This window comes from Geotrypetes seraphini, chromosome 9, assembly GCF_902459505.1.
Source record: "Geotrypetes seraphini chromosome 9, aGeoSer1.1, whole genome shotgun sequence".
In the NCBI taxonomy this organism is placed as follows: domain Eukaryota; kingdom Metazoa; phylum Chordata; class Amphibia; order Gymnophiona; family Dermophiidae; genus Geotrypetes; species Geotrypetes seraphini.
In genome coordinates this window covers 91,138,865-91,283,043 of record NC_047092.1, presented here as the reverse complement: position 1 = coordinate 91,283,043, position 144,179 = coordinate 91,138,865, and positions in this window count along the sequence as shown.

Here is a 144,179-nt window from a genome sequence, read left to right as displayed (position 1 = left end):
GAAGAAAGACACAGGGGCAGGGAGATATACAGAAAGACGAACAGACAAAGGGGGCCAAGGACAGAGACAGACAGAAAGAAAGACAGTGGGAGTCGCGTCAGGAGGGGTGTGGGATGGTAGTGGACAGCCAAGGAAAAAGAAAGAAAGAAAGACAGAAATACAGAAAGCGGCTAAGGAGAGAGAGAGAGAGAAAGAAATAAAGACAGACACACACACATATATTCTAGCACCCGTTAATGTAACGGGCTATAAGACTAGTATACATTAATAAAATAATAAAATTATCCCCCCTCTCCCCTCGTAATTGAACCTGTAAATCAAGGGAAAAGAATCATTTAATCATTGCAATATTTTGTTAATGGCTCCCAAAAACATCTTGAAATTTTCTAAAACACCCTCGCTGTATTGCAATATTTCTTTCCATTTTATATATATGACATAGGGAATTCCACCAAAAATTATAGTTTAGTCTACTCCAGTTTTTCCAATTGTACGTAATTTGTTGAATGTAAGTAATAATTTGTTATTATTTGAAGAAATTTGACTTTTTGCTCTCATTGCCATACCAAACAACACAGTATCACGGTATATAATATCCTAATAAAACTTAAAACTTATAAAACATTATGCTAAGATATGAAATCCTGTCACAAACTAGTTTTCTGTTTGGTGATCGATTGGAAATGTCTGATCTTCGATATCTGAGGAACTGATATGGTTTTAACCAGCATTTTAATGAATATAAAGAAGATTCATTTGTAAAAAGAAAAGAAAAAGGCTAAAGACTTGAAAACTACACTAACAATATATGAGGAAATATGTATATTCATTTGTAAGCAAATCTCTTCTAGTACTATATTTGTTATTGAAGGAACAGTAAGGTTTGTGTTATGGAAAGCTGCCAAAAGAGGTCATAAGCAAAAACTCGTATCGGAGATGATTTGATAAATACAGTATACAGGAAGATTGTAAATGGATTGGATATTAAGGAATGAAGGACCATGGTTGGAAGGATTTATAGAATAACAAATTATATCTGCTTAAGTCATAAAGAAAAATACATAGATATATAAGAGAGAAATTATAAAGAAAAACATAAATTACTAAAGTAAAATTTTATAGTTTGCTGAATATAGAATATAGAGGGGTTGTTCATTCAAAAATTTACATTTAAATTTATTGAAGGGATTTCTTTATTAAGATATTTTATTAAATTGAATTATAAATACAAATGTCTCTTTATATAGGAATTAAATAATGGAGGAAGATCAGAAGTATATGTTTACAAGTTTTATTGCACTTCTTCGAAGGAATTAACAAAAGGATGGACAGGGGAGACCCCATAGACATCATATACCTTGATTTCCAAAAAGCCTTTGACAAGGTGCCTCACGAACGTCTACTCCGGAAACTGAAGAATCATGGGGTGGATGGAGACGTACATAGATGGATCAGAAACTGGTTGGCAGGTAGGAAACAGAGGGTAGGAGTGAAGGGCCACTACTCGGACTGGATGAGGGTCACGAGTGGTGTTCCGCAGGGCTCGGTGCTCGGGCCGCTGCTATTTAATATATTCATAAATGATCTAGAAACAGGGACAAAGTGTGAGATAATAAAATTTGCGGACGATACAAAAATATTTAGTGGAGCTGGAACTAAAGAGGAATGCGAAGAACTGCAAAGGGACTTGAACAAACTGGGGGAATGGGCGGCGAGATGGCAGATGAAGTTCAACGTTGAGAAATGTAAAGTATTGCATGTGGGAAGCAGAAACCCAAGGTACAACTATACGATGGGAGGGATGTTATTGAATGAGAGTACCCAAGAAAGGGACTTGGGGGTAATGGTGGACATGACAATGAAGCCGACGGCACAGTGCGCAGCGGCTGCTAAGAAAGCAAATAGAATGCTAGGTATAATCAAGAAGGGTATTACAACCAGGACAAAAGAAGTTATCCTGCCGTTGTATCGGGCGATGGTGCGCCCGCATCTGGAATACTGTGTCCAATATTGGTCGCCGTACCTTAAGAAGGATATTGCGTTACTCGAGAGGGTTCAGAGGAGAGCGACACGTCTGATAAAAGGGATGGAAAACCTTTCATACGCTGAGAGATTGGAGAAACTGGGTCTCTTTTCCCTGGAGAAGAGGAGACTTAGAGGGGATATGATAGAGACTTATAAGATCATGAAGGGCATAGAGAGAGTAGAGAAGGACAGATTCTTCAAACTTTCTAAAAATAAAAGAACAAGAGGGCACTCGGAAAAGTTGAAAGGGGACAGATTCAAAACGAATGCTAGGAAGTTCTTCTTTACCCAACGAGTGGTGGACAACTGGAATGCGCTTCCAGAGGGCGTAATAGGGCAGGGGTTTAAGAAAGGATTGGACAATTTCCTGCTGGAAAAGGGGATAGAAGGGTATAAATAGAGGATTACTGCACAGGTCCTGGACCTGTTGGGCCGCCGCGTGAGCGGACTTCTGGGCATGATGGACCTCAGGTCTGACCCAGGAGAGGCATTGCTTATGTTCTTATGTTTAGATCAAATTGATGAGTCTTTGAGCAACACTTTATTTGTTAAAGGTTAAGGATTTCACAAAATAAATATATAACACATGATGTAAACTGGTTTCAAAAGGAAAGTAGGCTTTAGAATAATGATAGATAGGGGAAAGGGTATGATTTATATGAAAATGAATTAATTTAAAAATGAAAAAAATATATAATAATTAAATCATTAACGAATTTGATATATATCAATTAAGTATAGGATATAAGGGGATGAATTAATATGTCTGTCAAGGGTCATAATAATTTTAAAATATATGCAAATGTATGTTGTACTATTATAATTATAAGATTTTTTCATAATGAGTTTAGAATATGAATTTGAATGAATATGATTATCTATTCATAGGAGATCTCATGATATTAAATGGAATATTTTCTCTAATATATTTAATTAAAAATAGAATGAGATTTCCAAATTATATTAGATAGTGGATGTGATTGTAATATAGAATTACAATGAATATAGATAGAGATACAAGGGATTTTATTGATTTGTAAGTGTTCTGAAACATTAATAATTTGGACATATGGATTAATGAGATTAATTAATGTGTTATATAGGATGATATTTTGGTCATACTATTAATCAAATGCTATATAGATATACTTATCTTATTTCTTTATAATCAATTTGAAATAGGAATTTGATAAATTTAAGGTTTAGGGTGGAGCTTTGGGATTTAGCTTCACAGAAAATACTTCCAAGCAGTTAAAACTTGTATGGGGAGGGGGGAGGAAGGAGAAAGGGATAAGTGGGCAGGGAAAAGGTACATTATTTACTTATTGGAAAAAAAGGGGGATTATTGGGATTATGTTATAGAATATCTATGCATGAGATCAAAAATGGTTATTAAATTTTTCTCTTTAAACGTTAATGGCCTCAACCATCTGATTAAAAGAAAGAAGACTCGTGGAGGGGCATAATTTTTTAAAAAAACGTCTAAGTCCCCTTTTGGCCTAAGGCCTTAAACGTTGAAAGTAGAAGCAGGGAAAATGTCCATTATCAAAAAAAGTCCTAAAGGAGGTTATTTTTTTATAATGGCCTGCCTCTACATTCAGCTGTTTAAACGCCCTGACCACCACTACATCTAAATTTATACCATATAATCAACCTAAAAAAGCCTAAGCCCCAAACATTTAAAACAAGGGCTTTTAGGTGAAGGAGGAGCCAGTCGAGGGCAGGAGGGCCTGGGATCCCTCCTGCCAATATTTTAGTGGGAGTGGGGGCTAGGGGTCCACCTCGGCAGGAGGGGGTGGGCTCCCTCTTGCCCAATCTTGTAGGGGGTGGGGTCACGTGGCCAGGAGGTCTCGGGCTCTCTCTTGGCTCAATTGAGTCAGGGCTGTCAACGGGGCAAGAGGGCTTGGGCTCCCTCTTGCCCCAATCGTAGTCAGGGAAGTCAGGGTTGTCGATGGGGTAAGAGGGCTTGGGCTCCCTCTTGCCCCAATGTTGTCAGGGGGTGATGTATCATGACAGGAGAGATTGGCCATCTCCCCTGCTGCGATGTGATCACTCCTCTACATGAATTGCTACAACCCGTGGCAGGAGAGATTGGGCATTTCTCTTGTTGGGGGTCGTGGCAGTTCAGGTAGAGGGGTGATTGCATCACAGTAGGGAAGTTGAGTCATCTCTCCTTCCACGATGGTTGCGGTGGGGGTGTGGGTAGGTTGCCGGGCCACTGAACTGATCGTGTCAGCCGCCATCAGCTCAGCAACCCCTTTTTCGGCACTTATATCTGTTTTGACTTGGTTTAAGTCAAAACGTATATGTGCCGACTAGGCAACCTGCCTAAAGTTTTGGTTATACCTGCTGCACACCTAGATATAGGTCAGCCCACTTTCCGCCCACCACTTGCCCTTTCCCCTCCTCTAAAAATGCCTCTTTTCTCTCTGTGCATTTAGAGGTAGGGGAAAGGTCTAAGTTGGTTTTAGATACGTCTAAAACCAGTTTTGATTATGGGTACTTGGACGATCAGGCTTTTTGATCATCCAAGTAGCCATTTAGGCCACTTTTTAGATGTTTTTTATTATGAGCCCCCTAGTTTCTTAAAGAAAGAAGAAGCAGATATTTATTACATTCACGAAACTCATCTTTTGGCAGTTGAATCATCAAAGTTAGAGGGAGATTGGGTGAAACATTGTTTTTATGCTCCAGCAAGAGGTAAAAAAGCAGGGGTAGCTATTTTAATAAATAAAAATGTTCTGGAATCTTTAGATTAATTTCTGCAGATATTTTGGGAAGATGGGTTCAAGTGGGCATGAGCTTAGGGAATGATATCTAGACACTTATTAATGTTTATGCACCTAATTCGGGTCAAATGGAATTCTTTAAATCTCTTCAACAGTTGTTTTTACCATTGACTACATCTAATTTGATCATGGCTGGGGACTTTAATGCAGTTATGGATCCTTTGATTGATAATAAAAAAAAAACCAGGTAGAATAATGAAATCATTAGGGCTGGACAATTTAGTCCAATCTTGTGGATTAAAAGATATATGGAGATTATTACATTTTAATGATCAGGATTTTTCATTTTGTTCTCAAATCCTTTTCAAGAATAGATTATTTTTTGTGTCAGATACTTTAATTCAGCAAGTTACAAAAGCTGTCATTGATCCAATTATTTTTTCAGATCATGGAGGAGTATGGATTGAATTACAAATGACGGATCAAGATTATAGTAGACCTGTATGAAGATTCAATAATGCTCTGCTTGCTGAAGATAACTTTATTGAAGAATTACAACAAAAAATGAATGAGTATTTTCAATTAAATACTTCAGAAGAAATCTCTATGGGAACTCGGTGCGATACCTTTAAAGCTACCATGAGAGGGCATATTATTTCATTTTCAGCTCATATAAAAAAAGCTTAAATTGGAGTTCTCTAATTTGGAAAAAAAGATTAAAGATTTAGAATTGATATTGGCTTTAAAATGGGATCAAAATACATTACAGGAGTTACTAAAAAATAAATTTAAATATAATGAGATTTCCTGAAGAATAGCTTAAAAAGAATTATTCTATCAGCAGGCATTGTATTATGATAATTTGAATAAGTCAGGAAGAATGTTAGCTAACTATCTCAAAGCAAAGAAAAAGAAAGTAAAAATTGTAGCTGTAAAAGAACATAAGGACATAAGAAGTTGCCTCCGCTGAGGCAGACCAGAGGTCCATCTTGCCCAGCGGTCCGCTCCCGCGGCAGCCCATCAGGCCTAATTGCCTGAACAGTGTCCCTGACTAATTTTGTAACTGCCTCTAATCCTCTAATCTTATCCCTATAACCTATCTCTACTCCTATCTGTACCCCTCAATCCCTTTGTCTTCCAGGTACCTATCTAAACCTTCTTTGAAGCCCTGTAGTGTGCTCCTGCTTATTACATCCTCCGGTAGCGCTTCCATGTATCCACCACCCTCTGGGTGAAAAAGAACTTCCTGGCGTTTGTTCTAAACCTTCCCCCTTTCAATTTCTCTGAGTGCCCCCTTGTACTTGTGGTTCCCCATAATTTGAAAAATCTGTCCCTGTCTACTCTTTCTATGCCCTTCATGATCTTGAAGCTTTCTATCATGTCTCCTCTAAGTCTCCGCTTTTCCAGGGAGAAAAGTCCCAGCTTTTTCAGTCTGTCAGTATATGAGAGGTCCTCCATAAGAACATAAGAACATAAGTAGTCGCCTCCGCCAGGGCAGACCAGAGGTCCATCCCGCCCAGCGGTCCGCTCACGCGGCGGCCCATCAGGCATATTGCCTGAGCAGCAGTCCCTGACTAATTTTATACCTACCTCTACACTTATCTCTAAACCTTCCACTGCTCTTATCTGTACCCCTCAATCCCTTTGTCCTCCAGGAACCTATCCAGGTCTTCCTTGAAACCCTGTACTGTGCTATTTCCTATCACGGCTTCCGGAAGGGTGTTCCATACCTTTTATTAGCTTAGTTGCTCTTTTCTGGACTCTCTCAAGTACTGCCATGTCCTTCTTGAGGTACGACGATCAGTACTGGACACAGTACTCCAGGTGCGGGCGCACCATTGCATGGTACAGTGGCAGGATGACTTCCTTCGTCCTGGACGTGATACCCTTCTTAATGATGTCCAACATTTTATTTGCCTTCCTTGAGGCTGTGGCGCACTGCGCTGACGCCTTCAATGATGTGTCTACCATCACTCCCAGGTCTCTTTCAAGGTTACTCACCCCTAGCGGTGATCCTCCCATTTTGTAAGTGAACATCGGGTTCTTTTTCCCTACATGCATGACCTTGCATTTCCCTATGTTGAAGCTCATTTGCCACTTTTTGGCCCACTCTTCCAGTGCTGTCAGATCTTTTTGGAGATTTTTGCAGTCCTCCGTGTTTTCAACCCTGCTGTATAGTTTGATGTCATCCGCAAATTTAATAACCTCACATTTTGTTCCCGCCTCCAGGTCGTTAATAAATATATTGAACAGGATCGGTCCCAGCACCGACCCCTGCGGAACTCCGCTCGTGACCCATTGCCAGTCTGAGTAATGGCCCTTTATTCCAACCCTCTGTTTCCTGTCCGCCAGCCAGTTTTTGATCCATTGGTGGACCTCCCCTTGCACCCCGTAGTTCCATAGCTTCCTTAGCAGTCTTTCATGTGGTACCTTGTCGAAGGCTTTTTGGAAGTCAAGTTAAATGATGTCTATAGATTCACCTTTATCCACCTGGCTGTTTACCCCCTCAAAGAAGTATAACAAGTTTGTGAGGCATGACCTGCCCTTGCAGAAGCCATGTTGGCTCGGCTTTAGCTGCCCAGTGTTTTCAATGTGTTCCCAGATGCTGTCTTTAATCAGCGCTTCCATCATCTTTCCCGGGACCAAGGTCAAGCTCACCGGCCTGTAGTTTCCTGGGTCTCCTCTTGAGCCTTTCTTGAAGATGGGCGTGACATTTGCTATTTTCCAATCTTCCGGAATCTCTCCAGTTTTTAAGGATAGGTTGCATATTTGTCGAAGTGGCTCAGCTATTTCGTTCCTTAGTTCCTTGAGTACTCTTGGGTGAATGCTGTCCGAACCTGGCTATTTGTCGCTCTTTAGCCTGTCTATCTGCCTGAGGACATCCACCTTGCTCACCTCTAGTTGGATCAGATTTTCATCCTGATCTCCTTTTACGATCTCCTCAGGTTCCGGAATGTTGGTTGTGTCCTCCCTCGTGAAAACTGAAGTGAAGAACTCGTTTAGCCTGTCAGCTATCTCCTTTTCCTCTTTTACCACTCCCTTTCTGCCTCCATCATCCAAGGGTTCCACTTCCTCCCTTGCTGGTTGCTTCCCCTTGACGTACCTGAAGAATGATTTGAAGTTTTTTGCTTCCCCCGCCAGTCTCTCTTCATATTCTCTCTTTGCTTTCCTAACCACTCGGTGACACTCCTTTTGATGTTTTTTGTGCTCCTTTTGGTTGTCTTCTGATTGGTCCTTTTTCCATTTTTTGAATGATGCCTTCTTGTCACTTATTGCCTTTTTCACTGCATTTGTTATCCACACTGGGATTTTTGTTCTATTTTTTTGCACCCTTTCCTGAACTTGGGGATGCACAGGTTTTGTGCTTCGTGCACTGTGCCCTTTTTCTACGGACTCCATCTTCCTTGCGGTGTCGTTGAGTTTCTTTCCCACCATTTTCCTCATGTCATCATAATTCCCTTTTTTGAAGTTCAGTGCTGTCGTTGTAGTTCTTTTCACCTTTGATGATCCAATTTCTAGCCTGTACTGGATCGTGTTGTGATCGCTGTTTCCTAGTGGGGCTAGTACCGCCACCTCTTTAGCGGGTCCCCCAAGTCCGGTGAAGATTAGGTCAAGAGTGGCATCTCCCCGTGTTGGTTCCGTGACCAGCTGTTCCATGAAACAGTCCCTCGTGACCTCCAGGAATTTGGTCTCCCTCGTGCAGTTTGAGTGCCCTATACTCCAGTCTATTCCCGGGTAGTTGAAGACCCCATCACCACCACACTTCAGCTTTTGCATACCTGCCCCAGTTCAGCCTCCAGATCCTGGTCGATTTCTTCCATTTGTCCCGGTGGGCGATAGTACAGACCTAGTTTTATGTCTGCTCCAGTTCCTCTGGATAGCTTAACCCATAGTGATTCCAAGTCATCCGCCCTTGTTGTTGTTTCCATCCTGGTTGAAGGTATGGAATCCTTTATATATAGCGCTATTCCTCCACCCTTTTTGTGTGACCTATCTCTCCTGTAGATTTTGAACCCTGGTAAAGCCACATCCCATTTATTGTCATCAGTCCACCACGTTTCTGTGACTCCAATTATGTCTAGGCTTTTTTTGTTGGCTAAGATTTCCAGCTCTCCCATTTTAGCCCTTAGGCTCCTAGCATTTGTGTATAGGCAATATAAGATGAAAAAGGAGAATCTCATTCTAAAATTAATAACATTTTGGAACAATTTTTGAATTTTTACAAAGCATTATATTCTTCCGAGCTTGATTCAAATAAGAAAACTGAAGGAGTTGAATTTTTAAAATTAATTGTTAGACATAAAATTCCTGATCATTTAAAAGAATCTCTTGAAAAGCCGATTACATTGAAGGAAATACAGGCTGCATTGAAGTCTGTTCGAGTGGGATCCACTCCAGGAGGTGATGGATTCACTGTTGAATTTTATAAATCATTTCAAATTACATTAATACCCCATTTATTAAATTTATATCAAGAACAACTGAATAATGGTTGTATTACAGGTACTATGGCGGAATCTTTAACTATTGTATTGCCTAAGCCAAATAAAGATCCTACTTTGGTCTCAAACTACAGGCCTATCTCATCGATTAATGTGGATGAGAAATTGTTGGCAAAAACTTTAGCCATGAGATTGGCTAAAACTCTCCTATATATCATTGGAATGCACCAGACAGGGTTTGTTGCTCAAAGACATTCTTCTAATAACACCAGATTGGCATTCCATATGTTAAATTTATCAAAAAATTTAACTGATCCAGCCTTCTTTGTGTCATTGGATGCAGGAAAGACCTTTGATCGTGTGGAATGGACCTTCATGTACCAGACAATGGAATGGTTTGGAATTGGTTCAGGATTTATACAAATGATTCAAGCCTTGTATAGTTCCCCTTCGGCTAAATTATATAGTAATAATAATTTTTCGGATAGCTTTAAACTGCGGAGGGGTGTTAGACAAGGATGTCCGTTGTCTCCTTTATTGTTTAATATTGTATTGGAACCCCTATTATTGGCTATACAACAATCAAAGGAGATTCAGGGTATTCATTTTTCAGGTTGGGAATATAAAGTTTCTGCTTATGCGGATGATATTTTGCTTCATTTGAGGAATCCGGAATATACCATTCTACACTTATTGGAATTTAATATAATAAAACCCTAAGCCGCGCATGCGCACTCTTACCTGCGTGCTCCCATTTTCTGTGTACTGTAGGTCCCCGCAGGAAGAAATGTGCATGCGCGGCTTAGGGTTTTGTCGGCTTCAGGCGGCGCAGAGGCTGTCGGCTGTGGCGGCTCTTGGCTTCTGCAGGCCATGGTGGCTGTCGGAGTCTGCAGGTCGCGGCGGCTGTTGGCACCTGCAGGCCACGTCGGTGGCTATCGGCAGAGGGCAGACACGAAGTAAGGGGTGCTGCTGGACAGGGGAAGAGACGGAGGGAGAAAAAGGAAGGGAAGCCTACTGCTGGACGGGGGAGCAGGAAAGAGGTGCTGATAGACAGGGGAAGAGATGGGGGGGAGAAAAAGGAAGGGAGGCCTACTGCTGGACAGTGGGACAGGAAAGAGGTGCTGCTGGACAGGGGAGAGATTAAAAAAAGGGAGAAGGGCTGCTGCTGGATAAGGGGAGAAGTGAAGGGGTAGTGGTGGACACAGGGAAGGTAAAAGGAAGGGAGAATGGGTGGACAGCTGAGGAAAAAGAAAGACAGAAATACAGAAAGCGGCTAAGGAGAGAGAGAGAGAGAGAAAGAAATAAAGAGAGACACACACACATATATTCTAGCACCCGTTAATGTAACGGGCTATAAGACTAGTTGATAAATAAATTTGGAGAAATATCAGGTTATAAAATAAATTGGGATAAATCAGAGATTCTTCCATTAAATATTCATTGTCAAAAAGGATTATTTGATTTATTTTCCTTTATATGGAAAGATGAAGGTATTAAGTATTTAGGAATTCAGATTAAAAATACATTAGAAGAAGCGATGAAGATAAATGAAAAATCTTTATTGACAAAGGTTACAGAGAAGTGCGAGCAATGGAACCCATTGCATCTGTCTTGTGGGGGAGAGTTCAGACTGTTAAAATAATGATTTTGCCTGTAGTTTGTTATCAAATGAGTATGTTACCAATCTATTTTCAGGGGTCCTTTTATAAGAAGTTAAATAGAGTTTTAACAAAATTTATTTTGCTTGGGAAATCTGCAAGAATTGCTATGGTAACTTTGCAAATGCCAATTGGAGAGTGTGGGGTAAATTTTCCCAACTTTTATAGGTACCATGAACCCTATATTATGCATCAAGGTATGTACTGGATCCTCCCTGAGCTCATGAAGGAGTTTCCAGATTGGTTGACGTTGGAGTGGCAACTCATGTTTCCTTTGAGATATATAAAAGAATTGACTTCAACCCCTGACGTCACGGCTCACAATATGGTGGACGGTTGACGTACGGGGGGAGGGAGTCTATAAATCATGTGACTTGAAGTCGGCCAGCCATTTCGCTTAGGCGCTTTGGTGGCTGAATGTTTATGAGCGGTAAGAATGATTTAAATAACGTTTTAGATAACTATACTTGGCAACAGCGCTTTAAGAAGCTGGGAATGTGGATTAGTTTAATCTAGACTTGTATTTTATGTTTCACAGGGAGTTGGAGCCTTGAGAAAGCCCATTAATACACACGGGCGAAACATGTTGGTGTTTTCGTAAAAACTCCCCTGCACAGCGTCTTGCTAACAAGCCAACAGCTTAAAGCTAAGTATTCGTAGTAGTTAATACATACTTATAAAATTGCAAACAAGTATAAAATTAAAAAATAAAGTGGTTCCAATGAGGAGTGGGAGCATAAAGCCACACACTATGAGAATAATTGAGTATGTGGTGGCCCGCTAAGGAACCGTGAACTATTAATGAATATAAAACTGAATGAAGGCAATTAATGCAGTGAGACAATTTCTCCCTGTAGAATTATATTTACATTAGCCTTACTTTTCATTCAAATTGATTTGAACACAGTGCCTAAGCTTACATCCTTTGAGATTAAGTCATATCCTTAGCATTAAAATGCCTAGGATATATAAAAACCACAGAATATTTATGGATACATGGAAAACATTAAGATATGTTAATGATTTAACACCCATTTCAATTTTAAAATCAACATATCAGACAATAGGGCTAAACTCCAAGATTAAAATTGGCGGTTATAAGGTTATCTGGAAATATTGGGTGAAGGCAGGCATACGTACTTTAGATGATGTCATTTCTATTGGTAGGATGCTTGACTTTTCACAATTGTAAAGTAAATATGACCTTAATAAACCACAAAATTATAAATGGTTGCAATTGAAGCAAGCCATTCAGGCAGGGTTCCCTGAATGGAAAAATCTTAGTGATAAGAACATAAGAAGTTGCCTCTGCTGAGGCAGACCATAGGTCCATCCTGCCCAGCGGTCCGCTCCCGCGGCGGCCCATCAGGCCCATTGCCTGAGTAATGGTCTATACCTATCTATACCCCTCAATCCCTTTTTCTTCTAGGAATCTATCCAAACCTTCTTTGAAACCATTTAATGTTTTCTTGTCTGCCTCTGGAAGCGCGTTCCATGTATCCACCACCCTCTGAGTGAAAAAGAACTTCCTAGCGTTTGTTCTAAACCTGTCCCCTTTCAACTTCTCCGAGTGCCCCCTTGTACTTGTGGTGCCCCTTAATTTGAAAAATCTGTCCCTGTCTACTTTTTCTATGCCCTTCAGGATCTTGAAGGTTTCTATCATGTCTCCTCTAAGTCTCCGCTTTTCCAGGGAGAAAAGTCCCAACTGCTTCAATCTGTCGGTATATGGGAGATTTTTCATTCCCTTTATCAGTTTAGTTGCTCTTCTTTGTACTCCCTCAAGTACTGCCATGTCTTTCTTGAGGTACGGTGACCAGTACTGGACACAGTACTCCAGATGCGGCCGCACCATTGCACGATACAGCAGCATGATGACTTCCTTCGTCCTGGTCGTAATACCCTTCTTAATGATACCCAGCATTCTGTTTGTTTTCCTTGAGGCCGTGGCGCATTGCGCTGATGCCTTCAGTGTTGCGTCTACCATCACTCCCAGGTCTCTCTCCAGGTTACTGACCCCTAGTGGTGTTCCCCCCATTTTGTATGTGAACATCGGGTTCTTTTTCCCCACATGCATGACCTTGCATTTCCCTATGTTGAAGCTCATTTGCCATTTTTCGGCCCACTTTTCCAGCTGCGTTAGATCCTTTTGGAGATCTTCGCAGTCTTCCCTGGTTTGAGCCCTGCTGTATAGTTTGGTGTCATCTGCAAATTTAATGACTTCACATTGGTTCCGCCTCTAGGTCGTTTATGTAGATATTGAACAGGAGCGGTCCCAGCACCGGCCACTGCGCAACTCCGCTCGTAACCCCTTTCCAGTCTGAGTAGTGGCCCTTTACGCCAACCCTCTGCTTCCTGTTTGCCAGCCAGTTTTTGATCCATCGGTGGACCTCCCCTTGTACCCCGTGGTTCCATATCTTTTTAAGCAGTCTCTCGTGTGGTACCTTGTCGAAGGCTTTTTGGAAGTCAAGGTAAATGATGTCTATAGATTCCCCTTTATCCACCTGGCTGTTCACCCCCTCAAAGAAGTACAATAAGTTTGTGAGGCATGACCTACCCTTGCAGAAGCCATGTTGACTCGGTTTTAGCTGCCCATTTTTTTCGATGCGCTCACAGATGCTGTCATTAATCAGTGCCTCCATCATCTTTCCCGGGACTGAGGTCAGGCTCACCGGCCTGTAGTTTCCTGGGTCTCCCCTTGCGCCCTTCTTGAAGATGGGCGTGACATTTGCTATTTTCCAATCCTCCGGGATCTCTCTGGTTTTTAAGGATAGGTTGCATATCTGTCGAAGTGGCTCCGCTATTTCGTCTTTTAGTTCCTTGAGTACCCTTGGGTGAATGCCGTCCGGACCTGGCGATTTGTCGCTCTTTAGTCTGTCGATCTGCTTGAGTACATCCTCTTGGCTTACCTCTAAATTGACCAGCTTATCGTCTTGGTCTCCTATTACGATCTCCTCGGGTTCCGGAATGTTGGTTACATTCTCCATCGTGAAGACTGACGTGAAGAACTCATTTAACCTGTCAGCTATCTCTTTCTCTTCTTTTACTACTCCCTTTCTGTCTCCATCGTCCAATGGTCCCACTTCTTCTCTCGCCGGTTGCTTCCCCTTGACGTATCTGAAGAACGACTTGAAGTTTGTTGCTTCCTCTGCCAATCTCTCTTCGTATTCTCTTTTTGCTTTTCTAACCACTCGGTGACACTCCTTCTGGTGTTCTTTGTGCACTTTTTGGTTCTCCTCTGTTTGGTCTTTTTTCCATTTTCTGAACGATGCTTTCTTGTCGCTTATCGCCTTCTTCACTGCATTTGTTATCCACACTGGGTTTTTTGTTCTATTTTTTTGTACACTTTTCTGAACTTGTGGATGCATAGGTTTTGCGCTTCGTGCACAGTCCCCTTGAGTAAGGTCCAGGCTTTTTCTACGGATTCCGTCTTCCCTATGTTGCCTTTGAGTTTCTTTCCCACCATTTCCCTCATGGCATCATAATTTCCTTTTTTGAAGTTGAGTGCCGTCGTTGTGGTTCTTTTCCCCTTTGATGATCCAATTTCAAGCCTGCACTGGATCGTGTTGTGATCGCTGCACAGTGGTATAAATTAATATCTGGATTTATAAATAAGAAACCAAAAAAGGGCCTTCGGGATATTTGGAGCATTGAGATTAAGCATCAAATTACTACGTCTCAATGGCCACGAATTTGGTCTTGGAGGATGAGATGTATAGTGTTACATAGAGCATTTTGGACCCCGGTGCGTTTACAAAAGTTAGATTATTCTAAGTCTAATAGATGTTGGCACTGACATCTTGAAGCTGGGACATTGGATCATTTATTATTTCATTGTCCTCTGATACATTGTTTTTGGAAATCTATTTGGGGTCAGGTTAATAATTTACTTGAGAACCCGATAGCACTTACATATGATACAATATTGTTTGGTACATCAATGAGGGCAAAGAGTCAAATATCCTCTAAAAACAATAAACTTTTACTCATAATGACAGGAGTTGCCATTCAACAAATTAAAAGAAATTGGAAGAATTATGATAGACTAAATTATAATTTTTAGTGGAATTCATTGTGCCACATCTTTAAAATGGAAAGAATTTTAGCTTTTCAGCAGGGACGGTATAAAAGGTTTAATGATGTTTGGGAGCCATTAACGAATTATTGTAATGATTGATAATAACTAATAATTTATTTCTTCCCCTTTTAATTATTGAAGTATAGGGTGGGGGGAGGGTAGGTTTGAGTTTTTTAAACTTATATGAAATTAAGAAGTTATTTGGAAGAAGGGAGGGAGGGAGGAATTATTATATGAATTAATATATGCTTAATTAATAAGTGATATTAAAGTATACAGAACTGTAATTTTTTTTATCCCTTGTGAAAGTTTAAAAATGAATAAAGAATATATATTAAAAAAGAAGTATATATGGAGTAGTTGCAGGTGATGCTTGGGACATCTGATTGAGATAGTTTGGTTTTATGTGTTTTTTGAATAGAAGGGTTTTTATTTCTGTTTTGAAGGTTTTGTAGTCTCTGGTCAAGGTCAATAGGTTGTAGAGTTGGAGGTCGAATGTTGCAGCTTGAGGTACATGAGAAAGAGAGGAGGAATAGGAATAAGATTGGAAAGGTGGCAATTTGAACCAGTGGGGTAAGAGTTTAAAGAGTTAGGATTGGGACCAATTGCCCAAGCAGGAGAACAAGAGAGAGAGTATGGAGAACAGAACGGAGATGGCTGAATGAAAAGACTAGTAAAAGCCATCATATTGTTTCAGATCAACTGTGAAAAATATGATCTACTCTTTGGTATTTGTCAGCTACTTGTGATGCAGACTGCCAAAGGAACTTGGCTTGACATAGCATGGCTTATCTTAAGAACATGTGAGGAAAGTGGATACTGGGAGGGGTGAAAGAAAGAGGAAGATAGGTAAAAAAAAAAAAGGAGACATTAAAAAGTTTGGGAACCTCTATTCTAGGGATCCTGTACTGTTAGCATATTCATTTTTAATGGCCTGGCTTCTGAACACCAAAGTAAACTTATTTAGCTGAAGAAATTAGTTACCCCCTCCCCATTCCACAAACATTAATTCTCTTCCATTTTTGTTCCCATTATAAAAAACACTGATAAGTTCCCAGAAAAAAAAATACATTAACATAAGAAGTGAAAACAAAGGCCCCTACAGATGAGAACATAACATATGAATAGCCTAACTGGGTCAGACCAATGGTCCATCATGCCCAGTAGCTCATTCTCATGGTAGCCAATCCAAGTCACTAGTACCTGGTCAAAACCCAAAGAGTAGCAACATTCCATGCTGCCAATCCAGGGCAAGCAGATGCTTCCCCCATGTCTTAATAACAGACTATGGACTTTTCCTCCAGGAGTTTGTCCAAACCTTTCTTAAAACCAGCTATGCTATCTGCTTTTACCATAATTTCTGGCCACTTCAGTTTTAAGCTTAGATCTTTCCTTTCAAACAGAGACCTTGCTAGATGTCAAATACATAACAAGGTAACTTCACATGGATTAGCTGTGCAGGAAATGTGAATCTCCTCGTACACCCACCATATAGTGCAAAAATGTGCAAAGGTCTGCTTTTTTCTTTCGATTACTATATAGCCTAATGCCACACAAGCAGCGCTGTTACAAACATATTCTGTAGGTCAGTGCTAAGATTAATAAAGTTTCCTTCCTTGGACCAGAAGGAGATGCTGACAAACCACTGGAAAAGATCCCAAAACATTGAGTAGAATGGACTAACTGGGGGGTGGAAATGGGCCCGGAGTTTTCTCAACAGAATTTACCAGACCACCTCTTCCTCTCAACATATTGACACGCTGCCACAACCACCACCACTAGGAACACCTCGTCGGGTAGGCCAGCAATGTTTATAAACTTTAAAAAACACATTATTATATTTTCTTATAAAGCACATATTTTAACTGAACTCTCTGACATCCTCAGCCTTGCCATTCACAAAAACAGAAGGAAAAAAAGTTCCCAGTTCCTGTTGTCTCATGTCCCCGGCCTATACAATATTTTTCTTCTGCAGACCCTTCAAAAGTCTGACCAAATCCTCGTTTCACTTGCATTATAAAGTACTGGGATGCCATCTCTCCCCATTCCCAGGTCCTAAAGTCTAAGACAGTAGCGCAAACTAGTGCCACCCAATTCAGGAAAAAAAATTTCAATTTGATTCAGCCTATTGAATTGGTTTTTCAATTCGATTTTCCTGCCCAATTGGGTGTTTTTTTCAAACATCCTGGTAGGTTTATTTTATAGTTTTTTCACCCCCTTTGGTTTCTCCTAACCACGCTGGCACTGTGGTGTAAACAAAATAAAGAAACAAAAATGACTTTTCTTCTCTCTGTTAAATCCTAGCTCACGTTTGCGGTCTAACACCAACTCTGGCAGGATACACTTTTCAAATCTGACATATTGTAATGACAAAACAGAATATAAAATTATTTTTTCTACCTTTTGTTGTCTGGTAAATATTCAAATCTTGTTGGTCCCAGGCTCTTGTTGGTCCCAGGCTCTGGTTGTCTTGCTTGCCAGGGTCTCCTTCTTTCTTCTTTCTCCGTGCTAACCATCCATCTGCTATCTCTATCCTCCACTTCAGTTTCCCTTCCCTCCCTCGGAGGTCTGGCATCTTTCCCTTTTTTCCGTTTCCATCCACATATTCAACTTTTCTCAACTACCCTTTCATCTAGCATATCTCCCTCCTACCCCACCAACCCAGGTTCCACCATTTCTCCCTTTATCTTCCCAACTATCCTCCTATCCAGTATCTCTATCCCCCATCCACTCCATCCCTTGTGTCCAACTTCTCTCCCTTTCTGTTCCTTCCCTCCCTATATCCCATTATCCATCATCTTTCTCCCACTCCTCTGTTTTTAGACCCATTATTTCTTCCCCCCAAAGTTCCGGCATATACACATATCTTTTAACCCCCCTACCCTCCCCCCTCCATATACTTCTACACCAGGACCCCCTCCCATGGAGGTCTGTCTCCCCCTGAAGGCCTGTCCCCCCCAAAGGACTGCACCTACCACCTGAAGGACTGAACCTCCCCCCCAGTCTGTCCCCCCTGAACCTCTGAAGGCCTGCACCACCCCAAAGGACTGTACCTCCCCCAAAGGTCTGTCCCCCTGAAGGCCTACACCCTACCCCTGAAGGCCTGTCCCCCGAAGGACTATACTTCCCCCAAAGGTCTGTCCCCCTGAAGGCCTACACCCTACCCCTGAAGGCCTGTCCCCTGAAGGACTGCACCTCCCCCCGAAGGTCTGTCTCCCCTGAAGGCCTGCACCCGCCCTGAATGCCTGCACCAACCCGAAGGACTGTACCTCCCCCAAAGGTCTGTCCCCTGAAGGCCTACACACTACCCCTGAAAGCCTGACCACGAAGGACTGCACCTCCCCCCAAAGGTCTGTCCCCCATGAAGATCTGCACCTGCCCTGAAGGCCTGCACCCCAACCCTGAAGGCCTACATCCCCTAAGGACTGTACCACCCCCAAAGGTCTTTCCCCCTGAAGGCCTACACCCCACCCCTGAAAGCCTGCACCCCCCAAAGGCCTGTACCTCCCAAAGGTCTGTCCCCCCCTGAAGGCCTATACCCCATCCCTGAATGCCTGCACCCCCACCTGAAGGCCTGTCCCCCCTGAAGGACTGTACCTCCCCCCCGAAGATCTGTCCCCCTGAAGGCCTGTCCCCCCTGAACCCCTGCACCCGAAGTACTGTACCTCCCCCCCAGGAAGGCCTGTGTGTTCCCCTCTGGCCTCCCGCACCTCCCTTTACCCGATGTCCCTCCCCAAAGCCTGCCTGCCTGCCTACTTCCTTCCCTCCCTCCAGTGCCTGATTCAACTCCCTGCCCGCCCATGTACTGCCGCAGCCTGTCTCCTTACTGCACCGATTCAAACCCTGGTCCACCGTCGCTGCTTCTTGCCTTCTTCCCGATGTCAATTTTGACATCGGAGAGAAAGTTCTAGGCCAGTCAATCACTGACTGGCTGGCCCGGAACTTCCTCTCCGATGTCAAAATTGACGTCGGGAAGAATGCAAGAAGCAGCGGTGGCAGACTAGGGTTTGAATCGGGCGTGCGGGCGGGAGGCTTGAATCTACAGGGGGGGTTGAATCAGGCACTAGAGGGAGGGAAGGAGGTAGGCAGGAAGGCAGGTTTCAGGGAGGAACAAAGGCAAGGGAAGACATTAGAAGGAGGCACTGGGGGCACTATGGACATGGAAAGAAGGCACTGGGGGCACTAAGGACACAGGGCAGAGGCACTGGGGCCACTATGGACATGGAAAGGAGGCACTGGGGGCACTATGGACACAGGACAGAGGCACTGGGGGCACTATGGACATGGGAAAGAGGCACTGGGGGCACTAAGGACACAGGAAAGAGGCACTGGGGGCACTATGGACATGGAAAGGAGGCACTGGGGGCACTAAGGACACAGGAAAGAGGCACTGGGGGCACTATGGACATGGAAAGGAGGCACTGGGGGCACTATGGACATGGAAAGGAGGCACTGGGGGCACTAAAGACACAGGACAGAGGCACCTCCCACCCAAAGGTCTGTCCCGCCTGAAGGCCTACACCCCATCCCTGAAGGCCTATCCCCCCGAAGGACTGCATCTCCCCCTGAAGGTCTGACCCCTCTGAACCCCTGAAGACCTGCACCCACATGAAGAACTGCACCTTCCCCCAAAGGTCAGTCCCCCCTGAAGGCCTGCACCTGCCCTGAAGGCATGCACACCACTACTGAAGGCCTGTACCCCCCAAAGGACTATACCTCCCCCCAAAGGTCTGTCCTCCCGAAGGCCTACACCCCACCCCTGAAGGCCTGTCCCCCCGAAGGACTGAACCTCCCCCAAAGATCTGTTTCTCCTGAAGGCCTGCACCCACCCTGAATGCCTACACCCCACCCCTGAAGGCCTGCACCCTCAAAGACCTGTACCTCCCCCCAAAGGTCTGTCCCCCTGAAGGCCTACACCCCACCCCTGAAAGCCTGCCCGCCCTGAAGGCCTGCCCGCCCTGAAGGCCTGCACCCCAACCCTGAAGGCCTGCACCCCCGAAGGCCTGTATCTCCCCCGCAAAGGTCTGTCCCCCTAAAGACCTACACCCCATCCCTGAAGACCTGCATCCCCACCTGAAGGCCTGTCCCTGAAGGACTGTACCTCCCCCGAAGGTCTGTCCCCCTTGAAGGCCTGTCCCCCCCGAAACCCTGAAGGCCTGTACCCTACTCCTGAAGGCCTACACCCCCGAAGGACTGTACCTCCCCCCAAGGTCTGTCCCCCCTAAAGGCCTATACCCCCAGAAAGCCTGTACCTCCCCCAAAGGTCTGTCCCCCCTGAAGGCCTACACCCCATCCCTGAAGGCCTGTACCCCCCTGAAGGCCTGCACCTGAAGTAGTGTACCTCCCCCCAGGAAGGCCTGTGTGTTCCCTTCTGGCCTCCCGCACCTCCCTTTACCCGACTGCAGCAGAAAGCAACCTTCACAAAGGATCTCGGGTACTTTAGCAATCCTTGCAGGTTGCCATAGTCCTCCGGAGTTGTCGTCCCTCTGCAGCGGTTCCGCCCCTCCTCTGACATCAGAGGAGGAGTGTATGTGTGACTCCTCCTGCCCTTGAACTGAAGAACCAGTATGCTGTACTGAAAGCGGAGGAGATGAGAGCATCCCATGGAGAAGAAAGACCAAAGCTTGAAATCTAAATATATTACTGGATCCATGACCACTAGGAGGTGTAAAGTAGTGGTGGTTAGTGATTACCTTCTGATGGGTACGGAATCATCCATCTGCAGACCAACCATGATGTGGATTAATTTGGAAAGAGGGAATGATGAATATATATTACATTGGTGTGATATGCAGGCCTCCTTCACAGACAGAAGAAGACAGAGATTTAATAGTAGACTTTCAGAATATATCTAAAAAAGGGGAAGTTTTACTAATAGGTAACTTTAACATGCCAGATGTTGATTAGGGTATCCCTATTACAGGGTCTTCTAGAAGTAGGGAGATCCTGGATTCTCTACAAGGAGAACTGTTCCAGCAGTTAGTAATGGAACCACGCAAGATGGGTCATATTTAAGGTGACCATACGTCCCGTTTTCAATGGGATAGTCCTGTTTTTGGACTGACCGTCCTGTTGTCCCGACCCACCGAAATGTCCCGTTTTCAGGGACAGCATCCCGAAGCTGTGCGCGGGGACACCAGGATGGGCGATCACTTTCCCTCCCTGCTGCGCCGATTCAAACCCTGGTCCGCCGCCTCTGCTTCTTCCTATGTCTTCCCTTGTCTTTGTCCCTCCCCCGAAGCCTGCCTGCCTACCTCCTTCCCTCCCTCCAGTGTCTGATTCAACCCCCCCGTGGATTCAACCCCCCCCCGCCCGCCAGTCCATGTACCGCCGCAGCCTGTCTCCCTGCTGCGCCAATTCAAACCATGGTCTACCGCCGCTGCTTCTTGCCTTCTTCACGATGTAAATTTTGACATCGGAGAGGAAGTTCTGGGCCAGTCAATCGCTGACTGGCTGGCCCGGAATTTCCTTCTCGATTTCAAAATTGGGGCGGGACTGACAATTAATAGATGTCCCCTTTTGATGAAAAAAATAAATGGTCACGTTAGTCATACTGGACTTACAAACTGGGAAAGTGTTTCTGATGTTACAGTGGGTGATAATCTAGCATCCAGTGATCACTGAATGGTATGGTGTAATACTAAGATAGGTATATAGAGGGCTCATTCAAAAGCAAAGGTTTTAGACTTTAAAAAAGCTAACTTTGTTTGGATGAGGGATTATGTCAAAAAATTGTTGCTTGCAGCCTGAACCAGAATCTTTTTTTGCTGTTGAAATATCATCCAAAAACTTTGGTGTTATTATATCAAATAAAATAATTCAATCCAATAGGCACTGGAAGTTGCATCAGAGGGGGAGGGATGTATATGTATATAGCTGTTGATGCCATTGGCAACTTCTAAAGAGAGAGAGAAAGACATTTTAAGGTAGACTGGGGTAGTGGGGGGGGGGGGGGAGGTTGAGTGAGGGGAGGATATGTCAAACTCAGGGTAGAGGGTAGGAAAAGAGGAATACTGGACCATGTGTGGAAGGAAGAATTCTCAACTTTTACATGGGTCACAGCAATTTTGCCCTTTTTTAGTCCCAAAACTTCCTTCAATTTATATATGAGATAGACTTTTACATGCATATATATTGTATAAAAAGAGACACCTAGTTTTAGGCAGCAATAAGATACTTAAATAGTGTTGTCCTGGTCATTTATGCATGTAAATGACCACTTAAAAAATACCATCTTGCAAAAAAGCACATACTATGATAGCTTGATACTTTATAGCACATACTATGTCTGTGGGCATGCACAATGGTAGAGTTTGGGAGGAGCATAGGCAGAGTACAAGGGTGTGCTTATATATTATAGAATTCTATCTTTTACATATGTATGTGCTAATTTTATATGTAGGTATTTACTTCAGTTATAGGATTGATGTATACCATATTGTATGTGTGTTTTCAACCATTTGTACTAGTATTCTATGAAGAAAAGTTTGCATCTATTTTTCTTTATAAATTAGGTACTATAACTAGTTTCTATAATAGGTGCCCAGCTATGAAATTACCCTCTACATGGGCAGTAAATTTTGAAATTTTCTTTTGAAAATTTGTCAAGTTTAGTATTTTGATCTTTGCAAATCTGTAAATGCTGCAGATTATTTTCTAAAATAGTCTTAATAAAAATGCTGAATTTTATCCATTATTTTTTATGATAGCCTGGTTTAATGTCTTATACTCTACAAGTTAGATGGCTCATATAACTTCTGACAAGTCATAATTCTCCAGTTGTCAATGTCAATGAAGAAAATGTTCTTACCAGGCAGGCCAAGAATAGTAAAGTAGGACCGGCACTCAGTGAAGCCAGAACTTTCCCGGACACAGGTCTGCCATAACCCTTGGTAGTTAAACACAGCTGTCACAGGGTTGTTGTAGAGATCTTGTGTGCTCCATTGATTCATGCATGTGGATGCCACAATTCCAGCCACCCCAACTGCCGAAATGATAAATCCCATAACCTGGCACAGAATCACAGCCATGGTTGCTGGTGGTGGAGTTAGTATTCTGAACTCTGGAGTGCTGCTGTAGGTCTGCTCTGAACAATATGACTAGAAAAAACTGTTTTATTTAAATATTAAGAGTGTGGTTTAGAGGGCTTTAAGTGCAATTGTTGTAGACTCACCCAGTACCTTTATCTACTCTGGTGAGATTATGTATGCTGTTGGTACCATGAACATATTGTTCTTCTAATTTCCTATTCCTCACTTTGTGTTTATTTTTTCAGCCTCCACGCCCCATCTTATCAGTACCTTGTATGACTAACATTGATGGAGCTGCTGAGAGCCACAGAAATGAGAAGTGAGGGTCATTTGTATTAGCAGCTTCAACACAGTGCCAAAGAACAGTGCTTGCCTATTTAATCAATGTGAAAGTACTTGGATTTCAAATAAAATTCAACTATGAAACCCTTAGTCATGAAGCTCATTATTTACATTACATGCAAATGTTTTTTGAAACAAAACTTGTAATTCTATAGTTGAAACTATGATCTAACTGTATTACTAGTTATAGAGATCTACCTGTATTAGCAACCCTATTGAATGTCCATGTCAATCTGTCCATTGTAACATTTTGGGTAACTGACCACAACCTCTTATAATATAATCTGACCTTGAACTGAATAGGTAAAGGCAGAATAGAAAACCTGATTAAAATAACACAGAGGTGCTTGTGCAAGTAGCATCAGAGTGTCTTTTCTGGTTAGAGACCCCATGTTCTGTCCCCTATTCTGCCCCCTAGCTCCTACCCTGATTTCTCACTTTATAGTAACATTAGTACTTAGTCATTCTATCTATCTAGTAAGGTAAAGCATATGTAGCATTCTCTTATCAATCAATTAAACTCTTCTAACAATGGCTACAAAAGTAGAATATTTTAGTTTACAATTCAAAATACAAAAAAATTTCTGTTCAGATTTTGGTGTCATTTTAGTAACAGCAACATAGATCTCCTACTACTGCCAGACCTTCTAAAACCCTGAACATGGACACTCAGAGGTTTACCATACCAACTAGCACAAAGTCAAAGAATTCAAATGACACCAACCTTACGTATGAAAATTTATAACAACAAATATCTAGGTAAGAAAAGAGAATAAGCTAGATTGCTTCAGATCCTTACTCAGAACCTACATGGTAAGCACAGACTTCACCAAATAAGAATAAGAGACTACTAATATGACAAAAATATGCAGGCAAATATTGAAATGAAAGCCAAAAGAAACCCAACTCTGTGGGCGATAGGACAAGCACACAAAAAGAGGAAATGCATTTTCTTCTAAAGAAAACCAAAATGATATATAAAAAGTCAAATAATTTTATTGACAAGAAGGTACCAGTAAAAGGTAACTGGACAATAAAACCCAATATGGCCATGTTAAACCCAGAGGCTGTATTAGGGGTTATCAAAAAGCATACACAAGTGACCAAAAAATAGAGAAAACATAAAACCTTATAGTTACAAGTTGCTTAGTTCATTGGAAAATAAATTCATTAATATAATAAATGTCACATATATCCAAGTTGTATACTAAAGCTAAGTAAACTTAATTTACACTCTTTTCAAATAGAGAAGCCCCGGGAGGTAACATTGGACTCCCTGTGGGATCTTGTGGCTAATCTGGCAAAATCTATAAATCCACAATTAAAACAATTGGAAAATAAATTTAATGTTCATGAGACTGAGATTAAAAATCTGAAGATTGGAATTGAGGACTCTAAGACCTCAATACAGAATGTTTACCAAGAATTAAAGGTTTCTAAACAAATTACCGAGACATTAATTAAAGATAATACTAACTTAAGAAGGAAGATGGACGCAATGGAAAATTTTTCCTGGAATAATAATCTTAGACTGATTAACTTTCCCAGGGTGCCTATGATAGCTCCTAAAGAAATGTTGAAATGCTATATGTTGGAAATATTAGAGCTTTCTGAAGAAACACTGCCTCCATTTACACAGGTTTATTCCCTTCCAAATAAGACACAGGATCAACAACAACAGAATTTGGGACATGACTTAATGAATATATCTAATATTTTGGAAACATCTGATAAAGAATTAGTGGCTCCAGCAACTTTACTTTTGACAGTAGCTCTCGCACCAGATAAAAACTGGTTGCTGAGACTTTTCTTTAAAAATAAACAAAAATAATTTTTAGGTTGTAAGATACAGATGTTTCCAGGCTTGGCCAAGGAGACTCAGCGAAGGAGACGTGAATTTTTGTTAAGGAAACCTGGTGTTATAGCTCTAGGGGCTACATTTTACTTGCGACATCCATGTAAATGTGTAATTAATTATCGTTCACACAAATTTGTTTTCTTTGAGCCATCTCAACTGACAACCTTTCTCTCAACTTCATGTTTGGAGAAAGATTGAATATGAGTGCTAATTTAAGAAAGGGTGTATCAACCTCAGTCAACTAGTTAATATCTTTCTTTTTTTTTTTTTTTTGTAATAATTTTTATTGAGAAAGCAGTCAAAAAGAACAAACAACAAGGCCCAATCTAAGGACCAAAGTACTAGTACAAAGGAAGAGTAAATCGCTGGTAAATACAAAACCGTACAACAGGAGAGGTGCATACGAAACAATCGCTTGGGAGGAAGCCAAAATCCGCAAGATAAAATAAAATGGGGAACCCGTCCAATTCGGGCTCAGAGACATGCAGCAAAAGACTCTCCTAAAGATACCATAGACTGCAAAATCATTTTTCAAAAATAGAAACCCCCCACGCAACCAGCCCTCACTCATCCAGCAGACAAAATCATCCCTCTCAATCAATCCACACAATCTGCACCAAACATACACCAAGCACCCCTCAATCAAACAACAAGCACCCGAGCTCGAGAGGCACCGACCAGTCCTGTAGGGCGAAGTCCCATGAAGGCGGGTCCCCAAGTCTAACGGGGACCAGATTCCAGATTATGGCAAGGGAGCAGAGACTGCAGAGTCAGCTGCAACCTGAAACGCCCTCCATAAAGAAACATACAGTTTTTTGTCATTACTAATAGGAGCTGCATAGGTCTGGAATTCGAAGGCAGCTAGTTCCCGCATTTTGTTGAGCCACTGACTAAAGGAAGCTCACATCTCCACCACCCAATGTAGAAGCAAAATCTTTTTTGCCACCAGGATTGCCGTATATAAGAACTTCTGGGAGGGTGGGGAAAATCCCGCAGCAGACACCTCTCCCAGGTCTCCCAGGAGCAAGAGGCCATAAGACCTGGGTACCTTCCTGCCAAGAAGGCCATCAAGAAAAGGGAGAACCTGGAGCCACAGAGCTGAATGGGGACACTCCAAAAACATATGTACTAGTGTGCCCGATGCCTTCCTACAATGAGAGCAGGTAGCATCGGCCCACAAGCCCATAGCCTGTCCTCTAGCCCTAGAAATATAAGCCCGATGCAAGATCCTAAATTGCATCTCCCGGAGTTCCATAGAGCTATCTTTCTAATTTAATTTTCCTTTATTATTATTCACCTATCATCCACTATGGATCCCTTTTGAGGACTTGAGTTGAGATTTAAGCTTATATTTGATGATCGATGTTTATTATAATGTCTATTCATTTATTTCTTGCTGAATTTCCTTTCTGTACAAGTTATGCTTGATTATATTGAAAAATTCAATAAATATATATATACACACAAAAAAAATGTTATGTTTATGGATTAACCTACTAGAATGTATGATTTTAACGTATAAAAATGAAACCCTAAAGTAAGGGAGGTAGAAAAATTACAAAACAAGCAAAAAACCTCCCAAACCCCAAGAATAGAAAATGGATAGGGGGAAGAGACAAAGATAAACGAAGAACTCAGCTAGCTTTAATATAAATTATTGGAGCGGGAGAGCCCTCAGTCACACAGCCACCACTGGGAAATCCCAGGGGAAAGGCTGTCACGGGCTTACACCCAGAAGAGTGTTAACTGTGAAACATCCCCGGGCTCTCTCCGCGTGAATAAGTAAATAAAGTGCAACAATAACGTGCAATGTGTGAAAAAATATGTAATAAATTAAAAAAACACACTCAGGTAACTAAGTTTGAGTTTGTCTCTGTCCCCTAACCAGGGGGCCAAAAGGAAAAACAAGTGTCCAAATCTAGCCAAGCCAAACACAATCTGGAAGTACTTAGCTTCTCCGTGTGAAAACAGCCAGCAAATGATGACTTCGTCCTACGGGACTCCGTTTCGGGGGTGCACACCCCCTTCTTCAGGAATAACTTGACTGCGCTGAGTCTCTCAAATCCTCCGACACAGCTTGGAGAGCAAGGTAGAAAATGGCACTCGACTGAAGAGGACGCCTCCGATTTAAACTGCAGACACAAATGTAATTGGTTGAATAAGTCAGCTGACTAAAACAGCTGACTTGCCAGATCCACATCTATTCAGAAAAATGAATGAATAAAGTATACTAGAAAAACACTAGTGAAAGGAAACTGGAAAAAGAAAACTAGAAAAAAGGAGGGTAAGTATCTGCCATAACAGAGACAGCACGAGCTAGACTAAACCCCTTGATGACCTATACTAGTAGGTATATTGCCATTCGATGTAATCATTGAGTCCGCTGGGGGTCAAAGCTTGGAGTTCAAAGATCCAATACTGTTCCCTCCGTTGCAACCAAGATAATCTGGAACCATGGGGGCACTCATAGATTGAGTGTTTATCCGTGACCGATGCTCAATTAAGCGGGTTCTAACGGTTCTCTGAGTCCGGCCCACGTATATCATGCTACAGGGGAATATGATGACATATACAGCCCACTTAGATTTGCAAGTGGTAACTGATTTAAAAGTAAAAGATTTATTGGTTCCAGGGTGTTGCCATCTCTTACCTTCGATGGTGGTTTTGCAAATGTCACAAGTGTCGTTGCATTTAGAGTGTTGACCATCGCGGTTAGAAATCCCACTCTCTCCTGCTGTGTTACACAATCACCCAACACTGCTAAGCTCCCCCACGCAAATTAAAATAATAAAAAATACAATCTAAATTGAAGTTCAGCAGGAGAGATGTCCACTCTTGCCTGCCACATTGATGACACTAAAAACCTCCCCCTACAGCGGGTGAGATGCCCACTCCCTCCCATCGCCATGCAACCCCCATGCCTCCAATGACCCTCCATTCTCCCCCTTACCTTACTTAGATGGCTGGCCATAGGGATGCCTACACCCTCCGGCCAGCAGGCCTGCCTCTTCAAAATTTTGGGCCTTCCGCTCTTCGGTATATCCTGACATGCACCAGGGAATCTAACTACACAGGGTTTAGGCAGGTAAAGTTAAACATGCTGTCAATAGTTTAACTGATTAGCTGTAACTGAATAACCATCCAAAGTTAATCAAGTAAAATTAACCATTTAATTTGCCACTCATCTGCTCTTTAAGAGTAATCCCCCTCCAAATGTCATCAGGCTGTTTCACATAAAAGATGGAGCTCTGCTAAGTAAACAAGTCCCACTGGATGGCAGCAGTGGCTTAAATATTGTAGTATAGAACCAAAGCATGTACATAGTTCATAGTAATCTGTATATATTTTCCTATGAGATGTATAGAGTAAATTAAAATATTTTTAAGGCCACCCTGTAAGCAAATTTTCTCTGGCTTCTAACATACAAGAACAGATAAGGAGAAATATGTACATAAACAACAGTACTCTGGTGACAAAATACTATTCAAAGATCTCCCCGGGCTTGAATTCTCCAAGTCCAGTGGTTGCCCTTCTCTGCATATGCATTGTCAGAAGTTTTATTTGAATTTTTATTTTGAAGAGCTACTTCTCAATTCATCTTCCATTTTAAAGATATATCCCAAACTCTGGGCCATAGCGAACTATATGTAGGCAGTGCAGCCTCACAGGGACTAGGAAAGCAGAGACTCCAAAATTGTGTTCTATCCATTGCCTTCCCTGCTTAGCTGTTACACAGTAGGTGGGTTAGAAGCTCTAAGGGGTATATAACATGGGGCATATTTCTTGTTATGGACAACGCTGCTCAAACTGTTTCTGTTGAAACATAGGGCTGGTTTGCTGAAGCATGGAAAAGTTTTGCACTTACTGCACTTTAACTGCATAAAAATTAACGTGTGGTATGCACCAAGATTGTTCAATAGCTATTGGTATTGTCCCCAGTATTTTCCCTGCATTTGCAATTACAGAGCCATGCAAACATTTTGCATCACCTCCGAGTAATACATTGTTCTATATTTTTTGCTAGATCACAGCAATATTTCTGATGCCTACTGCTGCATATTATATACTGACGTGTTCAGAATTATATGCTCTATCACCCTGCACATTTTAAATTGATTTAGGACTTCAGATTTAAGACTTGTAATGCATAAACTGCAGAATGTTGAAAATGTCAATATTTCGAATCAAAACCGGATCGAAACAGTCCAATTAGATCACCCAATTTTCAACCAATGGCATTTGTTTTGAGGAACCAATCACAACACAGCATTCAAGCGCATATATGACGAAGCAGGAAAATCAGTTTTCATAACCGTCTGCTACTCCAATGACAGCATAACCACAACATTGGAAAAGTTAGAAATCTTTCAAAAGAAGAACATGTGAAGGTGGTTGTACTTAATGAAAAAGGCTATCCAAGCTGGCAAATTTGTAGCCAAGGTGAAGTACAATCAAATTATAGTCATTCGCTTGCTCAGTAAGAAAAATGAGACAGGAGATGTGACTGACAGGGCTCGAAGTGGAAGACCACGCAAATCCATTGTGTGAGAGGAGAGGGTTGTTCGCCAGATCTCAGTGGCAGATCACAAACTCATATCACGAAAATTGTCAGCCAAGTGGCAGGAAATGTGTTAAGTGAACGTATCTGCATTAACATTATGTCGGCGGTGTCTGGAGTTTGGCCTAGGTGGCTGTAGAGCAAGAAAGAAGCCATTGGTAACAGTGATGCAAAGAAAGCCACGGGTAGAGTGGGCCAGAAAGTACAGCATGTGGACTCCAGAGGTGTAAGAAAACATTCTCTTCAGTGATGAGAGTACTTTCTGTGTGTTAGGAGGCCAGAGCAACATGATTGTAAGACGATTTAAGAATGAGGCTTTCAAACCACAGTGCCTGGACTTGACTGTAAAACATTCCAAAAAAATCTTGGTCTGGGGCTATATGTCAGCCAATGGCGTTGGACGCTTTCAGGTGATTGATGGCATGATGAACTATGCCAAATATCTCTCCACTTTGCAAAACGTAATGGTTCCATCTGCAAGGAGTCTCTTCCAGGGTGACTTACACTTCCAGGATGACAATGCACCCTGCCAGCACACATCAGACATCAGGTCCTAGTGAACCCACACTACCTTTTGAATCAGAAGTCATAAATCTAAACAGTATCTCCTGGAAGTTGAGTCAGATATGTTTTTGTAAAAGGTAGGTTCAGAAAACTGTCTGCACTACAGAACATGCAGCCACCTCTGAAGCAGCAAATGCTTGACCTTACTTCAAGCAAAGCCTGGAACTGGCAGCCAGATAATTCTAATGAAGACAGGCCTACCCATAGTCAAATAGGTAAGAGACATGGACCTAAGCACCAAGGCCAGAGGCCCTGGACACCTGGATTTAATGAAATGGAAGTGGAGTCTCCAAGAGGAAGTACCCTTATAAGCCAGAGTCATCAAAGTTACAAGAAGAGATGGCTCAAACAGTAACTATTACTGAAATAGAGTCTTGTGACAAATGAGGTCTTTGCATATACAGAGGCCCTACCATGCAAGGACCCACAAGACAAAGGACATTTTGCTTATCAAAAACTCAACAATAGCTACCAAATAAGGCCAAGTATGTGTAACTGTAACTTTTCAACCACCAGAGGGAGCAACTCTCTGCTAGCAAGACACTGACCAGTCCAGCCAAGGTGCTAAAGTGAAGTTCACAGTGATATCTATTCAGGACCTAGGACTAGAAGATAAAACAGTTGCTTATCCCAGTGAAGGCTCAATGCCATGGTCCTTGGGCCTGAAAAACAAAAAGTGAGCAAGCCACAGCAAATCTCCTTGAAAGGAGCAAGTATTTTCTACTTGGCAACTGAGAGTAACAAAATTAATTGCCACTTGTGGCGGGGACCAGGTGTATGCCCCATCACCAGCCAGCAGAGGGAAGACTCAGAATCAAGACAGGAAGGGCAAAATGGGAGGTGGTGTAGCATTATACACTAAGGATGATATTAAAGTCACCAGAATCACAGATACCAGGTACACAGGGGAATCCCTTTGGGTAAATTTGGCCAGGGGGAATGACAAATGCCTGTATCTGGGCATAGTTTACAGACCCCCAAGGCAACAGGATGACATAGATATAGAACTAATCAGTGACATAGAGAATATCACCTTGCGTGGGGATACAGTGTTGTTAGGAGACTTCAACATGCCTGATGTGGATTGGAACACACTTTCCTCTGCATCCAGCAACAGCAGGAGACTATTGAACTCTATGAAGGGAGCTAAACTGAGGCAACTGGTATTGGAGCCAACGAGGGAACAGGCAATACTGGACCTGTTGCTTACCAATGGTGAAAGTGTCACTGAGGTCTCAGTGGGCGACAAGTTGGCCTCCAGCGACCATAATATGATATGGTTCAAGCTCAGGAAGGGTTTCGCCAAAACTAACTCATTGACCAGGGTCCTTAGCTTTAAGAACGCCAACTTTGAGGGTATGGGGGATTTCATCCATCAAGCACTACAAAACCAAGCAGGAACAGATAACGTAGAGGAACTGTGGTCAACTCTGAAAGCTACCATTCAGGAGGCGACCAATCGCTATATAAAATCAGGGAGCAAACGGCGTAGGAACAATAAGCCACAATGGTTCTCTGCGGAGATCTCGGACCTCATAAAAGAGAAGAAAAAAGCGTTCATCTCCTACAAACATACAGGATCTCAGGACTCTAGAGAAGTCTATTTGACTAGAGCAAGAGCCGTCAAAACAGCAGTTAGAGAGGCCAAAATCCGAATGGAGGAAACTTTAGCAAAGAACATCAAGAAGGGCGATAAATCCTTCTTCAGGTACATTAGCGACAGAAACCGCAGCACAAGCGGGATAGTACGCCTTAAGAAACCAGACGGGACCTATGTAGAAGCAGACTCGGAAAAAGCTGAACTGTTAAACGAATACTTCTGCTCGGTATTCACACGCGAGGTGCCAGGTTCCGGCCCTCAACTACAAAAAAAGGATGGCTCAGTAGACCCGTTTAGTAACTTCAAGTTCACAACAAGCAGTGTCTACTGTGAGTTGTCAAAACTCAAGGTTAACAAAGCAATGGGGCCAGACAACCTACACCCCAGGGTGCTCAGGGAGTTAAGGGACGTCCTGGCGGAACCACTATCCGCGCTCTTCAATCTCTCCCTTAGTACAGGTAGAGTCCCGTTGGACTGGAAAACGGCTAACGTCATTCCACTCCACAAAAAAGGTTGCAGGACAGAGGCTGAGAACTACAGACCAGTGAGTCTCACATCAACAGTGTGCAAACTAATAGAAACTCTAATCAAACACCAATTAGATATGATCCTGGATGAGGAGAATCTGCGGGATCCCCGTCAGCATGGATTTACCAAGGGGAAATCCTGCCAATCCAACTTGATCAGCTTCTTTGACTGGGTGACGGGGAAGCTCGATGTTGGAGAATCCTTGGACATTGTGTACTTGGACTTCAGCAAAGCATTTGATAGTGTCCCTCACCGCAGGTTATTGTGCAAAATGGGTTCTATAGGATTAGGTGACACTTTGACTAAATGGGTTGGGGACTGGCTTGGTGGTAGGCTTCAGAGGGTGGTGGTGAACGGCACCCCCTCCGTAACGACGGCAGTGATCAGCGGAGTGCCGCAGGGCTCGGTCTTGGGCCCGATCCTTTTCAATATCTTTATAAGAGACTTGGCTGAGGGGCTTCGCGGTAAAATAACATTATTCGCCGATGATGCCAAACTATGTAATATAACAAGTAAGAGCACAGCGGACAATATGAAACACGACCTACTCCTACTGGAGCAATGGTCTAGGACCTGGCAACTGAGCTTCAATGCCAAGAAATGCAAAGTCATGCACCTTGGCAGCCAAAATCCATGCGAGACTTACACCCTAAATGGCGAGATCCTAGCAAGGACTGTTGCAGAACGGAACTTGGGGGTAATCATCAGTGAAGACATGAAGACTGCCAATCAAGTGGAGCGGGCTTCATCTAAGGCTAGGCAGATCATAGGATATATACGTAGGAGTTTCGTCAGCCGCAAGCCTGAAGTCATTATGCCATTGTATAGATCCATGGTGAGGCCTCATCTGGAATACTGCGTACAATTCTGGAGGCCTCATTACCGCAAGGATGTACTGAGGCTTGAGTCAGTCCAGCGAATGGCCACCCGGATGGTCTCGGGACTCAAGGATCTCCCGTACGAGGAACGGCTGGATAAATTACGGCTATACTCACTCGAGGAACGCAGAGAGAGGGGAGACATGATCGAGACATTCAAATACCTCACGGGCCGAATCGAGGTAGAAGAAGATATCTTCTTTTTCAAAGGTCCGACGGTGACAAGAGGACATCCATGGAAAATCAGGGGCAGGAAATTGCACGGCGACAGCAGGAAATCCTAATTCACTCTTTTGTTATATCGAAAATTGACTATTGTAACGCCTTATTTATTAATATTACCCAAAAAGAAAAAAGGAGATTACAGACCATCCAAAACACAGCTATAAAACTAATATATAATGCAAAAAAATATGATCATGTCTCCCCATTACTTAAAGACGCTCATTGGTTACCAATAAGTCATAGGACTCTGTTCAAAACTATGCTTCTCATCTTTAAGACTTTATTATCCAACGAACCTCAATTCATCTCAAAATCATTAATCCCTTATATAACCCAACGCCCATTACGATCATCTGAACAAAACCTTCTAACAATACCATCTCTGAAAATCATAGGTACACGAAGAGCCGACATGTTTACAGTAATGGGACCACAATGGTGGAATGCACTTCCCCAATATATTAGAACTGAACAAGACATTACAACTTTTAAAAAATTACTAAAAACTTATTTATTTAAAGACGCTTTTACTCCTGATTGACCGAAGAATACCTTTTAATGTTGACGTAAACCTTATTGTTTTATTCCTTTAAAAAAAAAAAAAAAAATTTAAAGATCATCTTTAATCTCAAAGTGTGTATTTGCTTTAGAGATAGCCTTATCTTGTGTTTTGATAAAGTTTAACCTAGCCTTTTGTTTTTCCCTTTTTTCTAACCCAACATTGTAACTTTAATTTATTCCTTACCCCTCATGTATGTTTTGGATGAAATTTATAGTGTAATATGTCAATATTTGTTATATTTTAGTTTCTTGAATACTTTTACTCTGATTATGTACATCGCCTAGAAATTTTTTAATAGGCGATTCATCAAATATTTAATAAAACTTGAAACTTGAAACTTGAAATACTTTTTCACCGAAAGAGTGGTTGATCGCTGGAATAGACTTCCACTTCAGGTGATCCAGGCAAGCAGCGTGCCTGATTTTAAGAAGAAATGGGATCGTCAGGTGGGATCTCTGCACAGAGATAAATAGGGGAGGGTCATTGGGGTGGGCAGACTAGATGGGCCGCGGCCCTTATCTGCCGTCTTTTTCTATGTTTCTATGTTTCTAATTTGCATATGATACCTGGGAGCTCTCTACTCACCCTGAATGGAAAAAGGGTTAGACAACAGGACTCCCTTAACAAATAACCTGGAAAAGTAGAGCTCTTTCTGGAGCTCTGGTGACACTTGAGGGGAGGAATGCTGGTGAAAGATCTCCAATAAGCCTAATTATCTGAGCAATCAGAGCATCCAGAGGGACCAGTGTGCTAAGAGAGAATATCTGAGTTACTGGTGAAAGGAAGGTACATGGTATTGTGGTATTGTAGCTCTGAGTGGCTAGTGACAGGAAGGTCCATGAGGACCAATGTACCATTGCATCCTGGCTGATGGTGACTGGCAAGTGACTGGTGATAGGACCAGAGGGAATGGTGGTAACCAGCAGAGAGATTTGTAATGGTACCAGAAGCAGCCAGAAGAACCAGAGATCCTTGGCTGATGGTGACTGGTGAGTGACTGGTGGAGAGACCAGTGGCAACTAGTGGAGAGACAGATAATGGTACTGTAAGCAGCCAGAAGACCCAGAAGTCCAATGACTAGTGGTGACCAGAGAGACTGCAGGAGATCGACATAATCTGTGGTGGTCAGATTGACCAGGGTAGTATATTCAGAGGAGCACGGTGGTGAAGTGACAGGAAGTGACCACTCAGCTGATCACACCACTGAATGTGAAGATACCCACTTTCAATGACCACCTGTTCAGTTTGGGCCAAGAACCACCAACCCAACCAACATTCTGAAGCACCCATAAAAATGAGACCTGGCAGTTTGACACCACTGGGATTCTGCCAGAAGACAAGAAGTAATTCTATGTAACAGCCAAAGGTCCATATTCTGAATTAATTGCAATGTTTTCTGAGGTCACATGGAACCATAAGAACACCATGAAAACTTTGGTGAAGCCCACCACGAAGTATGAAGTGATGAAGAAAGTCACTCCACTAGGAAGCCCATGTAACAATGGGCCACTTGAGATAAGAACATAAGAATAACCTTATTGGGTCAGACCAATGGTCCCAATGGACCTTACTGGGTCATACCAATGGTCCCAATGGACCAATGGTCAGTATCCCATCTTCACGGAGGCCAATCCAAGTCACAAGTACCTGACAAAAACTAAAATAGTAGCAACATTTCATGCCACTGATCCATGGCAACCACAGAGAGTCCAGCAGAAAGCAAACCCACACAGATGAAACAGGAGAGTGAAGGAAGTGTGATGGGACAATGGACCTTCTACTAATACAAACCCAGCTAATAAACTAAAAAGAGCCAACAGGATACTGTGAAGTTGTTTATTAATATCCAAATCAAACCATTGATTTGGATTTTAATAAATAACCTTACTCCTGTTGACTCTTTTTCTTTCGTTGACTGGGCTTAGATTGGTGGAAAGTCTATTGTCCCATCCCATTTCCATCTGTAATTTCCTAGATCTTTCCTGGAACCCTTTAAAAAAATTGGTGTACTATTGGCCACCTTCCAATCTTCAGATACTACAGATGATTTTAACAACAGATCAGCAATTTCATGTTTGAGTTCTTTCAATTCCCTGAGATATATACCATCTGGGCCAGGTGATTTATCACTCTTTAACTTGTCAACTTGGCTTAGTATACCTTCCAGGTTCACAAAGATTTTTCAGTTCTGCCACCTCATCACCCTTGAAAACCATTTCCAGATTAGGAAGATTTCTTACATCTTTATCTGTAAAGACCGAAGCAAAGAATTCATTCAGTCTCTCTGCTATGGCCTTATTCTTTCTGAGTGCCCCTTTACTCCTTGATCATTTAATGGTCTCAAGGGTTCACTTACAGGTTTTCTGCTTTTGATGTACCTAAAAAAATTATTACTATGAGTTTTTTCATCTTTGACAAGCTGTTCTTCATAGTTTTGTTTAGCTTTCTTTATCAATGCTTTGCATCTAACTTTATACTAGCAAACACACCAAAAGAAAGATGGCTAATAGTATATGTCAAAATCTTTCAATATAAAAAGAAAAAAGAAATACTCTCTCATATAAAACACTCAATATCACAAATTAAATAAGTGATTAAATGACAAATTGAGTGTAAATTGAATGAGTACCGAGGATCCTCAGTTTACACAACTCTATACAGGAACCCCTGTTTCAAAGAGTTGATAATGTTCATTTACCCAAACGGGTTAATTGCTGTGAAACATCCCTGGACCTAACGGTACTCAATATGTACAAAATCAAAAGTGAATGTCAAAATGTATTTCACAGTCTCTATTCAATGTCCAATGTATATATCCAATTCAAAAAACTTTTCCTTGTTGTCCAGATATATTCAATTAGTGATAGTTGGATAAACCTATATCATATACTCAATATCCAAAGCAGTTAATGATGAAATATACTTAGTTTTGGCTCAGCCCGATTCAAGCGTGCCATGCAGGAGATTGCTCGACAGATCTTATGTCTCTTTTTATTTTCATCACTGGGATCCATTTTCCATTCTTAAAGGATGTTTTTTCTTGGCTGCAATAGCTTCTTTCACTTTGCCTTTTAACCACGCCGGCTCTCATTTTCTCTTCTTTCCACCTTTTTTAATACATAAAATACGTCTGGTCTGGGATTCCACAATGGTATTTTTAAACAACATCTATACTTGGTTTGTATTTCTGACCATTGCCACAGATCCTTTTAGCTTTTAGGTGCAATTATAGTCACCATTGCAAAAATTAACTGCGGTCATTCCAGTTAGCTCAAATTTGATCATGTTGTGATCTCTGTTTCCCAGGGGATCCAACACAGTTATCTCCAGTACTATGGCCCAGATTCACTAAAAGTAGCGATTCAATCGCTGTTGGCTGATTACTGGCCATTTTTGAAACAGCGATTGATTCACCACCTTTTTTGCATGCAAACGATTAGCATGGAGGTGCAAATCATTTGAATGCAAACTCCCCGACTCAATCGCTCAGTGAGCGATTGAGTCAGGGCAGCCCTGATAGTAGTAACAGGAGAAGCAGCCTCCTGTCACTGCTGTCAGTGGCTTTTTTCTTTAAAAAAATGGGCCAGATATTTTGCATGTATTACACACGCAAAATATCTGGCCAATTAAAAAAAAGCCCCCCAAAACATGGCCCCACTGCCCCCCAAAAAGAAAAAGGCAGGAGGGATGCAGACTTCCTCCTGCCATCAGTGCTTCCCTCACAGTGGGCCTGGTCCTGAAAAAAAAATCTACTTCTCGACACTGACACTGCCCTTCCCCCTCCCCATCCATCAGTGGCGTACCTAGCATATGTGACACCTGGGGCCCATCATTTTTTGACACCCCCCCCTATCTATATCAAAAATATTATTTTTAGTAACAATCCACATATCGCACAAGAGTGTACCTAGGAAAAGGCAGCATCTTAAACACTGCAGTGAACATTAGAACACCAACACATACATTGTAAAACTAAACAAGGCAGATCCTACACAGTCAATTGATCCTGTAGTCAATGCCAACTGAAAACTATGTCCTTTTCATACACACAGAACAGAGATACACCCTCGCCCAATATGGAATAATCACAAACTAAAAATAGAAATATGTAGACAAAAGTTAAACTGAACTGCCAAGAAATCAGACTCTGCATACAATGCAACACCATAACACCACAAAAATAGTGACACATGTCCCCTAATACTGTGCAAAATATAAAGACACTAGATGTACGGTAAATTTGAAAAAAATGATACATAATAATCACCACTTTACAAATTAACAAATAAAAATAAAACAAATAATGAGAAATAAGAAAATACCATTTTATTGGACTAATCCATTTTTCAATTAGCTTTCAGAGGCCAAATCTTTCTTCAGAACAGTACAGTATACTGCTGTTATGGTGTCCTGGCCTGAGAAAAGGGGTTTAGTCCAAAAAATTGCCTTATTTCCATTTTCTATTTATAAACTTTTATCAATACAGTTGCAGTACTACTTGATTCTAAGTAAAGCAACAAAAAAAATCTTTCTACCTTTTGTTGTTTCTGCTTTAATCAACTTCTTTGCTCTCTTCTTTCTATACAGCATTTGTCCTCTCTCCCTTCCATGCAACATCTGCCCTCTCTTTGCCCCTTCCACCCAGCTTCTGCCTTCTCTCTCTACCACTTCCATCTACTGCCCACACTCTCTCTGCCCCTTCCATCTACTGCCCACCCTCTCTTTCTTCCATATGGCATCTTCCCTCTTTCTATGTCCCTTCAATAAACTGTATATCTGGGGTCCCTTCTCTCCTTTGCACATGATTCATTTCAGCTTCACCCATCTCCATTTTTCTGTCTCCACCCCCTCCCCTATGCTTTGGCATCTCTCTCTTTCTCTTCTTTCCTTCCTTCCTTCCCACTCCACACCATGGTGTGGTATCTCTATCTCCTTCCCTTCCCTCGTGCCATGGCATCTCTTCCTCCCCCTCCATGGTCTGGTATCTCCTTTCCTTTTTTCCTTTCCCTCCCTCCCATGGACTTGGCATCTCTGGTTCCTCTCCCTTCTCCCTCCTTCCCTCTCTCTTCCCAATTGGGTGCTGCAGCAGCAGCATGTCTCCCCCCCTTGCCTGTGCAGTATTTCTACCCTCCCCCTTCCCTGTGCAGCATTTCTACCCTCCCTCCTTCCCTGCCCAGCATGTCTGGCCGGCTCCCCTGCTGAAAGCCACGGGCATCCGCTCCTTGCGCGATCTGCAGCTGTGTCAGAAGCCTTCTCTCTGATGTCGCTTCAGACACAGCTGCGGATCGCACGAGGAGCGGATGCCCACGGCTTTCAGCAGTGGAGCTGGCCAGAAGATGAGAAACACCGGTGAGCACCCCGCGGACACCCCTGTTTACTGTCGCTGCTGCTGGTTAAGGAAAGCAGCAGTGGCAGAACAGGGAGGGTGGCCGGCTGTGCACTAGAGAGTTGCGCAGGAACAAAAGTCCCACCCATCCCTGTGAGGAATCCCTCTGTCCCCACCCATCCCCGTGAGGAATCCCTCCGTCCCCACCCGTCCCCGCGAGGAATCCCCTCCATCCCCACCTGTCACCGTGAGGAATTCCCTTCATCCCTGCCCATCCCTATAAACTTCAAAAATAGTTATTTCATTTAATTATGCTACTGAATTAAAGGCTCTGGTAGAGACCCATTTACAAATAAGCAAAGACACTTTATTAATTTTGAAATATTAATTGGGAAGAATACATACTTTTTAAACGGGTTTCTACCATAACCTCTAATGTAAATATAAAATATAAATACTCAGCTGATGAGAACCCCCAAGTTGTCAGTTGAGGACTTACTTTGCAGTTGGCCGGGAGTCCCTTTTGCCAAGTTTGGCAGGCAGCAGTAGCGTCCCTGAGTCACAGATGCTGGTACCTCAGTGGCTCATGGATGTTGCCAGCGACTGCTGTGCTTGGTAGAGAGGAGTTCTGGCCATCTCTGGAGGAAGTCCTCTGCTGGCGGTGCTTGGGGATCCCCACCAGTCACAGCAAGGGTCAGCAAGTACTTCAACAGTGTAGAAATAAAACCAGAAATGTATTTCCTTTTCTTTTGAACACAATACAAAGACATCTGCTATATACATTTCCCAAAGCTAACATATTTTAGTCAATAAATTCCATTTTTTACCTTTCTTGTCTGGAGACTTATTTTTCCATAAAGTTGGTCCCAGTTTCTTTTTTCTGCTTTCCCATCTTCTGTAAATTCTTTTGTTGCTGTTCATTGATTCCTCCTATCATGGTCCAGCATTTATCCCTTTCTCATCTTTCGCCCCTGCCCACCAGTCTCATGCCCAACATTTCTCCTTCTATCACTCCTCTCCAGCACCATGCCACATCTCTCCCTCCATTCCCTTCACCGCTATATCCAACATTCCTCCCTCTTGCATCCATTTCAATCTGTCCCACTGTTCCCTTTCCATCACAATATTTCTCCCTCTCATCTGTACCTCACTCCCTCCCTATGACCAAAAATTCTCCTTTCTTCCATTCCCTGTGTACACAACCATCTATTTCCCTCCCTTCCTCTCTCCCAAGTCCATGCCTTCTGTGTCCAAAAACGCATTCCCTTCCCCACCTCAGCATCTCTTTCCTTCCCTTCCTCTCTCCCAAGTTCATGCCTTCTGTGTCCAAAAACTCCCTCCCTCCCCCACCTCTTTCCCTCCCTCCATCCTCTCTCACAAGTTCATGCCTTCTGTGTCCAAATTTGCACTCCCTCCCCCCTTTTGTGTTCCGCGTTTGCCTCCCAGCCCTCATATTAATAACTTTCTCAGCCAAATAGAGCTCGAGCCATGAGGCTCATCCTCCATTTCCTGCCTGCCCTGCCGCGCACACATAGCCGACCGGAAATCTTCCATGATGTCAGCGCTGATATCAGAGGGCAGGCTTTGCGTAAGCCCTCCCTCCGATGTCAGCGCTGACATCGGGGAAGACTTCCGGTCGGCTATGTGTGCGCGACAGGGCAAGTAGGAACAGAAGATGAGCCTTGCGGCTCAAGTTGTATTTAACCCCGCGAGTACCCTGTCATCCCCGTTCAGCTCTCTCCTGTGCACCCCCTTGGGGTGTGCACCCAGAGAGTACCGCCCCCTAGGTACGCAACTGCCACCCATGTGAAAATGGCAGGAAGGATGCCAACTCCCTTCTGCCATTGCAACCCCCCTACCTCCATCGGCTGGGCTGGGCCTGTCCCAGGCCCACCCCTACCCTCCTCACTATACCTTTCAAAGTTAGGAGCAGAAGGGGTGCTTAATCCCTCCTGCTCTGTAGGGCTCCTCCATGCGAATTTGGGTCTTAGGTCCTGCCCCAGTGCATCATGTGATGCATGAGGAGGGGCCTAAGGTCATGATTGGCTCAGGCACCTCATGCTCCTCCCTTGGAAGGGGCCTGAGGTGCCTGAGCCAATCAGGGACTTCCTTAGGGTTGAGCCTAAGGAAGTTCCTGATTGGCCATTGCTTTGGCTGCCATTGTGGTGCCATTGTGCAGCAATTGCACTAGTATTGACAACTTTTGAATGTGGCTATGCAAGACTCCTGACATAGCCTCGGCAAAACACAGAAGCTCCCTGTCAGGTCCTACAGTGAAGATGCCTATTTAATACTCTGCATGTCCTGTATGTGTTATTCTGTTTGGGGATCACGGCACGAGCAGCATGATATGATTGACAGTTAAGTATCTGCTTTTTGTCTTTACATGAGCTTTGTTGGAACTGTGCCTAATGTGGTTATTGAACTTGCCCTACAAATTTTGAAAATATGTGATTGTACAACTTCTAAAGTGGAGGTTTCTACTGTCAACACACAATTAAGTGACTGTTTTGGATATGACTTCTGAAAGTGGAGCCTTTTTGAGTGAAAGTGGAGTTTTTTGAGTCCATGAAGCTGAACTGAGGCTTTTTCTCCACTTTCTTTTTCTTTTCCTTTGTATGGTTCTCTGCTTTCTGTAGTGTAAGCTGTAAGTGTACAGTGGTGTGGTCCCTCTGCATGTTACAGGGTTTATTGTAGATTTATAATTATCTGCAGGGGGATTCTATATATTTGGTTTTTTAGAGTATGAGTTTTTACCAATTAGTGATTAAAAATATTCTTTCCTAGTAATCTGGTAGTTGAAATCACCCATTATTATACTGTAGCCCAATTTTCCAGCTTTTTAAAATCTTCATCCATCTGCTCATTCTGTCCTGGGGGATGGTAGTATAACCCTACCTGTATATTCACACATGGAATTTCTATGTCATACAGAATATTTATTTTGTTTGATTGAAATCCCTCTTTAACATATAGTGCAACCCCCCTCCAATTTAATCTACTCTATTATTGTGATATAATTTATACTCAGGTAACACAGTATCCTCCTTCCACCAGGTCTTTGATATGCCTATTATATCTACCTCATCATTCAGTGCTATATTCTCTAGCTCTCCTACTTTATTTTTTAGACTTCTAGCATTGGTATACTGACACTTCAAATTGTGTGTTTTCCTCTTATCTACAGGCTGCTGAGAAAATGATCAGGATAACTTAACATCTTTACTCTGCTTCCCTCTTAAGCACTCTTGGCTTCTTTCACCATTTTTGAAACCTCTCTATTGGGACTCCCTAAATGTTCTGATTCAATAGTATACTTCAAGAATACTCCACACCAAATTATCTGCTGCTGGGCAACTGGCAGCTTTTCCCCATCTTAGTTTAAAAGCTGCTCCAGCTCCTTTTTAAATGTTAGCACCAATCTGATAGATGTTGGCACTGTCATCTTGAAGCAGGGACTTTAGATCATTTATTATTCTAGTGTCCATTTATTATGAATTTTTTGGAAATCAATTTGGGACCAAATTAATTGTTTATTGGACAGCCCAGTGACATTATCATATGATACTGTGCTGTCTGATATAGTAATGAGAGCAAAAAGTCAGATTTCTTCAAATAATAATAAATTATTACTTATAATGACTTATCTAATGCCATGCTGTGTTCGGTCGGCCAGGAAGCCCAGCTGATAGTAACGAGCTATGAAGCCTGCTCTGCCAAACCTATCCGTGTCTCAGCTAGGTAAGCTGAAACGTTTGAGAAATTCAGTGCTAGGTTTTGGAACTGTAATTACTCTGGCTGTGTTCACAAGGTGTGCCAAGTTTGAAAGTTTATTTTCCTGATATTTTTCATTTACTTTTACCCCTGGTGAAGGGGACTGAATTTAGACTGAAAAGTCCAGGGTATTGAACTGCATGTGGCATTTGTAGCAAGCAACAAATTACGTTTAATTGGAAAAACAGGAGTAGATTAAATTATAATTTCTGGTGGAATTCCTTATGTCATATTTATAAAATGAAAAGATTTATTGCAATACAGCGAGGATGTTTTAGGAAATTTCAAGATGTGTGGGAGCCATTAACAAAATATTGTACTGATTAGATGACTTTTTTTCCCCTTAAATTTACAGGTTCAATTTTGAGGGGGGTGGTAATTTTATTATTACATATTGTACAAGGTATTTGATTATATGATAGCAAAGCGTGGGAAGGTTGGGCGATAAGAGCATATCATTTGTACCATGGATGATTATTAAGTGATATATTTATTGTTAATCTGTTTTAACATATTGACACACTTATTGTAAGTTTGAAAATGAATAAAGATTTAAAAAAAAAAAATGTTAGCACCAGCAGCCTGGTTTCATCCAAGTTAAGATAGTGTCCATCCTTTCAGAATAGGTTTCCCCTTCCACAGAAGGTAGCTCAGTTCCTAACAAATCTAAATCCCTCAATGCTGCACCATCATCTCAACCACACATTGAGACTTTGAAGCTCTGCCTGCCTCTTGGGTCCTGCGTGTAGAATAGGGAACATTTCTGAAAATGCTTCCCTGGAGGATCTGGATTTCAGTTTTCTGCCTAAGAGTCTAAATTTGGCTTCCAGAACCTCCCTCCCATATTTCCTACAAGTATGTCATTAGTTTGTATATGTACCAAGACAGCTGGTTCCTCCCCAGCACTATCTAATATCTTATCTATGTGATGCGTGAGGTCTGCCACCTTCGCACCAGGCAGACAAGTGACCAGGTGATTCTCATGCCTACCAGTATGTCATTAGTTTGTATATGTACCAAGACAGCTGGTTTCTCCCCAGCACTATCTAATATCTTATCTATGTGATGCATGAGGTCTGCCACCTTCACACCAGGCAGACAAGTGACCAGGTGATCCTCATGCCTACCAGCCATCCAGCTATCTACATTCCTAATTATTGAATCTCCCACTTCAATGGCCATCCTAACTCCATCCTTCTGAGCTGAAGCCCCTGGAGGTGATCAGTGGAGTGCCGCAGGGCTCGGTCTTGGGCCCAATCCTTTTTAACATCTTTATGAGGGACTTGGCTGAGGGGCTTCGAGGTATAATAACGTTATTCACCGATGACGCCAAACTATGTAATATAGTAGGCAAGAGCACGACGGACAATATGATACACGACCTACTCCTATTGGAGCACTGGTCTAGGACCTGGCAACTGAGTTTCAATGCCAAAAAATGCAAAGTCATGTACCTTGGCAGCCAAAATCCATGCAAGACTTACACCCTTAATGGCAAGATCCTAGCAAGGACTGTAGCAGAACGGGACTTAGGGGTAATCATCAGTGAAGACATGAAGACTGCCAATCAAGTGGAGCGGGCTTCATCTAAGGCTAGGCAGATCATAGGATATATACGTAGGAGTTTCGTCAGCCGCAAGCCTGAAGTCATTATGCCATTGTATAGATCCATGGTGAGGCCTCATCTGGAATACTGCGTACAATTCTGGAGGCCTCATTACCGCAAGGATGTACTGAGGCTTGAGTCAGTCCAGCGAATGGCCACCCGGATGGTCTCGGGACTCAAGGATCTCCCGTACGAGGAACGGCTGGATAAATTACGGCTATACTCACTCGAGGAACGCAGAGAGAGGGGAGACATGATCGAGACATTCAAATACCTCACGGGCCGAATCGAGGTAGAAGAAGATATCTTCTTTTTCAAAGGTCCGACGGTGACAAGAGGACATCCATGGAAAATCAGGGGCAGGAAATTGCACGGCGACAGCAGGAAATCCTAATTCACTCTTTTGTTATATCGAAAATTGACTATTGTAACGCCTTATTTATTAATATTACCCAAAAAGAAAAAAGGAGATTACAGACCATCCAAAACACAGCTATAAAACTAATATATAATGCAAAAAAATATGATCATGTCTCCCCATTACTTAAAGACGCTCATTGGTTACCAATAAGTCATAGGACTCTGTTCAAAACTATGCTTCTCATCTTTAAGACTTTATTATCCAACGAACCTCAATTCATCTCAAAATCATTAATCCCTTATATAACCCAACGCCCATTACGATCATCTGAACAAAACCTTCTAACAATACCATCTCTGAAAATCATAGGTACACGAAGAGCCGACATGTTTACAGTAATGGGACCACAATGGTGGAATGCACTTCCCCAATATATTAGAACTGAACAAGACATTACAACTTTTAAAAAATTACTAAAAACTTATTTATTTAAAGACGCTTTTACTCCTGATTGACCGAAGAATACCTTTTAATGTTGACGTAAACCTTATTGTTTTATTCCTTTAAAAAAAAAAAAAAAAATTTAAAGATCATCTTTAATCTCAAAGTGTGTATTTGCTTTAGAGATAGCCTTATCTTGTGTTTTGATAAAGTTTAACCTAGCCTTTTGTTTTTCCCTTTTTTCTAACCCAACATTGTAACTTTAATTTATTCCTTACCCCTCATGTATGTTTTGGATGAAATTTATAGTGTAATATGTCAATATTTGTTATATTTTAGTTTCTTGAATACTTTTACTCTGATTATGTACATCGCCTAGAAATTTTTTAATAGGCGATTCATCAAATATTTAATAAAACTTGAAACTTGAAACTTGAAATACTTTTTCACCGAAAGAGTGGTTGATCGCTGGAATAGACTTCCACTTCAGGTGATCCAGGCAAGCAGCGTGCCTGATTTTAAGAAGAAATGGGATCGTCAGGTGGGATCTCTGCACAGAGATAAATAGGGGAGGGTCATTGGGGTGGGCAGACTAGATGGGCCGCGGCCCTTATCTGCCGTCTTTTTCTATGTTTCTATGTTTCTAATTTGCATATGATACCTGGGAGCTCTCTACTCACCCTGAATGGAAAAAGGGTTAGACAACAGGACTCCCTTAACAAATAACCTGGAAAAGTAGAGCTCTTTCTGGAGCTCTGGTGACACTTGAGGGGAGGAATGCTGGTGAAAGATCTCCAATAAGCCTAATTATCTGAGCAATCAGAGCATCCAGAGGGACCAGTGTGCTAAGAGAGAATATCTGAGTTACTGGTGAAAGGAAGGTACATGGTATTGTGGTATTGTAGCTCTGAGTGGCTAGTGACAGGAAGGTCCATGAGGACCAATGTACCATTGCATCCTGGCTGATGGTGACTGGCAAGTGACTGGTGATAGGACCAGAGGGAATGGTGGTAACCAGCAGAGAGATTTGTAATGGTACCAGAAGCAGCCAGAAGAACCAGAGATCCTTGGCTGATGGTGACTGGTGAGTGACTGGTGGAGAGACCAGTGGCAACTAGTGGAGAGACAGATAATGGTACTGTAAGCAGCCAGAAGACCCAGAAGTCCAATGACTAGTGGTGACCAGAGAGACTGCAGGAGATCGACATAATCTGTGGTGGTCAGATTGACCAGGGTAGTATATTCAGAGGAGCACGGTGGTGAAGTGACAGGAAGTGACCACTCAGCTGATCACACCACTGAATGTGAAGATACCCACTTTCAATGACCACCTGTTCAGTTTGGGCCAAGAACCACCAACCCAACCAACATTCTGAAGCACCCATAAAAATGAGACCTGGCAGTTTGACACCACTGGGATTCTGCCAGAAGACAAGAAGTAATTCTATGTAACAGCCAAAGGTCCATATTCTGAATTAATTGCAATGTTTTCTGAGGTCACATGGAACCATAAGAACACCATGAAAACTTTGGTGAAGCCCACCACGAAGTATGAAGTGATGAAGAAAGTCACTCCACTAGGAAGCCCATGTAACAATGGGCCACTTGAGATAAGAACATAAGAATAACCTTATTGGGTCAGACCAATGGTCCCAATGGACCTTACTGGGTCATACCAATGGTCCCAATGGACCAATGGTCAGTATCCCATCTTCACGGAGGCCAATCCAAGTCACAAGTACCTGACAAAAACTAAAATAGTAGCAACATTTCATGCCACTGATCCATGGCAACCACAGAGAGTCCAGCAGAAAGCAAACCCACACAGATGAAACAGGAGAGTGAAGGAAGTGTGATGGGACAATGGACCTTCTACTAATACAAACCCAGCTAATAAACTAAAAAGAGCCAACAGGATACTGTGAAGTTGTTTATTAATATCCAAATCAAACCATTGATTTGGATTTTAATAAATAACCTTACTCCTGTTGACTCTTTTTCTTTCGTTGACTGGGCTTAGATTGGTGGAAAGTCTATTGTCCCATCCCATTTCCATCTGTAATTTCCTAGATCTTTCCTGGAACCCTTTAAAAAAATTGGTGTACTATTGGCCACCTTCCAATCTTCAGATACTACAGATGATTTTAACAACAGATCAGCAATTTCATGTTTGAGTTCTTTCAATTCCCTGAGATATATACCATCTGGGCCAGGTGATTTATCACTCTTTAACTTGTCAACTTGGCTTAGTATACCTTCCAGGTTCACAAAGATTTTTCAGTTCTGCCACCTCATCACCCTTGAAAACCATTTCCAGATTAGGAAGATTTCTTACATCTTTATCTGTAAAGACCGAAGCAAAGAATTCATTCAGTCTCTCTGCTATGGCCTTATTCTTTCTGAGTGCCCCTTTACTCCTTGATCATTTAATGGTCTCAAGGGTTCACTTACAGGTTTTCTGCTTTTGATGTACCTAAAAAAATTATTACTATGAGTTTTTTCATCTTTGACAAGCTGTTCTTCATAGTTTTGTTTAGCTTTCTTTATCAATGCTTTGCATCTAACTTTATACTAGCAAACACACCAAAAGAAAGATGGCTAATAGTATATGTCAAAATCTTTCAATATAAAAAGAAAAAAGAAATACTCTCTCATATAAAACACTCAATATCACAAATTAAATAAGTGATTAAATGACAAATTGAGTGTAAATTGAATGAGTACCGAGGATCCTCAGTTTACACAACTCTATACAGGAACCCCTGTTTCAAAGAGTTGATAATGTTCATTTACCCAAACGGGTTAATTGCTGTGAAACATCCCTGGACCTAACGGTACTCAATATGTACAAAATCAAAAGTGAATGTCAAAATGTATTTCACAGTCTCTATTCAATGTCCAATGTATATATCCAATTCAAAAAACTTTTCCTTGTTGTCCAGATATATTCAATTAGTGATAGTTGGATAAACCTATATCATATACTCAATATCCAAAGCAGTTAATGATGAAATATACTTAGTTTTGGCTCAGCCCGATTCAAGCGTGCCATGCAGGAGATTGCTCGACAGATCTTATGTCTCTTTTTATTTTCATCACTGGGATCCATTTTCCATTCTTAAAGGATGTTTTTTCTTGGCTGCAATAGCTTCTTTCACTTTGCCTTTTAACCACGCCGGCTCTCATTTTCTCTTCTTTCCACCTTTTTTAATACATAAAATACGTCTGGTCTGGGATTCCACAATGGTATTTTTAAACAACATCTATACTTGGTTTGTATTTCTGACCATTGCCACAGATCCTTTTAGCTTTTAGGTGCAATTATAGTCACCATTGCAAAAATTAACTGCGGTCATTCCAGTTAGCTCAAATTTGATCATGTTGTGATCTCTGTTTCCCAGGGGATCCAACACAGTTATCTCCAGTACTATGGCCCAGATTCACTAAAAGTAGCGATTCAATCGCTGTTGGCTGATTACTGGCCATTTTTGAAACAGCGATTGATTCACCACCTTTTTTGCATGCAAACGATTAGCATGGAGGTGCAAATCATTTGAATGCAAACTCCCCGACTCAATCGCTCAGTGAGCGATTGAGTCAGGGCAGCCCTGATAGTAGTAACAGGAGAAGCAGCCTCCTGTCACTGCTGTCAGTGGCTTTTTTCTTTAAAAAAATGGGCCAGATATTTTGCATGTATTACACACGCAAAATATCTGGCCAATTAAAAAAAAGCCCCCCAAAACATGGCCCCACTGCCCCCCAAAAAGAAAAAGGCAGGAGGGATGCAGACTTCCTCCTGCCATCAGTGCTTCCCTCACAGTGGGCCTGGTCCTGAAAAAAAAATCTACTTCTCGACACTGACACTGCCCTTCCCCCTCCCCATCCATCAGTGGCGTACCTAGCATATGTGACACCTGGGGCCCATCATTTTTTGACACCCCCCCCTATCTATATCAAAAATATTATTTTTAGTAACAATCCACATATCGCACAAGAGTGTACCTAGGAAAAGGCAGCATCTTAAACACTGCAGTGAACATTAGAACACCAACACATACATTGTAAAACTAAACAAGGCAGATCCTACACAGTCAATTGATCCTGTAGTCAATGCCAACTGAAAACTATGTCCTTTTCATACACACAGAACAGAGATACACCCTCGCCCAATATGGAATAATCACAAACTAAAAATAGAAATATGTAGACAAAAGTTAAACTGAACTGCCAAGAAATCAGACTCTGCATACAATGCAACACCATAACACCACAAAAATAGTGACACATGTCCCCTAATACTGTGCAAAATATAAAGACACTAGATGTACGGTAAATTTGAAAAAAATGATACATAATAATCACCACTTTACAAATTAACAAATAAAAATAAAACAAATAATGAGAAATAAGAAAATACCATTTTATTGGACTAATCCATTTTTCAATTAGCTTTCAGAGGCCAAATCTTTCTTCAGAACAGTACAGTATACTGCTGTTATGGTGTCCTGGCCTGAGAAAAGGGGTTTAGTCCAAAAAATTGCCTTATTTCCATTTTCTATTTATAAACTTTTATCAATACAGTTGCAGTACTACTTGATTCTAAGTAAAGCAACAAAAAAAATCTTTCTACCTTTTGTTGTTTCTGCTTTAATCAACTTCTTTGCTCTCTTCTTTCTATACAGCATTTGTCCTCTCTCCCTTCCATGCAACATCTGCCCTCTCTTTGCCCCTTCCACCCAGCTTCTGCCTTCTCTCTCTACCACTTCCATCTACTGCCCACACTCTCTCTGCCCCTTCCATCTACTGCCCACCCTCTCTTTCTTCCATATGGCATCTTCCCTCTTTCTATGTCCCTTCAATAAACTGTATATCTGGGGTCCCTTCTCTCCTTTGCACATGATTCATTTCAGCTTCACCCATCTCCATTTTTCTGTCTCCACCCCCTCCCCTATGCTTTGGCATCTCTCTCTTTCTCTTCTTTCCTTCCTTCCTTCCCACTCCACACCATGGTGTGGTATCTCTATCTCCTTCCCTTCCCTCGTGCCATGGCATCTCTTCCTCCCCCTCCATGGTCTGGTATCTCCTTTCCTTTTTTCCTTTCCCTCCCTCCCATGGACTTGGCATCTCTGGTTCCTCTCCCTTCTCCCTCCTTCCCTCTCTCTTCCCAATTGGGTGCTGCAGCAGCAGCATGTCTCCCCCCCTTGCCTGTGCAGTATTTCTACCCTCCCCCTTCCCTGTGCAGCATTTCTACCCTCCCTCCTTCCCTGCCCAGCATGTCTGGCCGGCTCCCCTGCTGAAAGCCACGGGCATCCGCTCCTTGCGCGATCTGCAGCTGTGTCAGAAGCCTTCTCTCTGATGTCGCTTCAGACACAGCTGCGGATCGCACGAGGAGCGGATGCCCACGGCTTTCAGCAGTGGAGCTGGCCAGAAGATGAGAAACACCGGTGAGCACCCGCGGACACCCCTGTTTACTGTCGCTGCTGCTGGTTAAGGAAAGCAGCAGTGGCAGAACAGGGAGGGTGGCCGGCTGTGCACTAGAGAGTTGCGCAGGAACAAAAGTCCCACCCATCCCTGTGAGGAATCCCTCTGTCCCCACCCATCCCCGTGAGGAATCCCTCCGTCCCCACCCGTCCCCGCGAGGAATCCCCTCCATCCCCACCTGTCACCGTGAGGAATTCCCTTCATCCCTGCCCATCCCTATAAACTTCAAAAATAGTTATTTCATTTAATTATGCTACTGAATTAAAGGCTCTGGTAGAGACCCATTTACAAATAAGCAAAGACACTTTATTAATTTTGAAATATTAATTGGGAAGAATACATACTTTTTAAACGGGTTTCTACCATAACCTCTAATGTAAATATAAAATATAAATACTCAGCTGATGAGAACCCCCAAGTTGTCAGTTGAGGACTTACTTTGCAGTTGGCCGGGAGTCCCTTTTGCCAAGTTTGGCAGGCAGCAGTAGCGTCCCTGAGTCACAGATGCTGGTACCTCAGTGGCTCATGGATGTTGCCAGCGACTGCTGTGCTTGGTAGAGAGGAGTTCTGGCCATCTCTGGAGGAAGTCCTCTGCTGGCGGTGCTTGGGGATCCCCACCAGTCACAGCAAGGGTCAGCAAGTACTTCAACAGTGTAGAAATAAAACCAGAAATGTATTTCCTTTTCTTTTGAACACAATACAAAGACATCTGCTATATACATTTCCCAAAGCTAACATATTTTAGTCAATAAATTCCATTTTTTACCTTTCTTGTCTGGAGACTTATTTTTCCATAAAGTTGGTCCCAGTTTCTTTTTTCTGCTTTCCCATCTTCTGTAAATTCTTTTGTTGCTGTTCATTGATTCCTCCTATCATGGTCCAGCATTTATCCCTTTCTCATCTTTCGCCCCTGCCCACCAGTCTCATGCCCAACATTTCTCCTTCTATCACTCCTCTCCAGCACCATGCCACATCTCTCCCTCCATTCCCTTCACCGCTATATCCAACATTCCTCCCTCTTGCATCCATTTCAATCTGTCCCACTGTTCCCTTTCCATCACAATATTTCTCCCTCTCATCTGTACCTCACTCCCTCCCTATGACCAAAAATTCTCCTTTCTTCCATTCCCTGTGTACACAACCATCTATTTCCCTCCCTTCCTCTCTCCCAAGTCCATGCCTTCTGTGTCCAAAAACGCATTCCCTTCCCCACCTCAGCATCTCTTTCCTTCCCTTCCTCTCTCCCAAGTTCATGCCTTCTGTGTCCAAAAACTCCCTCCCTCCCCCACCTCTTTCCCTCCCTCCATCCTCTCTCACAAGTTCATGCCTTCTGTGTCCAAATTTGCACTCCCTCCCCCCTTTTGTGTTCCGCGTTTGCCTCCCAGCCCTCATATTAATAACTTTCTCAGCCAAATAGAGCTCGAGCCATGAGGCTCATCCTCCATTTCCTGCCTGCCCTGCCGCGCACACATAGCCGACCGGAAATCTTCCATGATGTCAGCGCTGATATCAGAGGGCAGGCTTTGCGTAAGCCCTCCCTCCGATGTCAGCGCTGACATCGGGGAAGACTTCCGGTCGGCTATGTGTGCGCGACAGGGCAAGTAGGAACAGAAGATGAGCCTTGCGGCTCAAGTTGTATTTAACCCCGCGAGTACCCTGTCATCCCCGTTCAGCTCTCTCCTGTGCACCCCCTTGGGGTGTGCACCCAGAGAGTACCGCCCCCTAGGTACGCAACTGCCACCCATGTGAAAATGGCAGGAAGGATGCCAACTCCCTTCTGCCATTGCAACCCCCCTACCTCCATCGGCTGGGCTGGGCCTGTCCCAGGCCCACCCCTACCCTCCTCACTATACCTTTCAAAGTTAGGAGCAGAAGGGGTGCTTAATCCCTCCTGCTCTGTAGGGCTCCTCCATGCGAATTTGGGTCTTAGGTCCTGCCCCAGTGCATCATGTGATGCATGAGGAGGGGCCTAAGGTCATGATTGGCTCAGGCACCTCATGCTCCTCCCTTGGAAGGGGCCTGAGGTGCCTGAGCCAATCAGGGACTTCCTTAGGGTTGAGCCTAAGGAAGTTCCTGATTGGCCATTGCTTTGGCTGCCATTGTGGTGCCATTGTGCAGCAATTGCACTAGTATTGACAACTTTTGAATGTGGCTATGCAAGACTCCTGACATAGCCTCGGCAAAACACAGAAGCTCCCTGTCAGGTCCTACAGTGAAGATGCCTATTTAATACTCTGCATGTCCTGTATGTGTTATTCTGTTTGGGGATCACGGCACGAGCAGCATGATATGATTGACAGTTAAGTATCTGCTTTTTGTCTTTACATGAGCTTTGTTGGAACTGTGCCTAATGTGGTTATTGAACTTGCCCTACAAATTTTGAAAATATGTGATTGTACAACTTCTAAAGTGGAGGTTTCTACTGTCAACACACAATTAAGTGACTGTTTTGGATATGACTTCTGAAAGTGGAGCCTTTTTGAGTGAAAGTGGAGTTTTTTGAGTCCATGAAGCTGAACTGAGGCTTTTTCTCCACTTTCTTTTTCTTTTCCTTTGTATGGTTCTCTGCTTTCTGTAGTGTAAGCTGTAAGTGTACAGTGGTGTGGTCCCTCTGCATGTTACAGGGTTTATTGTAGATTTATAATTATCTGCAGGGGGATTCTATATATTTGGTTTTTTAGAGTATGAGTTTTTACCAATTAGTGATTAAAAATATTCTTTCCTAGTAATCTGGTAGTTGAAATCACCCATTATTATACTGTAGCCCAATTTTCCAGCTTTTTAAAATCTTCATCCATCTGCTCATTCTGTCCTGGGGGATGGTAGTATAACCCTACCTGTATATTCACACATGGAATTTCTATGTCATACAGAATATTTATTTTGTTTGATTGAAATCCCTCTTTAACATATAGTGCAACCCCCCTCCAATTTAATCTACTCTATTATTGTGATATAATTTATACTCAGGTAACACAGTATCCTCCTTCCACCAGGTCTTTGATATGCCTATTATATCTACCTCATCATTCAGTGCTATATTCTCTAGCTCTCCTACTTTATTTTTTAGACTTCTAGCATTGGTATACTGACACTTCAAATTGTGTGTTTTCCTCTTATCTACAGGCTGCTGAGAAAATGATCAGGATAACTTAACATCTTTACTCTGCTTCCCTCTTAAGCACTCTTGGCTTCTTTCACCATTTTTGAAACCTCTCTATTGGGACTCCCTAAATGTTCTGATTCAATAGTATACTTCAAGAATACTCCACACCAAATTATCTGCTGCTGGGCAACTGGCAGCTTTTCCCCATCTTAGTTTAAAAGCTGCTCCAGCTCCTTTTTAAATGTTAGCACCAATCTGATAGATGTTGGCACTGTCATCTTGAAGCAGGGACTTTAGATCATTTATTATTCTAGTGTCCATTTATTATGAATTTTTTGGAAATCAATTTGGGACCAAATTAATTGTTTATTGGACAGCCCAGTGACATTATCATATGATACTGTGCTGTCTGATATAGTAATGAGAGCAAAAAGTCAGATTTCTTCAAATAATAATAAATTATTACTTATAATGACTTATCTAATGCCATGCTGTGTTCGGTCGGCCAGGAAGCCCAGCTGATAGTAACGAGCTATGAAGCCTGCTCTGCCAAACCTATCCGTGTCTCAGCTAGGTAAGCTGAAACGTTTGAGAAATTCAGTGCTAGGTTTTGGAACTGTAATTACTCTGGCTGTGTTCACAAGGTGTGCCAAGTTTGAAAGTTTATTTTCCTGATATTTTTCATTTACTTTTACCCCTGGTGAAGGGGACTGAATTTAGACTGAAAAGTCCAGGGTATTGAACTGCATGTGGCATTTGTAGCAAGCAACAAATTACGTTTAATTGGAAAAACAGGAGTAGATTAAATTATAATTTCTGGTGGAATTCCTTATGTCATATTTATAAAATGAAAAGATTTATTGCAATACAGCGAGGATGTTTTAGGAAATTTCAAGATGTGTGGGAGCCATTAACAAAATATTGTACTGATTAGATGACTTTTTTTCCCCTTAAATTTACAGGTTCAATTTTGAGGGGGGTGGTAATTTTATTATTACATATTGTACAAGGTATTTGATTATATGATAGCAAAGCGTGGGAAGGTTGGGCGATAAGAGCATATCATTTGTACCATGGATGATTATTAAGTGATATATTTATTGTTAATCTGTTTTAACATATTGACACACTTATTGTAAGTTTGAAAATGAATAAAGATTTAAAAAAAAAAAATGTTAGCACCAGCAGCCTGGTTTCATCCAAGTTAAGATAGTGTCCATCCTTTCAGAATAGGTTTCCCCTTCCACAGAAGGTAGCTCAGTTCCTAACAAATCTAAATCCCTCAATGCTGCACCATCATCTCAACCACACATTGAGACTTTGAAGCTCTGCCTGCCTCTTGGGTCCTGCGTGTAGAATAGGGAACATTTCTGAAAATGCTTCCCTGGAGGATCTGGATTTCAGTTTTCTGCCTAAGAGTCTAAATTTGGCTTCCAGAACCTCCCTCCCATATTTCCTACAAGTATGTCATTAGTTTGTATATGTACCAAGACAGCTGGTTCCTCCCCAGCACTATCTAATATCTTATCTATGTGATGCGTGAGGTCTGCCACCTTCGCACCAGGCAGACAAGTGACCAGGTGATTCTCATGCCTACCAGTATGTCATTAGTTTGTATATGTACCAAGACAGCTGGTTTCTCCCCAGCACTATCTAATATCTTATCTATGTGATGCATGAGGTCTGCCACCTTCACACCAGGCAGACAAGTGACCAGGTGATCCTCATGCCTACCAGCCATCCAGCTATCTACATTCCTAATTATTGAATCTCCCACTTCAATGGCCATCCTAACTCCATCCTTCTGAGCTGAAGCCCCTGGAGGTGATCAGTGGAGTGCCGCAGGGCTCGGTCTTGGGCCCAATCCTTTTTAACATCTTTATGAGGGACTTGGCTGAGGGGCTTCGAGGTATAATAACGTTATTCACCGATGACGCCAAACTATGTAATATAGTAGGCAAGAGCACGACGGACAATATGATACACGACCTACTCCTATTGGAGCACTGGTCTAGGACCTGGCAACTGAGTTTCAATGCCAAAAAATGCAAAGTCATGTACCTTGGCAGCCAAAATCCATGCAAGACTTACACCCTTAATGGCAAGATCCTAGCAAGGACTGTAGCAGAACGGGACTTAGGGGTAATCATCAGTGAAGACATGAAGACTGCCAATCAAGTGGAACAGGCTTCATCTAAGGCTAGACAGATCATAGGATGTATACGTAGGAGTTTCGTCAGCCGTAAGCCTGAAGTCATTATGCCATTATATAGATCCTTGATGAGACCCCATCTGGAATACTGTGTACAATTCTGGAGGCCTCATTACCGCAAGGATGTGCTGAGACTTGAGTCAGTCCAGCGAATGGCCACCCGGATGGTCTCGGGACTCAAGGATCTCCCGTACGAGGAACGGCTGGATAAATTGAGGCTATACTCACTCGAGGAACGCAGAGAGAGGGGAGACATGATCGAGATGTTCAAATATCTCACGGGCCGTATTGAGGTAGAAGAAGATATCTTCCTTCTCAAAGGTCCAACGACAACAAGAGGACATCCATGGAAAATCAGGGGCGGGAAATTGTACGGTGACACCAGGAAATACTTTTTCACCGAAAGAGTGGTTGATCGCTGGAATAATCTTCCACTTCAGGTGATCGAGGCAAGCAGCGTGCCTGATTTTAAGAAGAAATGGGATCGTCACGTGGGATCTCTTCACATAGTTAAGTAGGGGAGGGTTATTAGGGTGGGCAGACTAGATGGGCTGTGGCCCTTATCTGCCGTCTATTTCTATGTTTCTATAGATAATCTGTGTAAGAAGATACTGCATCTGCATCTCCTGGTGGGCAGGTCATGGCTACAGGATCATTTCCTGCATCACCAGGATGATGTTTTCCTTTTAGGAGACCTCCCTCCTTCAAGCCAGCACAGAGGATATCCCACATTATCTGCCAGCTAAGAGCAAAAGAATTATCTGAATGCCTCAATAATTTCAGCAAAGAGAGCTTATACTAGGAAATGCCCTCTCAAACCTAGAGAGCCTTAGATGAATACAATACCATTAGTGGTTGTCAATTGTCCACTTGGAGGTGCCACACAAAATTTTAAACATGTGGATTTACTTTTCTCAGAACCTGAAATCAAGGCTCTATAAATGGGATAATACCCATTTGTGGCATTGAATCCATTTTCCAGGTCATACAGGATGGGACAATATCATTAAGAACAACTGTAAAGGATAGAATGTTAAGAATTATCAGAAAAGGAAAAGAAAACAAATATGTGAATGTTATAATGCCTTTGTTATAATACATCCAAGGTGCAGCCATACCTTGAATATTGAGTACAATTCTAGTCACCACATCTTAATAAAGATATGGTGGAATTAGAAAAAGAAAACAAAAAGAGCAGATTCAACAACCAAATATCAAATATACAACAAAAGTGGACAAAACAAATATTAAATTTATCAGTTTGACTGCACTGATAAATAATAATGGAAGAAGGTGAACCTCAGACCATACTGCTGCGTTCCATGAACAGCCAATGGCTATTTGACAAATGCAGTGTTGTGGTTTCAATCATTGGTCTGCCTCCATCCCTTTAAATATAATAATTAATAAAAAAAATTTTTGTCAATGAATTTTATAACAATATGATAAATAAAGTTGATGTAATTGTCAATTAATAATAAAGATATATAAGATCATGTGAAAATTCTGTGCAAAATGGCAATTCTGTGCAAAATAGCAATTAGTATAATGGTTGAAACTAGCTCTATTTGTGAAACTCGCAGTTCTGTGCAAAATAGCAATTTTTATATGGTCAACAATAAGAATTCATAAGGAGACAGATAATCTGAATAAATGCTGGTGCAAAACTTCCTAAAGCTTCATAAAGCTGATCAAAAAAATTCATAGAGAAGCCACTTATCTAAATAGCACAGTGACTGACTTTATTCGCAAAGAACCACTTATCTTGGTGGCACAGTGACTGACTCTGACGGATCCGTTTTGTTAGTACTTCTTCAGAGAATCAGTTTAAAAAGCCATGATGCTAACTGAGCCTTAAACAAAGTGTTTCAAGGAGCATGAATGGTCTGTATCAGACCTGAATAATAGCGCTATTATTCAGGTCTGATACAGACCATTCATGCTCCTTGAAACGCTTCATTTAAGGCTCTTTTATAATTCATATATTTATACATAAAAAGTTTAAAATAAGTTTTTAAAAAATGTATTATAAAAATGAATTTAAAAATCTAAATATATAAAAAAAGAATTAAAAAGTATTACTGTGCACAGTAGTGGGAGTTTCCCCCTTTAGATCTTTTTACATTATGCTGCGGGTGTGAGTTTTTTGCCCATGATAAGAAAAAGAATGCCAGCTTTGAATCATCAATGATTGCTGCTTGCTAAAATGTTTTTGAGACTTTTTCTCCACCTGTTTTGAATTTCAATGTTGGATCTTAGAGAGGTAGCCCACTGCTAGTAAGTGAACTTTTTTGCAATTTTTGGGTTTGATCTTGAGAGATGTTTAAATATCTACATGGCATAAATATGTATGAGATGAGTCTCTTTGAATTGAAAGGAAACTCCAGTTTGTGAGGACATAGGATGAAGTTAAGAGATGATAGGTTCAGGAGTAATTTAATGAATAGTCTCCTGGCAGAGGTGGTGGACTGTGTCTGAATTCAAGAAAGTATGGGATAGTCACATGGGATCTCTTAAGGAGAGGAAGAGATAATGGATGCTGCAGATGGACAACCCAGCATCGTTTAATCTGCTCATATCATATTAACATTTGTTAATAAATCTCTCTGTTTTCAGATTATACCATAGCTCATAATTAAAAGAAGAAATAAAAAATGTGTTGCATTATTTTTACTTTTTAAAAATTTCTCTATGTTCAGTTATCCTGTGTGGTCTTTTGTTCTTTAGTCAGTTGGTTGTTAGGAGACTCTGTCTGGAGTAGTGTGCTTACCTGCAACAGGCTTTGTAGTTGGGAGGGATGGAATGCAGGGAGGTGTTGATTGGCAAAATATAGTCAGACATTTTGGGGAATGAGGACTTGTACCTTAATCTACAAAGCAGTGCTTGAACTGTAGTACCAGTAGTTTTATAAGAATGTCTGGTATACCTTCAGAGAGAGGCTGAAGCTATTTTTTTAATGAGGTAGCCAGAAAGTAGAAGGGAAGCATCACTTCCAAGCTCCCCAGACCCTTGAAAGTCAATAGGAGCTGCAGAATAGCAGAGAAGAGTGTGGCTATGGAACTGAATGAAGCAGTGGAAAGCAGTGAAGAAGGAGCCCAGCAGAAACATTGGTGGTTTCTGACATCACTTCCAGGCTCCCTGGACCCTTGAAATTTAACCAGAAGCCACAGAACAGCAAAGAAGAATGCGGCTGTAGATCTGAACAGTAGTAGATAGTAGTGGAGGAACTCGGCAGCAACATCAGTGGCATCTGATATCACTTCCAGGATTTCCAGACCCTTGAAATTCAACCAGGACACATGGAACAGCAAAGAAGAGAGTGGTTGTGGACCTAAACAGCAGTGGTTAGCAGTGAAGGAGGAGCCCAGCAGCAACATCAGTGACATCGGATATCACTTCTGGGTTTCCTGGACCCATGAAATTCAACCAAGAGCCACGGAATGTGTCACACAGATATGTGTCTGTGGGTATGTATCTGAAGGGACATGACCAATGGGGCATACCCCTTTGTAGCCCCTTCAGAGCCAACAGAGGAGCTAAAGACTTTGGTAATCTGAAGCTGTGTAATATCAAGTTTCAGATATTGTTTAAAAACATATAATTGAATTGAGATATTAGCTAATATGGGTAAGAGGAAGGAGCACTTAAAGTATTGAAGCCCTTCTTAACAACTAGGATACAGAGGGGCCCTATAGATAACTACTGTTCCCCAAGAGAGGCTTGAAACAACATCAGCAACTTCAATAAATCTTGAATCTCCTCTGAGTACTCATTTGCTCTCCAGCTGTGCTGCACAACCCCACTCACCAGGATGACCACTGCCTTGATCTTGTCTTTTTTTCTAACTGTTCTCTCTCTAACTTCTCTACCTCACTGCTCCCCATCTCTGATCATCAACTAATAACCTTCACAATTATTCCGCTCCCCCTTAGCTACACCTAGTCATCACCAAAAGGGTTTCAAAATCTTCAAGCCCTTGATCCATGCTATCAACCACTGTTTCACCTCTCCTTGCTTCCAATATGATATCCAAGTCTGTCCATGAGGCTCTCATCATACAACTCTATTCTATCCTCTGCTCTGGATACCCTTGCCCCCACTGTTCTCCACTCTGTCAGGCATACCAAACCTCAACCTTGGCTCACTCCTAGTATCTGTTACTTACATTCCTGTACCCACTGGTCACTGGCTATTCCTGTACATTCCTGTGCCTCTGGCTCAAATCTTGCACACATGCTGACTTTCTTCACTTTAAATTATGCCGACCTACTATATTTCTGGTCAAGCAAGACTACTACATCCAACTAACTCCCTTTCTTCCAACCTCTGCCATCTCTTTGTCATACTGAACTCCCTCACCTCTGACCCCTCCTTCTCTCTTCCCCAGACTATGGCTGATTACTTTCAAGACAAAATCTACAAGATTGCCCATGAATTCACTGCAAAGACACATCCTTCTCCCCTACCCACCATACACTCTCCTGACCTTCAAACTCATACCACCCCTTCATCCTTCAGCCAAACAATTTAGGAAGCTTCCTTTGCTTGATCCCACCTCTCGACTCTCTATCAATTACCACTGACTTTTCTTCCTTCTCTGAAATCACAGAGGAAGAAACCATACAACTTCTGTCTTCAGCCAAGCCAACTACATGCCCCTCAGACCCTATTACCACCCCTCTATTTGACTCCATCTCACATACTGTTATCTCTCTCATCTGCCATATTCTCAGCCTATCCATTTCTACTGCAACTGTCCTCGATGTCTTCAGTAACAATCTTCCTATTACTCAAACAGCAGTCACACACTCTCAATCACAGAGTCAGCAATAATATATGGTGCAGTTTTATAATAATTTTTACCAGAGGTCCTTAGGGATATCAGATTGCCTTACAAACAACATAGTTTGAAAGGGTTATTTCCTCATATTACCCTGTGGTACCTCCTCCTCCTCTTGCTCTTTTACTTTTTCTATTTTCTATTTTTCTTTTTTCTATTAATTATTCATGATTCTATGATAGAGTACACTTAGCTTTCAGCCTTGCTATATATCCCCTCAACGCCAACGCGTTTCGGTCTCTTTTTCAAGGCGAAATGGGGAAACTACTACAGTACTGAGAACCGTCGGTTGTATTAGGTGTGCCCTATGTAGTAGTTTCCTCATTTCGCCTTGAAAAAGAGACCGAAACGCGTTGGCGTTGAGGGGATATATAGCAAGGCTGAAAGCTAAGTGTACTCTATCATAGAATCATGAATAATTAATAGAAAATAGAGAAAAGTAAATAGAAAAAGTAAAAGAACAAGAGGAGGAGGAGGTACCACGGGGTAATATGAGGAAATAACCCTTTCAAACTATGTTGTTTGTAAGGCAATCTGATATCTCCAAGGACCTCTGATAAAAATTATTATAAAACTGCACCATATATTATTTCTGACTCTGTGACTCGATGTCTTCAAACATGCGATGGTTAAGCTTCTTCTCAAAAACCCTTGCTGGACCCCACCTGCCCATCCAACTATTGCCCTGTCTCCCTTCTTCCATTCCTATCCATCACTGCCTTGACTTCCTTTCATATCAAAAGATTCTTGACCTTCTACAATCAGGCTTTTGCCCCCAACACTCCACAGTGACTGCCCTCACCATAGTCTGCAGTGACTTGTTCATGGTCAGATCTAAAGGCCTTTACTTGATCCTCATCCTTCTTGACCTGTCTGCTGCCTTTGATACTGTTAATCACAGCTTACTTGTTATACTGTCCTCACTTGGATTCCATGAATCTGTCCTTTTCTGGTTTGCTGCCTACCTCTCCCATCACACTTTTAGTTGGTGGGCCCTCTTCTTCTGCTACCCAACTGGTGATTGGCATACCCCAAGGTTCTGTCTTAGGACCTCTTCTTTTTTCTCTCTATACCTCTTACCTCAGTTTTTTTTATCTCCTTCCATGGCTTCCAGTATCACCTATATGCTGATGACTCCCAGATCTATCTCTCTACACCCAAAATTTCACTTAAAGTCCAAGGAAAAGTCTGTACCTGTTTGACTGATATTGCTGCCTGGATGTCCTTCCATTATCTGAAACTAAACATGTCCAAGACTGAGCTGTTCCTCTTTCCTCCTAAATCTTCTGCTCCTCTCCCTCTGTTCTCCATCTCTGGAAATAATACTGTCAAAATTACAGTCTCCTCTGCTCACAATCTTGAATTTGTCTTTAATTCCAACCTCTCATTTCTATGCACATACAACAAACTTATAAGGCCTGTTGCTTCTATCTCTACATCAGCAAAATTCACCCCTTCCTTCCTGAGCACACTACCCGTACCCTTGTCCATACTCTCATAACCTGACACTTAGATTACTGCAATCTACTTCTTTTTTTTTTTTTTTTTGTTTCACCATTTTATTGAAATTTTTCAAAAAGTATACAACAAATTATATGATAAAAACAATACACAATTAAGCTGCAAACTCCCAAGTCAGAGATATAAAGGATTCATATGAGATTAATTTTCAAGTCCTTACAGAATACATCAGGTGCATTAGATAGATTGGGGCGTGGGTTGACGATCAAGGTGGCTGGATGCACTGACTAAAGGCTCCTCACAACGGCAATCTGAAAATAACCATTTGCCTCTATACGGCACTTCAAAACTCTATGGAACAACTCCCCCTATCTCATACTCACAGAAAAATGTCCTCGGCTAAAAACAACAAAGGGGAACAATCACCATCCCAGCAGCCCAGTGGAAAATGGCCTAAGCATGAGGTAAACTCGCCAGAAAAAGCACCACCAAAAACTATTGACTCACAGCTTGATCTCTTGATCACTGAAATGCGAGCTTTTAAAAATATAATGTCCAAACAAGTAGAAGAATCTCAACTGATTCACATGGAAATTGAAACCCTCAATGCTCAATTCACAGATGCTAGGCATAGAATTTCAAAGAACAGCACATCCGGAATGTCTCTCTTATTCCCCAGCATGATCGAGACATAGCCTCACTGAAAACCAACTTAGAAGATCTGGCTAATAGGAGTCATTGCAACAATATATGAATCCTGGGAGTACCAGAAACCTCAGAAGGTGCAGATACCATCGTCTTTCTAATTAATTTCATCCCTTCATTGTTGGGCCTCAAATTTGACGTGCCACTGGAATTAGATCGTGCTCACCGCATCCTGTCGAGGCCTTCTACTATCAGAAGACCCCCCCCAGACCCATTGTGGCCAAAGTACTGAAATATCAGCATGCCCTCCAAATTCTTACCGCTGGGAAGGTAAAAAACAGTTCCTCTTCCAGGGCAAAAAATTTATTTTTGTCCCTGACCTTGCAAAATCAATGGCAACTCAAAGAAAATTGTTTCTTCAGCAGAGGCAGGAGCACAAAGATATTGGCGCCAGATTTGGCCTACTTTACCCAGCTAAAATGCTGATCACTCATAACAAAAAGACAGTCACATATTTGGATCCATCTGAGCTACATTATATTGACTCAATCAAAATGCAATAATTTCTGCTATGTTGATTCTTTTTCTGTCTTTCCCCTCAGTCATGTAGAGCCTTCTATACTTTGCTTATTATTGCATTGCCTGTTTGTGGAGGCATTGTCAGACATGATGGTTGCCTATGATGGTTTCAATCTCGCTCTGATCTTTTCTCTATGTTTCAAATGCCATTCTTCTTGCATTGTTTGTCTTTCATAGGCATGACATTTCTGTTATTGTTACTGTTCAGAAAGTTAACATGGTTTTTCAGATTTATATATCAGGATTTACTGAATTGCTTCTACCTTCTCATTGATGCTCTTTCTAATATCATTATGTATAAGCTATATATGATAGACACATATGACTGATATCCACATACTCTCATTCAATGTCAATTGGCTTAATCACTGTATAAAATGAAAAAAGGTGACTAATTATTTGAAAACGCTAAAGTCTGACATCATTATGCTAAAGGAGACCCACCTCTCACAATCAAATAGTGCTAAAACTGTAATCAAAGGATATAATCCTCTCTTCTTTTCTCCTGCCTTAAATAAAAAGAATGGAGTATCCATCTATCTAAATTCCTCAATACCTTATACTATTCTTTCCCAGGATGTCGATTTGGAGGGGAGATGGTGCCTCTTGCAGGTCTCCTTACTTAACAGGACCTTCCTGCTACTAAATGTATATGCCCTAGTCACAGACTCACCCAAATTCTGTTGAGCCATTCAGAGTACATTACTGAAATACTCAGGCATTCCCATTATAATGGGTGGAGATCATGATCAGCCCTTGGATATCCTCCTTGATAGAACATCTACCTGCCGCCCTGCCAAATCTAAAACATTAGACAAAATCAAATCATTAATGGGAAACTATGAATTAATTGATCCTTGGAGACCCTTAAACCCTACAGGACGTGAATATACACACGTCTCTGCACCACATAATACACATGCTAGATTAAATTACTTTTTTATATCTGCAAAGCTATCCTCAGAGATAGTCAATGTTATTAATCACCCCATTCTTTTATCAGATCATGCTTCTGTATCATTGCACATAACACTAGGTTCCTCTCTTAAATCCAAATATGGTAAGAGATTCAATAATTATCTTTTATCTAATGATGATATAGTTGAAAAACTCTGCAACTTTACTGAAGAATTCTTCCTTAATAATACAAACCCTTCATTATCACCTCCCACAGTTTGGGAGGTGTATAAAGTCACTTTGAGGGGAGAGGTGATCAGCCTAATGGCATGGCAAAAGAAACAATTTAATAAACTAATCAATGATTTAGAGTCAGATATTAATATACTAGAAACCCAATTTATAGCTAATCCCACCAATTTTAACTTCTGCTCACAACTTACCAAAAAGAAATATGATTATAATTCATTGGCTTCACTCCTAGCTAATAATGAAATTTTTCTCTATAAATCAGATCACTATGTGGGTAGCAACAGAATGGGAAAATCATTAGTACAATATCTTAAAGGAATGAAAGAGCGGTTTCATATTGCCTCCATCACTGACTCACACGCTCAAATCCAGACTGATCCCAGTAATATTAGATCAGAATTTGAAAAATTTTATTCCCAACTTTTCAAATCAGATTTAACATCCTCCACGGATGACTTCTCAAATTATTTAAAAAATATTCCCTGCCCGACCCTTTCACCTATCCTTAAAAAAGAATTAGAAACACCAATAACATCACAGGAAATTCTTCAGACAATTTACCTGCTAATAAATCCCCTGGACTAGATGGCATCACCAATGAATTCTACAAGACCTTTTCCTCTCAATTACATACAAATTTACTTTCATACTTCAATTATGTACACGATTTTCCACACTTACAACGCAATTTTGCAGAAGCAACTATTGTTATTTTTCCCAAGCCAGGTAGAGACCCAGCTCTGGTCTCTAATTACAGACCGATTTCTTTACTGAATTTGGACTACAAGGTCCTTGCCAAGATTCTTGCAAATCGGCTGAATAAAGTAATAGAGCAGTGGCAAATTCTTATGTTCTTAGGTTCTGAGATGGTACAATTTTGGCGATGAATTTGTGGCCTGGATACTTGCTTTCTATTGGCAACTGTTTTCTAAAATCCAGATAAATGGCTCCTTTACAAATTCTATCATGTTACAAAGAGGCACTCGCCAAGGGTGCCCTCTATCTCCCCTACTCTTTAATCTTTCCCTAGAACCCTTACTCTCTGCTATAAGACAGTCTGACTCCATACAAGACATCCCCTTGTCTTACAGAGATCTCAAAATTGCTGCATATGCAGATGACATCATGTTGTTCCTCTGTATCCCATCAACCTTTCTTCCACCTTTCATAGACATCACTGCTAGGTATTCCATCTACTCTGATTACAAAGTTAATTGGGAAAAAGTGATATTTCTTCTCAATGACATCGCCACCCAAACTGATGGCCTTAACTTCGATTTCTCATGGTCCACCTCCCCGATTAAATATCTCGGTACGTATATTCATAAAGATTCATCAGTAATTATGGATACAAACATAGCAAAACTAAAAGAAATGGTAACCCACTCATTTTCCAAATGGTCACCATTTTATATCTCATGGTGGGGTCATATCTCCTCAATCAAAATGACTCTAGCTCCTCAAATAACCTACATTTTCTGCATGCTACCTAGTATTTTAAACCTTCTTTATACCATTAGTTGGACCAAAAACTAACTGACTTTATTTGGAATCATAAAAAACCAAAAATTTCATTAAATAAACTGAAAGCCACAAAACATCATGAAGGAGTCAGCATTCCTGACTTCTACAGATATCAATTAGCATCATTAGCCAAATATGGTTCTTGTTAGGTCATACACAACCCTAATACATGCGATTCTCCTGTCCCATCATGGCTAAATTTAGAAATTTCTATAGCTAATCCAATCCCTATTGTTGCATTATATCTGACCCATCTCAAACAATTTTTACTGCTTTAGGCTACAATAACGGCCTTACATACACTAGATCGCATAGCCTCCCTTTCCATTTTAATGCCTAAGGACATAGCTCTTTGGAACAATTCTATCTTAAAGCACAAAAAAGAACTATGAATTGGAAAAAAATGGATCCAATTTGAATTGGAAAAAAGGGATCCAATTTCTTGCCTTTCGACTGTTGCAAAAAATTTCCCAAACTTACTTCTAAACATAATGAGTGGCAGATATTATACACACTACTCTCTTCTATACAATTTTCTAATGCTCCCTGTCTTTGGAAATGGAGCACCACTATAACGTCTATGGGAAAGCTATATCTTATTTTTATAAATGATTAAGAAATTTTCAATTCACACATCTTCAGATATACAATATAAATAGTCCCAAGAACTAAATATGGAACTCACTCCTAAAGAATGGTCTATATTCTGGTCTAAAATAAACAGGCCTCTTTTGTCTGCCAATTTGTCACAATTATTACGTTTCTTAATGTGGCGTGTTGTATGGACTACTTATATGATGAAAAAAGCTAATTTAGTAAAGGAAGATAATTGTTGGCACTGTTCTAACTCTTCAGGGACACTTTCTCATATGGTTTTTGACTGCCCCCAGATCCAACCATTTTGGTCCCAAATATGGTCTTTCATTTGTGTTGTCTCAAACTGTACTGCTAATTTGTCATTTGATATTATTATTATGCGTTCCTTACATCCATGCTTTGCTAACAGCTTATGCGATCCAAAACTGATTGATATCATGATATCCGTTGGATTACAAGTGCTGCAGTTTTGGAAATCTGCATCTTCATTAAACTCCTTTTGGTGGAACTCTTTATGCATGTTTAAGAGATTTGAACAACATGCTGCAGACAAATTGCACTCTCATCTCTTCTCTTACTCCAGAACTATTTGGAAACCCATTGACTCTTTCTTACAAAAGATACAACTGTCTTAATCTCCTATAGCCTATTGTTATTCTTCCTGATATGGTGATAAGATGTTCTTAACTTTCGTGAACTGTTTATGTTACCTTAAATTTGTTTTCTGTTATTCTTAGATAAAAAGATTGAACTAAAAAAAGATTGTGAGCCCACTGGGACAGATAGGGAAAATGCTTGAAGTACCTGTATGTAAACTGCTTTGAGTGTGGTTGTAAAATTACAAAAAGGTGGTATACAAGTCCTAATCCCTTTCCTTAAATAGCTATCCATGTGAGTAATATAGACAACATGCAAAAAGGAAACATAGAAACATGGCAGATAAAGGCCAAATGGCCTATCTAGTCTGCCCTTCCGCAGTAACCATTATCTCTTTCTCTCTCTGAGAGATCCCATGTGTCTATCTCAGGCCCTTTTGAATTCAGACAGTCTCTATCTCCACAACCTCTTCTGGGAGACTTTACCACATCTACCACCCTTTATGTACAAAAGTATTTCCTTAGATTACTCCGGAGCCTCTTAACTTCATCCTATGCCCTCTCATTGCAGAGTTTCCTTTCAAATGAAAGAGACTCGACTCATACACATTTACATTACGTGGGTATTTAAACATATGTATTATATCTCCACTCTTCCGCCTTTCCTCCAAAGTATACAGATTGAGATCTTTAAGTCTGTCCCCATACGCCTTATGATGAAGACCACATACCATTTTAATAGCCTTCTTCTGGACCGACTTCATCCTTTTTATATCTTTTTGAAGATGTGACCTCCAGAATTGTATACAATATTCTAAATGAGGTATCACCAAAGTCTTATACAGGGGCACCAATACCTCCTTTTTCCTACTAGCCATATCTCTCCCTGTGCAACCTAGCATCCTTCTAGCTTTCGCCGTTACCTTTTCAACCTATTTGGCCACCTTACGATCATATTATTATAAGAGAATCCAAATTAATTAATGTAGTAACAAAATTTGCTTTAATTCATATTATTACATTTAAATATTGATATTATCATACAATTCATAAGACATCCATCACAAACTACAAACAATAATAAATTTACAAATGCCTAAAACCAGTGAATAAATAATGTTTCAAAATAGAAAAAACTTCGAAGTGGTGTTGTCAATACCAATTCGTGAAAAGCTAATCCATAAGGTGCAAGTGCAGGTGCTTCATAAAGTGCTGCACAAGATAACCAGTTCAAAATCCACATAGATGAAACCAACTCCCAAAATGAACAAAAGTTCCAATACAAATACAGCTCCCTCAACACGAGCCGTGTTTCGATAATATTTTTTTCAAGAGGAAGAGCAGTACTGAATGGGAGAGAAACATATGAACAAAAATACAGGCAACATCTTAAGATCATCACATACAATCACACCCAAGTCCCGCTCTTCTATTGTGCACATAAGCTCTTCACTCTCTGTACTGTTCCCTTGGGTTATTGCAGACCAAATGCATGACCTTGCATTTCTTAGCATTAAATTTTAGCTGCCAAATTTCAGACCATTCTTCAAGCTTTGCCAGGTCTTTCTTCATGTTATTCACACCATCCGGTGTGTCTACTCTATTGCAGATTTTTGTATCATCTGCAAAGAGGCAAATCTTACCCGACAACCCTTCAGTAATATCGTTTATAAAAGTGTTACAAAGAACAGGCCCACGAACAGAACCTTGAGGCACACCACTGGTAACATCCCTTTCCTCAGAACGATCTCCATTGATTACTACCCTTTGTCGCCTTCCACTCAACCAGTTCTTGACCTAACCCACAGTGACGTAACTAGCATATGTGATACCTGGGGCCCATCATTTTTTGGCACCCCCCCATCTGAATGAAAAACATGATTTTAGTAACAAGCCACACGTCACACATGAGTACCTAGGAAAAGGCAGCATCTTATATACTGCAGTGAGCAGTACAACAGCAATACACCCATTGTAAAACTAAACAAACCAGACTAGTACAGATCAATCCTACACTGTCAATCCTAACAGAAAACTATATCTTTCGAACACACAGAAAACAGAAAACACCTTCACCTAGTATGGAATATGTCATCACAAACTAACCCCTCCCCCTTTTACAAAACTGTAGTGTGGATTTTAGCCACAGTGGTAACAGCTCTGATGATCATAGAATTCTGAGCATCAAAGCTGCTACCACCATGGCTGGCACTAAAAAATGCTCCACAGTTTTGTAAAAGGGGGGATAAAATAGAAATACATAGACAATGGTTAAATTGAACCAGCAAGAAGCTGGACTCTGCATACAATGCAACACCACAGAAACAGTGACACATGTCTCCTAAAGAAATAAATAAATAGAAAATTTTTGTTCTACCTTTGTCTTCTCTGGTTTCTGTTTTTCTCATCTTCTTGTTACTCTCTTCTTTCCATCTACTGTCTGCCATCTCTCTGCCCTTATATGGCATCTTCTCTCCTTCTATGCCCCTTCCAGAAACTGTATGCCTCCCCCTTCCATCTCTCCTTTCACCCCCATTGGTCTGGCATCTCTCTTCTCTCCTTTCCTATCCTACACCTCTCTTCTGCAATCCCTTTCTTCCCTCATTTTCCTTTTCAATTTATTTTCTGCATCCATCTAGATTACGTTCTTACTACCCTCTCATCAATTTCCTTTTTTCCTGTCTACCTACAGCTCACCACCTCTTTCCCTCACCCCCTCCAGTATTTCCCTAACTCAATCCTTTTCCCCATCATGTGCCCTCCTTTTATTTATCCCCTCCTTCCATCATGTGCCCTCTTTCTCTACCCCTTCCATCTAGTACCTTCTCCTCTCTCTGTCCACTTCCATCGTCTGCTCCCATCTTTCTCCCATTTCCTTCCTGCATTTGCTCCATTATCTCCCCAATCTGCACTTTCATCCAGCATAGGCTCTCTACCTGCCACACTACCATCCAATGTCTGCCCTTTCTCTCTCCATCTACCCCTCTTCAATCAGCATTTGCCCCCTTTCTTTCCCTGCAATCCAATTCCATCCAATATCCTTCCCCCTTATGTCTCTCTCCCCTTTCCCTGTACATCAATTCCATCAGCACTACCCTTCCATACCATCCTGCCCCCTTTCTCTCCCTGCACCACTCTTTCATTCCAGCAGTCTTGCTCCTTTCTCATGATGACTGTAGCTGCTGGCTGCCGGTCTACCTCACTTGGATCTACTAGCTCTGGAGCAGAGTCGGCAGCCACGTGCTGGAAGGTCCTCCGATAACTCCAGGCTTTGCTCCGGAAGAAGTAAGTTACGTCGGAGAGGGTTGACCCGGCAGACGCAGGGAGTTGTGGCAAGGATCCACAATGACTGCGTCTGTCGGGTCCACACCCTCCTACATAACTTACTTCTTCCGGAGCAAAGCCAGCAGACAAGTCATCGGGGGACCTTCCTGCACCTCAGTGCAACTGCCGACTCTGCTCTAGAGCTGTAGTTTTCAACTTTTTTACACCCATGGACAGGCAGAAATAAAATAATTATTTTGTGGACAGGCAAACTACTAAGACTGAAATTTAAAAAACATATTTCCGCCCCGTCTCTGCAAGCTCAGTTCCCACAAACCATCTGATCCCATCTGCACAAGTCTCAGTTATGATTTTGTATTGAACATATTTTATTAAAATATAAAAAGAAACAATATTCTGTACAATTATCATTTTATAAATGTAAATATACAGAGCAAGGACCAACAAAACCCTTGCCTCCCCTCCCCTCCCCTTCACATATATCCCCTATACTATCAAAAAAACTGAACAAGCCAAATTATTATAGAATGCTACACAGAAATATCATGCTAACAGAATACTGCAGTCACACATGACAGGAATAGTGTTAGGGGAGTGTAACTAGGGCAACTGCCCCCTGGTCTGAGAGAGCCCTAAGCCAGCTAGAAGCTAAAGAAGCACTGCCTGGGCTTTGCAGTTCCCAGTTATGTCTCTAGCAGGATATATATTTCAAATCTGATATATTCTAATGACAAAATAGAAATAAAATGATTTTTTCCTACCTTTTTCTGTCTCTGGTTTCTGCTTTTATCTTCTTTTCACTCTTTTCCTTCCAGCGTCTGCCCTGTTTCTTAAGTCCAGCATCTGTCCATTCCATCCACTGTCTGCTCCTTCCAGAAACTGTCTGTCTCCCCCTGCCATCTCTCCTCTAGACCCCCCCCCCCTTTGGTCTGGCATTCATCATCTTCCCTCTGGTCTGGCATCTTTCTCCTTTTATCTGTCTTTCCCTCCCCCCTGCGGTTTTTAGCATCTCTCTCTTCTCATTTCCTCCACTCAGATCTGATATCTCTGTCTCCTTTCCTGTTCTCTGGCATCTCTCTCTCTCCTCTCTGTCTTCCCTTCTCTGTTCTTCCTTCTTTATTTTCTGCCTCCGTTTAAATTAAATTATTTCTTACTATGCAGTACTCAGTTTCCCTCTTTTCACTATGTCTACCCACAGCATGCCACCCCTTTCCTTCACCCCTCCACTATCTCACTAACTCTATCTTCTTCCCCCATCCAGCATATGTCCTTTTTCTTTATCCCTCCTTCCATCCAGTATGTGTTCTCTTTCTCCACTTCCATTCAGCATTTGCTATCCCTTCTCCCCACTTCCATCATCTGCCCTCTTCTCTATCCCCACTTCCATCATCTTCCCCTTCTCCCCACTTCCATCATCTGCTCTCTTCTCTCTCCCCTTTCTCCCCACTTCCATCATCTGCCCCCTTCTCTCAATTTCTCCATCCACCACAGGGCCATCTTTCTCCCTTCCTCACCTTTCTGATTTTGGCAACAAGATTGGCAATGCCCCCCCCCTGCCCGCGATGACACTTAAGATCAGCAACGGGCCTCCTTCTACCCCTGGCATCAACAGAACTTCAGATCAGCAATGCGGTGTTCAGTCAAAAGCAGAAACAGAAAGCTGAGTCAGAAGGAAGCTTTTGACGTGAGCACTAGAGAATGACATGGGGAAAAAATCTGTCCCCATCACTGCACCGTCCCCTTCACCGCCCCGTCACCATCCCCACAGCATCCATACAAGCCTCAGTACTGCAATATTTAGCTTATTCCTTCTTTTTAAATCAAAGTTCTGACTGCTGAACTGGAGAAAGAGATGTTCAGCTGGCAGGGCTTTGTTTATAAATTTTTATCAACACAACTAATATACTGCATCTTCCATTTGCTCTGTTACTGTGCCTCTCCCTTTCTCCCCCCTTCCAATTTGGTCTGGCACCCGTCTTCTTCCCTCCTCTCCCCCCATAGTCTGGCATTTCCAGCATCTTCTCCCCACTCTCTGTTCCCCATTTCCCTTCAGCATCTTCTCCCCCTCTGTCTTCCCCATGTGCTTTCAGCATCCTTTTCCCCCCTCTGTTTTATCCATTTCCCTTCAGCATCTTTTCCTCGCCACCCTACCTTTCCTCCCTTTCTTCCTCCCTGCCCCTTACCTTTATTGCTCTTTCACCCCCCCCCCCCCAACAGGCCCGGGCCCACAAACCGCCCTGTGGCCGGCGATGTCTAAACTGCCTTATTACAGCAGCTGGAGTGTTGTAGTCGCATATGGCTGCCGTAAAGGTTGTTTCTGATGCAACTTCTGGTTGCATCAGAGACGACCTTTACAGCAGCCATATGCAACTACAACACTCCAGCTGCCGTAAGAAGGCAGTTTAGACATCGCCAGCCACAGGGCAGGGAGGTTTGTTGGATCAGACTGGGCCTGGGGGGGTGAAAGCGCCACGAAGATAAGGGTGTGTGTGAAAGTGCCACGAAGGAGGGCGGCAGTAAGGAGGGAGAGAGCGCGATAGGGACCAGGACGGCTGTGCACCCTCCTAAGACTGCACCCGGGGTGGACCGCTCCCCCCACTCCTCCCTTGGTACACCACTGCTAGCCCATCACTTTGGGACCCATCCCGAGGGCACTCAGTTTATTTATTAGATATCTGTGTGGAACACTGTCAAAGACTTTGCTACAATCTAATTAAACCATATCTAGTGCACATCCTTTATCCAATTCTCTGGTCACCCAGTCAAAGAAATTGATCAGATTTGTCTGGATCTACCTCTAGTGAATCCATGTTGCCTTCAGTCCTGCAATCCACAGGATTCCTGAAACTTGACCATTCTCTGTTTTAAAAGTGTTTCCATTATTTTGCTTACCACAGACGTCAACTTACCAGCCAGCTGAAGGCAAGACCAACATAGCCCAGAAAAAGATGAATGTGAAAATTTGGCAATTTTAGTAGGGGTCAAGTTTCAAGTTTCAAGTTTTATTAGGATTTTATATACCGCCTATCAAGGTTATCTAAGCGGTTTTTACAATCAGGTCCAATAGGCGCTATGCAAAGTAAATTAAGTAGATTGACAAATAGATGCCGACATAGTAGATGAAGATGAGAATGACCAAAAGAAATTCCAGTTTATTTCTCCAGGATTTAGATTCAGTTTTACCAACCAAATATCACCAAAGGAGATTGCCTTCTCACTATCAATTTCACGTATAATTTTATAAAGCTTTGATGCTCTTTTATTTCCTAAAAATAGAGGATATGTAATCTTAGAGAAATTAGATAGAACAGAGGCCCTCATGCATAAAGACAATAAGTAATTAAGATATTCTGAAATCATTTGCCAATAATGTGGCTCAATACCAAGATAATACAAAGTGTGCTTCAGATCATTCACAGAAAGTATTTTACCATCAAAGGTTAACTGAAAAAGAGCCCAAATATTTTTTTGACTGGCATACTGCCTTAATATCAGTAAGATTGTAAGATTCAATGCGCTATTGAACCATAAAGGTACATGCTCCAATTCCATGAAACCTCCATTAATACCTTGTAAAATGTAGAAATGTTTAGAGCTGAGGATTTGAGTAATCTTAAGGATACATTACTTTAAATCATTTTTATTGAACATGAGAAAGTACAATGAGAATTAGATATAAAAAAAATTTGTAAATGTAAACATCAAAGATCAGATTTAAACAATTTCAATTTCAACTAGCAATTTGTATCTCCACCAACCCATTTCCCACCCATCCCACTACCCACCCAATTTCCAGAGCAATAAATATGTAAATATAATAACTTAAAAAGAAATAAATGAGTAATTAAATAATGAATATATCTACCCATATCCCTTTCCAGGACTGCATAATAAGTATATCTAACCAAATTCTCTTCAAAACTGCATTTTAAAAAAATGTATGTAAGGTTTTCCTAACAAAACATGACTGCGAAAAATTAAGGATACATTATATGGAAATTTATCCATAAATGGTAGTAAAGAAGAACACCAGATTCAGCTGGTGTGATATAATATTAGCTGAGCTGATGTCACCTGCTGTTAATATTTATTGAATGGTGGTGTGGCCAAAATGGGGGGGGTGGGGGCAGAGGGTGAGTGGAATACTGTATATGAGGTGTTGTCAAGGGTCTGTAGAATAAGGATTGACAAGTTTATAAGAGGAGGTAAGAAAGGGTTAATAGAGCTTGTAAGAAAGAAAAAGGATTAGGAGGTTTGTAAGGTGATGGGGTGGAGCAGTCACGGGATTGGTTGGATGTTGTGGCAGGCTGGAGTGAGTTCTGTGAGGAAAGGGGACAGTAGATTAGTCTTTTCAGGAAAAAATTATCCCTCCCATGTGTGCTGGCATTATGTTTTGTGTCAGTGTTGCGGGGGGAGGGGGGGAGGAGAGGGGTTACAGGTTATATGTCATCTTGGGTGAGTTTGTTTGAGCTTATGGGGTTGAGGGGGAGGTGGTCACAGCTTTGGGTGGGGCAGAAAATGGGGTTTGGCCCAGTTGGATCTGGGAGATGAGCAGTTAATTAATAAATAAATGTAACACTCGTATGCGACACCGTTGCGAGGGGAAGCATGGCCTTGTATACTGTGGGTCATGTTTGGGGAGAGGGGAAGCATGGCCTTGTATCACCGTGGGTCATGTTTGTGGGAATGTTATAAGTTTATAGACATAACTGGAGCTAGTTTAGACCCTGGGGGTGTGTGAAATATGCATTGGGGGTTTGTTGGTTTTGGACACGGATTGTATTGTAAGTAGAGATAATATTCAGATAGATAATAAAGCTATAACCAAATATTTAGTCCAATAAAATTGAGTTGTGTGATTATTGATTGTGGTGATTAGCTTTCAGTTGCAGGTGATGGGAATGCAAATGCTAATGTTAATATAAAGGTTTGGGAGAGATTAGGTTTTTCTTTTCAAATAACAACCATCTAGGAGCATTCCAGTTATCAAAATCATGGAACCACAATAATCCCTGAGTCAGTCTAAAGACTAAGTGATATATTTTAAAGTCTGGCAAATTTAATCAACCTCTTAATTTGGTCAATTTTAATTTATGAAACACAATCCTGGGAGGTTTTGTCTTCCATAGGAAATTGTTAATTAGATTATCCACTCTCTTATATAAAGAGATTGGAAATGGAAATGGTATCATACTAAAAATGTAATTGAGTTTAGGAGCTAACACCATTTTGATGGCCTATGCTCTACCCCACCATGAAAGAAAAAGTGGAGACCAGGATTGTACAATAGAGGTAGTTAACTCAATAATAAATTTAGCATTTAGAGACATTGGGCATTTAGAGACATATGCCCAAATATTTGATCTTATCAGGTTCCCATTTAAAAGGGAAATGAGAGATATGGGGTTCCTTTTATCAAGCTGCGGTAGGGGTTTAACACGCGTAATACCGCACATTAAACCACCTGCCGCGCTAGCTGCTAATGCCTGCATTGAGCAGGTGTTAGTGTTTTAGCCGGCCGCGGGGGTTAGCGAGTGATGAAATGTCCGAAGCGCTAACCCCGCTAGCGCGGCTTCATAAAAGGAGCCCATGGTGTTTTTGTACATAAGGTGTTAAGGGCAGAAGTGCTGATTTACTCCAGTTAATTTTGTAACCAGAGAACTTTGAAAACTCATTTATACATGTCAATAAGTGAGAAAGAGTCCAAAGAGATATAAACAATTATATCATCTGCATAAATTGAAAGTTTGAAAGAGGAATCATTAATGGAAATACCTCTAATAGAATGATTTTCCCTAATAGCTATTGCTAAGGGTTCAAGCGCTAAATTAAATAAAAGAGGAAAGAGTGGACATCCTTGTTTCATGCCTTTTTTGAGAGGGAAAAATTTTGATAGTAAGTCGTTAACCAGAATAGAGACCTGGGGATTATTATAAAGAACTTTATTCATATAAATAAATTTTTGATGAAAGTTAAAGCATGGATTTCAGAACTTGGAGACGTGGTAGATGGCTGGTTAGCTGTTGTGCTCCCTCCTCTAGGCATCAATTGCTGGATTTCAGAGTCATAATTTTTTTTCTACTCATCTGAAAAAATCCTGTATTTATGGCTTCTAGCAACCAGAAGTTACAAGAAAATTCTACAAAGTCTGCAGGAAAAACAAAAAGGTTAAAAGAGGATCCACATACTTACATAAGAACATAAGAAATGGCTTCGCCGGATCAGACTCTAGGTCCATCCAGTCTGGCGACCCGCACCCGCGGAGGCCAAGCTAGGTGTTCCCTGTTGAGAAACCTTGTTTACTCGTATCCCCCAATGTGATTTGCAAGAAGGTGTGCATCCAACTTGCTCTTGAATCCCAGAATGCTGGTCTCCATCACGACCTCCTCAGGGAGAGCGTTCCAAGCGTCCACCACTCGTTGTGCGAAACAGAACTTCCTGATATTTGTCCTGGGCCTGGTGCCCCTTAGTTTCAGTCCATGACCTCTTGTCCGAGTCACATTTGACAATGTGAATAACGATGTTTCTTGCTCTATTTTGTCAAATCCTTTTAGTATTTTAAAAGTCTCTATCATGTCTCCTCGCAGTCTTCTCTTCTCGAGGGTGAACAGTCCCAGTTTTCCGAGGCGTTCTTTGTAGCTCAAATTCTCGATACCTTTAACTAGCTTCGTGGCTTGCCTTTGCACCCTCTCCAGTAGGGTTATATCCTTCTTTAGGTAGGGAGACCAGTGTTGAACACAGTACTCCAAGTGTGGTCTGACCATTGCTCTGTAAAGCGGCATTATGATGTCCGCCGATCTACTTGTGATTCCCTTCTTAATCATGCCCAACATCCTATTTGCTTTCTTTGCCGCCGCTGCACATTGAGCCGACGGCTTCAGGGTCCTGTCTATCAGTACCCCCAGGTCCCTTTCTTGTTCGGTCTTGCCCAGTGTCACACCTAACATTTTATATTCATGTTCCTTGTTTTTCTTGCCCAGGTGCATCACTTTGCATTTTTCTATGTTAAACTTCATCTGCCACTTTTCTGCCCATTTCTCTAGCTGGTTCAAATCTCTCTGAAGTTCTTCTCTGTCCTTTTGTGTCCCAACTACCCGACATAGTTTTGTGTCGTTTGCAAACTTGATTAAATTACTTGTTGTTTCGTCTTCTAGGTCGTTTATGTAGATATTGAACAAGTGTACTGCATCGAGTGTCATATGTATGACTACCTCCCCTCCGGGAGGCAGGCGTACATATGCGGTCGATGTCAGGAACTGGATAGCCTGAGGAAGGAGGTCGGGAGACTGCAGGCCAGGGTCCAGGAGCTGGAAGGACTGTGCACCTTAGAGGAACCATGCTGGACAACGGAGGATACCACCGGAGAGAGTCACGTCACGGAGCAAGTAAGAGAGCTCGAGAAATTCATCGAGGAGGCCTGCAGGATGGTGGCGGCTCAGGACAAACAGCACATCGGAATGGAACCAACAATTGGACAGAATCCACCAGACGCCATGAGAGTAGGACCTTGCGGAGGAGCTGGACAGACAGAGGAGATAGTGACCCAACCGAACCCAGAGGAAATTCTAACGGATCGCGACACGGACCTGAGACCAGAGAGACAACCAAGGAAGGGGAAGTCTGCAATTGTAGTGGGAGACTCAATCCTGAGAGAAGTGGACAGTCACATAGCAGGAGGGAGAGAGGACCGACTAGTGACATGTCTCCCGGGGGCGAGAACGAAGGACGTCATTGACAGAATAGAGAGAATCCTGGACGGAGCTGAAACAGAGGAGACAGCGGTGATAATCCACGTTGGAACCAACGACATCAGCAGGAGGAGCTACAACAGGACTACACTAACTGAGCAGTTCAGGATCCTGGGCAGGAAACTGAAGCTGAGGACAAGGAGGATAGCCTTCTCGGAGATCCTGCCAGTACCGAGGGCAGATGCTAAGAGACAGACCGAGCTGCAAGCAGTAAACGGTTGGCTGAGGAGATGGTGCGAAGAGGAGGGTTTCCAATTTGTACGGAACTGGACAACTTTCTGGGGGAAGAACAAGCTCTACAGGAGGGACGGACTGCACCTGAGCACGGCTGGGACGAGGTTGCTGGCACGCAACGTCCAGAGCAGCATAGACTTGGCTTTAAACTGAGGAGAAGGGGAAAGCCGACAGTCGACCTGACCTCGACACATCGGACCAAAGTATCAAACAAGGATACTGAACCAGAAATTTGTAAAAGAGGGCTCGGGACTGAGAGGGAACTTTTGGGAAAAGGATACATGGATGCAATGCAGGGAGCCAATGCACAAACGAACCTAGCAAGCAGAATTAAGAGAGAGCAACAGGAGCCAGAGGGTCATCCAAACATGGGGGAGCAGGCTGAGGACAACATAGACACACCGCAGGATGGGGATGAACACAACAAAGCTCCGGGGCTGGCAACCTATGAGGAGGTTGGCAGGGGCGCCAAACCACGAGGAAAACCAGCGGAAAAGGCAAACAATCAGGACTTAAATTGCCTATACACTAATGCTAGGAGCCTAAGAGCCAAAATGGGAGAACTAGAAGTCATAGCCAATACAAAGGACCTGGACATAATAGGAGTCACAGAAACGTGGTGGACTGACGACAACAAATGGGATGTGGCCATACCAGGGTACAAACTCTACAGGAGGGACAGGACACACAAGAAGGGTGGAGGAATAGCGCTTTATATAAAGGACTCCATACCTTCAACCAGGATAGAAACAACAGTAAGGGCGGACGACTTGGAATCACTATGGATTAAGCTACCTGGAGGAGCTGGAGCAGACATAAAATTGGGCCTGTACTATCGCCCACCTGGACAAACGGAAGCACTCGACCAGGACCTGGAGGCTGAGCTGAGGCAGATATGCAAAAGCGGAAGCGTGATGGTGATGGGAGACTTCAACTACCCTGGGATAGACTGGAGTATTGGACACTCAAACTGCACAAGGGAGACCAAATTCCTGGAAACCACGAGGGACTGTTTCATGGAACAGCTGGTCACGGAACCAACACGGGGGGATGCAACTCTCGACCTAATCCTCAATGGGCTAGGGGAACCTGCAAAGGTGCTAGAACCCCTAGGAAACAGCGATCACAACATGATCCAGTGCAAGCTGGAAATTGGACCATCAAAGGTGAAAAGATCCACAGCGACAGCACTCAACTTCAAAAAAGGGAATTATGATGGCATGAGGAAACTGGTGGGAAAGAAACTCAATGGTAGCGAAAGGAAGATGGAGTCTGTAGAAAAAGCCTGGTCCCTACTCAAGGGCACGGTGCAAGAGGCACAGAACCTGTACATCCCCAGATTCAGGAAGGGGTGCAAAAAAAAACCGAACAAAAAACCCAGCGTGGATAACAACTGCAGTGAAAAAGGCGATAAGTGACAAGAAAACATCGTTCAAAAAATGGAAAAAGGACCAAACAAAGGACAACCAAATGGAACACAAAGAACACCAAAGGAAGTGTCACTGTGTGGTTAAAAAAGCTAAAAGGGAATATGAGGAGAGACTGGCGGGGGAAGCAACAAACTTCAAATCGTTCTTCAGATATGTGAAGGGGAAGCAACCGGCAAGGGAAGAAGTGGGGCCATTGGATGATGGAGACAAAAAAGGAGTGGTAAAAGAGGAAAAAGAGATAGCAGACAGGTTTAATAAGTTCTTCATGTCAGTCTTCACGAGGGAGGATACATCCAATATTCCGGAACCGGAGGACATCATAAATGGGGATCGGGATGAAAAGCTGGTCCAACTAGAGGTAAGCCAAGAGGATGTCCTCAGGCAGATAGACAGACTAAAGAGCGACAAATCGCCAGGTCCGGACGGCATTCACCCAAGGGTACTCAAGGAACTAAGGAACGTAATAGCAGAGCCACTTCGCCAAATATGTAACCTATCCTTAAAGACTGGAGAGATCCCGGAGGATTGGAAAATTGCAAATGTCACACCCATCTTCAAGAAGGGTTCAAGGGGGGACCCAGGGAACTACAGGCCGGTGAGCTTGACCTCGGTCCCGGGAAAAATGATGGAAGCACTGATTAAGGACAGTATCTGTGAACACATAGAAAACAATGGACAGCTAAAGTCGAGCCAGCACGGCTTCTGCAAGGGTAGGTCATGCCTCACAAACTTATTGTACTTCTTTGAGGGAGTAAATAGACAGGTGGATAGGGGGGAATCCATTGACATCATTTACCTTGACTTTCAAAAAGCCTTTGACAAGGTACCGCATGAAAGATTGCTTAAAAAACTGTGGAGACACGGGGTGCAAGGGGAGGTCCACCGATGGATCAAAAACTGGCTGGCAGACAGGAAACAGAGGGTTGGAGTGAAGGGCCATTACTCAGACTGGCATGGGGTCACGAGCGGAGTTCCGCAGGGGTCGGTGCTGGGACCGCTCCTGTTCAATATATTTATTAATGACCTGGAGGCGGGAACAAATTGCGAAGTTATTAAATTTGCGGATGACACCAAACTCTACCGCAGGGTTGAAACCATGGAAGACTGCGAAGATCTGCAAAGGGACCTAACGACGCTAGAAGAATGGGCCAAAAAATGGCAAATGAACTTTAATGTAGGGAAATGCAAGGTCATGCATGTAGGGAAAAAGAACCCGATGTTCAGCTACAAAATGGGAGGATCACTGCTAGGGGTAAGTAACCTTGAAAGAGACCTGGGAGTGATGGTGGACACGTCTTTAAAGGCGTCGGCACAGTGCGCCACAGCCTCAAGAAAAGCAAACAAAATGTTGGGTATCATTAAGAAGGGTATCACGACCAGGACAAAGGAGGTCATCCTGCCACTGTATCGTGCAATGGTGCGACCGCATCTGGAGTACTGTGTCCAATATTGGTCGCCATACCTCAAAAAGGACATGGCGGTACTTGAGGGAGTCCAGAGAAGAGCAACTAAACTGATAAGAGGTATGGAAAACCTCTCATATACTGACAGACTGAAAAAGCTGGGGCTGTTCTCCCTGGAAAAGCGGAGACTTAGAGGAGACATGATAGAAACCTTCAAGATCCTGAAGGGTATAGAAAAAGTAGACAGGGACAGATTTTTCAGATTACGGGGAACCACAAGTACAAGGGGGCACTCGGAAAAATTAAAAGGAGACAGGTTTAAAACAAATGCCAGAAAGTTCTTTTTCACCCAGAGGGTGGTGGACACATGGAACGCGCTCCCGGAGGCTGTGATAGGCCGGAGCATGTTACAAGGCTTCAAAGAAGGTTTGGATAGGTTCCTAGAGGATAAAGGAATTGAAGGGTACAGATAAGAGTAGCGGTAGGTTATAGGGATAGTCTGGGACCATTGCTCAGGCAATGGGCCTGATGGGCCGCCGCGGGAGCGGACCGCTGGGCGAGATGGACCTCTGGTCTGCCTCAGCGGAGGCAACTTCTTATGTTCTTATGTTCTTAAGATGGGCCCAAGAACAGATCCCTGGGGAACACCGCTCGTTACCTCTTCCCAGTCTGAGAACTTTCCATTTATGCCCACCCTCTGCAATCTGTTTTCTAACCATTTGCCTATACATCTTAGTATATCTCCTTCTATTCCAGGGCTTTGTAGTTTCTTCAGAAGCCTTGCATGGGGGAACCTTGTCGAACGCTTTCTGGAAGTCCAAGTATATTATATCCACCGGTTCACCGCTATCAATTTGTTTGTTCACCTCCTCAAAAAATTGAAGTAAATTAGTCAAACATGACTTCCCTTTCCTAAAGCCGTGTTGGCTAGCTCTCATCAGGTCGTGATTTTCCAGGTGTTGCTCTATTCTATCCTTTATTAGTGCTTCAATCATCTTCCCAGGAACCGACGTAAGACTCACAGGTCTATAGTTGCCCATTTCTCCTCTTGATCCTTTTTGAAGATTGGGATGACATTTGCTATCCTCCAGTCCTCTGGTATTTGCCTGGTTTTAATTGACAAGTTAGCTAGGGATTGTAATAGTTCTCCGATTTCTATCTTAAGTTCCTTTAGCACTCTCTGGTGAATTCCATCTGGTCCAGGGGATTTATCACTTCTCAATCTATCGATCTGATAGTATATCATGTTCAAATCCACATTTACTGTGGTGAGGCTATCCTCATTTTCTTCCTTGAATACTCTCCCTGTTGCTGGCATTGATGCAGTGTCCTCCTTGGTAAAGACAGATGCAAAGAATGAGTTTAGCCTATCCGCAATCTGTTTGTCCTCCTTGATGCACTCTTTTCTTCCTTGGTCGTCAAGAGGGCCCACTGCCTCCTTAGCTGTTTTTTTCCCTTTTATGTATCTAAAAAAGGGCTTGAAGTTTTTGGCTTCTTGCGCTATCTTTTCCTCATACGCTTTTTTGGCGTCTCTTACCGCCTTATGACACTTCTTCTGGTCGACCTTGTGACTGTTCCAGGTCTCCGTTGTGTGTTCACGTTTCCATTTTTTAAAGGAGTTTCTCTTACTGCATCCTTCACCTCTTTAGTTAGCCAAGCTGGTTCTCCTTTGTTTTTATTTTTCCTTCCTTTGGATATCTGCGGAATGTAGAGATTCTGCGCTTCGGTGATGGTATTTTTTAGAGGGGACCATGCTTGATCGACCGTTCTGATTTTGGCTGCCTTTTTCTTGAGCCATTTTCTAACCATGACTCTCATGCTGTCGTATTTCCCTTTTCTGAAGTTAAAGGTTGTCGTTTTAGTCTTGGTACGTTTCCCCTTCCCGATGCCAATTTTAAAATCGATCATGCTGTGATCGCTTGTCCCCAACAGAACAGTGACCTCTACATCTGTTATCCTTCCAGTTATGCCATTTAGGACCAAGTCCAAGATGGCAGTTCCTCTTGTTGGTTCTCCCACCATTTGTTCTAGGAAGCAGTCCCCTATCATTTCCAGGAACTTGGATTCCCTGCCGCAATTTGAGGTGCCTAGGTTCCAGTTTATCCCGGGAAAGTTGAAGTCTCCTATGATTGTTACATTTCCTGCTCTACATCCATTGGTGATTTCTTCTAGCATTTCTATGTCTGTTTCTTCTTTTTTTCCCGGGGGTCGATAATAGAGGCCAATTTTCGTTTCAGCCTCATTTTGTCTAGGAATCTTTATCCAGAGGGATTTCAATTTTTCTTTCCCTTCTGTCTTCCCTTCTCTGATAGACTCTACTCCTTCATGGACATACAGGGCAATACCTCCCCCTTTTTGCCCTATTCTATCTCTTCTGTATAGTTTGTATCCCCTTAGTACAGTATCCCATTCGTTTTCTTCGTTCCACCATGTTTCTGTTATACCAATGATATCCAGTCCTTCTCGTCTTGCTATTTCTTCCAGTTCCCCCATTTTGTTTCCCAAGCTTCTGGCATTCGTGTACATACATTTGAGCTCCCCTTGCACATTTGTGTGCACACAATTGAGTTCTCTTGGGGGAACCTTTTTGGCTTTTTTAGTTTTCTTATCCCTTTTTGTATCCATTTTTGCTCTATCACTGTTACTTTCAATTTCAGCATGCTTTTTCCCTTTGTCAGAGCAGGCACTTGTAGTTTCTTCTTTGGGGTCTCCTGATGCCCGGGCCATCGACTGGTTGTCGACTGTCGGCTCTCCCCTGACCTTTAGTTTAAAGCCTTCTCAATGGTCTTCTTCATATTTTCGGCCATGACTCTTGCTCCTTGCTTGGTGAGATGTAGTATCTGCCACTTCCCCAGAACGCCGTCCAGTTGCGCACAAAGTCGAATCCTTCCTCATCGCACCATCGTCTCATCCAGGCGTTGATTGTTCGCAGTTCATCCTGTCTCTTACTATCTGCTCTCAGAACTGGGAGGATCTCGGAGAAGGCTACTTTCACCTCCCTGACCTTCAGTTTTCTTCCGAGTGAGTGGAGTTGACCCTTCAGTTCTTCCCTGTCGTATGTTACCGGTTTTTTTCCAAGGGTCTTTTTATAAAAACTTAAATAGTATTCTTACAAAATTTATTTGGCTAGGTAAAATTCCTAGAGTTGCTTTAGTATCTCTACAAAAGCCAATTACAGAGGGAGGGGTAAATTTTCCCAATTTTTATAGGTATCATCAATCCTATATTATGCACCAGGGTATGTGTTGGGTCCTCCCAGAGCTCATTGAAAATATCCCAGATTGGTTATGGTTGGAATGGCGACTCATGTTTCCTCTGCGATTGTGCCATGTTCTCAGTATCAAAATGCCTAGATTATATAAAGATAATAGAATATTAATAGACACATGGAAAACATGAAGTTATATGAGTAATTTAACACCTATTCCAATTCACAAATCAATAAATCAAACTATATGGCTGAACTCCAAGATTCAAATTGGTGTATTTAAGGTCATCTGGAAGTATTGGATGATAGCAGGTTGATAGTATATTAGATGATGTTATTTCTAAAGGTAAGCTGCTTGATTTTTCACAGTTGCAACATAAATATAGCCTCAATAAATCACAAAGTTTTAGATGGATACAACTGAAGCAGGCCATTCAGGTGGGGTTCCCTAATCAATATAGTTTAGAGTTCTTATGCTTTCAGGTGGACTTCCTGGGGCACCAGGCTGCCCAGTGGTATAAATTGTTAACTGGATTTATTATAAAGAAACCAAAAACCGGTCTGAGAGACATTTGGAGTATTGAGATTAAGCATCAAATTTCTGCGTCTCAATGGACATGAATTTGGACTTGGAGGATGAGATGTACAGTGTCTGCATCTATGAGACAAACTTGTTTTTTTCTGTTGCTTAGAGCATTATGGACTCCTGTTCGGTTACAAAAGTTAGATAGCTCTAAGTTTAATAGATGTTGGCGTTGTCATCTTGAAGCAAGGACTTTAGATCATTTATTGTTCTATTGTCCATTTATTATGGCTTTTTGGAAATCAATTTGGAATCAAATTAATTGTTTATTAGAAAACCTATGATACTGTATTATTTGGCATGTCAATGAGGGCAAAGAGTCAGATATCTTCAAATAATAACAAGCTTTTACTTATAATGACAGGGATCGCCATACAACAAATTATATGTAATTGGACAAACTGGAGTAGATTGAACTATAATTTTTAGTGGAACTCATTATGCCATATATATAAAATGGAAAGAGCAATATCTACACAGAAGGGGTATTTAAGGAAGTTCAAGATCTATGGGAGCCGTTAACAAAATATTGTACTGAATAGATATAAATTTCCCCTTAAATTTACAAGTTCAAAACTGGGGGAGGGGTGTAATTTTTAGTTTATTATTTAACAATGTAAGAATGATAGGGGGAAATTTTATCATATGATACATATGTTTTATATTTGCTATGGAAGGGTGGGGAGGGAGGGAGATAAGTTATATGATTTGGATTATTGCTGATTATTAAGGGGTTCGTAATAAAAAAAAAAGTCTAAAAACTGTCCTAAATGGCTACTTGGACGATAAAAAAGCCTGATCATCCAATTACCCATAACCAAAGCTGGTTTTTAGACGTATCTAAAAACAGCTTAGGCCTTTCCCCTGCCTCTAAACGCACAGAGAGAAAAGAGGTGTGTTTCTGGTATCATCTATTAATAGTAAATCCAATTTGATCTCTATGTAATAAAGTTGGAAGAACCTTTTTTAATCTAGTAGCTATAATTTTGGCATATATCTTATCAATGTTAATTAAAGATATTGGTCTATAATTTTCCACTTTAGTATGGTCTCTGTCCAGTTTGAGAATTACTATTATAGTTGAGTCTAAGAAGGCACCTCCACAGGATTTATCCAGAATCATAGCATTATATAGATATTGTAGTTTAGAGATTAAGAGATTGGAAAATGCTTGATAAAATTCTATATTTAGACTATCATTTCCTGGAGCTTTACCCTTAGACAGGTTCCTTATAACTTGAAGGATTTCTTTATATTGGATTTTTTTTTCCCAATATGGTGTTGTGTTCATTCGAATATCACTATACCTATTTCAGTATCGGTCTAATGACTGCATTCCCCTAAATACAAAATTTGATGAATTGGAAAAATCCTTTCTTCATCGCTGATGCATTATCTAATGCATTATGGAAATCATTATAATAGAAATCACTAATACACCTGAATCATATATATTACTTGGGGATATAAAAACCTCAAGTGCTCACAGCAGTCTGATGCTAAGAACTTGTCTTTATCAGGACTGCCTATTGCGGGCTATCATTGGTTCTTTGTTTATCTCCTTATATTTACTATACTCCTAATTAATGTTTCTTTTTATTTATTTTTTTATAGAGTATTAGTCTTTCTTTCATAATCTCAATCATTGTCTTGTTTTTAAGGCTAAAATATCATTTAGCCATTGCTCATGGGTTCCACAGGCTTTCTACCATTGCTATGTACTTAGCTTATTCAATATGGATGCCTATGACTCCCAATGACGGTGACTAGATGATCTGGTGTTTTCTGATTTCATAGGTGGTGCCCAGTTGTAAGGAGCGCTTCCGTTTCACTCACAACTGAGCTTCACAGGAGATTGTCGAAACGGGAATTTATTTGAATCCACCGTTTGAACATTTTTTTGTATATACTTTTCGATACGTTTTTATCAGCACGGTTCCTTCTACCGCCTCTCGTTACTCGGCCTTCACTCAGCTGCGCTGTCAGGGTTTGATACTCACTCCTGGTAAATGTGTTTATTTTTTTGCCTAGCTGCAGCGACGAACAATAAATGAGTGTTTGAGAGAATGTATCTGTTATAACCAATGGGTACTGTGCATACAAGTATGCCTTTCTTAATGTCATCTCATTGTTGAACATCCTGGGGATAGTAGGTGCAGAGAAGAGGTAGAAGCATCACATCTAGGACATGATGGGAGACCTTGGTAATTGTAGAGTTACTATGGGAGGGGGTGACTTACATTGGTATCTGAGGTGCTGTCTGATGCACCGGATGAGGGACGGGTTATTGCGGTTAACCCTGCTATACCTCTGCCTGAAGGATTCAAGGTCCCTGTAGATGCCAAAGTGCCTGCAAGACAAAAGTTGTGGAGAATGGTGTCAGGTGACAGGCCTTTGATTCTACCAATCAAAAGTAAGCATGATTATGAGGGCACTGAGAACATTATACTATATTCCTCATGACTATTTTGATGATATAATGTGACAAACTGAACCCCCATGCTGGTTTTACCTCTAGAGCTGACAAGATCCTGTGCAGAAGAGCTGATCAGATCAGCTTTATTAAGCAACTTGAAACTAACCTCTCTTGCCCATGCTGTAGGAACAGTAGTAAACTTGATCAGGTTGATTATAAGCAAGCAGAAAGACAGCATTCTTACCCTGTCAGTGTATCAGCTAGGGCAGCTAAAATCAGGGGAGCTGTGCCTTTGAGAATAAAGCAGAACAAACAGGGGAAGCTTGAGCTGACACAGCCTGCTGTGGAACCAAAGCTCATCCCCCTCTGCAGGCTGAAGGGGAGTGGCAAGCTCAAGGAAGTAGTAAAGGGAGTGGAGAGTGACATGACAGAAGAACTCCAGCAGGCTAAAGCAAGGCAGAAGCCTTGGAGAGAGTGGGCAGATCCCGAGGTCTTGGACTGGCCCATGCAGGAAATGGAAGAAAAAGTTTCCCCACTTCTAACTTTCATGCTCGAGAGGATTTGGAGAGCATGGAAATCCAGGACGCCTGCCCTAGCTCAGAAAGCCAGACAGAGTAAATGGAAATCAGCTAAAGCTTTGAGTAGCTGTGAAACAGCTGGTAGTTTTCCTCTAGCATCAGGGCCGCCATCAGGGCAGTACTACCAGTCCTGCATTCAGGGGCCCGGAGCTGACAGGGGGCCCGGGTCCCCCAGGGTCCTAGGCCACAGTCTAGAGAGGGGGCGGTCCGCCCCAGATGCACAGGAGAGAGCTGGATGGGGCATCCTCGGAGTTCAATACATCTCGAGCCGCGAGGCTCGTCTTCTGTTCCTACCTGCCCTGCCGCTCACATTTAGCCGATTGGAAGTGTTCCCCGATGTCAGCGCTGACGTCAGAGGGAGGGCTTAAGCAAAGCATGCCCTCCGACGTCAGTGCTGACGTCGGAGAATACTTCCAGTCGGCTATTTGTGCGTGGCAGGACAGGCAGGAAACAGGAAACAAGCCTCTCGGCTCGAGCTCCGTTTTGCTGAGAAAGTTGCAAAGATGGGCTGGGAGGCAAACGCGGAACACAAAAGGGGGGAGGGAGTGCATTTAGGACACAAGGCATGAACTTGGGAGAGAGGAAGGGAGGGAAAGAGATGCTGAGGTGGGGGATGGAATGGGTTTTTGGACACAAAAGGCATGGACTTGGGAGAGAGAAAGGAAGGGAAAGAGATGCTGAGGTGGGGGAGGGAATGGGTTTTTGGACACAGAAGGCATGGACTTGGGAGAGAGGAAAGGAGGGAAAGAGATGCTGAGGTGGGGGAGGGAATGTGTTTTTGGACACAGAAGGCATGGACTTGGGAGAGAGGAAGGGAAGGAAAGAGATGGTTGTGTACACGGGGAATAGAAGAAAGGAGAATTTTTGGTCATAGGGAGGGAGTGAGGTACAGATAGTGGCATACTAAGGTGGGGGAGGGGAGGTCCGCCCAGTGCCGGGTTTACATCCCAAGAGGGTGCACAGCTGGCCACCCTCCAGTGTTCTCCCTAGGCCGGCAAACTGCGGCTCTTTAGCCACTTGAGTGCCACCGCCGCCATCGGGAACAGGCCAGTGCCAAGTTCTCCCTGCTTTTCCCTGTGGGGCCGACAAACTCTCGCCACTAGCATCAATTTTGACGTCGGAGAGTACGTTCTAGGCCAGCCAATCCACGGGGAAGAGAAGCAGGGCGAACTCGGTGCCGGCCTGTTCCCGATGGCGGCAGTGGCAGCCTATTCCCCAGTGGTGGTGGCAACATTTTCCCAATGGTGGTGGCATAGGGGAGGGCAGGGAGAAAGAAAGAAAGGAGGGGACAGGAAGCCAGAAAGAAAGAAAGGGGGCAAGGTGAAACAAAGAAAAATGGGGCACGGAGAGAGAGAGAGAAAGACAGACAGACATACAGAACGAAAGAGGGTGTGGAGAGAGAAAGAAAGAAGGGGGCAGGTGAGAGAGAGAGAAAAACAGACATACAGAAAGAAAAGGGGTATGGAGAGAGAGAAAAAGAAAGAAGGGGCAGGGTGAAACAAAGAAAAAGTTTGGGGAGGGAATGAGGTCTGGAGGAGAGGAAGCATACAGGAGGCTGAAAGAAGGGAAGAAATATTGGATGCACAGTCAGAAGAATAAAGTGCAACCAGAGACTGATGAAATTACCAAAGGTAGGAAAAATGATTTTATTTTCATTTTAGTGATCAAAATTTGTCTGCTTTGAGAATTTATATATGCTGTCTATATTTTGCACTATGGCCCCCTTTTACTAAACCGCAATAGCATTTTTTAGCGCAGGGAGCCTATGAGCGTTGAGAGAAGCGTGGGGCATTCAGCGCAGCTCCCTGTGCTAAAAATCGCTATCGCGCTTTAGTAAAAAGGGAGGGGGAATATTTGTCTATTTTTGTATAGTTGTTACTGAGGTGACATTGCATAAAGTCATCTGCCTTGACCTCTTTGAAAACCCGCGGAATATAAATGATAATTAACATTTTCTCTGCGTACAGCGTGCTTTGTGTTTTTTAAATTTTATTGTTGGTAGATCATTTTGACTTGGCCACAAAGGTAAGGGGGAGGGAGGGAGGGGAGCTGCTGAAAGACATCTAGTAATCCTTGCAGGCTTGACTGTGCAGGGAATTATTTTTGTAAAATCATGTTTTGTTATGTGACTGGCATTATTTAGACTTTAATTTCTATGAATGAATAGAATGAAATTGATATAAATTACTTGCTTGTTTTTATGTGCGTGCGCTGAAGGAAAGTGGAGAGAGAGTGGGCTGAAGACGCTGAAGGGAAATGGGGAAGAGAGAGTGGGGAGAAGACGCTGATGTATAAATTGACAATTGTACAGAATATTGTTTCTTTTTTATATTTATCCATAGCTGCATGTTAATGATGTGCTCATATGCACTTATTTATCATCATAACATATACATCATCATTAACATGCAGCTGTGGATGTGTAAGGACAGGCTGAGGAGGATGGATGGAAAGGAAGGAAGGTGCACATATCAACATATCGTACATTTTTAACATGCATGATGCAGCTATAGGCAAGCTGAGGAGGATGGGATCATACAGATGTGTATGTTCAGATATGCGCTCAGATGTGTAGTTTTTTTCTGATATATTTATTAAGCTTACAGTATTTATAAAAACACATTTAATACTTGTTACAAAAAATATTGTGCAATTGTGATCTACTTCTGGCCTACAAAGGTCAAAAGAAATCCTTAACTGAGATTTTACATTCAAAAGTGAATTATAGCTACTAGCACTATTATTTATTAGTTATTTATTATGCAGATGTTTGTTAGTTTGTTAGTTCAGTATTAGACATATGTTAGTTTAGATAGGTATAGATTAGTTTAGGTTAGGTTAGGGCCCTGCTGAAAGAGTCTACCTTGACGTGGTTGTAGGCTTACAAATCTTTTGGTCAAAGAGTGCGGTGACAGCGAAAAGTATGTGTGTATTCGGCCCATGGAAGAAGGGGGGGTCGGGGGGGGAAGGGGTGCGTGGGGGGCCCAATAGGATTGCTCAGTAAGGGGCCCAGAAATTTCTGATGGCGGCCCTGTCTAGCATAGTATACTTAAGGTGACCATGCATTCCGTTTTGAACGGGACCGTCCCATTTTTGGATCCCCTGTCCCTTTGTCCGCACTCATAGCTTCAGGACACCAAAATTTCCCGTTTTCAGGGACAGCATCCTGAAGCTGTGCGTGGGGACAGCGGGACAGGCGATCGTTTCCTGTCCCTCCCTGCCGCACAAAAAAAAAGCCTCTTTTTCTGGCCTCTTGCAGCACTGGAGGGAGGGAGAGAAGGGCAGAGATGAGGGCTGAGAGACACACGGTCTTCAATCCATTTCAGTGCTGATTAGTCAGAACGGTTCCTGGGGCGGGGAGAGTCATAGAAGGGTCCACCCTCTAGCTCTGATTGGGGGAGAAGAGAAAAGAAGGTGTCACTCTCAGCTCCTTCTGCTACTCATAGCTAGGGTGGGAGGAGGAGCCAGGGCTGGACATGCAGCTGGGAAGATGGGTGCCCGATTTAACCCCCCTCCCGTACGCCACTGCCGCTGTTCTCCTTCTTACCTCCCTGCTGCTGCTGGTAATTGATGCCCAGAAGCCTTCTTCCCAACGTCAGTTCGGACATCAGAGAGGATGTTCTGGGCCAGCCAGGCAGCAATTGGCTGGCCCAGAATGTTCTCTCTGACATCAGAATTGACGTCAGTAAGAAGGCTTCTGGGCGGTGATTGCCAGCAGCAGCAGCAGGGAGGTAAGGAGAGCAGCAGCAGCAGGGAGGTAAGAGCAGCAGCAGCGGCAGCGGCGGACCAGGGGGGTTTAAGTTGGGTGCTGGAGGGAGGCTTTTTTTTGCACAGCAGGGAGGGAAGGAGGTAGGCAGGCTGGCAGGTTGGCTTTGGGGGTGGGGGGGGACAAAGTCTGGAAGGCAGTGAGGGGGACATGGGAAGGAGGCACTGAGGGCACTAAGGACATGGGAAGGAGACATTGGAGCTCTAAGGACATGGGAAAGAGGCATTGAGGGCACTAAAGACATGGGAAGGAAGGAAGGAGGGAGGGAATAGAAAAGGACAATTGTTGGGCTTGAGTGCAGAAATAAATGAAAGAAAGGATACACAGTCAGAAGGAAATGCAACCAGACTCATGAAATCACCAGACAGCAAAGGTAGGAAAAATGATTTTATTTTCAATTTAGTGATCAAAATGTGTCAGTTTTGCGAATTTATATCTGCTGTCTATATTTTGTACTATATTTGTCTATTTTTTTTATAGTTACTGAGGTGACATTGCATATTTTAAAGTCATCTGCATTGACATCTTTGAAACTCCCCAAATATAAATGATAATTAACAATTTTTATGCGTATAGTGTGCTTTGTAGTTTTTTTAAAATTTTATGGTTACCATTATGAATTAATAAGATATTATGGGGTTCATAATCAAAAGAGAAAAACATCCAAAACCCGGCCTGTAGGCACTTGGATGAACATTTCCCAAATACATCCAAGTATCGATAATAAAAACAGGTTTTGGACGTATGTCTAAACAACCTAGGCCTACATAGTGCCGCTGAACGACCAAAGCTAAATGGGGCATTTTGGGAGGAGTGTCGAGGGCGGGAGTTGGGCGGTATGTGGGTCAGCTTAGACTTAGTCGTACAGCATGTATAATCGAAAGTTATATAGCCGACGATCAACCTGTGCATACAGTATGGCATGCTTATGGCCCACTTCTATGTCTGTTTATCCGGTGATATATTGAATTGATGCAACTGAGACATGTTATTATTACACATTCCGGTTTTATTCTTCTTTATGGAAAGTGTGGGATGAACACAGAGGATCTAGAATCAGAAAATAATAGTAAATATTGAAGAACTAAGGCAATACTGGGCAAACTTGCACAGTCTGTGTCCGTATATGGCCATTTGGTTGAGGATGGGCTGGGGAGGGCTTCGATGGCTGGGATGGTTTAGATGGGCTGGAGTGAGCTTTGATGGAGACTTCTGTATATGTAACCTAAGCACAGTACCAGGCAGAGCTTTAGATTCTTGCCCAGAAATAGTTAAGAAGAAGAAAAAAATTTAAATTGAATCAGGTTAGTCAGACTGGATGGACCATTCGGGTCTTTATCTGCCATCATCTACTATGTTACTATGTTATCTAAGGGCAAGCTGGTCCTTTTGGACAAAGTAGAACCACAACATTCTAGCGGCTGCATAAAGAGCCAAGGATGCTGGACTTTGCACTGAAGTAATATCTAAAGATGTTTGAGACTTAAGTCACAAAATCAGAACATAGGGCATGGAAAGCATCAGTTTTTCAGAGGAGACCTGAATCCAAAAGACTATGACAATGAACCTCTTAGAGGGCTCTTGATCCCTGCCAAATATTATCTCAGAAGGAGAGCATGATGCCAATTCCTGCTCCTGAGGCCTTTCAGCTATGCTATGCCTGACTCTATGCTATGCCTGACCCTGAAGAAAATGCTAAGACTTAGACTACAACTTCCAATACCTAGTGGCCTTCTCTGGAATTTTTTAGTGATCAGATTGATGTGTTCGGTGAATGACTCAATCATTATAATTTATAAAATAGAACAGTCAGCATATACTGTATTGATCAAAGCATTAAGACTCCTGAGGCAGACTTTCGGGCTGAAACACGTACGTCCTGGTCACCTTCTCTTTTTTCTTTGGATTCTCTGGCACTGATGCAGGAGGAGCATGGTCTATGGGAGAGATGCCTCTCTACCAGCATTCCTTCCAGAGAGGCATCTCTCCCATAGACCATGCTCCTCCTGCATCAGTGCCAGAGAATCCAAAGAAAAAAGAGAAGGTGACCAGGACGTACGTGTTTCAGCCCGAAAGTCTGCCTCAGGAGTCTTAATGCTTTGATCAATACAGTATATGCTGACTGTTCTATTTTATAAATTATAATGATTGAGTCATTCACCGAACACATCAATCTGATCACTAAAAAGTTTGTCCACAATGTGGAGATTAACCCCAGGTTCAGTGGAACTGAAAACTGTAGGTAGACACAATGAAAGAGGGAAATTAAGGACTGAATAATAAGAAATAATTTTGACAGAGGCAGAAAATAAATTGAGATGGAGGAACAGGGAATAAAAGGAAGAAGGGAGAGGAGAGAGAGATTGGGGGACGGGGAGGACACCCAGATACCAGATTTTGGAGGAGGAAAGGAGGAGAGAGAGATGCTAAAATCTTCTGGAAGGGAGGGTGAGATGGAAGGGAAGAAGACAGATGCCACACCATGAGGGAGCAGGGGGAAGTAGGTGGATGCCAGACCAAACCAATGGGGAGGAGTATGGAAGGGAGAGGCAGATAGTTTCTGGAAGAGGCAAAGAAAGAGAGCAGATGCCATATGGAAGAGACAGAGAGAGGGCACACAGTGGATGGAAGGAAGAGAATGATGAGAAGATGAGGAAATCAGAAACTAGACAACAAAAGTAGAAAAAAATTCTAGGGGCTTCTTTTACAAAGGTCCATTAGGGTTTTAATGCGCGGAATAGCGCACGCTGAATTGCCATGCACGCTAGACCTTAATGCCAGCATTGAGTTGGCATTAGTTCTAGAAGCGTAGCGCGGGTTTAGCGTGCGCTAAAATCCTGCATGCACTAAAAATGCTAGAGCACCTTAGTAAAAGGAGCCCCATATCTTTTATTTATTTATTTATTTTTGCTTTAGGATAAAATATTATTGTAGCTGTGTTAATAAACATTTACAAATAGAAAATGGAAATAAGGTGATCCTTTTTATTGGACTAATTTTAATACTTTTTTTTTTAAAACTAATTCAGAGACCAAAACTCCTTTCCTCAGGTCAGGACAGGGATATTGTAATATAGTATATTTTACTGACCTGAAGAAAGAGGTTTTAACCTCTGAAAGCTAATTGAGAAATGTATTAGTCACATAAAAAATTGAACTTGTCTCAATTTCTCAAAGAAGATGAGAGGTATATGCATTGTTAAAGATAATTAAATCTAATTTAAAAGAAATGATGTTAATATTAAAGTGTATTTGATGTTGAAAATGTTATTAAATTCCTAATAAAACAAGGAAAGATGATCATTGAAGGTTACTCATATTTTATTATTCTAATTAAAAATGTGATTTAAAAACTTTAAAACATTAATTAAAATGTGTACAAAGGTTAAAATGTCGATTAAATTTCAATAAATAATTAAATAGAATGCTAGAACTCCTCCTTAAATGGTAAATTCAGCTGAATTTTTACATGAAAGTTCTGCTTCTTCCAATCTGAGTTGCTATATCAAGACTATTGAAGAACACACTGCAATATCAGATAAGTAAATGGTATTACAATATTGTTTCATATGTTCCTAAATTTTCTTCAGTGTGTGATATAAAGAAAATTAATTATTTTCTCAATTCTTAATGTCTTTATAGTTGAGACTATTATTTACTCCTTTTTTAACCCAGGTAAGTATGAAGTATTACTGTTTCTGAGAAAAAATTTAAATACGTGTTTCCCATGAAAATAAGACCTACCCTGAAAATAAGCCCTAGCAGGATTTTCATGGTAGGTCTTAATATAAGCCCTACCCCCAAAATAAGCCGGCCCAAAGCTGCTTAGGGAGGTATGTAGGGCTCACTCGCGGTTGGTGGGGTTTGGATGGGAGGGAGGGAAGGATGGGGGTTTAGCTGCGAGGGCGAGGGCGGGGGATCAGGGGGGATACTCGCTCAAGGGTTCTGCTGCACAAGGGATGGGAAGGAAGGAAGAAAACTGGGCAAAGGTTCTGCTGCATGAGGGATGGGAGGGAGGGAAGGATAGAAGCTGGGCAAGGGTCCTTCTGCACAAGGGATGGAAGGGAGGGAAGAGAAGCTGGGCAAGGGTCCTGCTGTATGAGGGTTGGGAGGGAGAGGAGGAAAGGTGCTGCACATGTGGGGGAGAGAAAGGAAAGAGGAAAAATTGGGGTGAAGTAGAGATGATCATGTACATACCCTGAAAATAGTGCAGTTTTGGGGCCTAAAATTAATATGGCACTGTCTTATTGTCAGGGAAACACTGTATTTGTTTCAGTCTTTATCTGACACAGTAATGGGGGCATCATTGTGTCACAGAAAACAGTCAATGTGATGTTAATTCTGTGTAGATATTGTGACTTGGCTCAGTCCCCCAGCAATGAGGAAATCCAACCCAGACCACATAAATATTTTTGTGTGCTTTTTATATGGTTGGAGGAAGAAAAGCTTAACACCAAACTTAGGAAGAAAAATGATTGTTGTCTTTATTGTACAAAACCACAAAAGAATTCAGCTTTCCTAAAATATATTTCATACATTTCACATTTCAGTTTTATCAAATCAAGGTTATTAGCACCTGACAACAACTTCATGCATTGGGGTATTCTTCACCCTTGGATCTTCTGTTAATGGGTAGATACTTTTAGGGTACTATCCCTGAGGCTCCTGGGCTGCTGGCGGCTCTCTCTTACAGTTCTATCACAGTCCAAGCCAGCCCACCGTCAGGGTCAAAACAATTAGTCTCTTGACCAACTCAAAACATTTTCTTGTCACTTTTCCTCCAAACAACTTCTTGCAACTTTTACTCCAAGCACTTTATTTCTCTGCTCAGGATTCACTCACAGCCCTGCTCTACAGACTATGTGGGAACAAGCCACCCTTATAGCAAAGATTTTCTGGCCCTCCCAAACTGTTCCCTGGAATCACCCAGCGAGCAGTAGCTCAGGAACTGTGTGGCTACTTCGTTAGGAAAGGCTCTATTCAAGAGGGCTGCTTACTTTATAACAGTGGCCTAACCTTATCCCTGCTTAACTTTAGGTCACATCTCCATTCCTTCCTCAAGTAAAGTTAAATCCTCTTCACACACACTACTCATTTCCCATCCTATATCTAATTTCAAATATTTTATTGAATTTTTAGTAAAATAGAACATAACATATAAAACAGATATGATAGCTGCCAGTGTGCGAGAATATAAATGGACAAATAAGGTATTCAAATAGTATACAAGTAATATGAATTCTCTAGTCACACACTATTGTAATCACATTCACTCATTACCAGGGACTCCCCAGCTTGGCGCTTGGCTTCTTACCTCCCATCCCCCTTCTTGGGAACTGCTGGTGTATTAACGTCCATGAAGGGAGTACGGCTCAAACAAATGGTACTAGAGCCCACTAGGGCCCAGGCCATCCTGGACCTGGTACTTACTAATGGGGAAAGCGTCTCGGACGTCTCGGTGGGAGAGACGCTAGCCACCAGTGACCATAACATGGTATGGTTTAACCTTAAGAAAGGCTTCCCTAGATCACAAACAAAAACAAGGGTACTTAATTTCAGGGGCACTGACTTCGCACGCATGGGAGATTTTGTCTACCAGACGTTGCAGGTTCAAGAAGTAACTGATAATGTGGAAGCTATGTGGACAACCTTGAAATCGATCCTTCACGAGGCAACTATCCACTACATAAAATCAGTAACCAAACAACAAAGAAAAAGGAAACCCCAATGGTTCACAGATGAGGTATCATACCTCGTCAAGGAGAAGAAAAGAGCATTTCTATCATACAAACGCATGGGGGAAAAAGAAGTAAACATTGAATACAGGACAAAGTCTGCAGCGGTCAAAACAGCAGTCAGGGAGGCCAAACTTCGTATGGAAGAAACTCTAGCGAAGAACATCAAGAAAGGGGACAAATCCTTCTTCATATACATTAGCGACAGGAAAAAGAACACAAACGGGATAGTACGCCTTAGAATGCCAGACGGGAATTATGTGGAAACTGACTCCGATAAAGCCAAACTACTGAATGATTACTTCTGTTCAGTCTTTACCTGCGAGGCACCAGGGCACGGGCCTCAGCTGGATGTAAAGCAAAGCATGGATGACCCATTTCAGAAGTTTGAGTTCACACCAGCTGATGTTTACAAAGAACTGTCAAGACTCAAGGTGAATAAAGCCATGGGACCAGACAATCTGCACCCAAGAGTGCTCAGAGAGCTATGCGATGTTTTGGCGGAACCGTTAGCCATGCTCTTCAATCTCTCCCTAAGTACGGGGAGAGTCCCCCTGGACTGGAAAACTGCCAATGTTGTTCCTCTGCACAAAAAGGGTTGCAGAGCGGAGGCTGCGAATTACAGACCAGTGAGTCTCACATCAATAGTGTGTAAACTCATGGAAACTCTACTTAAAGGGAAATTAGACACGATATTGGATGAGGGGAATCTGAGGGATCCCTGTCAACATGGATTCACTAGAGGCAGGTCATGCCAATCCAATCTTATCAGCTTCTTTGACTGGGTGACAAGAAAGCTGGACTCGGGAGAGTCTCTGGACATAGTGTACTTGGATTTCAGTAAAGCGTTTGACAGTGTCCCACACCGTAGACTATTAAACAAGATGAAATCAATGGGGTTAGGTGAGAAACTAACGGCATGGGTCAATGATTGGCTGAGTGGAAGACTTCAGAGGGTGGTGGTCAATGGCACCCTCTCTAAGACATCGGAGGTGACTAGCGGAGTACCGCAGGGCTCAGTCCTGGGACATCCCTTTTTAACATATTCATAAGGGACGCCAAACTGTGTAATATAGTAGGTGAAAGCGATCTCACGGATGGTATGGCGCAGGATCTGATCAAGTTGGAAAGCTGGTCCTCAACATGGCAGCTGGGCTTCAACGCAAAGAAGTGTAAGGTGATGCATCTCGGCAGCAGAAATCCATGCAGAACATACACCTTGAATGGAGAAACACTAGCTACGACCTCAGAAGAATGGGACTTGGGAGTGATCATCAGTGCAGACATGAAGGCTGCCAAACAAATAGAGAAGGCCTCATCCAAGGCAAGGCGGATGATGGGATGTATCAATAGAAGCTTCGTCAGCCGTAAACCTGAAGTCATAATGCCACTGTACAGAACCATGGTGAGACCTCATCTGGAGTACTGTGTGCAATTCTGGAGGCCACATTACCGTAAAGATGTACTTCGAGCTGAGTCAGTCCAGCGAATGGCCACTAGGATGGTCTCCGGACTCAAGGGTCTCTCATACGAGGAAAGACTAGGCAAGTTGCAGCTCTACTCTCTAGAGGAGCGCAGGGAGAGGGGTGACATGATTGAGACATTTAAGTACGTCACAGATCGTGTCGAGGTGGAAAACGACATATTCTTTCCTAAGGGACCTTCAGTCACAAAGGGGCACCCGCTCAAACTCAGAGGAGGGAGATTTGGTGGTGACACCAGGAAGTATTTCTTTACAGAAAGGGTGGTGGATCACTGGAACAAACTACCGGTGCAGGTGATCAAGGCCACTAGCGTGCTCGACTTTAAGAATAAATGGGACATCCAGTGGGATCTCTACGTGGGTCGAGCAGCACTCTGACTTAATGGGGTGGGACAGTAGAGTGGGCAGACTTGATGGGCTATAGCCCTTTTCTGCTGTCATCTTTCTATGTTTCTATGGTGTATGTCAGGATAAGCTTCATCTTTCCCCCTGGAGAAAAACTCCCTTCTTATCCCCACAGACTCAGGGAAATCTACACCATGGCTACCTGCTTGCAGCTGCTTTTCTTGTTCTCCCCTACCTTGTGCAGAGATTTTCTTTCCCTTGCTTTGAGAAGACCTCCTGTCCTGAAGTGTGTGCAGTTCTATGACTGACTTTTCAGAGTCAGCTATAGCTAATTTATTCACCTGCCTCTTGCAGGGCAGAGGCTTATGTGACTGCACTCTCCCCAGCCCAGCTCCTCCTCCTTCTGTATTGATTCTTTGTTTCAACTTCGCACTGGGAAAGGAGGAATAGGGACTATTTTGTGGTTTAGGAGCCTGCCCAACCTGATTTCCTGCTGAGTGCAAAACCTTTGTTTCAAGATGTATTGGCCTCACAGCACTGGTGTACCAAGGGGGGGCAGGGGGGGGGATGTCCGCCCCGGGTGCATGCCCCAAGGGGGTGCACAGCAGGCCACCCTCCTTATTCTGCCACTGCTGCTTTCCTTAATCAGCAGCAGCGACAGTAAACTGTAAAAAGGGGTGTCCGGCAGTTGTTCAGCTTCTGGCCGTCTCACGACCTCAGAGAGGCTTCCGACGCAGCCGTGGATCGTGTGAAGTGTAGACACCCTTGGCTTTGAGCAGGGAACCAGCCAGAAATGCTGGGCAGGGAAGAAAAATGTTGTTGCTGCACAGGGAAGGGGTGGGGGGGGCGTAGTAATGTTGCTGCTGCACAGGGAAGGGAGAGGGTAGAAATGCTGCACAGGCAAGGGGGAGAGAAATCCTGCTGCTGCACAGGGAAGGGGGAGAGAAATTCTAATGCTGCAGCACCCAATTGAAGAGAGAGAGGGAAGGAGGGAGAAGGAAGACACGGGAGAGGAACCAGAGATGCCAAGTCCATGGGAGGGAGGGAAAAGAAAAAAAGGAAAGGAGATACCAGACCATGGAGGGGGAGGAAGAGATGCCATGGCATGGGGGGAGGAAAGGGAAGGAGATAGAGATACCAGACCATGGTGTGGAGTGGGAAGGAAAGAAGGAAGGAAAGGAGAAGAGAAAGAGAGAGATGCCAAAGCATAGGGGAGGGGGTTGAGACAGAAAAATAGAGCGGGAGTGAAGCTGAAATGAATCATGTGCAAAGGAGAGAAGGGACACAGGATATACAGTTTATTGAAGGGACATAGAGTGAAGATGCCATATGGAAGAGAGAGAGGGTGGACAGTATATGAAAGGGGCAAAGAGAGTGTGGGCAGTAGATAGAAGGGGTAGAGAGAGAGAGAGAGAGAGAGGGCAGAAGCTGGGTGGAAGGGGCAAAGAGGGCAGATGTTGCATGGAAGGGAGAGAGGACAAACGCTGTATAGAAAGAAGAGAGCAAAGAGAAGATGATTAAAGCAGAAACGACAAAAGGTAGAAAATTTTTTTTGTTGCTTTACTTAGAATCAAGTAGTATTGTAACTATATTGATAAAAGTTTATAAATATATTAGCTAGAGAACAGAAATGAAATTTTTTTGTATGTTTGTTTGTTTCACAACTGAGAAATTATAGGAGGTTAAAGCCCCAAGTAGTATGGAAGGGTTTAAGATTCATAAGTATGAATCAAGAACCATTTCTTTGTTTTCTTATTATCTTTTTGTAACTAGAAATGATGCCATGTCTCCCCATTGTGTTGTGGGCTTTGAAAGGAATTCTGTTTTGAATGTATAGATACTGTTAAATTTTGTTAAGAACTCTTTCTTTCCTGGGTATCATCTGATATTGTAACCATTAAATTTGTATTAAAAAAAAAAGTTTATAAATAGGAAATGGAAATAAGGCAATTTTTTGGACTAAACCCCTTTTCCTCAGGTCAGGACAGGATATCATAAGAGCAGTATACTGTACTGTTCTGAAGAAAGATTTGGCATCTGAAAGCTATTTTCTTATTTCTCATTATTTCTTTTATTTTTATTTGTTAATTTGTAAAGTGGTGATTGTTATGTATCAGTTTTTTTCAAATTTACATCTACTGTCTTTATATTTCGCACAGTATTAGGGGACATGTGTCACTGTTTTTGTGGTGTTGTGGTGTGCATTGTATGCAGAGTCTAGATTTTTGGCAGTTCAGTTTAACTTTTGTCTACATATTTCTATTTTTAGTTTGTGATTATTCCATATTGGGCAAGGGTGTATCTCTGTTCTGTGTATATGAAAAGGACATAGTTTTCAGTTGGCATTGATTGTGCAGGATCAATTGACTGTGCGGGATCTGGCTTGTTTAGTTTTACAATGTATGTGTTGGTGTTCTAGTGCTCACTGCAGTGTTTAAGATGCTGCCTTTTCATAGGTACAATGTTGTGCGATATATGGATTGTTACTAAAAATCATATTTTTCATATAGGTAAGGGGGGTGTCAAAGGGTGTCACATATGCTAGGTATGCCACTGCCTCACAGCATTACTTTCAAAGGTGACAGGGGCTGCCTGTCACAATATGGATCACTTATCTGAAGATATTTCTATTTTCTTTATTCTACATTTCTTCTCCATGCTTGAAAATGGTGGGACCCTTGAAGATCAGTTACAACTTGCAGAACCTGTAAACTTAAGCTTTAAATAAACAAAAAAACTGACTATATCTAAATGTGTGTGAGCCACTGCATTCTAGTGTGCTCCTGTCAGCTGCAGGATTCCTTATGTACAGTGATCTCTTACTGGAAAATAAAATTAATTCTTTGTCAATCCCTATATGGGAAGATTAAATTCTTACCTCAACTTCTGGTTGTGTCAGAGGAGAAGCTTCCGCCCGCAGACGCATGCGACTTCAGGCAGGCTCTGGCAGCTTGAACATTGTAAAGTAAAACGCGCCATGAAGGTAAGGGGGAGGGAGGGAGATAGATGTGGCCATTAGTTAGGAAGGAGGGAGGGGGTTACGTGCAATTGGTGACCACATGTGTTCCCTCCCTTTACCCCTTACCTTCGCGGTGCTTTAGAAAAGAAACTGATGCTGGTGAAGCCTGCCTGTGCTGCCCTGTAGTCACGTGTTTGTGGGCGGAAGCTTTTCCTCTGACAATTGTCATTTTATAAACACAAATAAAACAGAGCAAGGTTCAACAAAACCCATCTCCCCTCCCTTTCACAAATATCCCCTTCACTATTGTGAAAACTGAACAAACCAAATTCTACAGAATGCTACACAGAAAAATCAAGCTAACAGAATACTTTAGTCACACATGGCAAGAATAATGTTAGGGGAGTGCAACTAGGGCAACTGCCCCCTGATCAGAGAGAGAGCCCTAAGCCATCTGGAAGCTAAAGAAGCACAGCCTGGACTTTGCAGTCCCTAGTTATAATTAATACCAGCTCTAGCAGGATACATATTTCAAATCTGAAATATTCTAATCACAAAATATAAAATAAATGTATTTTTTTCCCTTTTGTTGTCTGGTAATTTTATTCTTCAAATTGGTCTCAGGCTTTGATTTTAGGTTTCTTCTGTCTTTATCATGGCATGGCTGGCTCCTGAAGTTAAAATAGGTGCAAGAGGAACTGGGGAGAAGATGCCGAGTCTGACACGGGCACAATTTTTTTAACCACAGGAGTAAGACTTTTCACCGCTCCCACGGGGCGGTGAAAGGTCTTGTTCCCATTCCTGTGATAAACCAGTTGCAAATGGCTCCATTCCTACGGATTTACTGCGGTGACCTGTGGTTTACAGCGGTAAATGGTCCCCATGTCAAAGAGACACGGGAGAAGGCACGGACAGAGGCACAGAGGACAGAGAAACAGAAAGGCATAAGCAGCAGCACAAGGACACACAGCAGTGAGGATGTGGATATGGTGGAGGACTTTCCTAGATTGAGCCCAGCTACTGAGAACCTGGCAAGAGCTGAGGCAATGGACACAACTGAATTGCTTCTAAATGCCAAATGTAACCCAGAGGGAATGGAGGTTAGTCCATAAGCTAAAGGGAAGCAAGGAAGCTGTCTATCTAAACTGTGTTTGTGTGCTGGCTCTCTGTAACCAGAGACCAGATGTCCTTGGTTAGGGAGAGAAGGAAAACCTCTCCTTTTACTCTGAGACTGCCTGGAGGTTTGTTTGCTAAAGAAACTGTATCTTTGATCTTGTGAAGCCACTGTGATAAAACCTTTGCAAAACTAACAACTTATTTAAAGCCCTGCTGTGCTCCGTGGGCTGAAAAGTCCAGCTGATGTTGATAAGCTCTATTGAACTGAGTCAGAGCTGGGAACTGAACTCTTTACCCTGCAAGGTTAGCTGGAGAGCTTGTGACTGTATTTCCAAAGTTTGCTACTTTACTTGCCTGCTATGTTTATGCAGTTTTTGTTTTCATTGTTTGGAATTTATTTTCATGGCATTACTGTTTATTTGAACCCTGGTGAAGAGGACTATCTTTAAAGCAGAGAAAGTCTAGGGGAATGCAGTTGTATACCATACTTGGAATTTAGGTCATTCTGACAACTGTATGATCTATTTTTACTTTTTCCTGACTTATGCATGTTCTGAGAGATGCTGAAGGTGTCCAGACCCCCTATCAAATAAAGCCTAAGAATGAGAATTTGACCATACCTGAATTGTGTCTCCCTTTATTGGCAAACGTATCTCAGTGTTGCCTGGGCAGATTAGGCAGGAGCCCAGTGGCATACCAAGGGGGAGGGGAGGGAGGTCCGCCCAGGTGCACGGCTTGGGGGGGGTGCACAGCTGGCCAGATCCGGGTCTTCTTGCCCTTCCTTTCCCCTGGCCGCGCCGCTATGATCCTACCTCCCCCACCGACAAGAAGTCTTTCCGACGTCAATTCTGACGCCGGAGAAGACATTCCGGGCCAGCCAGGCAGTGATTGGCTGTCCCAGAACATCCTCTTCGATGTCAGAATTGACGTCAGAAAAACTTCTTGTCGGCGGGGGGAGGTAGGATCGTAGCGGTATGGGCCGGGGGAAAGGAAGGGGAGAGGCACTTTTTTTTTACACGGCAGGGAGGGAGGATGTAAGCAGGCAAGCTGGCTGGCCTTAGCGTGGCAGGGAGGGAGGGAGATAGGTAGACAGGGAGGCTGGCTTTGGGGTGACCAAAATCTGGAAGGTAGTGGGGGGGACATAAGGAGGCACGGGGGGGCACTATGGACACAGGATGGGGGCACTGGGGCACCATGGACACGGAACAGAGGCACTGGGGGCACCATGGATACGGGATGGAGGCACTGGGGCACTATGGACACGGGAAGGCACTGGGGGCATTATGGACACAAGACGGAGGCACTGGGGGCACTATGGACACAAGACGGAGGCACTAAGGACATGAGAAGGAGGCACTGGGGGCACTAAGGACACGGAAGGGGGCACTGGGGGCACTATGGACACAGGACAGAGGCACTGGGGACACTAAGGACTTGGGAAGGAAGGAGGGAGGGAATAGAAAGGGACAATTGTTGGGCCTGAGTGCAGAACGAAAGAAATGAAAGAAAGGATACATGGCCAATTAATAGATGACCCCTTCTGATTAAAAAAATAAATGGTCATGTTACATCTGACTTACTTTCTCTGCAGCAGAGTCAGCAGCTGTGCTGAGGTGCAGGAAGGTCCCATGCTGACTCGTCTGCAGGCTCTGCTCCGGAAGAAGTGTTACATCAGAGGGGGTGGACCCGGCAAACGCTGTCATAGTGGGACTTTGCCACAACTCCCTGCGTCTGCCGGGTCCAACCCCTCCGACATAACTTACTTCTGGAGCAGAGTCAGCAGACGAGTCATCACGGGACCTTCCAGCATGTGGCTGCTGAGTCCGGAGCAGAGCAAGTACGTCGGAGTGGGGTGGACGGGCAGCCAGTAGCTACAATCATCGTGGGACCTTGCTGCATTAAGGGAGAGAAAGGAGCAGGATTGCTGGAATGGAAAAGTGGTGGAGGGAAAGAAAGGGGGCAGGGTGGTAAGGAAGGGTGGTGCTGATAGAATTGATGTACAGAGAAAGGGGAGAGACATAAGGGAGAAGGATATTGGAGGGAGAGAAAGGGGGCAGATGCTGATTGAAAAGGGGTTGATGGCGAGAGAAAGGGCAGACATTGGATGGTAGTGGGAAGCCTATGCTGGATGGAAGTGCAGATGGGAGAGATAAAGGGAGCAAATGCAGGAAGGAAATGAGAGGAGAGAAAGAGGGGAGCAGACGCTGGATGGAAGTGGACAGAGAGAGAAGAAGGTACTAGATGGAAGAGTTGGAGAAAGAGGGTACATGATGGAAGGAGGGGATAAATAAAAGGAGGGCACATGATGGGGAGAAAAGGATTGAGTTAGGGAAACACTGGAGGGGTGAGGGAAAGAGGTGGCAAGCTTTAGGTAGACAATAAAAAAGGACATTGATGAGAGGGTAGTAAGAACGTAATCTAGACAGATGCAGAAAATAAATTGAAAAGGAAAATGAGGGAAAAAAGGGAAAGGGATTGCAGAGGAGATGTGTGGGAGAGGGAAGGAGAGGAGAGAGATGCCAGACCAATGGGTGTGAAAGGATAGATGGAAGGGGGAGGCATACAGTTTCTGGAAGGGGCACAGAAGGAGAGAAGATGCCATATAAGGGAAGAGAGACGGCAGACAGTGGATGGAAGGAAGAGAGTTACAAGATGAGGAATGAAGAAACCACAGAAGACAAAGGTAGAAAAAAATTTGTATTTATTTATTGCTTTAGGAGACATGTGTCACTGTTCTGTGGTGCACTGTATGCAGAGTCCAGCTTCTTACTGGTTCAATTTAACCCGTGTCTATGTTTTCTATTTTATCCCCCCTTTTACAAAACTGTGGAGCGTTTTTTAGCGCTAGCCGTGGTGGTAGCAGCTCTGATGCTCAGAATTCTATGAGTGTCAGAGCTGTTACCACCATGGCTAAAATTCACACTACAGTTTTGTAAAAAGGGGAGGGGTTAGTTTGTGATGATATATTCCATACTAGGCGAAGGTGTTTTCTGTGTTCTGTGTGTTAAGATTTTTTGTTAGGATTGACTGCAGGATTGATCTGTACTAGTCTGGCTTGTTTAGTTTTACAATGGGTGTATTGATGTTGTACTGCTCACTGCATATGTAAGATGCTGCCTTTTCCTAGGTACTCATGTGTGGCATGTGGCTTGTTACTAAAAATCATGTTTTTCGTAGAGATGGGGGGAGGGGTGTCAAAAAATGATGGGCCCCGGGTGTCACATATGCTAGGTACGCCACTGCAGGAGCCTAAGTCAGTTTTACCTGAAAGGCCTTCCTCTTTCCTGGGGAAGCCACGAAGACAGGTCAGGATAAAACACGGCTAAGCTGCCTGCAGGCCTGACCAGGGGATAGTTGTGTGACAGTCCCAAAGAAGGGAAAGGTTGTTACAATGCTGTCATCAATGCATTACGACAAAGCAATTGAAGGGGAAAATTGCAAACCACAAGTAATCCTGCACTATAACTGTTGCAAAGGTGGTGTTGACAAAATGGTGGTGTTGACAATATGGACATGATGGCAACTACATATACTTGTCGACGTAAGAACAATCGTTGGCCAATGGCATTGTTCTTCAATATGTTAGATGTCGGTGACATTGCAGCCTTCATAATCTGGATATTCTGTCAACCGCAAAATGAGGCTAAGAAGACCAGAATAAGAAGGTCATTTCAGGTGCAATTAGGACGCCAGTTAACAGCTGATCATATACAGGAAAGGCTTCAATGTCCACAGTCGCTACAGAAGGAAGCAAAGCAGTCTCTGATCAGGCTTGGTTACTATCAGTCAAATCCTGCCGAAAAATGCCAGTTGGAGCCGCCAAAGAAAAAGTGATGTTATATCTGCAGTAGAACACAGCACAGAAAAGTGAAACAGATATGCATAGCATGCAATCACAATGTTTGCAATGAGCACAGCACACCATTAGTATTGTGTGACAATTGCATCTGAAACTGAAATATAAACATTGAAGCTGGATATTATGTTGAAGTTTTAAAGTTAATTATTAAAGTTATTTATTAAAGTTAAATTCAGTCAGAAAAGTATGATTTAATAAAATTTTCAAATTTATAAACTGCTTGTTCCTTGTCTGTTTCAAGATCTTATGGCATTTAACCTCAATAATTATATACATTCATTTTATTTAAGCTATAATATGACTTTATGGTGCTGGCGTCTACGCAGACCCCAGGTGCTCTTTAAAGTAACTTTCTTAACGTGCCCTGTTGAAGGTTAAGGCATTCAAGGCATTCTCAGAGACAGAAACAATAATCATAGAACCAACACAAGTTGTGCCCTCACAAATCAACAATGGAGAGGTGTCCTTCACAAACATTGCAGACATCTTAGACAACCAAACAGATGCAGAAGCAATGGAATATGCACTTTCATCTCACAATGAACTTGATTGCTGTGTCTGATTCAGAAGAAGCCAATGAAGATGCAAATTACAAGAAGTCATAGAACCTTAGTGAAATGCAGTGCCCTCTGGAACAAGTGCATTAAAGTCCACAGGCAGCTGAAATCATGTACAAAACTTTGGAAACCACACTTGCTGTGCCAAATGTTACTAGATAGAATTCATTATATTATGCTGTTGGCAAAGTGGCGGCAGAGGAGCGGTAAGAGTGGAAAACTGAAATTAAAATAAGACAATGGGTAAAACAAAACTGTAAGACAAAGTTAAAATACAAATAAATCAACAGCTAGTAAATTGGTGCAGCAGTGAAAAATTAGTGCAGAGGTGCAGAGTTCTACTGCCAATGATTTCTTTCCTGTGTGCACATATTACCACAATTAAGGCCTTCACTCAAATTTGTCAGCCCACTTGAAGCTAAGGATAATTTGATAGTAGCACGTGGTTTCACATCCACAATTCAAGCTGCACTGCAAGCACAGGCTGATGCTGCAAACACAACTCTTAATGCAGCACTAACTTACAGAGATACCAGCAGCTTCTTCTGCTTCTAGGAAACAAATAAAGGGTACAACGCTGTGCAGTCGGAACTAGAACTCCTCTTGAATGATGCTGCATTGATATATCCAGTCTCCAGCACTATCCAACGGGAAATCCGGGTCTCCAATAAGGAGCACCTAACTGGGCCTCTGCGTTTGCGGATCGCCGGACTAGATGGACCTAGGTCTGATCCGGCGAAGGCGTTTCTTATGTTCTTATGTTCTTATGTAAAAGAAGTGTTTATTCTGAAGAATATGAGCCTTCCAACAAGTGCACTGGTGGAGAGACTTTTCAGCATCAGTGTAGTTAAAAGTTGTTTTTATAGGGACTGCGTATGATCAGATCATTAGCTTTGTTTCTTGATATGCTTCCTTGAATATCTTAATTAATTGGTAATATCTAAATTGGACTACTACAATTCGTTATACATAGGAATTACTCTAAAATAATTACAACGATTACAAATAATTCAAAATACCATGATGAAAATCATCACTAATAGGAAAAAGTTTGATCATGGTTTTCAAGGCTGATGATGTGGAGGCACTGAAAGAAATCTTGGTGAATCCTGAAGATGTACTAAGCCAAATCGACAAGTTAAAAAGTGATAAATCACCTGGACTGAATGGTATACATCCCAGGGTACTAAAAGAACTCAAACATGAAATTGCTGACCTGCTGTTAGTGATCTGTAATCTGTCACTAAAATCATCTGTAGTACCTGAAGATTGGAGGGTGGCCAATGTTATGCCATTTTTTAAAAAGAGTTCCAGGAGAGATCCGGGAAATTACAGACCGGTAAGCCTGACTTCAGTGCTGGACAAAATGGTAGAAACAATTATAAAAAATAAAATTGTGGAACACGTAGACAAACATGATTTAATGAGACAGAGTCAGCATGGGTTCAGCCGAGGGAGATCTTGCATCACCAATTTGCTTGACTTATTTGAAGGTATGAATAAACATGTGGATAAAGGTGAGCTGGTTGATATAGTAGATCTAGATTTTCAGAAAGCTTTTGATAAAATTCTTCATGAGAGGCTCCTGAGAAAATTAAGAGTCATGGCATAGGTGGCAAAGTTCAGTTGTGGATTAGGAATTGGATATCAGATAGAAAACAGAGGGTAGGGTTAAATGGTCATTTTTCTCAATGGAGGAGAGTAAATAGTGGAGTGCCATAGGGATCTCTACTGGGACTGGTGCAGTTTAACTTATTTATAAATTATCTGGAAATTGGAATGATGAGTGAGTGATTAAATTTGCAGATGACATAACTGTTCAAAGTTGTTAAAATGCATGCAGATTGTGAAAACTTGTAGACAGACCTTAGGAAATTTGAAGACTGGGCATTTAAGCAGCACATGAAATTTAATGTGGACAAATGCAAAGTGATGCACATTAGGAAGAATAACCCAAATCACAGTTACTAGATGCTAGGGTTTATCTTGGGGGTTAGCACCCAAGAAAAAGATCTGGGTGTTACTGTAGACAACATGATGAAACCTTCCATCCAATGTGTTGCAGGGGCCAAAAAAGCAAACAAGAATTATTAAAAAAGGGATGGTATCACTCCATTGTGTGACCTCATCTGAAGTATTTCAATTCTGATCTCCTTATCTCAAGATAGATATAGTAGCACTAGAAAAGGTTCAAAGAAGAGTGACCAAAATGGATAAGATGTGATTCATCTCATGTGAGAAAAGACTAAAAAGGTTAGGGCTCTTCAGTTTGGAAAAGAGATGGCTGAGGAGAGATATGATTGAAGTCTACAAAATTCTGAGTGGAGTAGAATGGGTAGAAATGAATCGATTTTTCACTCCATCAAAAATTACAAAGATTAGGGGACACTCAATGCAGTTACAGGGAAATAATTTTAAAACCAATAGAAGGAATTGTTTTTTTTCCATTGTCAGAGGTTGTGGTAAGAGTGGATAGCGTAGCAGATTTTAAGAAAGGTTTGGACAATTTCCTGGAGGTAAATTCCATAGTCTATTGTTGAGCAGACATGGAGGAATCTACTGCTTGCCCTGGATCAGTAGCATGGAATGCTGCTACTCTTTGGGTGTTTGCCAGGTACTAGAGACCTGGATTGGCACTGTGAGGATGGACTACTGGGCTAGATGGACCATTGGTATGATCCAGTAAGGCTATTCTTATGTTCTTATGTGGCTTCAAAACTCTTTCCCTGATCCTAATGCAATCATTTGGGTGCTCCATAAACACTAATCAACTTTGTAATTAGCACCTGTGCTGTGGTTCTTGAAAGGAGACTGAGTGTTGTGACTATATCTATTACAACTAATACATTTTCATACCCTCTGGTATCTTTTTCTAATACAGTATAATAAGTTGCTACTACAGACATTAAGCAATTTATTGTCCTGACAAACTCAGAAATCTTCCAAGCTAAACATGATCATGTGCACCATCCAGCTGAGAAGATAACATTGAGGAACCTGCACAGTGACAACTATTGACCAGGTTTGAGCCATGATGTAAATTGGTTGATACAGGATTGTCATCACTGTACTTCAGTGAAGGATTTGTTTCCAACAGAGTTTGTTTATTGTTATTTAAAAGTATTTGATTAATCGCTTATCCAGCAGTACAAAGCGTTGAATAAAATTTAAAAATTACAGGAAGGCAAACGTGTCTGCAATGTAAAACATATATATATTAAATTATTGGACAAACCAGGACTAAACAAACAAACTCAAATCTTTAAAACAATAGGAAAAAGGGGTGGAAATACAATTTTTATAGAAAGAATATATAAAAGGAAAATATAATAGGAGAAGGGAAGTAAAAGCTAAAAATGATTAAGAAATTAATGGCATGGGAATAAAAAACAGTTGAATCTGTTAAGGTAGGTAGATAACTCATTAGCAATTATATGCATCCTTAAAGAGAAAACACTTTAAACCGCTCTTACATTTCTACAAGTTACATTCTGCTCTTAAATGCCCAATTTGTATGTGTGTGTGTGTGTGTGTGAGTGTGTGTGTGAGTGTGTATTGTTGGGATCTACAGTGGAAGTAAGGAAGGAATAGGGAATTATAGGCCGGTAAGTCTGACTTCAGTGGTAAGCAAATAAATGGAAATGCTTTTAAAATAGAGAATGGTCAAGTTTCTGGAATCCTGTGGGGGCAACATGGATTCACTAGAAGTAGGTCTTGTCAGACAAATCTGATCAATTTCTTTGACTGGGTAACCAGAGAATTGGATAGAGGATGTGTGCTAGATGTGGTGTATTTAGATTTTAGCAAAACCTTTGACAGTGTTCCACACAGATGTCTAATAAATAAACTGAGTGTCCTTGGGATGTGTCCCAAAGTGACAGGCTGGGTCAGGAACTGGTGAGTGGAAGGTGACAGAGGGTAGTGATCAATGGAGATCGCTCTGAGGAAAGGGATGTTACCAGTGCCTCAAGGGATGTTATAGTGCCTCAAGGTTCTGTTTTTGGGCCTGTTCTTTTTAACATTTTTATAAATGATATTGCTGAAAGGTTATCGGGTAAGATTTGCCTCTTTGCGGATGATACCAAAATCTGCAATCGAGTAGACACGCCAGATGCTGTGAATAACGTGAAGAAAGACCTGGTGAAGCTTGAAGAATGGTCTGAAATTTGGCAGCTAAAATTTAATGCTAAGAAATGCAAGGTCATGCGTTTGGGCTGCAAAAACCGAAGAGAATGGTACAGTTTACGGGGTGAAGAATTTATATGCACGATGGAAGAGAAGGACTTGGGTGTGATTATATGTGAGGATCTGAAGGTTGAAAAGGTGATGGCGAAAGTTAGAAGGATGCTAGGTTGCATAGGGAGAGGTATGGCAGGTAGGAAAAAAGAGATAGTGAATCTGGTGAGACCTCATTTAGAATATTGTGGTCGCACCTTCAAAAAGATATAAAAGGATGGAGTCTGTCCAGAGGAAGGCTACTAAAATGGTGTGTGGTCTTCATTATAAGGCATATGGGGACAGACTTAAAGATCTCAATCTGTATACTTTGGAGGAAAGGTGGGAGAGGAGAGATATGATAGACACGTTTAAATACCTATGTAATGTAAATGTGCATGAGTCAAGTCTCTTTTATTTGAAAGGAAACTCTGCAATGAGAGGGCATAGAATGAAGTTAAGAGGTGATAGGCTCCAGAATAATCTAAGGAAATATTTTTTTACAGAAAGGGTGGTAGATGTATGGAACAGTGTCCCAGAAGAAGTGGTGGAGACAGAGACTATGTCTGAATTCAAAAGGGCCTGGGATAGGCATGTGGGATCTCTCGGAGGGTAAAAGAGATAATGGTTACTGCGAATGGGCACACTAGATGGGCCATTTGGCCTTTATCTGCCATCATGTTTCTATGTAGTTGATGCATGCTGGTCTAAAATTTTTTTTTTCAGTTCAATAATCTTTATTGGCATTTTAGTATTACAAAGGAAATTGTCTAATTCCAGCTGTATACAAATTAAAGGATATACCTGGACTATATCCCAAAATGAAAACATAACATTAACATTAACAATCTTAAATAAAAACCTTAGTCAGCCGTGAGTGCTCACATCAATTTAGTACATCATATAAGGTCTAGAATGTTTGACTGGGAGGTCATTAGCAAAAACTATTGTGACAGTTGAATCTGGGCTCAGGAAGAGGTTAGATGTGTATGAGCTGAGTGTCCTGGTTTAATGAGAATATGTGGAAAAAATGTTTGAAAGTGATCACTTTGAGGTGTTTTGGTGTTCTAGTTGTTTGGGAATCTAGAAGCTGAATGCTAGTGAAGTCAGCTCTGTTTAATGGTAAAACTGGGAATTTGGAGTGAGAGGTAAGGCACTTGATAAAACCCAGGATGATTGTGAGTTTTAAAAGAAATTTGTTCAAATTAGATGTTTTTCCAGGATTTTGAGATTTAAAGGTATTAAGTTATTTTCTTTGTGGGCTGCAGTGGCAGGCATAGCCCTGAATCAATTTACTAGTCAAGAGCTTTTTGGGACTAATGTTGATGAGGAGCGTTTCGAACGTCCAGCTAACCCGGATGTCAACACGTTGTCATCGACTCACGTCTTGGAGCCGGTTGAATGCAGGTTGGAAGTTTTCTCCCGCTGAGAACGAGTGGTGGTGAGGGTGAGGGAACTAGCGGGTTGACTCGCGTGGAAGGAGCCATATTTCAAAAGGCTGATCTTTCCCCCTCAAGCCACTTGTGAAGCCGTCAGCGGTGACTTTGGATTCGATTTGGACCGCGATAGAAAACCTACACGCGGTATGTACCAACTTTGTTATAAATGCTTTAACCTTATCTGCTAAGATAACCAATTTGAAGACTTCTACTCAACTTCAAAAGGAAGTTATCTAAATTGGAGAAAACAACAAAAGAACCAAAGACTATGCTTGTTAAACAAACTACTGATAAAATACTACTAATGAGGAAAATTGAAAATTTGGAAAATCAACAAAGGAATTTAAACTTAAGACTTTTAAATTTTCCTATTGCCAAATATTTCTCTCCTATAGAACTGTTTAAAAAATTTTTGGTAACGGTGCTGAAAGTTCCAGACTCTAACTTACCCCCTGTACAAAAAATTTACTACTTAAAAAAGATTGCAGAGGACACTCAAGGGGAAAAGACTGAATTAGATGTCTCTGTACTTTTGGAATCATCTGTGATAGAGGTGCAAAGTCATGCTACATTGGTAGTTACGCTTGTGTTTCTACAAGATAAAGAAATGTTACTGAAATTATACTTTAAAATGAAACAGGTCTCCTATTTAGGTGAGAAGGTGAATATATTTCAAGATGTATCTAAGTGGACTCAATCTCGCAGGAAAGAATTTCTTATAAACCGTACAAGAGTGATTTCTTTAGGGGCAAGTTTCCAATTAAGGTTTCCTTGTAAGTGTTTTATTTCCTATCAAGGGAATAAGTATATAGAACTCAACATACAGTACATGCATCACATGTAAGGGGGTTTATTTTCAAAGCACTTAGACACGTGGAGGGGCATAATCAAAAAAAGCGTCTAAGTCCCCTTTTGGCCTAAGTCCCTAAACGTTCAATCCAGAAGCAGGGAAAATGTCCATAACCAAAACAAACGTCCATGTTTTGATTATGGCCTTCCCCTGCCTAAACGCCCAATCTCCACTATGTCTAAAAGTACCCCCACAGCACGTCTACACTTTTAAGCCATAATGAAACAAAAAAACGCCTAAGCCAAAAACGTCCAACAGAAGGGCTTTTAGGCGAAGGAGGAGCCAGTCCTTCGCCTAAAAGCTGGATTCTGTAACCGGTGTCTGTCAAAAACAACACCGGTTACAGAATCCCCCCTCCCCACAACCATCCAGGCAGGAGGGTGCCAAGCCCTCCTTCCATGGCAAACTGCAACCTCTCCCCTCCCGACAACATCAGGGCAAGAGGGAGCCCAAACCCTCTTGCCCCTTGAAGCTGCGACCCCCCCCCGACTCGATCAGGGCAAGAGGGAGCCCAAGCCCTCTTGCCCCGTTGAAGCTGCGACCCCCCCCGACACGTTCGGGCCAGGAGGGAGCCCAAGCCCTCCTGGCCCAGGCAACCCCTCTACCCCCACCCCCCACTACATTACGGGCAGGAGGGATCCCAGGCCTTCCTGCCCTCGACGAACCCCCCTCCCCCCCAACGTCCGCCTAAGGCTCCTGGGCCTATTCTGATTGGCCCAGGCACCTTAGGCCCCACCAGTAGGCGGGGCTTTGTTACCACTGGGCCAATCCGGCCCCATTCTTCGGTGGCCTGCATGCCGGACGGACGGGTTTGGCACCCGTCTGTCCGGCCAATGACGAAAAGGTACGGGGAAGGGGGTGGGGGTGGGGGGGTTGTGGGGTCATCCGGGGGGTTCACGGGTCAGCTGGGGGGCACGATCGGGGGTTCTGGAGGGGGGGATGTTGGGGGGAGGGGGGTTCGTCGAGGGCAGTAGCCCTCCAGCCCTTAATGTAGTGGGGGTGGATGTAGGGGGGTCGCTTGGGCCAGGAGAGCTCCCTCCTGGCCTGAACATGTCGGGGTGTAGGGGGGTAGCCTGGGCCAGGAGGGCTTGGGCTCCCTCCTGGCCCAATCGAGTCGGTGGGGGTCGCAGCTTCAACAGGGCAAGAGGGCTTGGCCTCCCTCTTGCCCCGATGTTGTTTGTGGGGGGGAGTGATCCATCACGGCAGGAGAGATGCATCATCACCCCTACTGTGATGCCATCACTCCTCTACCGGAACTGCCGCGGAGGAGGAGTGATGGCATCGCGGTAGAGGAGATGAGGGGCATCTCTCCTGCCGCGATGGTTAGGTTGCCGGGCCGCCGAACTGATGGCGCCAACGGCCATCAGCTCAGTGGTCCGTTTTTCGGCACTTAGACCTGGTTTTATTTCGTCTAAGTGAAAAAGGTCTAAGTGCCGACTAAACTGTATTGGTTATACCTGTTGTACTGCTAGGTGTAGGTCGGCCCACCTCCCGCCCACTGCCCGCCCTTTCCCTTCCTCTAAACACACCTCTTTTCTCTCTGTGCATTTAGAGGCAGGGGAAAGGCCTAAGTTGGTTTTAGATACGTCTAAAAACCAGCTTTGGTTATGGGTACTTGGATGATCAGGCTTTTTGATCGTCCAAGTAGCCACTTAGGACACTTTTTAGACATTTTTTTTTTTATTATTACTCCCATAGGTTACTATGGTACTTTTTGTTTCTAAGTGCTTTGGAAAATGAGCCTCAAAGACCTCCACATCACCGAAGGTCAACCAGTCCTGGTTTCACCAAGGCACAAAATCAGACCTGGATTAAACTCAGGTGAGATGGTAGCCTAGAGCAGGAATTTTAAGTGCTGAATGCCAACAGGTCTGCTTTTCAGGACATTCACAGTGAATGCTCATCAGGTATATGGAGAGTTAAAATTCAGGACTAATCCCCAAAGCTTGGCTGCCCCAAGTTCTGTTTGTGGTTCTTGAGGGACCACGCACTGGTCCAGACCGTACCAAGTACCAAGTAGCCTTATGACATTTAGGCCAGTCTAGATTTTACACACTGGCATCCATCCGAGGGTCATCAAGGAACTGAAAGGGACCATAGCTGAACTTCTTCAACTAATAGCCAATCTGTCGATCAAATCGGGAAAGATTACGGAAGAGTGGAAGGTAGCGAATGTTACACCTATCTTCAAGAAAGGTTCGAGGGGAGATCTGGGGAACTACAGACCAGTGAGTCTGACCTCTGTACTAGGAAAGATGGTAGAATCACTGATAAAGGACAGCATCATTGATCACCTTGACGGAAACGGGCTGATGAGGACCAGTCAGCACAGTTTTAGCAAAGGCAGATCATGTTTGACGAACTTGCTGCACTTCTTTGAGGGAGTAAACAGACAGATAGACAAGGGCAATCTAGTCGATATTGTATATCTGGATTTTCAGAAGGCGTTCGACAAGGTTCCGCATGAATGACTACTTTGGAAAATTGCAAGCCATGGAATTGAGTGTGAAATACTCATGTGAATTAAAAACTGTCTGGAGCATAGGAAACAGAGAGTGGGGGTAAATGGACAATACTCTGACTGGAAAAATGTCACCAGTGGGGTGCCGCAGGGCTCGGTGCTTGGACCCGTGCTCTTTAACATCTTTATAAATGATCTGGACATAGGTACGAAGAGCGAGGTGATTAAATTTGCAGATGATACAAAGTTATCAGAGTAGTAAAAATGCAAGGGGATTGCGAAGATCTGCAACGTGACATAATCAAGCTCGAGGAATGGGCATCGACATGGCAGATGATGTTAAACGTGGATAAGTGTAAAGTGATGCATGTCGGTAACAAAAATCTCATGCACGAATACAGGATGTCCGGGGCGGTACTTGGAGAGACCTCCCAGGAAAGAGACTTGGGAGTTCTGATCGACAAATCGATGAAGCCGTCCACACAATGTGCAGCGGCAGCAAAAAGGGCAAACAGAATGCTAGGAATGATAAAGAAGGAGATCATGAACAGATCAGAGAAGGTTATCATGCCGCTGTACCGGGCCATGATACGCCCTCACCTGGAGTACTGCATCCAGCACTGGTCGCCGTACCTGAAGAAGGACACGGTACTACTCGAAAGGGTCCAGAGAAGAGCGACTAAGATGGTTAAGGGGCTGGAGGAGCTGCCGTACAGCGAAAGATTAGAGAAACTGGGCCTCTTCTCTCTCGAACAGAGGAGATTGAGAGGGGACATGATTGAAACATTCAAGGTACTGAAGGGGATAGACTTAGTAGATAAGGACAGGTTGTTCACCCTCTCCAAGGTAGGGAGAACAAGAGGGCACTCTCTAAAGTTGAAAGGGGATAGATTCCTTACAAATGTAAGGAAGTTCTTCTTCACCCAGAGAGTGGTAGAAAGCTGGAATGCCCTTCCAGAGGCTGTTATAGGGGAAAACATCCTCCAAGGATTCAAGACAAAGTTAGACAAGTTTCTGTTGAACAAGAACGTGCACTGGTAGGGCTAGTCTCAATTAGGGTGCTGGTCTTATACCAGAGGGCCGCTGCGTGAGCGGACTGCTAGGCATGATGGACCACTGGTCTGACTCAGCAGTGGCAATTCTTATGTTCTTAAGTATATCTTTTTTGAATCGGCCCAATTGGGTTTCTTTTTGGAAGGTAAAGGGCTTCCTACCATGGCCCAGACCGAAACCATATAATGTGGCCATAAAATGTTAGGAAAAATGTATGTTTGAGCTTATTTATTCTTCTTTATTACATATTTAGTTTTTAAATCCTTGATTTCCACAAGGAGGTTTCTTAAAGCTTTTTCTTCCTTAACAGGTGGACTATATCAAGAGATTTTCTTCTTTATTTTTGTTTCTGTTTCATATTCATTTGTTTAATGATGAATTGAAAAAGATGTACTCAGTATTTCTTGTACAATTCTGTATGTAATTATTTGAAATTATAAATAAATTAAAAAAACAAACAAACAGAGGAAGGGATGGAAGAGAGGAGAGAGTGATGCATTGGTGTAGGAAAGAAGAGTGGGGAGAAGCTGGACATAGGGAAGTATACAAAAACATAGGTGAGATGATGGGCACAGAGGGGAGCACAAAGGAGAGATGCTACACGAGGATAGTATATGAACACAAAGGGGCAATACCAGACATGGGAGGACATATATGGACAGAGCGAAGTTGCTAGACATTGTGGAGAATAGGAACACAGAATGGACACAGGAGGGATAGGGACTTTTTTATTATTATTTTTTTTTTTTAATAAATCTTTATTCATTTTAAAGCCAAAAATAAGTGCAACATATTATACAGTCATTTTATACTTTAACAGCACTTAAATTCAATCAAAATTATATTCTATGACAAATGCATATATCAACCCCCCCTACTACATATCCAACAATTTGCACTCAAATTATAAATATATCTTCCCACCCACCCACCTGGACGTGTATTATCAGTGGTAAAATCAACAATCACTCCTTACAAAATTTTGTCAAAGGCTCCCAAATATCCATAAACTTCCTATAATATCCCTATTGTATTGCCATCATACGTTCCATTTTAAAAGTGTGACATATAGGGCTCCTTTTATGAAGGCGTGGTAGCGGTTTAACACACGTAATAGTGCATGCTAAACCACCAGCTGCACTAGCTGCTACCACCTCCTCTTGAGCAGGAGGTAGTTTTTTTACCTAGCGCGGGGGTTAGCGCGTGATGAAAAGTCACGCGCACTGAAACCGCTACTGTGGCTTCGTAAAAGAAGCCCATAGATTCCCATCAAAAAGTATAATTTAACCAATCCCAGTTTTTCCAGTTCCTCAAAATAAGTTGTATGGCAACCCCTGTCATTGATAAAGAGAAGTTTGTTATTCCGAGCAGATATTTAGCTTTTAGCCCTCATTAATGTACCAAATAGGGTGGTATCGTATGTCAATGCCACTGGATTTTCCAATATTTTGTTCACTTGATCCCAGATGGATCTCTAAAATTTAAATAAAATAGATGATCCAAAGTCCCAACATCGAGATAGGGATAGGGACATATGCTGATGATGAATGTGGGGAGATGGACACTGAGGAGATCCTAGATACCTACACAGAGATGGAAGATGGTGAACATATAGAAAGAAGAAATATTAAATGGCAAGGAGACCCTGGTGAGTGAGTTAAGAGAAGACAGATAGCCAGAGTCTTGGACTAAAATGATTTGAAAAATAAAATAAGTTAATCAAAAAAGAGGGGGACTTGAAGTACAGACCAGCAAGAGGCATGAAAAGAAGCACAAGGGGCCTTCAAATTCCAAGCAACCAAATGTCTATTTATTGATGGACCCAACACGAGCCATGTTTCAGTGTACCTGTGTACGTCAGGGGTAATTCAATAAAATCCTCATGAGAAATCAATAAAAATAAAAACCAGTCAGTCAAATGAAACTGGGATAAAAGCTTTGGTGTTGCTGAAATGAAAGTCTGCTGTTTTTGCAGCATAACATAACATTTTCCAAGCATCAAGAGCCCTTTCTTCATTCTCTTATGTATTCCCTTGCTCTCAATAAAATTTTTTAAAAATGGATGTTATTCTAGTAAAAAATTTTCTTTAGTGTCAATTTTTCCTTTTCTAAATATCCTGACATTTAGTTTCCTACATTCTATTTCTATTCTGTTGCACCACCTGAAATCAAGGACAACATGACTATCTGTTTTCTGTCTGAGAATTTGATTAAGCATTCACAAAAAATAATAGCAACAAAAGATTTCTCTTTCCAATGTACTTTTTTATGGTTTCTGCATAGCTTTTTTGTATCCTTGTAGATAAATGTTCACTAATCCTTTTCAGAATACATTGTAGGACCTGCATATCCTTCTCAGTCCCTTCCTATTCATATTGCTCCACAAAAGCATTTTGTTTCAGAAGTGCCTTGAATGCCTGAGCTATTATATCTAGAACTGAAGATTTTGGTGGAGGGGGCATAGGTTGGGAGAAAGATAAGTGAAAGAATTTTAGTTAAAATGATTTGAGTCCTTCATACAAACAGTGCTACAAAAGAAAGTATATTCTTAAAAGTTAACCAAGCATTTGCTTGTATTGTAGAAAAAGGAAGCACTAATTTCTTATGTAATAGGCTCTGCACCTGCGCCTTGACCAGACATAGTAACTCTTGTTTTTTCTCTGGCTTTGTGTTATAATAAGCTTTGCTTTGTGTACCAAATATGCAAACCTTTAAGGTTTACCTCTTTTATACAAAACTTTATCTATTATATGTAATAAATCAGTTAGTAATGAATATATTATGGTTTATGTACATATAATTATGGTTGATGCTGATAGGAGTTTGCAGGCATCCTGGAAAGCCTATGTATACTGAGACCTAAAAATCTTTAATGCAATGAAAGGAGAGACTGAGTATGGAAGGTGAACGATGATCAGGGAAAACTGAATGCTGAATGGTCATAGAAACATAGAAACACAATGGCAGATAACGATCACACACAGCCCATTCAGTCTGCCCATCCGCAGCATCCACTATCTCCTCCTTTCTCTAAGAGATCCCATGTACCTGTCCCACATTTTCTTGAATTCTACAGTAAAAAGGCCAGAGAAAAAAAAAAAAATTCTATGGAGTGACGATGTTCCTAAATGGACTTTATTTGAAAGTGTCAAAGTTCCAAAGGTACACTGAAATCATCCACATAAAATAATTCCATCCACATAAAAATAAATCATCCACATAAGAGCCTTAAAGGACCTAGTCCGCTAGGGATACAGGACCCAACATGGTCCGTGTTTCGACAAAAAGTCTTCTTCAGGGGTCCCTGGGGTACTATAAAGGTGAGTACGTGAGAAACAATTGTGTGGTGAGCCGGAAGTGAGACACTGCTTGCTCACCATACAATTGTTTCTCACGTACTCACCTTTATAGGACCCCCAGGGACCCCCGAAGAAGACTTTTTGTCGAAACACGGACCGTGTTGGGTCCTGTATCCCTAGCGGACTAGGTCCTTTAAGGCTCTTATGTAGATGATTTATTTTTATGTGGATGGAATTATTTTATGTGGATGATTTCAGTGTACCTTTGGAACTTTGACACTTTCAAATAATGTCCATTTAGGAACATCGTCACTCCACAGAATTTTTTTTGTTTTCTTTGGCCTTTTTACTATAGAACAAGGCTGTATTAATGTGTAGTTTGTTCTATATGACAAGGCCTGTTCATTGTACATAAATGGAGATATTATCTCAGAATAATCTGTGCTTTGATGATATAGGATCTTGTTTAGTTGATAATTGCCTTTTAGAACTCTTTTGACAGCAATGTATGATTTAAAGCTTGATTGTAGTTCTGAATTAATTGAATTTGTTCTCTATCCCTGTTTATAACAGGGACGATTAATGATGTTGTTTAGATAAGTTCTGTTATATGTTGTAATCGCAGGGAAACAAGATTTTATGTATGTGATATGGAAACTGCATAGTTGTATGCGGTATATAAATTTTTAAATAAATACAATTTCAAAACAGAAAAATGTCCAAAATTTGCCCCGTGAATTTAGACCCTTGACAAAGCCGGAAAACCAGGTGAAATGGGTCCCGTCGGGGATGGGGGTTCAATGAACAGCCTTGTCACTATTCAGATGCCAGCAAATGCAGATTAAGATAAGTCTCACTCTGCGTTTTTTGCAAGCATTTTAATGAATGTTTGATAAGTTATTTATTTATTAAGTGATATATAAAATTGAAAATAACAAAAAAAGTTTCTAATTAACAACAAAAAAACAAAAAAGTTTCAAGTTAAAAATAGAGAATTACTCGGAGGTTTTTTGGTTAGTGATAGACACCGGAACCCATACGTATGCAAACGATTATTATCCCTTGTGGATGGTTCGCATGTTTACTGAGATCTTTTTCCTCCATTTTAATAACCTATCTTTGGCTTTAACAAGAGATTTTGGATTTGGTTATAAGATATAAGTTATCTCATGATCCTCATTGGATTTTGTTATAGAGTTCCAAAACATGCCCAGAGTTAGGCCTGTTTAAAAGTGCATAAGGTGAGTAATAATTTGTCTTTTGACCCACTAGTGATTTGGTTGTGTTGGAGACTGGAGAGCTAGAAATAAGTGTTTGAATGAATCGCTGGGTGGTTGCTGTGTGCTGTATTGCTTGTTTGTCTGTGTCTGTGTCTGTATCTGTATCCCTGTCTCAACCTTCACCTAATTTGCCCTGTTTATCTCACTGACCCCTCTCTCATCTACCTCAATTCCTCACCCCTCCAACTTGCTACTTGCATCCCACCCCATTACACTCCCACTCACTCACCTTACTCTGTGTCACTGTGCTGTTAGGAGTTGCATACTTAATACTGATTGTCTTACCTTTGTCTATCTGCAACATCTGAGGTGGTGGGCTGACTGAGGACTGCTGTTGTTGTGTCTGTGCTCCCCTCCCTAGACAGGATAACTCCCAGGCACTCACTATCCCAATGTTGGCTCTACACAGTGGTGGTAGTTAGTGGGCTGCACCTGTGGTGATGGGCAGGGCTGGCATAAGGGGGAAAACAGGGTTACTGCTCTGGGCTCAACAGCTACAGGAGGCCCCACGGTCTGGGCAACTCTTCTTCTCCCAAGTTCCTTTGGGATCAGGATGATCATCACCCTCCAGATTCCTACCTATGGTCCTGCCCCCCCAGAAATAATTTCAGTGATGAAGAGCCTTCCTCTTTTTTTCTGCCACCCTCCCACTGCCTGCCTTGGAGGCTGGAACCTGGAGTCTGTATAAGGCCCAGCACTGGCACTAATTTTAATGAGCCTATCCATTTGAGAGGCCCTGTTGGTACTGCTGCTCTGACACATGCATGTTGAAGGGGGCAGAGCTGACAGGGCCTTCCTGAGTGCATGGACTTGAAGACTCTTCATCATTGAAGATAGTGCTGATGTCAGGCTTTGTATGAACTCTGGACTCTGGGTCAGGCAGTGGAAGGGCAGCAGAAGGAGGAAGGTTAGAGGAAGAAAAATGCTGTACTTGCCTGGATAGGGGAGGAAGAAAGAACAATATTAGACTGAGGAAGGTGTGGAAATGGAGAGAGTTGGTAAGGCTGGCTGGATAGGTGGGTGGGAGGGGAGCCAGAAGAAATGCTGGACATAGATGGAGGAGAAGGGAATAGGAGGCATGCTGCATATGAGATGGAGAGGAAGGAAAGAAAAGAGGAGGGAATGTACATGGATGGAGGGAAGGGAAAGGGAACTGAAGAGAAAGGGAAGACATGCACATGGATGAAGAGAAAGGGAAGAGGAAGTTATTCAGAGTAGTGAAGACACAGAGGGATTGCAACGATCTACAAAGTGACATAATCAAGCTTGAGAAATGGGCATCGACATGGCAAATGAGGTTCAACTTGGATAAGTGCAAAGTGATGCATGGCGGTAACAAAAATCTCATGCACAAATACAGGATGTCTGGGGCGGTACTTGGAGAGACCGCCCAGGAAAAAGACTTGGGAGTGCTGATCGACAAGTCGATGAAGCCATCTGCATAATGTGCTGCGGTGGCAAAAATCACGAACAGAATGCTAGGAATGATAAAGAAGGGGATCACAAACAAATCGGAGATGGTTATCATGCTGCTGTACCGGGCCACGGTGTGCCCTCACCTGGAATACTGTGTCTAGCACTGGTCACCGTACATGAAGAAGGACACGGTACTACTCGAAAGGGTCCAGAGAAGAGCGACTAAAATGCTTAAGGGGCTGGAGGAGTTGCTGTACAGTGAGAGATTGGAGAAACTGGTTCTCTTCTCCCTTGAAGAGAGGAGACATGATCAAAACATTCAAAATACTGAAGGGAATAGACTTAGTGGGTAAAGACAGACTGTTCACACTCTCCAAGGTAGGGAGAACAAGAAGGCACTCTCTAAAGTTGAAAATAAATAGATTCTGTACAAACGTAAGGAAGTTCTTCTTCACCCAGAGAGTGGTGGAGAGCTGGAACACTCTTCCGGAGTCTGTTGTAGGGGAAAACACCCTCCAGGGTTTCAAGACTAAGCTGGACAAGTTCCTGCTAAATTGGGATGAACGCAGGTGAGGCTGGACTCATTTAGAGCACTGGTCTTTGACCTAGGGGCCGCCGTGTGAGCGGACTGCTGGGCAGGATGGACAACTGTTCTGACCCAACAGCGGCAATTCTTATGTTCTTATGAACAGTCAAGTCAGCAGAGGACCCAGATTTTACTTATGCACTGCTCTGGATCATCTGCTGTCTCTAACATGGGGTTCCAACTTGCCCTGTTTTGCCCCAGATCCATTGCTGCCTCAGTCTGATTCAGATCCTATGTCTGTCCTAGCCACCTTTATGATTTAGTTTTTAATATTAATGTTGGACCTGTGAATCTATGTATCCAACTATATTATTGAAAGGTTAGATCCAGAGGAGACCCCTGGATCCAACTTTAATCCTAGATTGCTTTTCAATCTTGCATTGGAACCACTACTCATCAACATCAAGAATAACCCCAACATATGTGGCATAACTGCAGATTCTGTTCTCATCAAATATTTGGCTTATGCTGATGACATCCTTCTTTACACTACTCGTGATTCTCTACCTCACATCCTACAAACTATCACTGATTACGCAAATGTCTCTGGTTATAAACTTAATCAATCGAGGGGGCATCACGTGCCTATCCACAAGATGGCTGCTTAGTGATTTCACTCCGCTCCAGCCTGCGCTTTAAACTTCTTTTTCATCCCCTAACACCTCTTGCTCAGGTCAGTGCGTCGCATCTTTCCCTCTCCAAATGGCGTCTAAATCGGCCAAAACTGACAGCGCATCTCAATCTGGTTCTGCGGCATCGCATAATGCCTCTAAAAGATCCAAACATGAGCCCCCATCGCCGGTAAAGGCCTGCTCTGCTAAAGACCACGAGGACTCCAACTCTAACGACTTGCTAACTCTGCAATCCCTCATGCAAGAAAACTTAGCCGCTACAGTTGATATCAAAACCAAAATTGGTAACATCATGCAGCAATTAAAACAACAACAGCCAGAATCGATCTTACTGAGGAAAGATTGTCCGCTCATGATACCCAGTTTCTTGAAGTGCAGAGAGGCCTCAATAAAATCTCGCTCCTGCAATGCGACATTGATGACCTTTCAAATTGGATGCGTCGTAGCAATGTGCGAATCATCGGGGTCAGTGAAGGGACGGAGGGGAGAGACATTCTGTCATATCTCTACTCTTTCATCCCTGAGATTTTGAAACTTAAATTTGACCCTCCTCTGGAGATTGAACGAGCACACCGGGTGCCGTCCGGCCCCCCCTCTCCACTGAAGCCAGCTCGCCCGATTGTATTAAAATTCCTACGCTACACGCAGGCATTGCAAATCCTACAAGCTGCTAAATCACAGCCTTCCTTACTCCTGGATGGTAAGAAGATATTTTTTGCTCCTGATCTTTCAAAATCTTCAGCGCAAAAACGGAAATCCTTCCTCTCCATGCGCCCCCTCCTGAAGGGCATTGGAGCTCAATATGGGCTTTTTTATCCTGCCAGGATGAGAATCACGTATCGCAATACCACAAAGACCTTTGATGAGCCGATGGATCTTCAGAATTCCTAGATGACAACGCTAGCGACATGACCTGAGTTTTCAGCTTTATAAATCTCACACAGTTCTTTGTTCTAGGGGATGAGTGTCTGTGATTGATTATCGGGCTGGAGGGTGTTCTGCTGGGCCCATCTTGTAAGCATGAGACCCCGTTCGATGGATCAATTTTCTGTTTCATCATTCTGCTCGTCAGCATGAATATCTTTTTCTGTTCTGGATTTTACTTTTATTTATTCTCTTTGACCTTGCATCATACCTAATGGTAGATGGTCACTACTTGAGGGCTCCATAGAGGGTCGACCTCTTACCATTGCTAACCTCTACGCCCTGAATGCTGATGACCCAACCTTCTTCCAGTTTTTCCGGGATGTCTACAAAACCACCTTGTCCTCCAATACAATAGTTGCGGGTGATTTTAATTTCCCGTTGGATCCTTTCTTGAACAGATCTTCTGCTTGTCGCCCTGCAAAACTTTGGGTGAGAACATCTGTGTCCCATCTCATGCAATCCTTTGGTTGGTCTGACATCTGGCGGATATTGAACACTAAGGAAAAGGATTTTACTTTATTTTCCGCACCCCTCAAGACTTTTTCAAGAATTGACTACATCCTCTGTTCCAAAGATATCCTATCATCTGCCACTTGTGCTAAAATACATGATATTACTGTCTCGGATTATGCGGCCGTGTCTTGTTCGATACATTGGTCCGTACCTACCTCTTCCAAATCTTGGAGAATGAACAATGCCCTTCTTCATGATGATGATTTTGTTTCACATATCACCGAAGCATCAAAGTCTTTCTTCTCTACTAATGTTCATTCTGTTTCTCACTTTGGGAATTGTATAAGGCATGGCTTCGAGGGGAATCGATCAGCTACTCAGCCTACTGCCTCAAGCAGAAGAAATGGGATCTTCAGAAACTGGAATCCGATATCCATGCTATGGAGACTTTATTGTATCACCGTTTCGATCACTCTACTTACAGCTCCTTGCAATGTCTTAAATTTCAATACAACAAAATCTTCAGCAATCTTGCCTCTGTGACCTTGTTTCGTCGATCTGCTACGTATTATGCCTCTTCCAACAAATCTGGCCATCAGTTGGCTTTGTATTTAAAGGGCAAGAGAACGAAACATCGAGTGTCTCATATCAGATCCACCTCTGGAACAATCAAAACCAATACCAAACACATTTTGGAAGAATTCAGAACCTTCTATGATTCGTTATACACTTCTGACTCTTCTCCATCCAATAACCATATTGAGACTTTCCTGCAATCTATTGAACTATCCTCTATTTCTGCATCTCAACGTCATTCTTTGCAGCATCCTATCACTCTCTCTGAAATTTCCACAGCTATTTCCTCCATGGCTTCGGCAAAAGCGCCCGGCCCTGATGGACTTCCTTCAGAATTCTATAAATCGTTTTCATCTCTTCTTTTGCCTCACCTTCTACTCTACTATCAAGACCTCGCCGATTTTCCTGATAATCTCCATCGCTTCCATGAAGCAAACATCATTGTCCTCCTGAAGCCGATAGAGATGTTCAATTGGTCAAGTGCTATTGCCCAATCTCACTATTGAACTTGGACTATAAGATATTTGCTAAATTGCTTGTTTTTCGTCTAGAATAAATTATGCCTTCTCTAATCCACAGAGACCAAGTGGGCTTCCTGAAAGGGAGATATGGTGCTGATAATACCAGATTGTTGTGTCACGTTCTACACTCTGCCCTGTCTATACATCACCCGATACTTCTGGCTTCTCTCGATGCTGAGAAGGCGTTTGACAGGGTGGAGTGGAGATATCTGTTTTGTGTTCTATCTCGTTTTGGCTTGCCGGAACCCTTTATACGCTTAGTTTCTCTTCTTTACAATCACCCCACTGCAACTATTATGGTTAATGATGAGTCTTCTACCCCTTTTACCCTTCATAGAGGGACCAGGCAGGGTTGTCCCTTGTCCCCATTACTGTTTAATCTGGCTTTAGAGCCTTTATTGTCTGCTATACGACAATCCACCTCCATTAAGGGTGTTATGATAGCCAATCAAGAATTTAAGATATCGGCGTATGCTGACGATGTCTGATTGTATCTGTCTGACCCTGAAGTTTCGGTGAAATCTTTAGTACACCTAATCTCCACTTTCTCTGCTATATCATTACATTACATTTGTGATTTCTATTCCGCTTGTGCCTTGCGGTTCTAAGCGGATTACAATTAAAAGAGATCAGGACATTACCGAGAGAATTACATTACAACGATTTAAGTAAATTACATGTTGTGGTATAGAAATACAAGTATAAGATATCTGGATTTATCGATAGAATAACTTGACAGGGTTCAAGTAGTTACAAGGTTCAGTGGGGAAAACAATATAAGCAACTGAAGAAAGGTACCTAACTTTGAAGGAATCAGTTAAGTGGATACCTAAGGGAGATGCTTATTTAGGAGAAGTTTAAATGGATACCTAAGGGAGATGCTTATTTAGGAGTTTGGATATTTTTGGTAAATGAGGTTCAAGGGGATGACTAGTGTGTTATTTGCTGGGGAGAGTGCATGTGCGATTGGATATATCGGATATAAGGTAAATTGGGATAAAACTGAACTTATGCCCTTGAATGTAGAATGTACCCCATTTACCATCCCTTCCTATCCTTTCACTTGGGTCACAACCAACCTCAAATACCTTGGCATATCTTTTGATAGGGACCTTACCTTAACGTCTCAATTGATCATGACCAAATTGCTATCCCAGGCTAAAGACTTACTTGCCTCCTGGACCCCTCTGCATTTATCCTGGTGGGGTAGGCTCGACACCATCAAAATGATGTTAGTCCCTAAGATCACCTATGCACTTAGTATGTTTCCCATTCTGTTTCCCCCCCCCCTCTTTTATAGACAAATGGAAAAACTGATGCTTGCTTTCCTATGGAATGATAAGTCGCATAGAATTTCTCTACCAAAATTAAAAGCCCCGAAATTTCTAGGGGGAGTAAACTTTCCTGACCTTCTTCGCTATCATAAAGCGTTCATCCTCTGTCAGGGTGCTGAATGGCTCTCCTCTCACAACCCTTGGGATGTACCTAATTGGCTCCTTCTTGAACAGGCGCTTTTCCATCCCTTTCCGCTTATTAGAATATTAGGAACTTCTCATATCACCAAATTCTCCCATAACACGCTTCTTCAACATACGTATAAAATCCTCTTAGAGCTTGACAAAAATCTCGAACATCCTTGGTTAAAATCTACTCATTGTCCACTTTGGGGTAATCGTCACTTCCTCATTGACAAGAAAGCTATAATGTGGCCTCAGTGGTACAATCATCACATGGCTCTCCTTCCATGACCTGATGGTTAAATTTTCCCTTCCTGGCTCTCAATTTTTCTCATGGTTACAACTCCGTTCTTCCATCAAAAAAGCTGGCCTTCGTCCGTTTTGCTCTAATTTCGAACCTTTCCTTCTCATCCTATCTAAACAATACCTAGCCCTAGGCCATACAGCCTCCAATTTTTATAAACTCCTCACGTCTGTTCTTTCCAATCCTATTTCCTCTCTGAAGGCCTCATGGGAATCTGACTTTGGTTCTCCTATACCGGACCATGCTTGGACACATGTTTTAAAGTCCACCTTTCGTACCTCTAGATCAGCTTCTATTCTGCACAGTATGTTCTTCCTCCTTCACAGAGCTCAATGGACTCCCCTCAAATCACATAGAATTAACTCCTCTTTCCCACAATCATGTTGGACCTGTAATTCTGAACCTGGCTCCCTTCGTCTTTTACTATTTTACTGCCCCTCAATCAGTGCTTACTGGAACTCTGTTTGGACTTCAATTTCCTCAATCTTTCACATTAATGTTTCTCTAACTTACCAGATGTTACTATTGAAATCCTCAGCATTTGATGATCAATTGTCAACAGATGATGCTTATTTGATGGATATACTTTTAACCTTAGCGTTAAAAACTCTTCTTAACTCTTGGAAAGATTTGTCCAAAGTTTCCCACTCTCAATGGTGGCATCTGGTTTGCCTGACCTATAGATATGAAGCATACTTAGCCAAATACTATAATCAAGCTCCTCATTTTCAGAATATTTGGAATTCCCTCAAGCTGTATTTACAAAGCTCCACTCTTTAATCTTCCATCTCTGTTTCTCCGCCTTATTTCCTTTCATTATGTTCCCCACATACTCTTATACTCTTATTTTATTCTTATTTATATTCATGCTGTACTGTATTTAGCCATTACGGCTTATTTTTCGAAAGTTGCACTCTTGTTTTATGCATCCCTGATGGTTTTCAAATATTTGTTTCTGAATTACGTACAAGTTTGTACCATGTTCTTCTAAGAGTATGATTTTCAATTTGCAGTTCATTTGTCTGTATCTTGTATTTTCAAAAATTTAATAAAAATTCATTGACTTAAAAAAAAATAAACTTAATCAATCCAAGTCAGAAATTATGCCTCTTAACCATCCTGAGATTAAACATGACCTTGAACGTTTCAACTTTACTTGGTCTGATACTACTCTGAAGTACCTGGGCATGTACTTTGCTCCTACAATTGATGAAACTCTCACATTGAATGTGACGAACCTAACTTCCATAGTCAAAGATCTTCTGTCACATTGGACACCCTTATGGCTCACCTGGTGGGGACGATTTAGTACCATTAAAATGATGATTGCCCCTAAGATCAATTATTTCTTGAATATGATTCCAATTCTATTTCCCATCACATTTTACTCCAGGTTCAGGACAAATATCAGGAACTTCTGCTTCACGCAACGAGTGGTGGAAATCTGGAATGCTCTCCCAGAAGAGGTAATTGCAGAATCCACTGTTCTAAGGTTTAAGGGTAAGTTAGATGTACACCTCCTTATGAGTGGCTTAAGGTGACATAGGTAAGGGTAAGCTAGATGCGCATCTCTTATGAGAAGCTTAGAACACTGCTCCTTGTGACCCTGGGCAAGTTACTCAATCCCCCCATTGCCCCAGGTGGATAACTTGTGAGCCCACTGGGACAGACAGGGGAAAATGCTTGAGTACTTGAATAAATTTATGTAAACCATTCTGAGATCTCTTGGGAGAACAGTATAGAAAATGAAATAAATAAATATGTGCTGTACCTGGAATATGAATTGCCTGATCCTGGGGATGCACTAAGCCTGCTGGACCACCCCTCCCCACCCCTGCAGTTCCTGTCTTCAGGTAATCTACCACCTCTGAACAGACTAGTACCCGTGGCCTTGGAAGAGCCACTGGTCCAGCTCCCTGCTAACATTTGCCTCCTTGCTCTATTGCAGGACCTGGTTACTGGACAGTAGAAGCTACAGCCACTTGCCACAAGGGAAGCTATGGACCTTGAACCTGTGCCTCCTTCCCCTCTATTAGTCTATCCTGTGCCTCTTTCCTCTCTATTAGTCTATCCTGTGCCTCTTTCCTTTGACCATCTTTTCCTGTGTCCTTTCCCGTACTCCCCCCCCCCCTTTACATTGGTCCTGGACCCATCCTGACTCTATTAGGGGGTTCTCCTGTGGTGCCTTCTCATTCCCCTCCAGGGGATGCATGTCTTCCCCTTCCTTATTTTTTCTGTCTTGGACCCATCCTGAACTACCTCACTTCCCCTTAGTCTGTCCTGTGCCCCATCCCTGTTTCTTTCTCCCCCCTAAATATGTCCTGGCCCCCCACCTAAACCACCTTCTTACCACTTATATCTATGCAGGGCCCATCTAGCAGTATATCCCACCCCATTTGTGTTTCCTGGTCCCTTCCTGGCTGCATTCCCCTGTGCTTTGGTCCCCTCACCATAGAGTTGATTCTCTCCAAAGATTAGGCATACCTACTGGCCTGTGCCTGACAGGTTCCTGTGGTGGGCCAACATACATATTTATAGTGTTTTCCACCCTCTTTCTCATATATCTGGAAGCCTTTGGCATCTACCACCTCCCTTTTTATTTCCACCCTTCAGCTGCATATGTGTCGACTTTCAGAGATCTATCTGCATACCATTCATTACCCATGAGCTTACTTTGCTCATGTATGTATTAGTTAATTGGAAGGGGTATCTGACAAGTATATATTCTTGGAAAACTTTGCATTTCCTCTGACAATTGTCAACCTTACATGACATGTACCAATTTGTTTATCACGCATTCACATAAGCAGTGCAAGGTGAAAACAACACAAACACAGGCCAGAAATACATTCAAAGGAGAAAAAAAGCCTCAGAAACAAACCCTCCCACCCCACAGAAGTGGTTTAAGGTGGTCAAGCACAAATAGTAATTACCAACAACTATTTTAAATTTGAGGATAAACTATATCTTCAGACCAAGGGAGTAGCCATGGGGGCCACTGTTGCCCCCACTCTGGCATGTCTGTACATGACCCATTTTGAGGATACATTCGTGTACAGATCCAAATACTTTAGATATGTTTCCTGTTGGAAACGGTTCATAGATGACGTGTTTTTTGTGTGGACTGGTGGGGTAGTGGAACTTAATCAGTTTTTAGATGAAATTAATCAAAATGATCTGAATATTAAATTCACGTATAAACAGGATAAATTTCAAATTTCCTTTTTAGATATAAACATTTATAAACAGTGTAATCGCATTATCACCAGCTTACACAAAAAGCCGTCAGACTGTAATTCATTACTTCAATACCAAAAGTTTTCACCCCCGAGTTCTCAGGAATAGTATTCCAACAGGTCAATTCCTTCGCGTAAGAAGGATTTGCTCAGAAGAGGAAGACTTTGACAAGCAAGCCAGTTTAATGTACAAAAAATTTGTAGATCGAGGTTACCCGGGGAAAGTCGTCAGAAGAGCTTGGAAAAGAGCAAAAAATTGGTATCGTCCATGGCTTCTGCAACCAGTGGTGAACAATAATGAACAAAATTTAGCATGTGTCATGTCATATACAAATAACAGTAACGCTATTAAAAAGATTATTTTAAAACATTGGCACATAGTTCAATATCACCCCGCATTGACAGACAAACCTAAATTTGCATTTTCCCGGGCACAAAACTTGGGAGAAAAATTAAAATGGAAGAAAATGTAACGTAACATGTGCAGTCTTCCTCCACATAAAAAATGTGGGAAATACTGACAATGCCGGTCCGTCTTGGATCAATCTTATATAGATATTCCATTTTCAGGGGGTAGGAAATATTTTTTTATCTTCCGGGACTGATTGTGATTCAAGTGGGGTGATATATTGTATAATATGCCCTTGTGGCAAAATTTATATAGGCCAAACCAGTAGAAAAATCAAGGTTCAAATAACAGAACATCTCAATAACATCCGTAAAGGAAGAGTTTCCGCTCCTTTGGTATTCCATTGGTTGCAGGAGACCCATCCCATTGAAGCCCTTGGGTACACTGTCCTTTTACAGATTAAAAATGAAATCATTAAATAGCCACTGTTGAATTCAATTAGATCATATACTCCTTGTGTCTTTGTAGATATCAGATAAAAGGACTAGTCACAAAAGTCATGACTTGAATTTTATAATCACTTAAATTTTTGTTTTTAATTTTTGTATGGACCTTCAGATAGCACCTGGGCAATGTACACCCAGCTGCTGCTGCTCTTCGTCGGTCCAGCCTTTATTAATTTATTCATACAAGACTCATATTGTAATTTTTTCTTATAATTTTTATAAGAGTAAACTTTTTTTTAAAAAAGACCATCACTTAGCTTATAGTGATCTTGTCTAGATCTTGCATTCACCTCTCCCGACATGCATGTTTTAGATTGAAACTTTTCTTCAGGGTCGAGGGAAACTACAATAAAACACACCGTATCTGTCCTTATTTTTTCATAAATCAAGCACAATGTAACAACAGCAAAGCCTCTACTACACATTAAAATGCTGTAAAACAGAAAAATCAAGAGCTTACCATTTAACGGAGTTACATCGGGCAGTCCAACATGGCCGTGGTTTATAATCAGGGATGTTAAATACAGCTGGCCCAACGCACACTGACAAGCGTATGATGTCATCATCATACCAGTGCGGGGCTCAGACCAGAGGAGTCAGGGCTAAAAGTTGAAAACTCTCACAAGATCGATAGCCATTCAATCTCCTCGTTCAGTCCCATAGGAACCAGGGATTTTAATCTATATATCTATTTCTGCTCTTTAACTGCCAAAGCCTTCTGAATATTACCTCCCTCCCACCTTACTGTGACCGAGTCTACAATTCTCCAATATCCGACCACTCATGCCCCATAAGCTGCCAGTGTCTCACCAAAGGGGCAGTGTCACGTTTGGTACGTACCCGTGACTTATGTTCATTTAGATGTATCTTAATGGAGCGCATGGTGCGCCCCACATAGATTTTATTACAGGGGTACTGAATAAGATATATCACACAGGTAGAATCACAATTGGTGGAAGAGGAGGTATAATAATTTACCCAGTCTCAGGGTGAACCCAACACTGACCTGACATGGTCAGGTTGCACCACTGACATCTGCCACATCCACTATGTGTTCCATTGCTATGAGGCAACACCACAGACTTGCTTTTAACCAGTTCTCTGATGTTCCTGGTGCGTTTGAAGGAAAATATAGGTCTCTCAGGAGAGTCAGGGAAAGCTAGCCTAGCTACATGCCAGTGTTTAAGTATCACCTTGTTGATTTTAGCAGAGAGGGGAGTAAATTTTTGAACAAATATTAATCCCAAGTCCTCCTTTTCCTCACAGTATGTCAATAATAACTCATGTTGGGCATATTTCGCCCTAGTATACGCTTGTCGTATGATCCCTCCAGGGTAACCACGCTGGAAAAATCTGTTTTTCATATCTTTCAGCTGAGTTTTAAAATCTTCTAATGTTGAACAAATACGACGTAAACGCAAGAATTGGCTGATAGGCAGACTATTCTTTAACCGATCTGGATGGAAGCTGTGGTAGTGTAGTAGGCTGTTCCTATCAGACGTTTTCCGACATAAAGATGTTTTAAATCCATGCATTTCCCTCTGGATATTGATATCTAAAAATGCAATGTTCCTGGTATTAATGGTCGCAGTAAATTTTATATTAGATAAAAGTCCATTCAACCATACTATAAACATATCCAATTCTTGTGTAGAGGCTGTCCAAATAAAGAAGATGTCGTCAAGGAATCTTTTCCACAGGACCACTTTCTTAAATCCCTCCGAGTTGTATATATATTTTTCCTCCATGTTAGCCATGTATAAGCTCGCAAAGGACAGAGCCACCAACGCACCCATAGCTATGCCATGGATCTGTTCAAAAAATTCTTCATTAAACCAAAAATAACTTCTAGTGAGAACCAGGACAGCTAATTTTATGAGAAAGTCCACTGTAATTCTAGGGCACAATGTCTTATGACAAAAAATATTCTGCATCGTTTCCAATGCCTCTTCTGCAGGAATCATTGTGTACAATGAAGCCACATCGAGAGTGACTAATATCCAATCTTCATTCACAGTGGTGATAGATGCAAATATTGAAAACATGTGAGTAATATCCTTAATATATGACCGTATCTTATTGACTTCTCTCAAGAAAATGTCTAAAAATTTTGATAAAGGTTCTAGAATAGAGTTTCTCATAGAAACTATGGGGCGACCAGGCGGACACTGCATATCCTTGTGAATTTTAGGGAGGAAATATATCCGGGGAGTTACAGGAAAATTTTCTTTAAGAAATTCAACTTCCTTGCATGTAATAATCTTATTCTTATAACTCAGGGACAAGAGTTGAGCAATTTCAGTTTTAATTTTCTCTGTGGGATTCTCCAAAAGACGTCTGTAGTGGTTGGAGTTATTCAATTGTCTATATGCTTCATTATTGTATTGCTCTATGGATTGGATGACAGTCGCCCCACCCTTATCCGCACGAGAAAACACTATTTTGGAGTCTTCTCCCAATTGTCAGATCGCCTGAGATTCATCATAGGTCATGTTGTTCATCTTCCTAAGGCTAGTGAACTGTTCTTCAATCATATCCAAATCATGTAGAACTAAATCTCTAAAAGTCAATATATTAGGATGAAAAGGTCCAGGGGGGGGACCACCCAGATTTGGGAATTATAATTGAGCCATCACTGCTCACCTCATGCTCAGAGAAAAAACTTTCAATTGCAAAGTCCTTAATAGGCGATATATGGACAGTCTGGTTTCAAAAGGGTCATAAATCAGAGTGGGAACAAACCCAAGCCCTAAGTTTAGTACCTGTAATTGCAACGCCAAAGGAGGTATATCAGATATGTTAATAACTGAGGACTCTTCTGCCTCAGTGGGAACAAGTTGTCATTCCTGTTGAGATCTCGTTTGGGGTCAATATAAGGTTTGACCATCATCCTGGAACCCAACCCTACGCGTCCCTCTTTGTCTGTTTCTTCCTCGTTGTCGTCTAATAGATCCATTACCCCAACCTCTATTCTGTCTGGTTAAACTTCCATCAGTGCTGGAAACTGTCTCTGTAGAGCCTTGATCATCCTCATAGGGCTTTTTATTGTTATTTTGAAATCTGGTTTTCTTATATCTCCATGTGTAAATCTGATTATCAATATAATCTTTTTCATCCCTTCTTACTTTTTTAATTTTTGTTTGTTTAATGGACTCTCTGAAGGCACTCATGCTTTTACCTAAATCCTCATTTCTTTTTTCAAAGTAATGTTGTACATACTTCTCCTTTAACATACTCGTCATACTATCTATATTCTCCTTCAATTCTTGTTCCGTAATCATGATTTGTTCAATTATTAAAAGCATGAGGTCCATACTGCATTTATTTAGTATCGAGCACCATTTATCCACAAATACCTATCAGCCGCAAATAATGTTGGTTCTTCTGCATCTGAAGGCCTCTAGGTATCATTTTCAATGAGATATATTGTGCTAGAGTGTTACCATGTAATTCAGCTCTGATTAAACGTTTATGTAATTTTTCCAAATCCATCCAACTAACAAGGCCCCCATCATTGCTACTGAAGTCAGTTATCGTCAGGCGCTGTATTAATAAATCCCGACGTTCATCAGAGAAACTGAAAATTGCTAGATTGTCTATTACAGAGGCCATTGGCTGATTTATGACCCTTTTGAAACCAGACTGTCCATATATCGCCTATTAAGGACTTTGCAATTGAAAGTTTTTTCTCTGAGTATGAGGCGAGCAGTGATGGCTCAATTATAGTTCCCAAATCTGGGTGGTCCCCCCCTGGACTTTTTCATCCTAATATATTGACTTTTAGAGATTTAGTTCTACATGATTTGGATATGATTGAAGAACAGTTCACTAGCCTTAGGAAGATGAACAACATGACCTATGATGAATCTCAGGCGATCCGACAATTGGGAGAAGACTCCAAAATAGTGTTTTCTCGTGCGGATAAGGGTGGGGTGACTGTCATCCAATCCATAGAACAATACAATAATGAAACATATAGACAATTGAATAACTCCAACCACTACAGACGTCTTTTGGAGAATCCCACAGAGAAAATTAAAACTGAAATTGCTCAACTCTTGACCCTGAGTTATAAGAATAAGATTATTACATGCAAGGAAGTTGAATTTCTTAAAGAAAACTTTCCTGTAACTCCCCGGATATATTTCCTCCCTAAAATTCACAAGGATATGCAGTGTCCGCCTGGTCGCCCCATAGTTTCTATGAGAAACTCTATTCTAGAACCTTTATCAAAATTTTTAGACATTTTCTTGATAGAAGAAGTCAATAAGATACGGTCGTATATTAAGGATATTACTCACATGTTTTCAATATTTGCATCTATCACCACTGTGAATGAAGATTGGATATTAGTCACTCTCGATGTGGTTTCATTGTACACAATGATTCCTGCAGAAGAGGCATTGGAAATGATGCAGAATATTTTTTGTCATAAGACATTGTGCCCTAGAATTATGGTGGACTTTCTCATAAAATTAGCTGTCCTGGTTCTCACTAGAAGTTATTTTTGGTTTAATGAAGAATTTTTTGAACAGATCCATGGCATAGCTATGGGTGCGTCGGTGGCTCTGTCCATTGCGAGCTTATACATGGCTAACATGGAGGAAAAATATATATACAACTCGGAGGGATTTAAGAAAGTGGTCCTGTGAAAAAGATTCCTTGACGACATCTTCTTTATTTGGACAGCCTCTACACAAGAATTGGATATGTTAATAGTATGGTTGAATGGACTTTTACCTAATATAAAATTTACTGCGACCTTTAATACCAAAAACATTGCATTTTTAGATATCAATATCCAGAAGGAAATGCATGGATTTAAAACATCTTTATATCGGAAAATGTCAGATAGGAACAGCCTACTAAGCTACGGATCGATTTTAAAGAATAGTCTGCTTATCAGCCAGTTCTTGCGTTTACATCGTATTTGTTCAATATTAAAAGATTTTAAAACTCAGGCGAAAGATATGAAAAACAGATTTTTTCCAGTGTGGTTACCCTAGAGGGATCATACAACAAGTGTATACTAGGGCGAAATATGCCCAACGTGAGTTATTATTGACATACTGTGAAGAAAAGGAGGACTTGGGATTAATATTTGTTCAAAAATTTACTCCCGTGTCTGCTAAAATCAACAAGGTGATACTTAAACACAAATGCACCAGGAACATCGGAGAACTGGTTAAAAGCAAGTCTGTTGTGGTGCCTCGTAGCAAAGGAACACATAGTGGATGTGGCAGATGTCAGTGGTGCAACCTGACCATGACAGGTCAGTGTTGGGTATACCCTGAGACTGGGGTAAATTATTATACCTACTCTTCCATCAATTGTGATTCTACCTGAGTGATATATTTTATTCAGTACCCCTGTAATAAAATCTATGTGGGGCGCACCATGTGCTCCATTAAGATACGTCTAAATGGAGGGCTGACTGCTTCCTGCTGGAGTTTTCACTCTCCAGTCAGGCACCCCTGCAGCCACTACCGGCAGTTGCCGATTGGAGGAGAGGTTCTCTCTCCTCAGGATAAGATCCCTGTGAGCCGTGGAGGAAAGAGGGCTGACTGCTTCCTGCCGGAGTTTCCACTCTCCAGTCAGGCACCCCTGCAGGCACTACCAGCAGTTGCCGATTGGAGGAGAGGTCCTCTCTCCTCATGATAAGATCCCTGTGAGCCGCGGAGGAAAGAGGGCTGACTGTTTCCTGCCAGAGTTTCCACTCTCCAGTCAGGCACCCTTGCAGCCACTACTGGCAGTTGCCGATTGGAGGAGAGGTCCTCTCTCCTCAGGATAAGATCCCTGTGAGCCGCGGAACGCGGCCCGCGGATGCGTGCCCGAGGCCGCGTGTTCGAAGGGGCATGGCCAAAGGGGAAGGACACGCCCCTTTGGAGCCCCTTCGGAGCCAGGAGGAGCGAGGAGCAGCTAGGAAGAATAATGGGAAAGCGGAAAGCTAAGATTATTTCCTCTTCACCTTCAAATGTAATTGGACCAATGGATCATCACTTATCAGTTTTAATAGCGATATCTGAAGGTAAGACTGACTTTCAAACCCAATCTGCCTCTCTCTCATCTGGTGAACCCACGCCTCCACCTCAACCTCTTACTCCATTACCAGAGAAGGCTGATTCCGTTTCCCAATCAGGGTCGGACTTAGCTTCTCCATTACTTTCTGAGCTGGATTCTAACATTTCAAAGGGGGAACATTCTTTCACAGTATCTCCTGTCTCAATGCCTACCGGTCCTATTCCTAAGCCTGAATTGAGCAATAAACTAATTACATTGCAAGATGTCTGGACTGTAGTAAATAGAATTGAGAATTCACTACAGGGCACAGTAGTACAGTTTTGCCAGTTTTCCTCAGAAATAACAAACAAAGTGGCTGAGCATGATACTCAATTGGCAAATATGGGGAAGAAATTGGATAAAATTGAAACATCTGTTTCAGTAATGCAATCTTGTGCTGTATCTCAAGTAAAGGATAATATTTTATTACATTTACAGTTTGAAAAAATGGAAAACGCTATGAGATCTAGGAACCTCAGATTTCTGAATTTTCCTCTATCCCATTTCCTCTCTCCATTGGAACTACTAAAAATGTATTTAAAAGATGTACTTTCCTATACTGGTTTAGAAAATTTTTATCCAGATAATCTTTATTATTTGCCTAGTGGTATCAAAAAGATTTCAGAAGAAGGTGGGAAAGATCAATTAGTATCTCCTGATAGTTTGAATATCTCCCAATTTCTGGAGTCATCTAAAGATTATATAACCAAAAGAGCAACATTATTAGTCACTTTTAGGACTGAGATAGAAAAACAAGATATCCTTAAATTGTATTTTATAAACAAAAATGCTATGTTCTGTGGTCAACAGATTAATGTTTTTCCAGATGTCTCTAAACAGACGCAATACAGGAGGAAGCAATTCCTGCAACTCAAGGCTAGAGTCCTGAGTGTGGGTGCTTCATTTTTTCTTAAGTTCCCCTGTAAGTGTTTGGTGGTATATCGGGATACCAGATATATTTTTCTAGATCCAACTCATTTAGAGCATTTTCTGATAGATAAACCTAAATTGGATATTTTGCCTGTTACTAATGCAGAGGCTGAGATGGAATGAAAATGATAATTATTTTGCCTGACTCTAGAGTGTATTAATGTTGAAGAATATCAATGTTTAATTTTACTTTGATAGAGGCTGCGGCAGAAATAGCCAGCCCTTAATAATGTGGACTTGATAAATGTTAGTATTTTTTATTTTGATATATTTCCTTTACAGTTGTTTAAATTGCCTGAATTTGTTATATGTTGTAACAATCAATAAATTAATTTAAAAAAAAAAAAAAAAGATACGTCTAAATGAACATACGTCACGGGTATGTACCGAACGTGACACTGCCCCTTTGGTGAGACACTGGCAGCTTATGGGGCACGAGTAGTCGGATATTAAATGGAGAATTATAGACTCGGTCACAGTAGGGTGGAGGGAGGTAATATTCAGAAGGCTCTGGCAATTAACGAGCAGAAATGGATATATAGATTAAAATCCCAGGTTCCTATGGGACTGAACGAGGAGACTGAATGGCTATCGATCCTGTGAGAGTTTTCAACTTTTAGCCCTGACTCCTCTGGGTCTGAGTCCCGCACTGGTATGATGATGATGTCATACGGCTTGTCAGTGTGCGTTGGGCCAGCTGTATTTAACGTCCCTGATTACAAACCGCGGCCATGTTAGACTGCCCGATGTAGCTCCGTTAAATGGTAAGCGCTTGATTTTTCTGTTTTACAGCATTTTACTGTGTAGTAGATGCTTTGCTCTTGTTATATTGTGCTTGATTTATGAAAAAATAAGGACAGATACGGTGTGTTTTATTGTAGTTTCCCTCGACCCTGAAGAAAAGTTTCAATCTAAAACATGCATGTCGGGAGAGGTGAATGCAAGATATAGACAAGATCACTATAAGCTAAGTGATGGTCTTTTTAAAAAAAAGTTTACTCTTATAAAAATTATAAGAAAAAATTACAATATGAGTCTTGTATGAATAAATTAATAAAGGCTGGACCGACGAAGAGCAGCAGCAGCTGGGTGTACATTGCCCAGGTGCTATCTGAAGGTCCATACAAAAATTAAAAACAAAAATTTAAGTGATTATAAAATTCAAGTCATGACTTTTGTGACTAGTCCTTTTATCTGATATCTACAAAGACACAAGGAGTATGTGATCTTTTACAGATTAGACACTATGTAGGAGATATATCGAAGCTTTTAATCCAAAAAGAACAAAGATTTATATACAATTGGCAATCATTGATCCCAAGTGGATTAAATTTGGATATAGATTGTTTTCAAATATAGTAAATAATCGGGTATTCTTCGATTGACATCACTTCTGGTCACATCATAGTATAGTATAAAGAGATCAGTCTGCGGCATTCATTTCTAGGTTGCCCCTTTTCCGCTGCCTTCCGGACATAGAACGCCAACAACAGGTTAGAGATTGCGGTTTTGATGATTATAGATATGTTATAAGAGATTAATTAGATAAGCAGAATAAGATAAGAGAGGTTATGAAGACAGAGGATTCAGTTATATGATTTAGCTCTATATAGTTTCTAATATATTTGATTATTTTAACAGTGTCCCCTCCTGATGAAGAGTCAAAACTCGAGTCGGGGGGCTAGGGATTATAATATGACGATATAATATGGAGATATAATTGATATTTCACACAAGTTTTAGTACACCAAAGCACTGCACTGTAATACAGCTGTGGTTATCGAACATCCATCTTCCCAGCCATTTCAGATAAGTGGTATTTACATGTCATCTACTGCTTAGGATATATTTATTAATTTTGAATGGTTGGGTGAGGGACAGTGAAGGCAATGATGGTCCCTTTATTAACCACAGTTTGGTGACAACACTGAATCATTGGTTATATGGTCTGAGCATTTCACTAATTTTCATGAAAAATATTGTGTATACTATCATTAGTTAATTTAGAGCTGTGATTAAACAAACAAGATTTCATTTTGTTCAAAATATGAAGCAGCCACATAGTGTACGCTCTGATATGCCCTTGTAATTTGGACTATATAGGGAGAAGTAGCAGGCAGATTATGATCCGCCTGACGGAACATAAGTCCAGGATTGTTATGAGGTCTGAACAAGCTCCTATAGTAACTCACTGGTTAGAAAAGGGACACAGTATTACTGATCTGAGATGGCGTGTTATCGATCAGATTATAGTAGGGTGGGAGGGTGGTGATTTGGAAAGATTTGTCATCTACCGCGAGCAGAAATGGATCTTTAAGTTGAACACTGTCAGCCCTAATGGGCTGAACGTAGAGCTGGAATAGATGACGTTGTTTTGAGAATGGGAGGGCTGTGTGTGGAGTGATTCGTGATTGGATGAATGAGAACTGAATGTGTATTTAATGATTGTAGTAAGATGCCGCCACCATATTAGAACAGCACGGAAAATGTTGTGATTTGATCTAAATGGTGAGAATTTATATAATAATAATAATAATAATAACTTTATTCTTATATACCGCCAACAATCTTGTGACTTCTAGGCGGTTTACAATGAAGAGAAACTGTACAGACAGCGAATTACAGAGTATAGCATTGAACATCTAGTGATAGTAACAGGAGAGTTACAGGGCTGTGTATTACATGGTTTCACAATGAGTAGCATTATACAGTCGACGATATTCAGAGCATAAGTAGGAGAAGAGAAAGGAGATTGCGCTTTGAGTTACAAAGGTGCAAGGCTGCGAAGGTGAAAAAGATAACATAAGATGTTGATGAGAAGTAAGTTGTTAACTTGGTACATTTGAACGAAGGACGGGCACCAGTGGGAAAAACTGGTAACAATTAAAGATAGAAATTTTGGCAGAAGAGGGTAGACGGACTCCTTGGGATGGGAGGAGGCTCCGATTTTAGGGGAGAAGTCTGGTTAGGTTATAAATTTCTTAAACAATGTGGTTTTTAGTTCTTTCCTAAAGATACTATATGATTCTCTGGCGGCATCAGTGAAGTAGCCTGTCCAAGTTTGCAGTCTACCTGCTTGGAATTTGAATGTTCTATCAAAGAAGGTGCAATATCTACAGCCTATGATATTTGTGTAGGTAAAGAGGTTACGGT